This window comes from Amblyomma maculatum, chromosome 1 (assembly GCF_055883805.1).
Source record: "Amblyomma maculatum isolate TAMU_Amacu chromosome 1, ASM5588380v1, whole genome shotgun sequence".
Lineage (NCBI taxonomy): Eukaryota > Metazoa > Arthropoda > Arachnida > Ixodida > Ixodidae > Amblyomma > Amblyomma maculatum.
In genome coordinates, this window is record NC_139344.1 from 338,569,089 (window position 1) to 338,707,088 (window position 138,000).

Genomic DNA, 138,000 nt, shown 5'->3' on the forward strand with positions numbered 1-138,000 from the left:
CACCGGTGGCCGTACTCGTAGGCCGACGTTAGGCTTAGAGAAAAGTCCTCGTAAATCGGGAGAATCACGTACCGCTTGGGCAAAACTGGTACCGGTCGATGCCCCGCACCTTCGCGCACACTATGGTACCAAATATATCGCGGTAACTGTAAATTAACACTGCGTTAATTGGCATAATAGCAGGGGCCGATGAGAAGCACGTCCCCTCCCGTCGGCGACCGCAGCGCCACCTCCTACTTTATCTCAGCTTCAGAGCCATTAGCATGCCCGTGCATTTTCTTTTCCTTCTTCCTACAGCCACAACAAATACCCTATGGAGAGGGGTGTCCACTCTCGTAATGCATGCGGCGGTGGCGCTGCACGCAGTCGGGATGCGGTCGCTTCCCCGCAGCCTGCGTTGCTCCAATGCTGCGGGCGGTCGTACGTCGTTGCCGGTTTCGCGCGTGTTTTATTAAGGCAAAAGCCTTTAATGGCTCACGCTGTCGTGGACAAAGTGTGTCCCGCTTTTGAGGCGTTCTGATTGGCCGAGGCGGGATGCGTCACTGCCATCTGCAATGCCACAATTTGAACGCGCGCCAAGGAATGCCACGCGACAGGAGCGATGGTGTACCGTACAAATGCACTTTCCAGAGAAAGTGTGATAGATACTGCGCCTTTCCTTTCCTGTTAACTAATTATAATTATATGTAGCACTGCAACGAATGCCAACAAGAGGCTAACAATGGGAGGCAAATTATAGGATAGGAAGGGTAGGCTTTCGCCTTTCTCCTCTTAAAAGACATCTGAGAGACCCTCTAATTATTTTATTGCGAAAGCAATACTACTTTCACTTTTCAGCCCTTCGCATAGCGAGGCGGTAGCTACCATTGACCTTTAGCGTGGCCTTTGGCGCGCCGCCAAGCACAGCTGCGCAAAAACGGGCCCCAACTGGCGAGGCGGTAGCTACCAACCGCGGCCTAATTCCCGCTCCTTCCACGAAAGGCGCTACAGCTGGAGTGACGTCATCCCATCTGCCGCAAAAACAGGGCCCCAACTCGCGCCGTCGGCTCGATGCCAGCCGCGGCCTCTCCCGCTCCCTCCGTGAGGGAGCGCTACAGCCGGAGTGACGTCATCCCTGAGACTTGCGAGACCGTTTAGTACGACGTTTGGGGCGTCGGTTCGGGTACGCCCTTACACACCGGGTGTTAAGCCCAACGTTGATCTGCGGCCGGGCGGAGCTGCAGTTGTGTCACATGCTCCTAAAGCTAAGAAGAATTATGGGGCTGCAGCCGCAGCTACCGACGGGGTGCAACATTGGATACTATAGGATGTGGCCTAGCGGCAGGTGGAACCAACGCAGTCTCCAGGGATGCTTTCATTTCTGCTGGCGTAAAGAATGCCGTTGCAGCCGGTGCCGGAGCGGCAGTTGTACATTCTGCCTTAACCTCACCCACAACCAAGTATATCGTTGGAGCCACGGAACTCCTTGCCTCGCTACTAGTTATGCATAGAATAACCAGGTAGAACCCCGCAATAAACAATAGTTGAACCATATGCCGTGGCCAGAGTGAATCACTGCATAAGCATAACCACAAGCACCACAACCAGCTACACCACCAGTTGAACCTAGGCATAGCCATAGCTATTGCTTTCGCAATTACCAGGCTTAACCAAGCTAAGCCACTGCCAATTTTTTGCTTGTCGCGACGGGAACGCTTGAAACTATGCTTCCGGTGCTTATATTTCTCAAGCCCGTTACAGTAAAAACCCCTTTAATTAAAAAAAAATTACCGACGATTATGTTACTTCCTAATGCGAAATTTGAGCGCAGCAAATAAGCTGTTTCACCTTTTCGAATTGAGGCAAAGAAATCGAGCAACACATGTATGCGCTATCACAGAATTTTTTTTTTTTTCACACGTATTCCTTTAACAAAGACTCCACTAACAGTTCTTGACAGTCATGAAGGAAGCTGTGTGGTCGGAGAAATAGACTGATATATGTTCGACTTGGTACACCAATGCTTGATTCTCAAAGACGAGATCTATACAAGTGCCTCGCGAGGTTGTCACAGCCGTGGGACGCGTTACGAGCGAGAGGAACGGGACAGATCCGCCGCCACCGATCTGGCTCTCCTGGATTGCCACCGCACAGGGGTTGCATTGGAGGAGGAGTGAAGAAAGGAATTAAGTTCGAGCCGGCGCTTTGACAACCGGAGACTCGCAGGAAGAGGGGGGAGGGGGGCGGCGTGTACACCCAGCGGCAAACGATGGGGGCAGAAGCGCGCGCAGCAAGCGGACAACGCGATAAAGGGAGGAGGGAAGAGATAGCAGCGACTGACCGATGCTGCTGGCGCCGATAGTGAGTCAACCCCAGCTGCGGAGTTGGTTTCAGGGACAACGCCGCCGATGCCGACGCAAACAATATGATACCCTCGCTTCCGCAGCGCCAAGAACCAGGTCTAGCCGTGGGAAGGTGGTCACGTATTCGTCGACGTGCCGGGGCCTACGTGAAATAACCGGCGCGTCGGCAACTGAAGAGCACCCTATCCGCCACACAGGAACGGGGGGGGGGGGGGGGGGACCCTCCCCTCCTCTTTCTGCATGGCGGCGACGGTGTTCTATGCAGTCACGTTATCTTCTAGCGGCGTCAGCGGTATCAGTCGGTCGCTGCTAGCGCTGGGGGGATGAAAGGGGGGCGGAGCTGGTTACGAGGCCGACGCCGACGCGAAACCCAGGAACGGACGCCAAAGAGCTGCGCTCTAAAAAATCGGAGGCCGACGAAAGCGTACTGTTGAAAGCTACTGTGAGCCGTGCTAGCTGAGCGGTGCGCGGCCGGCAACTCGCGCGCGCACCTGCCGGCCGACCGCATCCCGACTGCGTACAGCGCCACCGCTGCATGCATTACGGAGGCGACCCCTCCGCGGGCGCGAGACGAAAGACTAGCAAGTCTTTCCAGGGACCATAATTGATGGGTGGGAGGCTGCCCTATCCAGCTCTGGACTAGAGGCCCAACGGGTCCTCGTAACACGCGCGAATAGCAGCGGCAGCCGCTGGATTCCCGGACCAGGGAACGCACCTACACATCCCCCTCCCTTATCTCTGCTCAATAAAGTTTCTCAGTCACAACGCAGGGCTGCCTTTCCGTCTAGGTTTTGGGGGAACGAAGGCGCTGTGTAGACTTGGGTGGACACCACGTAATAGTGGACATCCACACTTAATTAGGTCAAATTTAGTGTAACGCGAAGATCGGCTCTACTATGATGTAGCCAAGCTTTCGTTGCTGTGGCTGTAGGAAGAAAGAAAAGAAAATGCACGGGCCTGCTACTGGCTTTGTAGCTGAGCCACCTCCGCTGCCTCGTGCGGATAGAAGAGAAAATAGACAAGAAAAAAGAAGAGGGAGAGAAAGACGCGCGCCACAACAACAGCCGTCGTCCTCCACCGCCGCTTCGGTGGCGGGTAATGACGGCCTACAACAGATAAAAATCAGTAACAGGCTAGCCCCCGCCGCCAGCGGCGGTGACCTACCTGTCCCACCACAGCGAAGCTTTCGCTTCAGCAGCGCAATCCGCTGTAAGCACGCTGGGATGCATCAAGTTTCAAGAAGCAGGGTCTGAGCTTCTGGTGACGTCATCGCCCGGCAGGCTGGAAGGAAATCTAAAACAAATTTTAAAAATTAAAAAGCGAAAAACATCGCGAGCGGTTGCTATCCTTAACCGCGGGTTTTTGCATCCATTTAAACGTGGCGGCCACGGTCAGGTTCGAAACCGGGCATTCCGGTTTAGCAGCCGAGTGTATGAGCCTCCGTGGCGCATTAAAGCGCTGCAATTTTTTAAAGGCGAAAGCCTTTAATGGCTCACACTGCCGTCCGTTCGCAGGTGTCACGCTTTCGCACGCATTCCAAATATGGGTATACGCAGCCTTGATGATACCAGAAAAGGAAAGGCGCAGTATCTGTCACATTTGTTCCATGGACACCTGAACCGCGCCGTAGAGGGGGAGGTGCGAGTGAAAATGGGGAAAAAGAGCCGTTGAACAAATGTTACAGATACTGTGCCTTTCCTTTCCTAGCGTCGGACTGTTCTATGAGTTATAAAGGCGAAAGCCTTTAATGGCTCATGCTGTCGTGGACAAAGTGTGTCCCGCTTTTGCGGCGTTCTGATTGGCCGAGGCGGGATGCGTCCCTGCCATCTGCAATGCCACGCTTGAGCGCGCGCCAAGGAACGCCATGTGACAGGAGCGATGGTTGATTGATTGAATGTCCTTTATTGAATGGGAAGGCTGATTGATGGCCATGGATGGGGGTAAAGGGGAGTAGACAGAATCTTCATTGTTTAGGTTGTCACTCAAATCATATTGCTCTAACCAGGCCACTAAGCGAGCCATACTTGGCAAATATCATGCGTGTTAGCATCAGTTTCTAGAAGGGAACGGTAGTTCAGGCGGTAGGGTTGGACTCAGAGCGCGTCCAGTAGAAAAAAAGCAGGGCAATCCCACAGTAGATGAGATATGCCGCCACGCGTTAGAGTCGGTACAGTGGGGGTACGTAATCATTTCCCCTGTATACTGACGCCAGCGGGCCATAATACGTGGCTCGTAAGGTGGACGATGAGCTTATTCAAAATGAATTCTTGACTTCGGGTGAGGTGGGTTTTTCGCATAAAAGGTGGGTCTGGTGGGGCCACCTGCATGCGATGCTGACTGAGGCTACGAAGACTGGTCCGAGTTATGTGCATAAAGGCAAGAGAAGGAGTATGTTGCCCGCCCAAGGTCGAGTAAGAATGAAGCAAGGGGAGTGGGGAAGTAAATGTGGACATCCCACCTGCCAAGGCAGCCACGGCGTGTGCCGCCGCATTGCCCCCTGATTCGTCCGAGTTACCTGGGGTTCACTGGGTAACGACAGTTCTGGTCGCAAGTTGGTGGCGTTTAAGGAGGCGCTGTATGGCCGTAGCAGTTGCATCTTGTGAACCCGGAGTAGCGGTTTCCTTGTAAGCTTCATAGGAATCAGTAAGAATACGTATTGAACCAGTTCCGATGCAAGGCACTCCTGACAAGGCTCCCCAAATCGCGAGTTCAGCATGAAGAGGGGTACCTTGAGGCAGGTGGCAGGCATAAGCGCCTGAAAGGGAAGGGTTGTCATCGCATACCCAGCCCATAGATGCAAATTCGCTTGTAATCGATGCGTCGGTGTATATGTCAGTCGTATCAGGGATTCGCTCTTGTCGGTGATTGGCAGCGAGGAGCTCCCGGAGAATGACAAAATCGCGGTTTATAGGTCGGCGATGGAGGCGTGTGACTACTGCATGGTATCTCCCAAGGGGGAAAAGATGCATATAGGGCTGGTGTTTTGTCGTCACGCTGTTCATCCCAGGCCAGCAGGCGACGCCCTTGGACAGTGTTCTCTAGACGTATTCGTTGACTCGTCTGTGACTCGGAAACGATGGTAGCGAGCGGTGGAAGAGCAGCCAAACGGTACCGGTAATAGTGCGTAGTGTTGCGCGATGAAAGCGTTCGACCTTAGCGAAGTCAATCTCGATGGCGTACCGTCCTAACACACTTACCGGAGAAAGTGTGATAGATATTGCGCCTTTCCTTTCCTGTAGGCCGATTATAATTATATGTAGCACTGCAACGAATACCGACAAGAGACTAACGATGGGAGGCAAATTATAGAATAGAAAGGGTAGGCTTTCGCCATTCTCCTCTTAAGAGGCATTTAAGAGACCCTCTAATTATTCTTAGCTTTCTTATGTTCGTTGTACTCTGAACTGCCAATTGCCAGGCAACTAATTCGGGATCCGATGAGAATTCCTAAACATTAGATCAGACGAAAGGCAGAGAATCGACGCACTCATCAGACGATGCGCGAAGAGGGCTCTGGGACTACCCATCTCGACCTCGACTGAACGCCTCCTCGAAATGGGGGTGCACAACAACTGGACGGAACTAGCGGAGGCTGTGCGCATGGCGCAACTAGAAAGATTAAGCAGAACCACCACGGGCAGAACCATCCTCGGCTGGGTGGGACTGCAGTCAGATAGAGGAACAAGCCACAAAGTAGACATTCCACGAGAGTGTCGCGAATATATAATAGTGCCCCCCCTACCTAAAAACATGCACCCTACGTACAACAAGGAGAGGAGACAAAAGAGGGCCGAGACGCTCGCAAAGAAAGCGGGGAAAATGAAGCCGGGGGAGGTCGCCTACGTGGACGCGGCTAGCGGGAAGTCGGGGGCGGCGGTGGCTGTGGTCGTCAACGGCCGCGGCGTGCCCGCCGCCGCCGCGTCCGTTAGAAGCCGAAATGTAGACACGGCTGAAGAAGTTGCAATAGCGCTCGCTTGCGTTGGAACGGAAGCCAGCATAGTTATTAGTGACAGCAAAACAGCTGTCTGGAACTTTGGAAAAGGGAGGGTCTCGACGGAGGCAGCCAAAATTTTAGAGAAAAGAAAACTTGAAAGAAAGATTCGAATTATTTGGACCCCCGCGCACGAGTCCGTCCCCGGCAACGAGGCGGCGCACGAGCTAGCCCGAGCTCTCTACTTCCGGGCAGCCGTAGAGCCGCCTGATTGCGATGGGATGGACGAGAGGCTGCAAACTTATAAGGAAATTTTAGAACACTACAGACTTAGCAGAAGGTCCCTGCCACCACCGGACCGAACGCTAACTAACAAGGAGGCCGTCGCTTGGCGGCGCCTGCAAGCTGGGAATTTCCCAAGTCCCGTCTGGCTTTTCCACACGCAAGTGGAGGAAAAGGCGGACGATAGATGCGAAACCTGCGGAGAAAGGGGTACTCTTGATCACATAATCTGGCAATGCCTTGATTCCCCTGGCGCCAAGGAAAACATAAACAGTAGAGAAGCCTGGGAACTGCTACTGCGGAGCGAGTCCCCCGCCAACCAGCAGCAAGCTGTCCGCCTGGCGGCTGAAGCCGCGAAGAAACACTGTCACTTCGCCTGTCTTTAGTCGCGGAGGCCCCGGCCTCCGTCCCATAGGCCTGCGTGCCGGGGGCGGGGAGTAGGGGGCCTCCTACATCGGTGGAAAAATAAAGTTCGTAACAACAACAACAACATCCGATGAGAAGCTTGGCCGTCATTGCACCCGCCATCGCTTCGGTGGTGGAGGACGGCTGTTGCGACGCGTGTCTTTCTCTCCCTCTTTTTCTTCTCTATTTTCTCTTCTGTCCGCACGAGGCAGCGGAGGTTGTTGTGGGGTTGGGTTGGGGTGTGGGGTTTAACGTCCCAAAGCGACTCAGGCTATGAGAGACGCCGTAGTGGAGGGCTCCTGAAATTTCGACCACCTGGGGTTCTTTAACGTGCACTGACATCGCACAGCACACGGGTGCCTTGCTTTTCGCTTCCATCGAAAAGCGGCCGTCTAGCTAGGCCGGGATTCGATCCTGCGTTTTTGGGAACAGTAGTCGAGCGCCGTGGCTGTAGGAAGAAGGGAAAAAAAAATTACTGACGATTACGTTACTTCCTAATGCGAAATTTGAGCGCAGCAAATAAGCTGTTTCACCTTTTCGATAGATTGAGGCAAAGAAATCGAGCAACACATGTATGCGCTATCACAGAATTTTTTCGTCTCACTCATGGCTCAGAAACAACTGGCAGATAATTTCTCAGTGGCGAACGGCAGCGGCAATTTCGGCTCGGGCGGTGCACATGTATAGACCCGCCGCCACCGATCTGGCTCTCTGATTGGCACCGCACAGGGGTTGCATTGGAGGAGGAGCGAAGAAAGGAATTAAGTTCGAGCCGGCGCTTTGACAACCGGAGACTCGCAGGAAGAGGGGGGAGGGGGGCGGCGTGTCTCACTCGTTTTCTGTGGACACCTGAACCGCGCCGTGAGGGAAGGGAGGAAGGTGGGAGTTAAAGTGGAAAGCGAGAAAGAGGAGCCGTAGTGGAGGGCTACGGAGTAATTTCGACCACCTGGGGATCTTTAACTTGCGCTGACATCGCACAGCACACGGACTCCTTTTCGTTTCGCCTCCATCGAAACGCAGCCGCCGAGGTCGGGTTTGAACCCGGGAATTCCGGACAGTAGTCGGGCGTCTTACCACTGTGCCACCCCGGCGGGGCCCTCCGCTGCCTCGTGCGGACAAAAGAGAGAAAGTAGAAAAGAAAGAAAAAGAAAAGGGAGAGAAAGACGCGCGCCGCAACAGGCGTCGTCTACTACCGAAGCGGCGGCGAGTATAGTGACGGCCTACAACAGGTCACACCTACCTCCCACCACGTCCCCCCCCCCCTCCGCCCCCTTCGACTTCGCTCGGAAGGTGCTAAACCAGGCTGTCTCGACACTTCACCCCGACGCAAGACGCGTCGGGACAACGGCTCTATACCGAACAAGATCCCATGGCCTGACCGGACTCTGCTGTTCCGCACCGGTTCCTCATGGCCTGCCTCGAGGTTATACAGGCCTCTTCTCCCTCCTGTTCCTCCTGCGGGCAGGACGAAACTGTAGCACCTCTGCTGTGCATCTGTCCCTCTGCCCACCGCGCGCAGTCTGCTGCGGGATAGATACTGCCGCCTAGAACTCCCAGCCGACAGCGAGGCGGACTTCCCGAAACTGTCTCTGCTGTCGGCCTTAAATCTCCTGACTGACTTCCTGAAGACCACTGGACTGGCCTGCCAACTGTAACCCTCTCTGGGGGCTCCTCTCTGTCTCTCCCCCTCTTATCGACCCACCATCGGAGCCCAACTCCAGCGTATGCCTGGCATTCTTGCTGGCTTCTGCCTGTTTGCCACTTGCAAGCTCTCCGTCACCTGAGCAGCTGGCCTTGTCCACATCCTGCTCTGGAATTTAATGCCTTGTCCGAGCCAGCCCCTGCCCTGCTGCGTCTTACCTGCTGTATCTACCAGGCGACCTCTGTTTAGTGCCCGCCACCTTCTCCCTCAACCACAGTACCCCCCCCCCCCCCCTTTTCCTATCATCTCCCTTCCCCCAACGGCTTCAAGACGTGCTGACACAAGACGGATAACAGAAGACGAGCCTTTCCATACATCTAGCTAATATTCTATTCATTCAAGAATAAGAGTACAGCGGAATGCTTACCGCCGGAACTAGGCGTTCGCGCAGCAAACTCGCGCCAGCCGAATGAATTGCTGCTTATCAGGCCTGCAACTTCAAGTTGACGCGCACGCAGGTCCTCCATCTCTATCTTTGTTTCTTCCGCCACTGCTACACTACTGGAATATATCAACACCCCTAGGTTTCAATTGTGTCTAATTGAAAGAGAGCAAAATGTAATCAATCGGATTTTTTTAACTTAGCATTAATTTTACAGCGCAAGAGCACTATCGGAATGCGCTTTGTACCAAATTTTAAATCCTACCTATTATTTTAAGAACGCATTTATTATTATTATTATTATTATTATTATTATTATTATTATTATTATTATTATTATTATTATTATTATTATTATTATTATTATTATTATTATTATTATTATTATTAGTAAAATCATAATTTAATCGAAACGTTTGCTGATTTAAGAACCAACCAATGCACTTGGCATTAATTGGGCCGATAAATCTAACCCCGTGAGGAGGTAGCCATAACAATATTTATTAAAGCTCACCACAAGCAGCAGAGTGCGGCCATCATATGTGTTATACAATACGCGCACAATAAGCCAAACAAAATGTCGCCCGAAGTTCCATTATCGGCCCCGTAAATATTAAAAACAGCTTAGAATAAATGGGCCCCCATCCACTGCTGAGAGATGAAGCCCCAGGCTACAGCCCCCTTAGCTCCACCCTTTAACCCAGCTCCTGTGCCAGGGCCTGCATTCCTACGTATCTTATTAAGTTCACGGCCGCCACCTGTCGGAACTGGGCCTTAGTCAGCGGCCACTTCTCGGACAGTTTTGACGGCTCTCCCGAGGGATGGCGCCGAACTCGTTTTTATGTCTTTTATCGGACTGTCTTTCGGGGTGGCCCGTTGTTTACGACACGAGCAGGAGGGCCCTCGCCGTCTACGCTATTCCTTCGCTTGCTCCCCTTCGATAACAACCTCCTCATCCCTGCTCTCGTAGTGATAAGCGGGGCCATAAGGAGAGAGCATCCAAGGTGACCCTGCGTGTGTGACGCCTTCACAAACGGCTTCGCTCCGCTAACCTGTTTCTTCTTGCGAAAGCGGCTAATAACCGCTGCCTAGTGCATTTCCTTTCTGCCTGCCCGAAGCCAAGTGTCTCTAAAATGGGCAGACGAGGTTCGCGTCTGTGAGGCGCTCCTTGATCAGGGGATAGGGTGCTGAATTTTGAGAGCGATCGGCGGACGTCGGAGAGCTTATTGAAAGTCCAAAAGGCTTCTGCGAGGAATTACTGTAGCGACCCGTATTGATCTCGATCGTGTGACTGGCTTCGACGCCGCGACGCGTCCCTGAAAAAAAAAAAAAAAAAAAAAAAAAAAAAAAAAAAAAAAAAAAAAAGAGACCGGTGATCACGATGCACGAAGTAATGATTGAGAAATAAAGAAATATCCATATATGTCATAAATGCTTGATGCATAACTCTTCCGCTCATTATTTTAATGTATTCCTTAGTGTGGTTTGTGTGTGCAGCAAGCTAGTCGTTATTTACATTGCTGTATTATTAAGTGCAGTTTGTGTGTGCAGGTACTTTTATTTTGCTGACTTTTTTGCTACTTCCTTTAGCATTGCTGGGCATTACACTTGTAAAAACTAAGGAATATGCCACAATTTGGTTGCGGTGTCTCAGTGGCGTCGGCTGCGTAATCCCAAAGGTTGCGGGTTGTTTATCCCGGCCGCGGCGGTCATATATTTCGTTAGAGGGGAAATAGCCGTGTGCCTGTACGATATCAGCGCACGTTAAACAACGCCAAGTGGTCAAAAATTAATCCGGAACCCTCCACTATAAGGTGTCTATCGTAGCCCACAAGTGTCGCGTCGGGACATTAGACCCAAAATTTACAACTTAGCTCCATACGTTGCGATAATTAGATGCCGCTGCTTGCATCGAGAAAATGTGCTGCCTTAATTGCAAGCGCTTGACAAATATAAGCAGCGCACGCGTTACGTGGCCATAAAAATAATCTCCTGGCTCCTGAACTGGTCGCTGCCTTCTTGCCGAGGCATCCAACGATCAAGGCGGATGTTTGCCTGTCTTTCTTATAACGCTTTCTTGGATTAATGCCATTCGTAAACCGAACCGCGGATGAAATGCAAACGTGAGCTCAGCGAATCTCTCATGGCATCAGCCAAACAATGATGTGCTGTGCACGATGCATGATGGTCGGGAAGGTATTACTGTTTTGCTGTCCGTTTCCTTTTTTTTTTTTTTTTTCGGCGCAGTTGATGATAGCAGTGGGAGTGGGAAAGAATAGTTTAAAAATAACTGTTATACCGGCTCAGATGTATTTCTACATGCAAACAAGCATGACACGGCTACAACGCCACATTAAAGTTGTGTCAACGGGAGATTTTATATATATGGTGACCCACCTTATAAACTGCAACATTTAATCTTCTGCATATTTTCAGGCGTCCATATACGAACTCCTTCAGCGTGAGCATAAGCGGAGAGGTTTTCACAAATTCGTTCTCAGCGACGCGATAGAGCGGCTAGTCTATATTTCAAACTCTCGCGGTATCAGGAGGCATTTTTCGTCAGGCATTGTCCGTTCTGTGTCGTAAACAAAGCAACTTTGCCGCTGTCGACTGCGCATTGTAATCGTGCACAGAACTGTACAAACAGTTCACGCTATCGGCGGTGTGGTTGCTGACCTTCATGAAAACAAAAAGCGCTGTTGAGAAATAATTCCGTAGGTCATTGCTAGAGTAACGGCCCGCCGCCGTGGTTAAAGGCGCTCGACTAGTAAGGCGGGGTCTCCGGATTCGATCCCGGCACCGGCGCCCACTTTTCGACGGATGCGAAATGCAAGGCGCCAGTGTGCCGTGTGATGTCAATGTGCACGTTAAACACTATCAGATGTCAGTAGACATCAAAAGTGGTCAGAATTGTCCGGAGCCTTTCACTACGGCACCTCTTATATCCTGAGCCGCCTTGAGCCATTAAACCCCATGAACCATACCATTACTAAGAAACAGTATTCCTTGCGGGTGTTCTTGCACAGCCGCATCCCAATGATGAGCCAACGGCCGTGGTTCTTGGAAGCACAACTACATGGAATGGACTGATCGAATACTAAATTTACTAGTGAAATATATTTTCGGTAACAAAATAAAACTACTGATAAAATTAATGTCATGTCAAGTGACGCAGTAGCATCCAGATGTTATGTGAATATGATAAAAGTCATTAGTATCAGCGTCTGCACGACCAAGCCTTCGCCATCTAGCCTTTTTCTTTTTTTGGTTACGGTCAGTAACCAGGCACATTTAAAGGCGGTTTCGACAAAGACGTCGGCAGTATACATGAGGCTAAACATAGATGGCAGAAAAAACAAAAAAAACCCAGGCCTATCTTTTAAAGTATGCACTCCATGTGTCAACTGAAAACATCGAGCATTTCGCGAAATGCATGCGTCCCCACGATATATGAGATACGTGCACTTATCTCCCATGAAGTCGCTACAGGACTCTCAGAAGTTAGCCTGGCGTGATAGGAGGACTTGAGGGTTGCGATAAAAACATTGCCAAGCATTTAGGCCACCCTGCGTGACTCGCCGAACGCAGCGAAAATTGTTCCAGTACTACTGACCCTCTCTGGCTATATAGATTGGCAACCTGTACTATATACCGCAACGATCGTATGAACCCGCGGCAGGCCAGGGTTTTAGGCAGGTTGGGCCACGTGTCGGGCGCTGGCCATGCATATATAATGACCCGTGAATGACCTCGTGATCAGATGTTAATAGTTTAAGAATTCGCCGGAGAGATCTCCGCCTTTTACCCTAAATACGCAATTACTCGTGCGTTACTCTATAGATTGATCATTGCGTGTTAATCCGTTTTCGAACATGTATTGTTGTAAAACTTCAAGCAGGTATCAAAACACGTCCTGCATACTTCGAACCACGCAGAATTCGAAACGTGTATTTCATTTCAGCGTTTTTTTTTTGTTTTTTTTTTTTCTTTTCTTCTATCTGTTCATTATTTCTTCTTCATTCACCGGCGGCGCTGCTATCTCACGGTTGCAAACAGTGACAGGACCCTGCCGTCTTCGTGTTGCCACACGCTGAAGTTACACGTTGCGCTTCCTGCACTGAAAGTATAGTGCACGTAGTCGATATATGGCGCTGTCAAGTAGCGCGTGCTGTCGTCTGCTCGAAAACCGAGGTGTCGTATGCTCGTTTCGCATGTCACTCTTCGCAAACGTCAGAAGCAGGCTGGTGTTTGTTCCGCGGTATCGAAGCTACGCGCCGGAAGGGTCTTGTGTAACGCGAAAAAGCGAGTATGGGCATCGCTTCTTTTGCCTTCGTGGAGCCACGTTCCCCGTGTCCGGCCGGTTTTTCAGCACAACTAAGGTGATGTTTTGTTACTCCTTTTTCGCCATCGCAGCTGGGCGGGCGACGGCGAGCGGTCATTGGTCATCCTTGATACCGTCCGCGAAACGTCATTGGAGAAAATAGAGTTAGCTTACCGTGATCCGCGATCCGCCACCGTGGCTCTCTACCGCGCGTGGGTCAAGCTGATTGGTCCCGACGCGGCAGGTCTGTGTGCCGACATCCCGTATGTGGCGCCATCTGTCGGCGTCAAGGGTGGTCTGGACATGCGCAGTGGAAAGCACGGTGGCGGATCCCAGTAGCGGATCACGGTAAGCTAAAACTCTAATGTGCCACACTTCATCCAATCAGCAGAAAGGCTGTATCTATGCCTATTGTCCCTGGCTGTACATCCTGATGGAATTGTTGCGCGGCATTTCATTTTTTTTTTTTTTTCATGAAAAGGGGGAAATCAGCTGGAGAGGATCAGATAACTACAGATTTGCTGAAGGACGGGGGAGATATCGTGCTAGAAAAACTGGCCACCCTGTATACGCAGTGCCTGGTGTCATCGACGGTACCGGAACCATGGAAGAATGCAAACATTATCCTCATTCACAAGAAAGGGGACTCTAAGGACCTTAAAAATTACAGACCAATCAGCTTACTGTCTGTTACGTATAAGGTATTTACTAAGGTAATCGCTAATAGAATCAGGACAACCTTAGACTGCAATCAAGCAAAAGATCAAGCAGGGTTTCGGAAACGATACTCTACTATCGATCATATCCATACCATCAATCAGGTGATAGAAAAATGCTCGGAATATAACCAGCCCTTATACATAGCATTCATTGATTACGAAAAAGCATTTGACTCAGTTGAAACCTCGGCGGTTATGCAGGCATTGCGAAATCAGGGGGTAGACGAGCCGTACGTGAAAGTGCTGGAAGATATATATAGTGGCTGCACAGCAACCATAGTTCTGCATAAAGAAAGTAACAAAATTCCCATAAAGAAAGGTGTTAGGCAAGGAGACACGATCTCCCCAGTACTATTCACAGCTTGTTTAGAGGAAGTATTCAGAGACTTGGAATGGGAGCAGTTAGGGATAAGGGTAGATGGAGAATACCTCAGTAATCTGCGATTTGCTGATGACATTGCCTTGCTAAGCAACTCGGGGGATGAACTGCAAATAATGATTGATGACCTAGACAGAAAAAGTAGAAAGGTAGGCTTGAAAATCAATATGCAGAAGACTAAGGTAATGTTCAACAGCCTCGGGAAGGAACAGCAGTTTACATTAGGTAGCGAAATACTGGAAGTAGTAGGCGAATATGTCTACTTAGGACAGGTAGTAACCGCAGATCCGGACCATGAAAAGGAAATAACAAGAAGAATAAGATTGGGATGGAGCGCATTTGGCAAGCACTCGCAGATTATGACTAGCAGCTTACCAGTATCGCTCAAGAGGAAAGTATACAACAGTTGCATCTTGCCTGTACTCACCTATGGGGCTGAAACGTGGAGGCTAACTAAGAGAGTTCTACTCAAGTTGAGGACAACCCAGAGGGCTATGGAACGAAAAATGGTAGGGGTAACATTAAGAGATAGAAAGCGTGCAGAGTGGGCCAGAGAAATAACTCAAGTTACCGACATTCTAGTGGAAATTAAGAAGAAGAAATGGACATGGGCAGGACATGCAGTGCGAAGAGAGGATAACCGATGGTCGCTGAGGGTAACAAACTGGATTCCAAGGGAAGGAAAGCGTAGCAGGGGGCGGCAGAAAGTATAGGTGGGCGGATGAGATTAAGAAGTTCGCAGGGGTCAAGTGGATGCAGCTAGCACAGAACCGGGTTAAGTGGAGAAATATGGGAGAGGCCTTCACCCTGCAGTGGGTATAATCAGGCTAATGATGATGATGATGATTTCATTTTTTGATGTATGTGTGTGTGAGAGAGAGAGAGAGAGAGAGAGAGGAAACCAGTTAGCCTAGGGACCTTTGTGCGTCAAGTGCTCGTAGCAAATCAGTGTATTTTTCAATCCTAAATCTTCGCAGGTTAATTTTCAGTGGACTGTTTCCTGACGCATGCTTTGTCAAGGGCGGTGCATATCGTTTTGTCGCTACCTGGTGGTATTTCCTTTTGTGCAGTAAACTGCGGTTCCCAACTGTCGAACAAGGCCTTTCTGCCGGCAATGCGAACCTAGAACGTAGTGAAGTTATTTCTTTCTCGATTGCTCACGCTTACTTGGCCCGAGTTATATGTGCGTTGTCAACGGCCAATGACGAAGCGCCCAAAAAGCGATATACTATTCAAAACGCATGCTTATCGTCATCTGTTAAGCCGTTCACTTAGCTGAAAGGGGATACCTCATTCAACAGCCCCTGCAAAAAGGACGAACAGCTCTTACGATGCGCTCCATTGTTTTGACATGTCTGAAGGATGTTATGTTAATACTATATAACAAATAGCGTTGTGTGTAGTATCGTAAACAATTAGTTTAACGTTCACTCTAAACAGTGTTGTAATGCTTTGTTCTAAGTATTGTGTGTAAATCGTAATAAAAAACAACACCGAAAATATATTTCAAGCACGGGTCCTGGAACTTTCTCGCTGTCTTTACATCGTTGTCTCTCACTCCGTAACGATGTTTTTAAACCAAACCAACAAACTGATTCTGCGGTTAAATATTTTAGATGGTCCCTGTCATAGATTTCATGCACGGCTTCAGAATTTTATTGGAAGTCTTTGATTATTACTCGTCCATCATTATCTGTTATGATAGAGCTTGAGGCAATGGTGTCCATTAGGATGTAAGCGTATACAAGTTGCATATGTAAGTTGTGATTTGCCCTGTGTAATTGCGTTTACCCCTTTCTCGCTACTCCTTGAAAAGTTTATTCAAGCTGTTTTCTCTCCACAGTTAACAGACATAGCCTTGCAGGTACGCTTCACCGTTTAAGAGAAAGTAGCATGTACGTAGTTCGAATATTTTATTAAGGTCAGGGAATCATTACTGCGATGTTTATTTTTTTAGCGTCTAAGAACAGTTTAACAACGTTTCGCCAAAACATAAAAGTATAGCAGTGTTTCGATGTTACATGTGGCAGCCTTAATTGTCATCGGGCACTTCCCAGGATTTTCGTAGTGCCTCCTGAGACGATTTTTTTATGGAACTATAGTTTAAGTAAATAAATTGTGAAAGTGAAGAAACAAATGAAGAAAACAAGTGTTAATTGCCCTTTTTCAGAACAAAGCAGATGACCACATTTCGAGCCACCAGCGAAGCGTGCTTTTGTCACTTTCCTCACCCGCTTATGCCAGTCGCGTCCAATGCGCGGTGGGCTGGCCACAAGGCCCGTCCAAAGAAGGGCCGGCGTGCTCGTCGGTCATGAGGATACCGGGGCTGACAGACAGTGCGTGTCAAACGATCCGGCTGTCCGATGTACCGCTCCTGCCGTGTCGGCGACGAGGGAAGAATAGAAACCGCAGATCAATAAAGGCGCTGAGATGTCGTACTCGCTCGCTCGAGGACTCGAGAAACAATTCCGCGCTTGCGAGTGGGCTCTGGGCGCTTGACGTCTCTTATCAGAGCAGCCGCGGTCTTGCTTCAAGAGGCTAACGAAACATAATTTCGGCATTTGGGACGCATTTTTTTTTCCCCCAGTTCGTCAACCTCGCTCCGTGGCGTTTCGTTTGTCACGCCGAGCTGTGTATGGCTGCTATAAATGCAGATGCACGTTTTGCAAATCAAAGTCGCATGCACAGTCGCAGCCATGGTCGTTGCGAAAGCACATTGCCGCGTGTGTACAGGCTGAAGCAGTATGGAAGTAAGGCTTTATTTGTTGCTTCCAAATGGGACCGAAAAGCACACTTTTTGGTTCACAGAGACACGGGAAGTATGATCTAAAGGTAACACCTGGGCCGTACCGTGAAGGAATGGATGACAAAATGCGCGGAAGTGGCAGATATCTTCAAAAGCACAAGTTTTACGCGCTTGCTTTATTTTATTTTATTTTATTTTATTTTATTTTTATTTTTATTTTGCAAAGGCTTGATGATGCAAAGGTAAATTTTGTTCTTGACCGCATTGCAAGTGCCAGTTTCTATATTATTCGTACTTGTAAGTGTGCTATCGCTCTCTCGGCATGGCTTGCATCGCACAAGCAATGGCCAAGACGCGCTCACATAGGCGAAGAGAGATGGACTGAACCGAGAGGAAAAAAAAAAAAAAAAAAACTAAGTCTTTCGATCTGAAATGAAATGGATGTCGTTGTTATGTAAAGTACCGGCCAGTAATTTTTTCGCCTACTTTAGTAGTAGACATTGCATATCTTTAAATATTGCTTTAAACTCAAGAAGTGTGGAGTATTGGAACGGTTAAAAAATAATTACAAAATATTTAGCGCAGGTGGAAATATTCGTGTCCTTTCCTCTGTCCGTTTTTGTATCAGCCCGAATTTTTTAACAAATAATTTCTTGACACAAGGGCGCCAGTTTTAAAGTTTTCGAAGGGATTTATCGCGGTATTTTTTTTTTAATTTAATTATGCGATGCTTTCATTTTTGCCGAATTGAAATCCCACGCAAATGGTGCCTCGTCGGAACCACCAGAGGTCGGACCATTCTCACCTGATTTTGGTGCAAACGCACTAATCTGGAGGATAGAGCATAGGTCGTGTAGTGCTTGTGCCGTCGCTCTGATCGGCTAAGCTCTTTCATGGGATGATAACCACATGGCCTCACGCGGGTGCAAATTAAGTCCAGTATAGCGCTTCCAAACTCCCCCCTTCCCCTCTTAATGCTCCTTTCAAATTCGCCGGACAACAGGGAGCCTGATGGAGCTATATGACTGACCAATGACAGACCACGACATCTTGTGCTTCCACACTAAAAAAAAAAAAAAAAAAAAAAAAAAGGAAAGAAGTCTGAGGGGGATTCGGATTCGAATCCGCGTGATTCAGAAGCTGAGTGTTCTGTCCATTATTGAGCCAGCACGGCGGGTGCTTTCGTTCTTTATATCAATCAACTGATTGATATATAGGATTAGACCTCCGCCATTTCATGCAGCTGCTCCCTTATGGCGCCACATTCACAGCTTAAAGGGCAACTCCGGTGGTTTTTTTCATCATTTTGTGTTTTTAATTGAATTACATTCCTCGGCACGTCCTGACTCCAACACAAAAAAACCGTTTTCCAAAATTCCAATTAGAAGTATTTTTAAAAAAGAAAAACAGCAAATCGAAACCGAAACTGATTTCACGGCCAGAAACGACGTCACATTTGACAAAATGGTGACGTCACACTCAGTATCAGAAAAACACTCGTACGTGTGTTGGATGGTGAAAATAAAGTATGGAAATCATGACGCACCGCATAAAATGTCTGAGGTAGTTAAATATAAACCTCACAATTTCATAATCACGCGGGAAGTAGACATTAACGCCTGTATACCGTTTGTGACGTCAGAAACTCAGTGTTGCCCGCAGAAATACTCTCAACTTAAAGGTCAACTCCGGTGGTTTTTCCATCATTTTGTGTTTTTGGTTGAATTACATTCCTCGGCACGTCCTAACTCGAACACAAAAAACCGTTTTTCGAAATTTCAATTAGAAGTATTTTTAAAAAGAAAAAACAGCAAATCGAAACCGAAACTGCTTTCACGACCAGAAACGACGTCCCAGGTGACGAAATGGTGACGTCAGACTCAGTATTAGAGAAACACTCGTACGTGCGTTGGATGGTGAAAATAAAGTGTGGAAATCATGAAGCATTGCATAAAATGTCTGAGGTAGTTCAATATAAGCCTCACAATTTCATAATCATGCGGGAAGTGGACAGTAACGCCCGTATACTGTTTGTGACGTCAGAAACTCAGTGTTGCCGACAGAAATAGTCTCAACTTAAGCCATGAAAACAGCATATTTTAAAGTCGTGTTGCGCGCGAACGGATTATCGTACGGCGCTCAAATTTTGTAGAATGCGCCAGGACGGAGATGAAAATCTACAGTAAAAATTTTATTAGAATATTCGAATGTCAAAAAACCCCCGGAGTTGCCCTATGAAAACGGCATATTTTAAAGCCGTATTGCGCGTGAAGGGATTATCGTACGGCACCCAAATTTTGTAGAATGCGTCAGGACGGAGAGAAGAACCTGTGGTAAAAGTTTCACTACAATATTCGAATGTCAAAAAACCCTCGGAGTTGCCCTTTAAAGTGCGGCGCTTGTGCAACTCTCTTTCGCACGATGTTACATCTTGATGGTGGGAATATGCTTGTAGCACAACAGAAAAGACTAGGAACAACAGATGAACTGTTCATATCTGTTGCCCATTGTCTTTTCTATCGCGCTACAAGCATTCCCAATGGCAAAACGAAGCAACTCTTGTACTCGCACAACAGAAATTTTACTGAACGTCATTAGAATTCTAGAAAACTTATCTGCATTTTTTAAAAGCCGTGTTTAAAATGTTCGTGAATGTCAGCTAATTATTAAAGTAGGCGGAACGAGAAAGATTATACTGTCCGGTACTTCACATAACTCTTGCAACGTTTACTTGATTTCAGTTCGGAAGAGTGCTTTATCTTTCTTTTTTTCTTTTTTCTTTTTTTCAAATCGATCATTTTATAAATGTTGGCATAACTCTATACTTACGCTCTATAGGAAATAACTCATTGTTTCTGCTAAACTACACATCATTCCCTCATAGTTAGCGGCAAACCGCCCTGACAACTTTCATTGCACATTTGCTTGCAAAGCGTCACCAACATGATATCATCACATAGTATACGGTATATGGCATTTAATGCCCCAAAGACCGTCAGCTCACAACGATGGACCGAAAAATTAATGGGCCGGCATGACAAGTTAAACGATGTCGATATAGTCACGTTCACTACTGCCTCGTGCCGTATCTTATTACTTTATCGGATAATAGGCGGGGAGAAAGAAAAAAAAAAGAAAACGTGCTTTTTATAGCAGTGCATTAGCCCCTTTGTTCTCGGTATCCTGTTGCGCGATATAGTACTTTACGCCGATAGACGACAATTCGGGCAAGCTTGCTGCTATCACGGCCCGTCGGTCAACCGGCCCTGTTACAGTGCAGGCGCGAAATATTGCAGCAAATGGCGCGCATGTAGAGTAGAAAACGAACACATTGAAGAAATCGTTGAGACTCCAACTACACGGCTACTGCAGCTCGATGTACGAAGAAAACAATGGCACTGTCTCCGTCGGCGTCTTTACCGTAGCTGTTTGTTTCCTTTTTTTTTATGTTTTGAAGTCCAGCCTTCGTGCCAGCTGCCTTATCCAGGTGCTACCCAAATATCCACTCCATCCATGTAGGTTTCAGTCTGTGGCGTTGCTGTGTAACAAACGGCCGAATACAGAGTGCGGAAGCTCTTTTCTTCGCATTTGCTAGTTGTTTATCTACTTGCATTTTATACTTTTGTATTTGTAAGCGTTGTGCTGGGAACGTCTTTCCGCCGAAGAGCTTCACTATTTTCTGTTTTCTCCGTCCGCGTCAGTATTGATTTCCACCGCAGCTGTATTTAGTTCTATACAGTGGTGTCGGCTCCGAAAGCGCTCCCTGGATACAGCAGTTTGTAAGGGTATACAGAGAGTCATTAAACGGCTGCTTTAATCGTCATGCTTCCTGCGTGTTTTCAGGCTTTCTTCTTAAGGTTCTTATCTGTACTCCGCTTTATTTTTTTTTTCCCCGTTTCCCGTGCCGTTTGTGTATTACTTGATATAAAACCGTACAGCGCTGTTGGACAGGAGTTAACGCGAGGTATAAATAAATCGCCGGCCGAACTTCGAAGTTGATTCCTCGGAATACTTTTTGTAGTCGTCGTTCGTAATTTTCGTAGTTTTCGTAGTCTTCACTGTCGTTTTTTGCTGCCTCGATTTGCTGGTTCATATGGGACGACCAGTCACGAGAACTAATTATTTGGCCTTTGATTGCCTGATGGCACAGCACTGATGCCGGGATATTATAATGATTCTGTTCTGTCTGCATATGTATTTTGTTTAGTGCGAAAGTTATAGCCTATATATAGCATATGGATTTTGCCGATTTCTGGATTCCATCTTCCTAACCGAGTGTTGCTATGGCAACAACCAAGCCTAGCTTCGCCATACATGGTTATACTATGATTGTTATGAGTATCATGAAAAATTTCAAGGTCAAAGCTGTAATAGGTCTAACGTTAAATAACCTGCATGGAGCACGAAGCCTGGACATGCCTGAACACGCAGTGTCTTACGTCTTTCCAAGACGAAGTGAGCGTGTTAGGCTTAGCTAAGCCCAAATGTATGTAATGTGGTATTACAGTGGTATACGTTGTCTTAAAACACATTGGCCATAATTATATCTTTCTAGGCTTGGTTCGCCTTGATTAAATAGATTTTAACTCATCTATTAAGCTGGTCAACGTTTTCACTTAAAAGCATGACCTTTTGATGAAACTATGTTGGACATTGCATTTGCCTTAAGCTTATTGCAAACTGTATAACAAAAAAAAAAAATCAGGGCAGTTCTCAGTCCGTCCTTAACCTCTGTTTACCGATTAGTATTGCAAAAAGAAAACTCCGAGATAGCATCTGGATTGTCAGACCACGAAACTGTACTACACATTGCTCCAGATGTTCTCTTAGATAACAAACCTAAACATTCGTCTTACCCACTTCCGTATGCTGCCGATGACGCTTCAATTATTGACATACTTTCATTTGAATGCTTTTTCAAGTAGCACGCGGGAGATGTACTTTCACTTTGGAGCGGGTCTAAAAAATTAGTGAAAGAATGCATTGACCGTTCTGTCCAACTGGTAATGAAAAACAAAAAATGGCAAGAACGCTAGGTCTCTCCGGAGACATTAAGGCTCCAAAGTCAATTCAACTGCTTAAGAAAACATTAAAAATCCAGGGCGGGCAGTCGTTCCAACAACAACAACAAAAAAAAAGGGGGGGTTAGCGTTTTATCACTGTTCAAAATCGAGTAAGTGCCGATAAACAACGCTTTTGTGGTCAATCTCTACCAAGGTACAGAAAATTTTTAAGATTCTAATTCCCTGTCCTATCAATTTGATATACTTAATGATGGTAAAGCAGTTCACTATGACAAAAAAAAAATAATCTAGCAGAGGCATTTACTAAGCACTTTAAGCCCATCTTTACCGATGATACTGGCGTAATGCCGCCTTTTGAATTGCTTACGCTGCTCGTGCTCGATATTCGAATAAAAGAACTAGGCATACTAAACATACTTTTAAATATAGAGGTTAAAAAGTCTTCTGGACCAGACCGCATTCCAAATACACTTTTGAGACGGTATACCACTAATGGGGTGGGCAAAGTACCCTGGCGTACTGTTCATATTATTGTGCGAGGGGCATGTGGGACAAGCACTGATAGACTGGAGGACTGCCACAGTGAAGCCACTACATAAAGCATTGCAAAAAAAAAGCATTGCATTCAGAAGTACCGCTTAATTTCTTGAACACATACTATGTGCAAACTTTCGAAACATGGAACCCATAGCCATGACTTAGAATTCTTGGGAAAATATGATATACTAACAAACCATCAGCAGGATTTCAGAAAATGCTATCTGTACACAAGAACCAACTGGTTCTAACAGTGCATGACTTCTCCAGAGCAGTTAAAGTTGGAAGACAAATAGATGCTATATTTGTGAACTTTTCCAAGGATTTCGGTAAGGCTCTTACACACAAAAAATAAACTACTTCATGAACTGAGCTGGATACTGAAAACCCCTCGACTAATTTCTTGTTTTTAAAGTTTGCATTGAGAACGACTTTATTAGTAGACTCTGGCGTTCCCCGGGGTTCGTTCATTCAACCTCTTCTGTTCTATTTGTTTATTAATTGTACGCTGAACGGTATTTCCGCTACGATTAAGCTTTATGCTGATGACTGTGCAATATACGTCAAAAAAGAGAACACCATATTTACTGGGAATTGCTAAACGATGCATTAGTTCAAGTCGTTGCCTGGTGCAAGCTTGGCAACTGTCTACTGATTCCCAGAAAACAGTTTTGTGTCCTCATATCACAAGCCTTTTACTAAAACATGTATCAATTAGATAAAAATGGTGCAAAGAAAATCAGATCGTTTTATTTTTGATAGTTTTGGACGGGCTTCAGAGACTGAACCAATAACAAAAGCGAACTTGCCATCATTCACACAAAGAAATCATGTATCGCGACTAAAATTCCTTCAACTGAATAACAATCACTGCAAACATATTTCCTGGAATTATTTTCTGGCTGTGCTTCTGAGCAGAGACATAGCCGCACAATAACCCCAATTAGAAAGCCAATTGTTTTCAGTGCTTGTTATTTCTTTCCACGAACCGTAACTGAGTGGAATCTTCTAACGACCACGCTCAAAATCATAACTGCTGGAATTGCTGCAGCCCAGAGAGAAAATAGCACAGCTCACTTGGCAGGTTAAAAATTAAACGAGGATGCCAGGGGCGTGATGTGATGGTGTTTTTGCTGGATAGGCCGTACAGTTGTGTGATTTGGGATTTTCCTCCAGCTAGCTTGTACGCCTATGCGAACTTGGGAGCACCATCATCTTCTTGGCTCCTGAAAGCTAAGAACCGTTTGTTTACTGTCATCGCCAGATAAGCGCGGTTAGTCGGTTGCCAATTTATAAGCGCAACAGTAGAACATCCATTCTTGCTGGTTGGTTGGTCATGTTGAGAAATATTCTCTGCGCATATATGTTATCCCTGTACAAGTACGGCTCCAACATCTCCACTTTAATTCCCAGTAAATAAACTGTTCATTTATCGGTAAATAACGTGGAAATATTGAGGCTGTGCTTTGAGACATCTTCACTAAAAGGGTATTACGCATTCCCGCCGCGGAGGTGTAGTGGTTATGGCGCTCGACTGCTGTGCCCAAGGACGCGGTGTCGAATCGCGGTCGCAGCGGCCTCTTTTCGGTGGAGGCGAAAAGCAGGGCGCCCGTGTACTGTGAGATGTCAGTGCACGTTAGAGAACCCCCATGTGGCCGAAATTTCCGGAATCCTCCACTGCGGCGTCTCTTACAGCCTTAGCTGCTTTTGGACGTTAAATCCCATAAACCAAACTAAAACGTTAACTCAAATGAGATATATAGCCAGCAAAGAAAAACATTAGCTGTGGTTTGACCAATGGCCATCCCGAGTAGAATTGCGGAAGCAATGAATTACGAAGATTTGCTCGCCTGAGGCCATCAGCCTCTGCTCGGCTCAACTTCTCCATGGCTGACTGCGCCGGTGCCACATATATACACCCCGCGCATACGCAGTGGCTCCGGCGTATCGTCACCGAATATTTAAAAAGCGTCGCCCTGTTGTGTCAAAGGTGCAAGTGGACCGCGAGGCCGACCTTCGTAGGTCGCGCCACACTACACATATGCCGCACGCGTAGCACTGTTCTCAAGCGTTCCTCGTAATAAAGAGGGTGGCAGTCGAAGACTCATTTGGCCCGTAGACGTGGAGAGAATGAATAGGGGGCCCGTGCGAAGGAGCTCCGCGAGCTCCTTCGGCATGCTGCCCCGTGTTCTCTCCCGATTAGATAAGTGGCGTCGGATGACGCGTGACGCGCTGTTCAGCTCCGGCGGCCGATAGCGGACGATACGAGGTCCTGTACTGGGCCGACCATTTTTCCTTTTTCTTTTTAGCTTCGTCATGCAGGTCCCGGTGCCTTGGCGGCCTCGCGGGCGACCTCTTCTGTAATGTGAACAGCAATGCTTTATCTTGCTTGCCTCCTGGCAAAAAGTTTAGGGACCATGGAAACTGTAACCACAATAAAAGAGCAACGTACACCAAAGATGGAAGACGTAAGGGCCATTTTTTTTAACCTACACCAGCTACACCAGTGCAGCAAAAATTTATTGTAGGTTTAGGAGATTTCCTACACTGGTGTGGCTGGTGTAGGTTAAACAAACGGCCTTGTAGGTTTCATCCAGGTCTGCTTAGGCGCGAAGCCTGAATTTCGCATTTTCGCGAATAGTATACAGAGAGGTCCCTTTTCCGGGGTTCATGCTTGTTGAGCAAAAAATAAATAAGTAAAAGTTAATTTCTTTTTAACTTTTCACGATTTTAACACATTTTTGTGCGCAGTGGTGTACAAAGTCGGACGGATGAATGTGTCAGTACACTGGGCGTAATTCGGTGTATGCATAATGCACCTTTATATAGCAGCTTCGACTCCGTGAATCATCACCAGCGCACTTCTGTCTCTTCGGCTTCCCACGAATGGCAACACCAGTTTCACAATACATGTGGCAATACTTCGAATAAAGGAGTACTAGCGAACAGTTCAGTCTCGCAGAAACGACTGCACAAATCTATAGTGCATTCACACGAAGTTGGTTGCACGAGACACGCGCCGGCCAGACAAATAGAGCGTCGACGGCCATGTGCACCCGTCTCGGTCACGGGCGGTTCGGAGCTGTATAGCCTTCAAATCCTATGCGTGGAGTTCTGTTTCAGGGCCATGATACTTTTTTTTTTTCCTTCTGCTTCCTTCCAGCCACAGCCGTCATGTTACCGCGTGTCACCAGCTATGCTGCAGCTTCGTGTGGCAACTGTATTTTTTGTTTACATTTCTCGCCGCTCCCACGGGAAAGCCACTGCACTGCTGTATGGAGGGTACAGGTATTTCTATCTTCAGGGCGGCCATTACGTAGAGGCATTTATTCGAGGCCGTGCAGACTGTCTTGTGCTGAGTTATAGGTAGAAACATTGGGCATACTATTGTGCTAGAAGCAGACATTTTAGGGCTTCTGTAGCAACCCTTTCTCCGCCCGACACCCTCTTTTGCCGCCATGGCGTCGCGGGGAGATATTTCTAACGAGCTGAACGTGTTATCACCGCATGTTTTGCTGCGTGTATCAGCCCCAGTCGGAAAAAAAAAAAATACAGTAAATTTCTGCTGTTACGAAAGAATTTCTATGCGGTTTTTGACAGGAAACCTGTTGTGACAACAGAAAAGCATTACAGAACTACAGACAACAAAAATCTACGACAGAAAAAAAACTGCGGAACAACAAAGTACTACAGAACTCAAGAAAAATCTGACGTTTACGACAGAAGTACACAATATTTTGGTATTTTTGACAGTTCTGTAGTTGTTGTTTTTTTTCCGACTTGGGTGGAATATTTTTTTTTTCATGCTGGGCCACCTAGAAGTGGTGCACAGAACGTAGGAAATGCCTGATACAGCTTCGTTTCCATGTCACTAAAAAAAAAAAAAAAAAATGCAAAACTACTCTCTCTGTTCTTAGTCCGCACTAACGTCTTTAAGTGCAGGTTTTTTTCCTCATACCATTGAAGTTTTGTATTCTTTTTTGCCCGTCAACATCCGTTCATTATCATTAGAGTTATTCTTACAAGCCTGTTCGTAATCTTGTATGTTTGTTTTCTTTGTCGCTTCCCACTCCTGGAAAGCTTCGCCAGGCTGCTTGTATTTACAAATAAGTAAATTGATTGGGAGTAAGGTACATATTTGAGACGGCATTTAACCATATCTGGTGCGGAGCTGAGAAACTGCGGATTGGTTTTGAATTGCTATTCATTCGAGGAATTTTCCCCTTCTGTAGAAAATGTTTGGTCTCAAATTGGGGCTAAAAAAAAAAGGGAATCTTAATGAGGTAAAACAGGGAATTTTTTTTTTTTTTTTTTTTTTTTTCATGGCTCCAAATGCAGAGAAAATTATACGCTTGTCAAAGACATTCCGACACAAGACTCGTACGGTGGTCAAGGACTGAGCCACCACACCTTGCCGTTTTCTCCGACGCATGCGCTCGCAGTATCGCTGCTTCGTTTGATGAGTCGCTAACGTTACTGTATAATAAAACGAAAATATCTATAGCGGTTCGTACTCCGTCGCGCTCATCTAAGTAGCGCATTCTCACGCATGTGTTTGCGCTGAACGCGAGTAGTGCAGTGCAGTGGCGTGTTTCTTTTATTACCTTGCTGTATATATGAGCGACGTGCGACATGCTACATGTGGTAGGAATTTTAATCGCATTCTGGCGGCTCGGAGTTTTTTTTGAGCGACTTATTTGGGTTTCCAACTCCAGCTTTATTTGTTGTTTCTTCATTTGCCGGAAGTTTTGGAGCAAATGCGGTATACCCACGCTGCTACTAGCCTGATCCAGTTGTAAAAGTTGTGTCCTATAGATGCGAGTTCATGCTAGTAATTTGCGTGATTGCTTTCTTTGCTTTTATTGAGCCATTCGTTCTCATTCAGTAAAACTTTATTTTTGCTTTAAAGGGGGTTATAATGGCCAGTCTTTTCCGGCGGAGCGCAACAAATACGCAGCGTGCATGCGCAACGAGTTGTACCTGGCAAATTCCTTTACTTTGAAGTTCACTAATATCGATGAATTGCAATGATTAAAGAAAAAAAAAAGTACTTTAAGGCAACTCAAGGAAAACTACTGAAGAGAAAGAGTGCCTAAGGTAAAAATTGTTTTGTCTCGGACGAAAATGCAAAAGCGACGTGATCGCCGATGATTCTGAAAAAAAAAAAAAAAAAGAAAACAAGCATAATGAGCTAGCTTCTTAACCGTTGCCCAGCTCACCGTTGCCATATCTCCCGGTCATATATTAAAGCATTGAAGTCTTTCCCTTTTCAATCACTAACCTTTCCGATAATAATTACCGATTACAGTTACTTCATTTGACATGTGTCTGAATTCAATAACAGAATTACAGCCGATTGAAAGTAACTGAAAGTTTGTGGAGAAATAGCCACTGCTAGTTATATTTATTAATCTTTTATTAGCACAGCACAAATATACCCCGACGAGGATGAACTGGAGCGGCTTAGTAAGTTGCTGCGCATGCGTTGTTATTTTGCCTCCAGTTATAGTTTTTCTTTGAAATATTTTTTCTTTATTTTCATTGTTTCTTCACGGACACATCGGCAGCTACACTGAATGGCATTTATCGTTGTACGCGTGGGAGGAAAGCGCGCTAAATTAACGTACGAAAACCTTAAGCACCTCCTCGAAGTTACCAAAGCTCCGCGATTCGCTGCTGTACGCACCCTGTAGGGTCAAAACTCACTAAAGTGTAATTCATTCGTGCAGTCCTTATGAAATGCGAAGTGCTGAACACGCGTATGGTCAAATGAAGGCCGCTCGGGCTTGCATGGACACACTTCGTCGCGTGTGTGGCTTCGCTGCTCGACCGCTAGCTTAGCTAAAGCGCTGGAGAGTTCCATGCTACGCTTGTCACCGAGTTTAGGTTCTTGAAGTCCGGCGGCTTCAAAATATATATTTTCAGAAACAAGGAAATGTCTTCTGAGCTAAAAGATACTGGTTACCGCTAGATACAACTTGCTTTCGAGATACGCGTACATTATATGGTAATTGATAACTGGAAATAATAGTTGTGTTGCCCAGAACGTTACACCTTATAGCATGAGTGAATGCACTATAAAATTGGAAGAAAATGAGATTTATTACAAGTAATCAGGTTCTTCGATAACTGGAAATAATTGCGTTCCCCAGTACATTACACCTTATAGCATGAGTGATGCACTGTAACATTGAAAGAAAATGAGATTTATTACAAGTAATCAGGTTCTTATGACGTGACATCCGTGATGCAACATGAGATTTTCTTTTTCTTTTTTTTCTTTTTTTTTTTTTTTTTTTTTATTGAGCGGTCAGTGTTTCGTCTACATAAGTGCAAGTTGAGCGCCCGGTAGTGCCGTCGTCATTTCGAGGACGATAGGCATCTTTACAGGAAATGGCTTATCTTCGTCAAAACGCAACTTTGACGGTATACATGCGCGCATTATAGGTTAGGCGCAGAGCCGATCGCTCGTGATAAGGACGTTGGAAGCTCATATACTGCAAGTAAGACTTGTACAATTACTGAGTGTGGTTATCGTCGCATCGCCGTCGAAAATGGCACCGAGACGGGAATCTGCTTTCTCCCTTCCTTTTAATCTGCTGGACCAAAGTTAAACTTGAGTGGAGTAAAATAACAGTAAATTAGCACCATTAACACTTACCAACGTCCCATTCCCAGCCGCGTTTACATGCGCTGCCCGCTAGCAGCTGAAGGTTAACGAACGCTTTGCTTTTGATGACCTTGCCTTATCAGAGCAGCCGTGGACAGCGCCGAGGCTTGGCCTCGAAGCAAAGGACGAAGGCTCACAAATGAACGAAGCCTGCGCCTTGCTCGCCTTACTTACACGGCTGAAAAGTCAGCGCTGCTGTCGTAAGCAGTCGTAAGCATGGTCGTAAGCATGGCACTGGTGCACTCAGGGCCTCTTCTTATTACGATAGCACTGTTACCCATGCAAAGATATCTTGATGCGAAAGCGCGGACGCTGTTCTGCTGTTAGTTTGCAATATATCAATAGTCGTAAAATTAAATTATGTGACTCAGGGATTCGTGTATGCACCCTCGTTAACATCAGGTCCTCAGTTCGGCGCGAAACTCCAGCGCATGCACATTTTGTCTCCGCCGGTTTAACAATCAGCACTCATGGTGCTTGACAGCATCGTATAAGCGAACGGCGGTAATAAACTTATTCAAGTGCACGCGGATGAACTCCGCGGGAACGCAACATCTCCAAGCGTCCACGGTTATCTTCAGACGGGAGCGCAGACGAGACGTCTCTGGCACTTATCGTATCTGCCGCGCTAGCCGCACGCACAAGATGGGCGAGTCCGCGTAGTTGCAATAGTACGGTCGGCCTCGGCGCCAACGCCGGGGATTCGTGTCCGCAACGCTCAGCCGACAACAGGCTGCCCGCGGCTACACGCACCTCATCAAAATTCTTGGCGCGTGCGCATTGCCTTGGAAAAAATGCGCCAGGGTAAGAAGCTGCCTGGGCCGCGGACTTCCTTTACTCGGATTGATTATACTAAAATAAAAAGAAGATAACGGAGAGGGAGGGGGAGTCGCCCGCTGGCGTGCAGTAGTCACCTGCCATAGGTAAACCAATAGCATTTTCTTGGTGTAAGCAAACGATTATTGTTTCTTTTTCGATGTGAGCATTGAAGAGATTATACAGCGTGTTTTAGGTTTGCGGCTTTATCGCAAAAATAATAAAGCGAAACGTAGCGTGTCAGTACACATCGCAGCAGTTCAGTGATGCTATCGCTGCGCCAAAAGACTGGCTGATTATGACAAAATAGGAGTAGCCTGCGCCAAGTCTGCCACAAAATACCGCATGTAATATAGCTTCACGTTAGGGCGGCTAGTCTACTCACACGTGGCCCTGCCGGAAAGCCTAATCTCGTGCAGTTTTTCATGCAGCCACTATAGATATTAATGTGAGGATGGATGTTGACCGCGTCCCTTGTCGGTTCGCATGGGGAAAAGGGATGTTTCGTCACATCTTACTGTGATCAGCACGAGGTGTGATTAAGGGCAGGCACGGATCACCTGCGGCGCAAACATTTGCAATCGATGCGGGTGTTGGGTTTCGCTATCCTACTAGCGTTTTATTTGCCGCTGATGATGCATATCGTTATTTCAGTGTGCTCCAAAACGCTCACGTGCATCAGTTGCTGCTCCAAAGCGAATTGAACCATTCACAATATTGATCGCTGCATCGGTATAGCCTGTAGATCAAAAGCAACTCTTATGAAAAAAACAGTAAGCGAAAGTAATCCGTCTAACAATAGTATAAAACAAGCGCAGAAAAATCAGTTTGGAATTTTGGTTGCAATATGATCGACAATGGGTTAGCTAGCTACACAACGATTTGTCACATTATCGCAAAGTGCGGTGGTTACAAATATGCTTCATTGGCGGACAATCATAAAATGGTCGATCCTTGCGCACGTCATGCGCGAATCGTACGTGTCGAGAGCATCGGTTGTGCTTTGAGGAAATGTAAGAAATGAAAACACAGTGCACTGATACAACTTGGAGAAGAATCCGAATCTGAGCTGGTGAGTTCGTAGCGCAAAAACAGCAGCCAGATAGAGACAACAAACTGACAGTAGAGACGACACGAACCTCGACTGTGTCATCTACGCCTTCCAGAAAGCCTGTCGTCGACCATGGTGCCGACAAAATAAAAATAGGAGTAAAACGGAGAGTTCAACTTTGTTTGCCCAATGATGAATTTAACTCTGTAACTGTCGTTATATTAGCCTTTATGTGTACAACGTAATTTATCGGCCTTATATTGCTTGATTGCTTGTTGCTCACGATGTTGCTCAATGTTGCTGTTGATTACGCACGCTTCACCTCTCGCTGGAAGCTGACGTCAAATCGAAAGCCAATCGCCTTGCCATCGCACGCTAGCGAGGCTGCCGCGCGTTGTCCATGCCCTCATCATGATGTGGTATCGGCGGCAATGGTGGCGCCATCGCAAGCGGTGGCTATGGTTGGCTGCTGCCGCTTCCCGCGAGAGGGAATGCAGGCACATGTGCGTTTTCAAGACGTGCTTGGGCCGATAAGCTCACTTGGGTTTGGGACATTCAGGCGTTGACATCGTCAATAACCATGTCGGAGAAGACGACGTTTCACGAGGATGGCCTCACCGCCCAGCAGCTAATCGGATCCGGCGACGGGCTCACCTACAAGTACGTCTCACCTCCGACATAAACGCCACTTTGGACTGTGTTCAGCCTTTTCTTCCTACGTCTGGTTATAGCGCGTGATTTTTTCGTGTCTCGCGGCACTTCGTTTCCTTGTCCGGAGTACCTTCGCTTGGCGCAAGCAGGTCCGTCGTAGTCAATCCAGGTAACCAACTCCGGGCCACTCCGCATCTTCACGCGGTTACCATGCGTCAGCGCTTTAGGAGAGATGGATAACAGCAGCAGTTTGCTTGTGGATGTATGTACTACATTGTGAATCAACTTAAAAAAATAAGTCGTTTTATTAAATTAGAAAATAGCGAAATCGCTGCGTGCGTGCCGACAGCCTGACCGTTTGCGCATCGCACTAAAACGCGGTTTAGTCGGATGCTTTGGTGCGTTGTTTCTCTTCAAATTTTCCCTGCGCGTCAGGCTCGTTTGCCGCGCCGAGTAGGGTCTTTGAACTTGACCCGAGCCGATAAAAACCACTGTGCTGACTCCTGTTTTTCCAGTATGCCGCGTCAGCCAGCTCTCGGTTTCAGCTCTCGCGTCCCGCGCCACTTTCCCATTTGATAGATGAACGGGCAGCTTGCAGCTTTTGTGTTGGCCTTTCGACGACCTGTTAGCTGTGGCGCGCGATACGTTTCGTGCGCAGAGCGGTTCCGGCAGTCGTAAAGAGATGCGAACGTGCAGACCAACTTCAACAGCTGTTGAGTGGCAGCAGTTGAAAACGACTTGAAGCTACTGTCATGCGACGCGTTGGGATATATTGAGCGGCTCGCTTTGATGGCAGGAGGTGGGCGACGAGATGAGAATGATGTCGCATAACTGCTGGTGCTCAGTTTAGTGTTCGGTTGAGGGAGGTTCATGTTATTTTCGTTTACCAAAAAGCTGTTTACTGTGTACTGTCGATTGGTGCACCTTGTCAACGCAAATATTTTCGAAGTTAGCTTCGAGTAAAGTTGTGCGTTGAGGATACCCTGTCAGCAAAATAAGGTGACCGCTGTCTCGCTCGATTCAGTTATGATGGAGGTCCTATCATCGCTGGTGGCTACCCGGAACAGTTGTATTTTAATTTCATCAAAAATTAATGGAGGGGCTCTTATGAATGAATGTACTGGAATACAGGACAGATAACTGCATGGTTCACACATTCAGTGTGCTACAAATAGCCACCAACGTGCTGAGTGCATGATGATCAATGCTGTACCACTAAAAAGAAAGAGCATTAGAAAACATATGCATGGTTTTTCTTGCATTTGTGTTTTCTTTGTGTGTGTGTATGTTGGCTTTTGAAACCTGTATTAAAAAAGCAATAGTTCGTTGCTGATAACACTGAATGCCAATAGCAACACAAAAGGGAATGATATGCACTGTTTGATGTCATGTTATATGCAGAAACCTCCATATTTACGAGTTACACAGCAGATATTGTTTAAATTGTATTTTACATGAAATAATACCTAGAGTGTGTAGCATTACAAGGTTTAAAAATTTATTTTTCTAATTATTGCTTTTTAAAGCTCCATTCTAATTCACATATTTTCATGCCATTCATGTTATGCTCAAATTCTTTGTTGTTATACTTGTGATCTGTGGTAAATGTTCTAGTTATAGTTAGCTAGTTATAGTCATTACACAAGTAGTTTGTACTCCCATCTTGAAGAATGGGTTGGTATGGTTTGTCTTGGCTTCCTCAGTCAGTTTCACCATGAATTACACAAATTTGTTTCATGCAATTGAAATAAGTGAAGAAAACAGGCTTGTGCATAAATGTGCAGAGGCAAAGGTTGCACAAGTGAAAGGAGAGGGTAGTCTGGGTTTCGTGTCAAAGCTTGGCTGTCATAAGTGATTGTATAATGTACTACATGCTACCAGCAGGCATGGTTCAGGAAGAGTACTGCATGCTTTCCGCGGGCTAGAAGGAACTTTTATATTATGAGGTGGAAGCAAATTATTGTAGCAAGGACCATTTTATTTTTTGTCCTCACAATGCCTTGAAAGCACCAGTCTGTTAATTTTATGCTGTATAGCAACTCGGTACACTCGTACGTACAGTTGGCATCAAATTTGACAAGACCTGGGTATGCAGAAAATAATTTAGCTGACTGCATCGACACAGGCCAGTCACTTGAAATGCCTGCATGTCTTGGGCAGCATGCATCTTTCATCTGCTGATGCCAGTAACATCTGAGTCACAATGCAATGTTACAGCAAATTTATGCCTAAGTCAAAAAATTATGCTCAGGCTCAGACTTCTTTTGCTGACAACTTAATGGGATGCTTGTATGTGCAAGTCAAATAGTGCATACTAAGTTGTTCATCTGCAACATTTTTTCTTGAGAAAAAAAAAAACAACGGAAATCTTAAAGTTCATTTAACCTAAACTTAGTTTTTAGGCTGTTAAGGCCTGCTGTGCTTATCTATTGTGACTAACCACAAAGTATCAAAACACCACGGGAAAGGCAGAACCATTCCTCAAAAGCCAGAAAAAAAAAAAAAAACAATACAGAGGAATGCTAGATTAAAAATAAATAGCTCCACATCTTTGCAGCCTATGTGCATTGCATTCAGAAATGGCCATGTCAATAAAGAGTGGAATTTGGGGTCTAGCAAGTGTCTAGCATTTTATGTCAGTAATCAAACCTTCTTGTCTGCTGTTGGCTTTGCAACCATTCTAGTGAATTTCATGCACTTTAAAAAACTTCCCTTTAATAACTTGATATGCCTATGGTACTGATCTGAGCCTGTGGAATGATTGTGTTTATATCAGCTGCTGGTTATGAGGAGGACTTGCAACCAAACATGCCTTAGACATGGCATTCTCTGATGCATTACCTGCATTAATTTTATCGCAGTGATTTCCTCATCCTTCCTGGCTACATCGATTTCAACGCTGATGATGTCGTAAGTGCCGTTTTGGTTGCACTTGTAGCTGCGTTTGTCCTTGTGAAATGCTAACAGTGGTATTCTGCAGTACTGGCAGCTAGCAGCACTAACATTCAACAGTGCATAGTTTCATATTCGAGCTTACATAATAGTAACACATACATGTTAATTTCTTCGCATTAGGTAGCAAGAAAGAAATTTATTTGCATTAGGTGGTTGTTCGGTGGACTGAAATCTAATGAAAATTTCTCGTTCACATTGGAAAAGTGTATGTGAAAGACTGCTGGTGTCAGACTGCGTTTCACGCTTCACTATTGGCCTTGAAGAAACTGCAAGAGTAAACAGTGCTCCCTTCTAATAAGCGCAATATTTGTTATGTCTGCTGTTTTTGCCGGTAGTTCATTTATGTAAGCCGAGCATTGAGCAGGCTAACTTCATAAACAATATTAGACTTGTCTTGGGAAAAGTATGTTTCTGTGACACCTAATATGCAGCTGGAAAGCAGCTTCACAACTTTTTACTGTTAATTCAGTCAACTTTATTCAAATTGATACTTTGTTTCTATTGACATCAGGAGCATTAAAAAGGTGTATCTAAATTTAAACTGTGTTTCTGTTTCATTCAACTAATTTCAGTTTGCATATAGGGCAGTCTATGGGCATGAGAAGCAACCACATTATGTATAATGCTTATATTTACAATAGTCGTGTACTTGGGGAACCATTTAGCATTCTAGAGTGTTAGTTTATGTTTCTGGATTGAAATGTCTTCAAAAAGCAGTACAGCAACTCTGTATAGATGAGATACTTCCGCTTCGTAATAGTGACGCTCTTCTAATCAGCTCTGAATTGTTGTCTGCAACATTGTGAAAAGAAGCAGTAGCAGACTATATGAATAATAAAGCTAATTCTAACTCATGAGTTGTGGATATGTCAGGTACAGTGCAAGAGATAGCATTGCAATTCTTCTTTTAGGGCGAATACGCGCTGAGGTATCTGTAGTTAGGCTTTGAAGCGTGATGTTTATTTCTCCTTTTATGTGCAGGACCTTACCTCCAAACTCACCAAGAAGATCACCCTTCAGGCCCCTTTGGTTTCATCGCCAATGGACACAGTCACAGAGGCTCAGATGGCTATCGCCATGGCGGTACGTGGTTAATCGTATGTTAACCAAAGCTTTGAAATTTAGCTGGAGACATATGACTGACCGACTTGTTGCTTCTTCCAGGCTTTCTCGTACATTGTTTAGTTTAGAAATGCTGTTACCACTGGAAGGCAGTCTTTTACCTTTTTATTTGTGAAAGACATGTACTACAGGCACTACAAAGATAAATGGAAGGCAATATTAGTGCAAAAAAAAAGGTCATACATTTTTGGATAGATATGTGCAGCTTAATTGTGATTGTGCAAATTACGCAGTGCAACAGTAATCTTTACTGTTGCCCTTTTGATTCATATAAATTAAACTTTTTCTCTCCTATCATTTCCTTTTGTACCTGTACACTGAGGCTCCACCTGTAACAGCATGATAGGTGTCTACTGGCCTGGATGATAAGAGCTGGAATTGATGGGGAAATTTCATGCACCTGAAGAAATTGGGCAGTTTTCAGGGGCACTTTAAAAAATTAGCACAAGTCTGGGAAACGGTCAGCGAAGAGATTAGCTTGACGGTCTGCCATGAATTGTGAAAGTGCGAGTTCCCTGAATGTGTTCCGTGGACACTTCCTGCTTTTTTTCTTTTTTTTTTTTACATTGCTGGCACTGCACTGCTTCTCAGTACTGATGCTACAAGTTTGAGCCGAGTGGCTAAAAATATTTTAAGTTCGATTTTCTTGGCCCTAGGAGGGTCTTTTGTTGTCAAACAGACTTTAGCATATCCAGAAAGAGCCAGGGAATGGAGTTTTAATGAAAACAATAACTGGTGGAGCTCTCAGTGTTCCTTTAACACAATTCCTTTCCCCCATTATTTCTGATGGCTTACAGTCATCAAAAATATGACAGGTGACTGTATAAGGAGGAGCAAATTATCTGTGCAGCAAGTTTATTTCTTCCTTTGTTGATTTTTTTTGTCAGGGTGTTTGGCTTTAATTTAAACTGTGTTGATATATGATTTGTTTCAGCATAATTTTTTTGCTGGAATTGGTTCATGCATACCATTTACTATATATTTCATTGGCCAGGCTATGCTGTCCCACATCATGTGCCCTGCAATTTGGACCGAAGTAATAAGGGCAGTCATGAAAGTCAGGGAACTTGAAAAATCTCAACTCGATAGACACCCTGGTTTAATAATTACAATAAAAAAATATGCTTACATCTTTTTAGTAACCTTCATTTTAGTAAGGGGGAAAGTTGGGCGAGTTGAATCAAATTCATGATGAAGTTACCGCACAAAGCAGACCAGGGTAGAGTAAAACACAAGACGAGGGCTCGTGTTGTCTTTCTCCTATCTTTGTCTTCATTTGATGCGCTAACTTCATCATGGACCTTCATGTGGTCTTTGTGCTTCAACAAGAAGTTTGTCGCAACTTTCCCTCTTTCATGTTTCTTTTTTGAATTCATCATAAACTTTGTTTTTTACTTCGTTCAGGTTTTGATAAACACTTAGATATCTTGAACTTGTTATTGTCATAAAAAAAAAAATTCTTACTCATTTTGATTTTACTGAAGGCTCCTTTAAGAGTTAGCAATGCTAATTCAGTAAAGTGTTACATGCTTTTCATATGTTTGTCAACCAGCTTTTAATGGTGTGTCTTTGCAGCTCTGTGGAGGCATTGGCATCATTCACCACAACTGCACCCCAGAACACCAAGCCAGTGAAGTGAACAAAGTGAAGGTATGCAGGTAGTTTTTACATGTGGTGCCTGTGTATGCATGTAAACCTTTACTTATGCTGCTTTGAATTTGATTGAAATTGAGGTTTTGATTCATGCTGTTCAAGAAGAGACTTCTTCGGCAGGCAGACTGATTGACTTCATCAGTTTACCAATATTTTTTGGTTCTGAAAGGGAAGTGTTTTTCATTAAACTGAAAGCATTCTGACCCTGCTGCAGTGTTTCAGTAGAACTATAGTGATCTTGTATGCACTGCACAATGTTGGGGCTCATTAAAGAACCTCAGGTGGTTGAAATTATCTCGAGCTCCAGATCATCGCACTGCGCGTAGCCTCTTTGGGATGTTAGACACTGTGAACAAAACCAAACCAAGAATTTTGCTGGGGCCCTTCAGACTCTCTCTTCATCAGAAAGTTGTGAAAAAAACAAAAAGGCAAAAAAGGAAATGGCCATCTTGAAGTCTAGTTTTGTTCAACTGTTTATCTTTTGTTCTCCCTACAAAAACTTGGTCAGTAGAGAATGGCTGCAGACAATGAAGTTAATTTTGATAGTTGGCAAAAGCTTTAACTGCTGCTTACAAAAATTACTCTTGTGGGCTTGAAATGCTCTTTTCCTGGCCGTAATATTTTGCAGAAATACAAGCATGGTTTCATCCACGACCCAGTTGTTCTCAGCCCGGATAACTGCGTAGCAGATGTGTTCGAAGTGAAGAAGAATCACGGTTTTGCCGGCGTTCCCATTACCGACACTGGCAAGCTTGGTGGCAAGCTTGTCGGCATGGTCACCTCCAGGGACATCGACTTCATTCCTCCTGAAGACCATAACAAGAGCCTGTCAGAGGTCTGTCTGAGCACTTGGTTGAACTATCCCTTTCGTGGTGTGCTTCATCCACAAGTAATTCAAAATTGTCGAATTTTATTTTTTTTAATCATGTGCCTTGTTATCCTGCTTCTTGGACATGTGAGCAGTCCCTTGCTTGTGAATTGGTCAGTTTAAAAAGAAAGGTACTCTTCTTTCTTTTGAGTTTTTTTTTAAAGTGACCTGCTCATTAACTCTAGCATTTCTCATGTTTAACAACACTGTGTCTATATGTCCTGTGGGGAAGCCATGGTTAATCATGTACAGGTGCCAACAAAGGTTTTTGGAGCACGAAAAATGTGAATTTTTTTCACTGCCTTGAAGCAAAGTGAGAATGTTGAGGCTATTAAGTCGTACATTATGCAGCTGGCACAGTAAATTACAAGATACAACCATCCATTCGAGGTCGCGTGCATAGACTGTGTAGAAATTTAGTTATTATGATTTTCATATTATGAAAACTTTTTCTGGCATATGTACTATCGTAGCAGAAGATAGCTCTCAGGCTGACACCTGTGGCCTAGTGAGCATGTGGTGACACTGGTTGCTGCTACTCGCTGCATTTTCTAGTTGCTGCATTTGCCCGGGAACTTTTTGATGTAACTGGTACAGAATTCTGGACTGTACAGAAGGTCTTCAAAAGCTGAGTTTGTCGATAGTGCTAGGGGATTGGAGGCAGTCTTAAAAAAACACTGAGCTATGCATGTTAGAGACAAATATACGGTCAACGCTGCATGTAATGAATTATTGCTTATTATGTTGAACATTCAGAGGATGTCTGTGAAAGTCTTTCAAAAGTATACTAGATGCGTTTATCAAACTCGTATCGATAATGCAGTACGGGCGATCGCCATTGTAGAATATGAGTCACTTGCATTGGTTCACAGCTCTCTTCCTTCTAGGTTGCAGGAAACCTTGTTCACTGCTATGTTCTATACATGGAATTATAAATATATTGAAAGGTCTTGCAACCCCGTTCAGGTTCTGTTTGTCTGAGATTGATTGTACTACATTGCACGCATTTTGTAAAGAATTTAACCTCTATTCAACCTCGGTGCTTTTTGGAGTGCATAGGGCACTAATTCAAAGCTGAAAGATTTTCACTGGGTTCATAATACTTCATGAAATGCAAAAAAAAGAAATGAACGTATTGACAGTGCAGGTTTTCTTATAAGGCCTTTCACAGTGCAGACAGCACAAGTTAAGATTTCTAAATTTTTGAAAGCCTAATGTAAAAGCTCTAAAATGACTCTTGCTCTTTGGTTAATGCCTTTATTTTATCACTTGACATATAGGTTTTGGTTCCCATATTTATTATTAACATAATTATCGGAAGCTAAAAAAAAGAAATCTGAGTAATGTGCGCATAGCGTGCAACCTTAATTTGTAAAACGTAATTTATGATGTATTTAAAGACATTTAATTCAATTAAGGTTTATTTTAAAATAGGTTTTAATTCGTAAAAACTACATAGCTGTCTGTGTACAGACCGTATTGTAGCATACAGGCAAAAAAAATTGCCAACTTTAAGTGAGGGTTGCCTTATAAATAGCGTTGCTGTCCACTTTACTCAGGTGATGACAAAGCTAAAGGACCTGGTTGTGGCACCATCCAAAGTCACCCTGGCCGAAGCCAACTCCCTCCTCCAGAAAAGCAAGAAAGGTGACTATGCCAGGCACTTCCTCCATCATGCATTGCAGGAGCTTCTTATTGGCCTGCTTGCTTTCTCACCTCATTTCTCTGTGCGTGCTCCGTCAGTTGTACAATTGTGCTTGCTGTCATGGTTCCCATAGGTTCCCATGGTTCCCATGAGTACTCAGTATGTTGCTTTTAGATGCAATGATTATATGAGTATTCAAACTTTTTTGGTTCACAGCTTGCACTACATGTGAAAGCCTGTAGATTTGGCATTCCTTTAAAAGGATGGTGGCTGAAAATTTGCCACTATGACTTAAGGCCCCAAATTAGAGCTGTGGCACTAAGAGTGGCCAAAACAACTTTTAAAGTGGGACTGAGTGGGAAGTTTCTTAAATGAATATCTCTCGAACTGCTGCGTGTAGCAGCTGCCGTTAAAAGCTGCGACATTGCAGGATGCGTTGTCAACCCTGCCTATCTTAGGCCACAGGAAAGGACGCATTTGCTGTGCTTTTGCTTTGCTTTATGGCCCATAGCATCCAGCTGCCTTGTGTCCCCTCGCACCTCTGTTTGCATCTCATATATTTTGGGTGAGGCACTTGTCCCTGATTCAGCTAGAACTCGAAATCTCCATTGACTGCAGCATCTACGAGAGCCGAAACGGGGACATTTTGCAGGGATGATGCCAGTAGTGCCATCTCTCATCCACCAGAGAAGCAACTCCTGTCTCAAAATCGGCAGAACCAAGTTTCCAACTCTTCATTTGACTCTCAAAAATGGCATTTATGTCTGGTGCCTACATATAATAGCACACCTAAGGCAGTGTTGATGTTTTGAAGTCACCGGACGTCTATGTAAAGTTCACCATGAGCACCACATTGCTTGCCTCTGCTCCTTAGAATCCACATAAAGGGACTGTGGCAGGTAACCAAGGTTGTAAACCGATAGTGGATTGCAGGCATTCATAAACAACCTGGATATACCATAAGCGTGTGCCGTTACATGCGTGCTTGGTCAGGTGGTCAGTCATCATGGTTGCAATCATTACCTTTGCTCGTGCCGCCATTCTCAGTTCTACCTAGTACGCGCGAAAGGATGACATGACATGGGGAATCTTGAATTGCGCCAAGTGCCGACTGCCGGTCAGTTTATCTACAGCATTGCGGAGGACAGGAGTGACATGCCTGCTGGTTTTTAGTTCGAAATATGCAGAGTTCGCTCACGAAACATCGGAAATACAGCCATCTATTCATAATAACCGGAATAATGTTTGTATACCAGGATAACCTTAAGAATATATGTGTGGTCCTTTCTCGGTGCGTTGTTGGTTTCTGTGCATGAAAGCAAATAAAATGGTGCTGTTATTTTTACTGAAATACTTGCATTCTCCCACTGTGTATACTGTCGTGAGCAAAAGTAAGAACCCTTCCCCCCTCATTTGTACGAAATGTGCCACACTACATTTAGGCGCCATCGGAGAACAATATTATTCCTGATGTCGACACACATAAAGAAGATGCCACAGTTGTTTTAGCTTTTAGCCTGTTCATTTTGTTGTTTATCTGCTCTTTGTAACAATGAAATCCAGTAGACTCAATAAAGAACAGCAATCAAGCTCACTGAAGATGCTCTGCTTAACATGAACAAAGGTTTGATCCCCTCTAGGTTATGTTAACGAGTGTTGAGTATGCTATCACGTGGCTTTTGTTAGAACCATTCCCCACGAAAGTTCCAGAACAGTAAACTCTACATACGTTAAAGTGTTAACACTATATTGCTTGCTATGCATAGCTATACATAGCATACATACATTGTTACACATAGTGTTCATTGACTATGAGAAACCATTTTACTTTGTTGAAACCTCAGCGGTCATGCAGGGATTGCAAGATCAGGGTGTAGGTGAGCTTAATGTGAAAGTACTGCAAGATATTTATAGTGGCTGCACAGCAACCATAGTTCTGCATAAAGAAAGTGATAAAATTCCAATTAAAAAAGGTGTTAAGGAAGGTTAAGGGTTAAGAAAATTGAAAGGTGACAAGGAAACACAATCTCCCTTGTGCTATTTACAGCTTGCTTAGAGGGTGTATTTAAAGAAATGGAATGGGAGCAGTTAGGCATCAGGGTCGATGGAGAATATCTCTGAAATCTGCGATTCGCTGATGATTTTGTCTTGTTAAGTAACTCAGGGGACCAATTGCAACTAATAATTAATGATCTTGACAGGAGAAGCAGAAAGGTAGGCCTAAAAGTTATTATGCAGAAGACTAAGGTAATATTGAACAGCCTGGGAAAATAACAGTAGTATAAAATAGGTAGCGAAACGCTGGAAGTGGTAGGTGAATATGTCTACTAAGGATTGGTAGTACCTGCAGATCTGGACCACAGAAAGGAAATAACCAAGATAATAAGATTGGGATGGAGCGCATTTGGAAGGCACTCGCACATTATGACTAGCAGCTTATCAATATCATTCAAGAGGAAAGTATATAACAGTTGCATCCTACCCGTACTCACCTATGGGGCTGAAACATGGAGGTTAACGAAAATTATTCTACCTAAGTTGAGGACAATGCAGAGGGCTATGGAAAAAGAAATGGTAGGTGTAACGTTAAGAGGCAGATAGCATGCAGAGTGGGTCAGAGAAATAACTCAGGTTACTGACATTCTAGTCGAAATTGCGGAGGAGAAATGGGCATGAGCAGGACGTAGTTCAAAGGGGATAACCGATAGTCTCTAAGAGTAACCAGTTGGACTCCGGGGAAGGTAAACGCAGCAGGGGCCGGCAGAAAATTAGGTGGATGGATGAGGTTGAGAGATTCTTAGGGGTCAAGTGGATGGAGCTAGCATAGGACCGGGTTATTTGGAGAAGAATTGGAGAGGCCGTCGCCCTGCAGTGGGTATAGTCTGGCTGATGATGATGATATTGCTTGGTTCTAATGTAGAGGTTTTACTTCATTTGACTTGAACCCATAGGTGTTCATCATTACTTCTTTTGAAGCACAATGGGACATGCACTTCGTTCTTGCTTATTTTACTGCAAAAGCAGTGCTACTAAATGACTCTTTGAATCTGACGTCTAAAAGGAAGTCTCCAGCCCCAAGTTATAAAGGCCTAGCCAGCTGTCCTTTGAAAGCCTCAGCTACCTCCGCACTCCTTCCCTTTGGCAAGGGGGCTGCCCCTCCTGCACCCACCCCACCAACCCAGTCATGTTTGCTACCCACCTTCATCCTCCAGAAAAATTGTCCCGTGTGTGCTTAGAGTAAAGCATCCACTATAGTCAGAGCATCAAAGGAACCACCAAGGGTAGATGCAGTTGCTTTCGCATGTATGCCTCATCTATGGTGCTGCAATTGTTGTTGTTTTTTTCCTTTGGATAGGCAAGCTACCACTAGTGAACCAGCAGGGTGAGCTGGTGTCGCTGATCGCACGTACAGACTTAAAGAAAAGCCGCAACTACCCGCTGGCCTCCAAGGATGAGAACAAGCAGCTGCTGGTTGGTGCCGCCATCGGCACCCGGGAAACTGACAAGCACCGCCTCGAGCTGCTCGTCCAAGCAGGCGTCGATGTCGTCGTGCTGGTCAGTGTCTCTCGCTCACCGTGTGGCAGCGTGCATGTGTGCTCCTAGTGTTACAGCACTGAAAGGCAATTCACCAGCAGGAAACATTAGTCGATGGCTGCCTATGCTTTCACTCTGTTACTCATATGTACCCAGAGTGGTGAACTTTCCATGTACCATTTTCAAATTGGTACATATTGCCAAATGGAGCTTGCATGCAGAGTTTGATGTCAACATGTGCCCTGTAGCCAGCACTGTGCAGTAAAGCTTAGCGTCACTCTAAAGAAGCTGTGTGGAAAGAGGGCTGGGAGGGGCATAAATATGCAACATTTAGCCAGTGTCCAGTCTTTGCTGTGACACTGGCTAAATGACAATCTTTGCTGTGAAGGTAGGAATGCATATTCTTGATGAAGAAATTGTTTGCTTATAGCTGCCAACTTTCTCTATTCGCCCGCGTGACTCCCGAATGTTTTGGCGGAACATTGTGATTGTGCGACCACTCCCCTATGTCTTCTGATAAGTTGCCCCTGCACTCACAAAGTTGCTCCTGCACTGGCAAGAACAGTTTTTGTGAAACCGGCACCACTGAATCTGGGTGATCTCCTGTATCATCGGCAGCCTCACGGGCGCCATCGGCTTCATCGGCTAAGCAGCCGATTAAAGCGAAATCAAGCCAAAGCCAAGGTAGCTGTGGCTGGTTGCATTTTTCGTTTGGTGTTGCAGCTTGTTATGTGTATGTTTATGGTCAACTTGGCCAGCTATCATTTTAGAATTTTAAGCTAGAATTTTTATGTGCTTGAAGTCTTGATGCAATCGGAGCCCAAGAAAAGATGTTTGCTGAAGTTTTGCGATCTTACACTTTTGGATTTCCGTGCCTTGCAACATAGAAAAAAGGTGAACTTTTGGCACTTGGTATGTGCGTATGCTTTGTCAACATGAATCATGGTGGCAGAGGTGATGTGAAGCTGAAACTAGAACTGAATTGCGCTCATCGATGTACAACTCAACCCTTCAACCTCTGCTGCTGGCGAAGGGCCATCAATCTCAACCGTACTTTGAGCAAAGCTACTGCTCTTGCAAGGTGGTCACTGCCTAAGACGTTGTGCGAACCCTCTGCCCCCTCCTTTACCCCCCATTGGTGCGAATAAGAAGTCTCCCGATGTTTGATCTCGCCAGATTGGCAGGTATGGTTACTATTCCTCGGAAGTTCAGTTTGAGTTGATTTTGGGGCCTTAGAGTTGGCCTTCATAGAGCCCGGGCTAAATGCACAAACTGGACCAAATCCCCATTGCTTCATGTCCATTGCTCTGATTTTGCAGTGTGTTGATTCCTCATACTATAGCGGTACCAACATATTTTATATTGGCTTTTGAGCACTGGTATGTTAGCCAACATAATGCGAAGGTATAATTTTTTTTTCTACTTCATGAGAATTACCATCGAATTACATCAACTTCACCACCACGCAAGCGTCCAGATTTTAACACTCTCGTAATTTGACGTGCAGAGTTCACAGATAAATACTGGGTCATGCTGAGGTTTGCTCAGCACTGCAGAAAATGTTCCTAAGGCCATTGTCTTCTGAGCATAACCGAGAGACCCCAAACTCTGTATGGCCTTGCCACAGGGGCTCAGGGGTTAAGGCGCTAGACTCCTGAAACCAAGAATGCAGTTTCGGTTTTTAATGGAGGCCAAAAGCAGGGGGTCTGTGTACTGTGCAACGTCAGTGCGTGTTAAAGAACCCCAGGTGGTTGAAATTTCTGGAGACCTCCACTACAGCTTCCGTCAGCATGAGTCACTTTGGGACGTTACACACCATAAACCAAACCAACCTCTATGCCAGCAGGTGAGAGCGGCACATTAGGCAACACAGAAGGACAGTTTGGGCACATTGTCCTATACTTTAAGGAGGCACCTAATGGTTGACAGTCACAGTGTAAACTTGCATTGCTTAATTTAAAGCATTATGTTGAGTGTGGAGTAGTTTCATTAAACACCTTAATGTTACAACTAAAACTAGTACCATGCATCTTTGTAAAACACTGTTTCAAGTAGCTAAAGAAAATATTTCAAATAGCTATAATGTCTTTCAGTCACAATATTGTGGTGCATTTTCCTGTAACCATAAATCTGGTGTACCAAACTGGCAACTGAATATTGTTTCGTGAACTTTGTTGACGCAGGACTCTTCACAAGGCAACTCCATCTACCAGATCTCAATGGTGAAGTACATCAAAAACAAGTACCCAAACCTGCAAATCATTGGCGGAAATGGTAGGTTCTTTTTTTGTCTTCGTCATCTAAACACCAGGAGCATTGTTGTGGCACACCCTATTCATATTGGTCGCTCGCGTCTTGCACGCGCACATAGTTTCATATTCTCAAAGAAGAATTCAAATGAAAATTGCAGAGGCATAGTCACCACGCGGCATGTATTTATTTTATGTAAATTAATTGTTTGCATACATATAATGCGACCCCTAATGTAATGCAAAGCGAAAGCATGAAGCCTCGCGACAATGAAGAAATAAAACAGCATGATTATGAATGGGCACGTCAATATTTTTTGGCAGGCAGCGCTTGGAAAAAGTGTGCCACGTGATTGAGAGTAGCAAAGGCTCCTACGTGCTAATGCATGCAGTCACCCTCACAGCACCCTGTTTGGCAGTATTTACTTTCCCTACTGCACTCGACTCTCTCTATGCCTTAGCATCTACACCTGTTTATTAGCCCCGCAGGGGGCACCTGTTAAAGCAGGTGTTTGTGTGTTTTGTGCGACACCACGGACCCCGAGCACCCACGTTTAGCCGTGCGTGGCATCGTCGTGTCTGGGGAAAAGGGGATCCTGGTGGTTGAGCCGATGCCGAGTGTTTGGACCTTTAAGGCCCCTCGGCGGAGGCAACACACCACTTTGGCCCACGCTTCCCATAGACGGCACCTCCGGCCTGACCCGACCGTGGGAAATCGGCAGTCGCCTTTTCCTGTCCTCCCCTCCATCTTTTGCTTTCCTGTCCTCTTGCTTACAACTTTCCTGTCTCCTCCTCTTTTCTTGGATTTTTCATTTTCCAGGCGGCAAGGGTTAACCTTGTGTGGCTAACCACCCTGTGTTACGCCATATTTGGTTATAGTCAGGGTGTAAGGCTGGCGTGGGCTGGACTTTCTCGGAAGCTCCCGTCCCGTCCCCTTGTTGGGCTCGGTGGTGGGCGGCCGCCACCCTGGCCGAACATCAACATTATTTTATGGCTTCTTTACTCTCACATGATCGATCCCGAAAAAGGGGTCGCACCGACGAAACCTCTAAATTCTTTCTGAAAAACCCAAACAGGTTCCCACGATTTCATGTAGTACACAGTGACAACGCTGAGAAAACGGCTAGACAAATCTCACCTTTCATAGTGACCAAGACACTGACAGAAGTAATAGGTCAGGGTTACAACGTAAAGAAACTTCCGAACGGAGATCTTCTGTTGGAAATCTTCTATAATCATCAACATGAAAAACTGTCCACATTAAAGTCTTTTGGAGAAATCCCAGTAACCATCAGTCCACACCGTTCTCTGAACACTGTCCGCGGAGTTATCTCTGACGATGACCTCAGATCCCTAACCGAAGAGGAACTTCTAGAAGGCCTCAGAGACCAAAACGTAACAGATGTTTACAGAATAAAAATGAGGCGTGATGACAAAGAGATTCCGACCAAGCACCTTGTCCTGACATTTGCACAAAGTATCCTCCCCGAATCAGTCGAAATAGGTTATGTGAAACTTCAACTCAGGAAATATATTCCAAATCCTCGCCGCTGTTTCAAGTGCCAACGCTATGGTCACGGCTCCCAGACCTGCCGTGGCCAGCCGAGATGCGCAAAATGTGCTTCCCATGAACACGATTCCCAAAAATGTGAGGTTCAGACACATTTGTGTGCCAACTGTGAGGGTAGTCATCCTGCCTATTCACGCACATGCCCAATATGGAAACAGGAAAAGGAAATCATTACCATCAAGGTCAAAGAAAACATAACTTTCCGGGAAGCACGAAATCGTGTTCTGTCAAAAAAACCGGCCTATTCTGTTGTGGCACAACAGGGCACTGAGCCACAACAGACTCTGGCACCTGCCCAGGTTTCACACAGTGAACCGGGAGCAGGGCCATCCGTGCCCTTGGTGGCTGCGGCCAGCGCTGCACCACCACCAGAAAAACAGGCTGCGCAGACCCCCAGGTCAGCCGGCCTCAAGGCCTCCCACCATGCGGTGAGGGGAAATACAAACGCACCTGTGCGGTCCGCACGGGCGTCCAGCGTGTCAGAAGACGCGATGGACACAAGCCAAGGCAGTCCTGTGCCGTCGACGTCAGACGGACGGCACAGCTCCTTGGATAGACAAAAACGAGAAAAGCCCCGAATCAGAGGGCCTGAAAACAAAACTTAACTTGCTCTACTCATTTAATACAAAATGGCTTTTTTACAATGGAACTGCAGAGGACTTTTAACTAATATAAATGACATAAAACACTTATTGGCCACTCACTCACCACTAGCCTTGTGTTTGCAAGAGACAAATTTAGGTTCCAAACATAAGAACATACTCAAAAACTATACAGTCTTCCATCGCGACCGAGAGCAAGCTCTCAGGCTCTCAGGTGGCGTTGCCATAGTAGTAAAAAATGGAATAGCAGTTCGAGAACACAAACTAAAAACTAAGTTTGAAGCTATAGCGGTAACCTTACAGGCTTTTAAAACTATAACTGTGTGCTGCATATACTTAGAGCCGCACCTTAAATTTAGTAGTTATGAATTAGAAGATCTTTTAAAGCAGCTTCCAGAGCCATTTTTAATAGTAGGAGATTTTAATGCACATTCCATCCTTTGGGGCAGTAGAAAAACAGATACGAGAGGCGAAATCATCGAGGATTGTATACTATGTAATAATATCTGTCTTCTTAACACCGGAAAACCAACCTACTGTTCATCTAGTTCAGGCAAAATGAGCTGTATTGATTTATCCCTCAGCTCACCATCAATTTTTACAGATTTTAAATGGGACGTTTTAGATAATCCACACGGAAGTGATCACTTACCTATACTAATCAGCTTAACATCTTCACCACAAATCATCCCATCCAAGCCGCGACGCTGGAAGCTGCATTTAGCCGATTGGGCACTGTTCCGAGAGAAGGCCAGCCTAGAAAAAATTACTCTAGATAAATATAATATAGATGAACTAAACGATGCTTACACAAATTGTATCCTTACTGCAGCACATATAGCAATTCCTCAGTCCTCAGGAGTGGTGAAACAAAATCACAAAACCTGGTATTCAAAAGAATGTAAACAAGCAAAAAAAGAACAAAACAAAGCATGGGGAATTTTTCGCAGATACCCAACACAGGACAATTTCGTCAAGTTTAAAAAAGCAAGAGCAAAAGCCCGCTACATCCGCCGCCACGCCGAAAAAGCCTCCTGGCAAAACTATGTAACTTCTATAAATAGCTCAACAACAACAAAACAAATGTGGGAACAGGTTAGAAAGCTAAATGGCAGCTACTCTCCATTTACCATTCCCCTTCTAACAGCCCCCGGAGTACAGACAACTATACAAGAACAGGCCGACATTTTAGGTGAATACTTTTCTGAAGTTTCCAGTTCATCACACTACACTCAAACATTCCTAAAACACAAAAACACAGCAGAGAAACAAAAACTCCCTACAAGTAGTGGTACAAAAGAACCCTATAATAGCTTAATTACACTACAAGAAATAAAAAATGTCATAGCTGCCGGTAAACAAACTGCACCTGGTCCTGACCAAATTCACTACAAAATGCTCGCCCACTTATCCGAACCTGCCATAGAGGCACTATTAAACTTTTTTAACAAAATATGGGTCCTAGGAAAATTGCCAGAGGCGTGGAAAAAAGCTGTTGTCATACCATTTTTAAAACCCGGAAAGGAGCCGACATCTCCTGGTAGTTATAGGCCCATTGCTCTCACCAGCTGTTTAGCAAAATCATTTGAAAGTGTTTTAAACATCAGACTAACTTTTGTTTTAGAATCTCATCAACTTTTAAACATTCATCAGTGCGGTTTTAAAAAAGGATGCTCAACAACTGACCATCTCGTGCGTCTTGAAAACACTATCAGAGAGGCTTTTATACACCGACAGCATTGCCTTGCCGTTTTCTTTGACCTTGAGAAAGCATATGATACGGCTTGGAGGTATGGGATATTGCGCGACCTAGCAGATCTAGGCATATGTGGCAGAATGCTAAAGGTTTTAAGTGACTTTTTGTCACATTGGTCGTTTCAAGTACGTCTTGGGACCACTTTATCAAGAACCTTCCTGCAGGAGAATGGTGTGCCCCAAGGGTGCATTTTAAGCACCACACTTTTCGTGGTAAAAATGAATTCGATTAGTAAAGTAATACCAAATTCCATATTGTATTCACTCTATGTGGACGACCTTCAAATAGCCTACACGTCATGCAACATGTCCACATGTGAGAGACAGATCCAATTAACAATAAATAAGCTAACAAAATGGGCCAGTGAAAATGGGTTTAAATTTTCCCCGCAGAAGACAGTGGCAGTTATGTTCTCGCTCAAACGAGGCATACAGCCCAATCCTACCTTACACCTAAATGAAATCAAATTGCCCATAAACAATAACCATAAATTCTTGGGCATTACTTTTGAAAAAAACTCACTTTTCTCCCTCACATACAAGCACTAAAGAAGAAAGCCTCCAAATCCCTAAACATCCTAAAAGTCCTTTCACGCAAACATTGGGGATCTGATAGGGCATGCCTTTTGCATATATATCGCTCCGTTGTGCGCTCCTCCTTGGACTATGGAAGCATAGTTTATGGAGCAGCTAGGCAATCATATTTAAAGAAATTAGACCCAGTGCATAACTTAGGCCTCCGCCTTGCTTGTGGTGCATACAGAACGTCTCCTGTGCATAGCCTCTATGTTGAAACTAACGAGCCTTCTCTGAAAGATAGACGAGCTTTACTTACATGCGCATATGTCCTCAAAATAAGGACACGGAAAAAACACATCTGTTACCCGATTGTCACAACTTGCGCCTCCCGAACAATATTCTCAAATAAACCTCAGACAACAAGACCATTGATAATGCGATTTGAAGACATTTGCCGTGAGCTCCATATTCTGGGCACCTTGCCTGATGTCGCTCAAGAAAATAGGCCCCTGGCCCCATGGTACAACTTTCCAACAGTCTGTGACCTCACTCTTACACAGTTCAAAAAGAGCGAAACTCCTACAGAACATATATTACAAGAATATCACGCACTAAAAGAGAAATACAGTAAATGCACAGAGTTTTACACAGACGGATCAAAAACTGCCTCCTATGTGGGCTGCGCTGTAGTGGATCGGAACTCCAAAAAAATTATTCGACTTCCTCAATGTGCATCAGTATTTGCAGCCGAGTGTTATGCTGTCCGGGTAGCTGTAGCAAAAATTGTGTACGAGGGTACTGAGAACAGTGTTATCTATACAGATTCACTGAGTGTGCTCACAGCTCTAAACTCCAGAAATGCAGTCATGCCATTACTCGGTAACATAATACACGATGTAATAAAGATATCAGCCCAAGGACATAACATAATATTCTGTTGGGTTCCAAGCCACATGGGCATTGAAGGAAATGAGAGAGCGGACGTGTGTGCTGCTCAAGCAGGCAGGAAAGAAATAAAGTAAACATACCTTATAAGGATTGCATAAAGTTAATTAAGCAAAAACAAAAGGATATATGGCAGTCTATATGGAATAACCAGGAAAGTAATAAATTGCACCTCGTAAAGCCTATAATAGAAGAATGGGAAACAAGCACTCATCAGGAACGCTTCATGAAGGTTACAGTATGCCGTCTGCGTATCGGGCACACACATCTCACACATAATTTTTTACTAATGAAACAAGATAAGCCTACGTGTGGAGAATGCGGAGAAGTACTCACAGTCAACCACATCCTGATTGCATGCCCAAAACTAGAGACACTACGGAGAAAGCATTTCACTATTTTTTATGATCATGCCATCCCTTTCCATCCCAAATTACTTTTAGGAGAAAGAGCAATAATAAACTTAACATGTGTTCTTAGTTTTTTAAAAGAAGCAGACTTTCTGAATAAACTGTAAACTTAAACGAACCTTCTTCCCCTTTTCAAATAAGAACAGATTTTAACCTTGCTCTTGGCGCATGATAGCCTCAGTTGCTTATGCGCCATAAAACCCCAATACAATACAATACAATACCTGTTTATTAGCTGTGTTGAGGAAACTGAAGTGAACATCAGAACAGCAGTACGCGGTGAAGTTTTGCAATAAAAATTGGGCAAATCTGATACCAAGGCACTTGCTCATACCCACGTGACGCCACAAATAGCCTCATTACTTTCAGGACAGATCCTTTAGGGCAATAAATTTAAAATGCTTTAAATGTTTAATGGAAAAATGTTTTTTGGCCCTGTGTCTGGTGCTTGGTTAGCCTCTGTGTCTAATGCATCATAAACCCAACATCCACTTCCTTTTGTTTTGACATTGATTGCTTGTTGTGGTTGACTTTGAGGCAGAATAATGCAGAATTGTAGAATACTCCTACTATTCTTGGCATTTCCTCAATTTCAATATTTACGACATCATGCACGCATGGTCAGTTCTCTACCTTGATGGCTTCCATATTTTATTTGATGAAAAGCCAGCACTTGTGGCATTCTTAACACCTTTGTGCTTAAAATCGAACCAGCGCCTCTCTGCTCCTAGTTTGTTTTTTCCTCTTTTTTTTTCTCTCTCTCTCTCTCCGCTTTGCTAACCTTGTTTTGCTTTCTATGCAGTTGTCACTTCCGCTCAGGCAAAGAACCTGATCGACGCTGGAGTTGATGGCCTCCGTGTCGGCATGGGCTCGGGCTCCATTTGCATCACCCAGGAAGGTGCGATTTTGCATCTTGTGTTTTTCATGAGCATAAGACCATTTGATCATGTCTCTCTTATCATTTTAGTGAAGGCAGCTTGAATGCTGTGGTGACTGTGGTTTTTAGAGAAGCACTTTGTGGGTTTATATTGCCGCATGAAGTTATTGCCCTCCTCTTTCTGGTTCAGTTTTAATTCATGTCCTCTCGCCCCGCAGTGATGGCCTGTGGAAGGCCACAGGCTACAGCAGTGTACAAGGTGGCCGAGTACGCCAGGAGGTTTGGGGTGCCCATTGTTGCCGACGGTGGCGTCAGCTCCGTGGGGCACATCATCAAAGCCCTGGCCCTTGGCGCATCCACTGGTATGTTTGCAGGCCTCATCATCAAAGGAATGATTTCTATTGTCACGCGCCTGCCCGGATGCTGATTGGTGGAACTGTTTTTTGCAGTGATGATGGGTTCCATGTTGGCTGGCACAACTGAGTCTCCCGGCGAGTACTTCTTCTCCAACGGGGTGCGCCTCAAGAAGTACCGCGGCATGGGCTCCCTCGATGCGATGGACAGCTCCAAGGACAGTGGCAGCCTCAACCGCTACCACCAAACGTCAGTACATGATGCCACCGCATTCGTGCTTATAATTTCTGTGTCTCCAGTGCATACTTTGCTTACCTGAAGACTTTTTCTTTACCACGAGGCCTGTTGCTCACCCTGAGCCTTATTTTCTGATGAGCCACATGCTTCTCGAACACTGTGGATAAAAATGCTCCCGCACTGTCATTAAGAGCAAAATCTCCATTTTTAGTGAAAGTGAGGTTTTTGTAATTGGAATGTGGCAATAATGTCGATACAGGCCAGGTTCCATTTTTTCTTCGTGTCCCTAAACGAACCCTAGGTGTTCAAAATTAATCTAGAGCCCTCTACTACAGCACAGCTTTTAGCTCTAGTGCAGCATTGGCATGTAAAAATTTCATTAGCGATTTTGTTGTTGACCGCTTTAATGTATTGATTGTTGCTGGTAGGTACTTGGAAAAACCAGCAGCTTTTGGAGAACTGCTTGCTTATTTATTATGTGCTGCTTCAGTCTCCTGTTTGCCCAAATATGGGACCCGGTAGAGCAGATTGCGTCCTATTTAAGTTTCCTTGAGGCTGCACTACTAGTATAGACTCAATGCTGCCTGAGTGGCAGGCATAAACAGACGTACACGGTCCTGTGTGAATAATTTTACGTGCGTGCCTGTCATGGAATGCCTTGAGTATCAACCTTTGCCAAGTCCGTGAATATAGTTAAGCTGTCTTCATCAAGTGCACTGCCACTTGGTGCGTATAATTATTTAGTGGTCCCGCAATGTACGCCGTAATGGGGTTTCTATTGCAGCACCTTTTTTTTCTCTCTCTCTCTCTCTTTCTTTTTTTTTTTTTTTTTTAAGAGAATGGATTTATACTGTACCTCGCGTCAGCTATTTTGTGACACTCAGTGCAAGAATGCTACTCTCAAAATTCCATGCTGCTAGTTTGATTTATTTCCAGCATTATTTATTCATCGTTATTTTAAGTTGGCAGAACCAGCATTAAGCGTTTCTTGTCTTGTTTTTTTTCTTGTGTGTGTGTGTGTAGTGACCAAGATAAGGTCAGGGTGGCCCAAGGCGTGACTGGCACCATTGTGGACAAAGGATCCATCCACCGTTATGTGCCATACATCATCACTGGTGTCAGGTTTGGCCTCCAGGACATTGGCGCCCGCAGCCTAGATGTGCTCAAGTAAGTTTGCTTCACTTGGGAGGGAGGAGGTGCTTTCTCCGATGACTCGTTTGTATCTAGTGTACAATACAGCAGCAAGAATATTTGAAAGTGTTCTGTTAAATTTTGTTAAAGTGCAAATGTTTTAAGTTTTAAGGGCTTTACTGGTAAAAATCAGAACTTGGACTTCTCAGTGCACAGGCAGAAAGCATACTTCCTACGACTAAATTCAAGAAACATCCATATTCTTTTTACAACAAACGTTTAGATGTTGGTCGCACTCAATGTTATGCACAACCCATTTATTCTTTCACATGGAAATGCAATTAGGCACTCCAAACTGGTGTTGTACAAGCTGTCACTTGTGACAGTCTTCCCTGACACAGGAAAAGCTCTGCTTTGATGTCTTGATGGCTGTAATGCACATGCATAGCTTATTTATACTCCGAATTCTTCTATGCTCTTGGTTTGCTGTTTGTTGCAAATCTTCAGAGAATTCAGGCTTAATTTGGTTCTGCTATGTTTTCTTTGTTTCTTCCAGGACAAACATGTACTCAGGTGACATCAAGTTTGAGAAGAGATCTGTCTCTGCTCAGGCTGAGGGTGGAGTGCATGGCTTGTACTCGTAAGCAACTCTTGTACTTCCTTGCTGAACTGCTTTAAATGCTTGCCTATCGAACATCTTCAATTGCCTGCATTTTTCCTAAAGTGTGTCGAGGCTTATGCCAAAGCTGACGGTGAGAATTGTGCCCGAAACCTCCCTGTAATCTTAACCATCCATGCTGGGCTGCTAGCTCGTTTTTGTTCTGCAAGGATTAATACCAAGACTACAGATAGAGATCATGGAAAATAGGCATAACATGTGCACAGGAAGTGACGATTTGGAGCATTCTTTCTGTTGTTACTCGGTCCAGAACTGTTACCATTTAGCAGTTTAGCAGCATTATAAAGGAGAAGAGCGTGATCATGACATCTGCCTGTGGCACGAGGACTAAAGTAAAAGGCATTCACATCAGCGGCATGCTTCCAGCAGCAACGTGTGGACCATCAGATGATCGCATGCTACTCGCTCAGTGTTGCTTGACTTAACATGCTATGCACTGAAGCTGCTGCAAAAGGCACCTCCTGACTAGCTGCCACTGATCATAGAAAGGTGTAGATTTAAGACTGGTCACTGCTAGCACAGTAACTTCATGCTGGTATTTTAAAGCACAATTGATTTCCTTAGCATTTTCGCCTGCTAATCAATTGGGAAGCAAGTTAAGAGAGAGAGCAGCGTCGCATTGGCAGCTGCAGCTTGCACACCTGAAGTGCGAGTTGTTCATAGAATCTCAATAGCAAGCACTCATGTGCCAGATCGCATCATTGCGTGTATATGTCTCTGCCTCAATTCTACTGCGTAATACCTAATCATGATTGGAGTGCTTCGAGAGCCTCTTTTTTCATTTGGATTGCTCCTTCTGGCCGTTGTATGGTGTGTAATATGTGCAATTTAACATCGTAAAGTTGAACTTTGATATATTGGGAAACAGCTTCGCCATTGTGGTGCATTGGTTAGAGCACCGAAGTTCTGTGCCCTAGGATGCGGGATCGAATCTCGGCCGCAGCAGTCGCTTTTCAATGGAGGCCAAAAGCAAAGTGCCCGTGTGCTGTGCGATGTCAGTGCACTTTAAAGAGTGCCAGGTGGTCGAAATTTCCAGAAGCCTCCACTTCACCGTCTCTCATAGCCTGAGTCGCTTTGGGACATTGCACCTCATAAACCATAAATCAAACCATATTGAGAAACAGTCTGATATATAGATAATTAGAAGTGTAAAATTAGGGGTAGATAAGGTTATCTGTAACCCCAAAACAACACATCGTACCCTCATTAGTGATGCACTTCTTGCAGTGACATGCTGGCAACTCACCGGTCGTTAGGCGTTGCTAAGCCTGACCTGCTTCACACACTGAAGCAGCAGCGGCCAGTGGTTCGGGACTAACCACTACCTATCATGTGATGTCTGGTGCGCTCATAGGTTGCAGAGTGAAGCTGTATCAATTTTTCAGAAACTTTCGTTGTAGGAAAAGTTATCCTGGTCCAAAACTCATTAATCTTTGTCGATAACCGCCACTATCCTTGGCCAGTCACCATACCAAGTTAGCCAGAACAGTTTACTTAAGGCGCGGCAGAGTTGGTCTACCTGTGAATGGTAACTGCATATGTCGTGTGTTTGTTGGAATTTATGCTGCATTCAGGCAAATGAGTAGCTACTCCCTGGAAAGGATTCTACTGCACCTTAGGGATTCACCAAAGCACATTGGACTAGCAATATTCATATTGCTGTCAGCCTCTTTCAGACTCCTCAGTGAAACATCACTATCAGTGCTTCTTTGAACTAATTTTTCCCTCACTTTTTTTCTTTGCATCCAGGTTTGAGAAGAAGCTCTTCTGAGAAGCCAGGCGCGCCTCGTTCAAAGGCAACAGGTCCTCCAATGTCGACAAACCCATGCCGACAGACATTCCCACAGGCCACTGAGGCAGATAGCAGAAAACAGAAGTTGTGCCACACGGAGAGGAAAAGTTGGAACAATGCTAAGCAACATTTCTGCTGCAGCCAAGTCAGATAGTGCATTGCCCGGTTGATATTCTGCAGCTTTTTTTCTTCCTGCCCGTCTGAAATGAAGCTGATGCATGCTGTTGACTTAGTTTAGTTGTTTATGCGCTCGTTTATTTTCAGCATGTCACACATTGTTTTTGTTTACATTCCAAAGCATCTGAAGAGTTGAACAGTACTTATATTTCGTCTATTAAAGGCCAGTTTGCTGGTTTCCTTTTATAATAAGTTATATATAGGCCATCAATACCGACGTACATAATTTTTGCAACTGTCTTGGAACATATGCTTCTTTACTGATATTAAAATGGAGCTTACTTGCTCTTATCGACGTTAAGTGTAGTGAATACTGTTTGCTAGACGATAATTATCTGTTGAAATGCTCTTATTTTTGTTTGCGGGCTTTGCTGAGGTTATACATTTTGTGAAGAGACCTGTACAGTCAGTTAAGCAGCACAGAATGTGCGAGGCACGAGGTTTATGTTCAATGCGGCTGGGAAGCATTCTGAGGGTGACTGCTGTACCTACTGTTTCGTTACTTTTTATATTGTGCCATCTGAATAAAGTTTACAAGCAATCTGAAGTTTTGTTATTGATTCTTCCTAAATTTTGAGAATTCGTATCAAATTTGCTTTTTTGCATAAACTGAAATAGGGCCTGTTGAAAGTGTTCCTTTTTTTTTTTCTAACGCATGCAGTGGCCTACCGCATTGCTTTTGATACACTAAACGGTCGAGGTCTAGTCTTAGATTTGTGGTTATTCTCGAAAGACAGAACTAAGGCACTGTAAAGGACTGCCACATCATGCATCACATCAGGTTTTAAGACATTTTCTCGAAAATAGAACCTTAATTAATTGCTGCTAATTGATAAGTTGTTGTCTTTGGGGTGGCTGTGGAAGTTAGACAGGTACTATCAGGGGAAAAATCTCAGTGGACCACGCAAACTACAACCAAATTGCATAACTTTCTTTTCTGGCCTGGACCATGCTTGCCTGTGTGAAAGTTTAACTTTATTTCTTTAGGGTATGCTAGAAAAATTAGGCGATACTTTGTTTGCATCGTGCTTCTAGTCTAACATCGGCAGACATGTGGTCCAGAGACTTTTCTTCCTGATATAGTATATCTTTTTGCATTAGAACTCCTTGCAGTTCTTTTACTCTTTGCCTGTTTTCCCTAGAAATTGTGTGTTTTGGCACAGTACTCAAAGTATGAAACCTTGTTAATAATGGCAGCCTTCGTTGCTCCTGTTTTACCTTAGTAGAATTGCGTTCTATAAGCATTAAAGATGATTTGTACAGCCATGCCTTTCAGTGCAGTCTTCAAAGGTGGGCTAACATTGTACTGGCTAATTAAATTGCATGCTATTCTGCTTGATCCTTGGTCACACTAGCTTGGTTTTGTTATACTCCTGTTACCTATTTGGAATATTGGTTGTCACATTCCTTGTTCGACTGCTGGAACCATACTATTTCGCATTTTATAAGAAGTTTGCAAAATGTCTTAATTTACTCTCTTTTTTTTTTTTTTTGAGGATGCACTGGCTGTTTAGTTTCTTGGTCCACGTACCAAACCTTACTACCTGCAAAATCCTATTAGCACTGGCATTTTTGCTAACCTAAAGCATGCAATCCTTGAAGGTAGTGAAAGAATCCAAAGCTCACTAATTAGTCGAAGTGTATGCTGGCAAAATGAGCTATGCATTTGTGTGCTTCTGATGTTCTGCACTCTGTCTGAGTGCAGCTGTTTGCATTAATGCATCATCACTCTTTACACTTGCGTTTCCCCTCGCTTCCTATTGTGTACCAACAAGTCAAAGGGTTCACTCTTACTAAGCTATCTTCCATCCATAGAGCTGTAGTCCATTAGTAGAGCATCTCCTTTCTTTTTTTTTCTTTTTTTTTAGACTAGTGCACAACTTTATTTTTATTATCGTTGGGACCTGACTGGCTCAATGCCCACCATAGCATTTTCTCTTCGTGAGGGAGAATATACTAGACCTGAAGGGAGTTGAACTGAAAGTGTCAGGATCAAGACGGATTTCTCTACAAATAATAAGAGGTCCCAGAAAGTTGTATGGCAAAGAATAGATGATTTGTTAAAGGGACACTTAGGGCACCTCCATCCAATTTTTTAGTAAATATTAGTCCTATGGCTTTTGTATGGTATGTTGATGTTCATCCAGCAGCAAAAGATTCCAGAAGGCTCAATCAAACTTGTTTCTTCAGGTCAAGACCTAAGATTTGTTTTCCTACTAGGCTTAAATTCTCATTTTTGAATTTTTGCAACATACTTGCTGTTCAAGTGTCTAGACTTGTAAGAAAATTTCATATTATAAATTTGAATCTATCGAGTTTGAAAAAAAAATATCTTCTGGCATGGTTTCAAAAAAAAAAAAATCAAGAAATTCGAAGGGAATTGTGTATGTGTAGTCAGGTGGTGTGGATGAGTGGTATTTAACTGTGACCTAATTAAGTATTAGCTAAACAATTCATATTATTGTACCTCCTATATAAATCTTGGGGCGCTCGTGTACAAATGAGGATATCCTGTTATGCGTTGCGTTGCGGACAGACGGACTGATTTGCTGTGGGAGTCGCCTCGAACGCTTACGCATTGAAATCGGGGTCGAAATAGATTAACAGGCCTGATTTGATCTGCTTCACAAGGTTATGTGGTTAAAAAAAAAAAAAACGATACGAAGAAAAAGGCCGACTATTTGATGTTTTCCCTTGTGTATGCACAGCCAGGCCGAGTCACGAAACTCTTTTTTTTTTCTTTTTAGCGTTTTTCCCTGTGGTTTTCAGCAATAAAACTTTGGGACAGCGAAGAGAACGAAGTTTGATTTAGTTTGGTTTATTGGGTTTAACGTCCCAAAGCAATTCGCTATGAGAGACACCGTAGCGGAGGGCACCGGAAATTTCGACCACCCGGGGTTCTTTAACGTGCACTGACATCGCAAAGCACACGGATTCATCTCTTTTTTGCCTACATTGAGACGTTCCCGTAAGATAATGTTCATTCCGAGGGAAGTAAACATATCAGGGGACAGCAGAATGTCGCGCCGAGGGGGTGGGGGCTAGCGCAGGTCATGGAGGATTTATCATTTGGGCTGTGTCTAAATTTCCTGCAAACGATGTATTGGGCAGCTGGGGAGGGTGTTCACTCTTCTGGGCCCTGCCGCGCCCCGGTGTCTGTTCGAAGTGTTTAGTGATTATGCTGAGCGTAGAAACTCACAACTAAACGCCCGCGCTTTCTCGAAATTGACGTCGGAAGACATTCGTGTGGCGTCGGAAGAAAAAGCGAGGATAGCGTGTTAAACCCTTGTATATGTGAAGAAGAAACTCTCGGAAGCTTTTTTGCCCTGTATATATCCGCGGAACGGTCGCAGCAGTAATTAAACGAAATGAACTTTTTCATGATGAAATAAGCTTTTTCATTGAAAGTACTGAGGTTATGATTTCCTTCGGTAATTATGTTTTTTCTTAGGTAACGACATAAGCTTTACCTCCGGTCTATTCTTTTGTCACGGAGGAATTCCGTCTGGTGCTGCAGACTTCGGTTGTCTCTCCTTTATTTCCTCTCGAAATAACATCTCCGTGCCTCCTATACATCGCGTTTCGAGGAAGAAGCAATTTCGAAAAATATTGGGTTCAATATAGAAAAAAAAAATCATTACAGGAGCAAACTCTCTGCCGCGGCGGACGCAGTATGCTGTAAGACTCGTGTTTCATTTTTTCAACTAATTAACTAAAACCAACTAGATTTTTTTTTAATTATCGCATTTCTGTGGTTATTTACAATGGGAGTTCCAAGTTGAACAAGACGCTGCCATATCAGTTTATGAAACGAAGAATGTTTTTTTTTTTTTTTTTTTTTTCTCTCTCTCTAAAGTTCTGCAGCACGAGGACACTTTTTTCCCATACGAAACCGAAATTAAGCGCAAAAAGAAACGCGCAGGAAGCTTGGTGCAGAAGTGACTTCCGGTGGTGACGTATTATAGTAGCAACGGCGCCAAATTCGAACTGCTTGCTCTACAGTCCTACAGTGACATCAATTTCTAGTATTTCCCTTGCACCAAGCTGCGAGGCAAAATAATATACATGGCCTGGCGGCGCAATAACGTTTGAAGTTCAAAAGTTCGAACTGTGCGCCGCTTGCTCGTGAAGGTCCAACGCCTAGCTGTACGTTTGATGCAGTTCACGTACTCCTGTGGAGGCTTGGCGCGGCGGCCCCCTTGCCTGCGCACGGCCGGTCTCGAGGGAGAGAGAGAGAAACGCGTTCTCCCTCGAGACCGGCCGTGGTCTGGGTAGGGCCGCTACTTCGAACACTTCGCTACTTCGAGCTCCCCATTGGCCCGGAGGAGGGTGTTGCCGGATGTGTTGTATGGATGAGCTATATGTGACTCCGGAGCACGGCACTTTCGGGTGCCCTTTCCATCTGACATCGGCAACTGCGCTCCCACTGCTCATTATCACCGGGCGTCGCTTCTGTACCGAGCTTGCTTCCTGCGCATCACATTGGCGCGTTTTTTCCAGTCAGTTTCGTTTTCTTACGGGAAAAAGGCGCCGGATTTTCCCGCGCTACAGAACTTTAGAAGACGAGTTTTTCTTAGTTTCAAAAGCTGCATCGCATCGCTTTTTTTTTTTTTTTTTTTTTTTGTGGTTTCAAACTTCTTAATGAAACTACCGACCCAACTGCGAGAGGTAAAAAGTTAATCATTGGGTTTTTGTCGATTTTGATAATTACGTTTTCACAGCATATTATGTCTGCCACGGAAGACAGTTGGTTGCTATATACGTATATGTAAAATGAGTCACCAAGAGTTTAAAAACATAACGGTTAATTTATTTCGACGTTTCGACCGGGGTCCGGTCTTTTGCAAGAATGAAGTACAGGAGGCTACACGCATCTTAAAAGCCGTTCACAGAGAGAGTGAAAAGGAGGAAGGAAACGGGTGAGGCAGAGATGTTACCTGCCGCGGCGACAACAATCAGTATACACACGCACACCAGAGAGGGGGAGAGAGGGGAAAGCCCGGCGTAGCGCTATATATATATACATATATATATATATATATATATATATATATATATATATATATATATATATATATATATATATATATATATATATATATATATATATATAATTTTTTTTTCTTTATTTTTTCACTTTTTAACCCACTCTTTCTAAATGTGCTTGGCCGTCTCTGATGCACCCCGTATGCACGATAAATGAACATTCAGCTGCCAAAAACGCGCTTCTACTTGGAACCTGGCCGGCTCCCAAGCCTGCACTTGTCGCGTTGACCACGACCTACTGACAGGGACGCAAACCAACTGTAGAGTGACACCTCATTCAGACCTTTGCAGATTCAAGCATCCCGCGTTGCTGTGCCAGTTGTCAATATTCTCTTAATTCATTCGGAAACTAATGTGCTAGCAAATCGTTTTCAGAAAGATTAATTACCTATAATGCTGAAGGGAACCGACTGGAGCAGTCGAGCTGTCCGTGTTTAAGTGCTCGATTTTGGCTGCAAATATACTTCTGTATTAAATATTTATTTTTCACAACCGCCAACTCTCCTCAGCCAGCAAGGTGAATTACGCGAAGCATGCCATCGTGGCAAAAAAAAAGCAGCACATTTAGAGCGACCCCTGGAGCTCTATCAAAATAACGTGTTGGCACAAGATGTGACAGCTAGGCTTTAAGGTATACAGTTAATTTAGCTGTCCGGTCGCACAGAGCGTTCACCGCTGTGAATTAAGTCACTGAACGTGCAACTGCACCATGCGCATGGCCGGGATGCAATGTTCCTCACCCGTCACAAAAGTTCTGGATAATGGTTGTCAAGGTCATCGTCATAGCGGTACGCGCTTGCAGGCAGGTCGCCGGACTCCGAGATGAAAGACCACAGGACACTCAGTTTCTCTTGGCCAGTCTGTGCGTCTCGTATGGTCTCGTAAGCGTCTACAAATATGGCCACAAACAGACTGACCACAACGTACACGAACAAGATTACGAAGCTGTACATGTACAGCTGGGAGAAATACCACACGATCAGGTCCTTGCCGTCGAACAACATGGCGAACGTGGCGAAGATGTCATCGCCGTTGATGATAGAGAACAAGCACTCGGCACTGGTTGACATCGTCCGGAACTTGATGTGATGCGGGCCAATGACAACCCACCCGCAGACAACGTAACCGCAGAAGAGGAGCACAGTACACAGCAAGAAGCGCATCACGTTGGGAATCGACTTCTTCAAAGTCAGGATGAGGATGTTGTACACCTTGAAGTAGCCCAGGTAGCGGAGGAGCCCGCACCAGCACAGAAGACACCCGCAGCCCAGAAGCAAGGAGCAGGCATTGTACATCAGGCTCGGGACTAGCCGCTCTTCGAGTTGAATCTTGACGGCTGACCCAGCCACTAGCAGAACGTCGTCTATAATGATCACAATGTACCAGAAGTCAACGAAGTTGATTTTGTCTTTCCACGACAGCTCTTTTCGCAAATACTCGATGAAAAACGTCGACGTCTTCCGCATGAGCTTTCGGGCCCTGTAGAGTGACCGGACGCACAGCAAAGCTGACAAGGCGCACGTTGCTATGGTTAGGCCATTCAGACACTGACGCAGGGTGTAAGTTGCGTGTAACACAACGTTTTTGGCGTTCTTGCGGCAGTGAACCGAACTCGGTACCAAGTGCATATGGATTCCGACCACGCCGTCGTGCTTTGAGTTATCGTAGACGACTGACAGGTGATACTTGTAGCATTCCGAGAATGTGCCCTGATTCGTCTTTGTCACGTAGAGTGCCTTCAGGGAGAAGAAAATTGTGGCTTTGATCAGCTCGTCAAAGGAAACCTCTCTGCCTAGGAACAGGGGCAGGTGGAAATTGTTCCAATCTTCCGAAATCCAAGGAGCAGTAATATTCGTGCAGTTGGTCACAGTCTCGCTGTCGAAACTGAGCGTCGAGTTAAAGGGCCAGACCCGGCCCTCCTTGTAGCTAGTTTCGCAAAAGACTGCCGGTTCAAAAGAGCCGTCCCGGGAGGCATACTCGAAAGTTCCCACGGGATCGGTTGTTATGTTGCTGTAGCGGACCACGACATTATCCACGTGCTGGTAGAACTTGGCCTTCGTTTCGACCACGTAAGGCCCAGCGGGCGGCGGGTAGATGAGGACGTCCCGCGACGTGTCCCAACCGCTGAGCAAAATGTGTTCAAGAGCCATGTAAGTGTTCCGGTGCTGGTTCTGAAAGGTGGCGCTATCCACGCCAAACAGTATCACTTGTATTGTCACCACGACGAGCTTAAAAATCTGCAGCATCAGCTTCCACGGGTAGCGTCCACTGTAGCGCCATTTCTCGAGCGGATTCATGAAGAACCGCCGAAGCTTGACCCTCATGTAACGCCCCATGGCCTCGGGATGGCGTGCGAGTTGCTCGCGAACTTCCTCACGCTCCGCCGCAGCCGAGTCCGCATCGCGATTCACACTTCTGCAGCATCTGCCGCTGTCGTTGATTGACGACCCGACGCTGTATCGTTCCAAGTAGCGGCGCAACTTCGCGTCGAAGTCGAAATGGCTAGGGCCATCGGTGTTGCATTCCTGCAGTCGCTCGTCGCTCGACGAACGGTCCCAATCGCTGTTCACAGACGCGCCGCGCATCGTTGCATCCGCCGCCTGCCAGCGGCAGAAGTTCTAACAACAAATGTTTCACGCATATCGCGTTGCAGTCTGCCCGTCGCCTTCTAAACAAGCACGTGAGCGAGAGACAGTGGGGCCGCCCCACGTGATAAGCAAAGCCTGCGATCGACGGGAATGAGATACCGCGCTTTGTGGGAAACACGCGCGCTCCCGCGGCGCCTGTTTTCGAAGCAATTTGCTCGGGAATTAGCAGGAACTTCGAGTTGACACCAACACTATACCAACGCGAGCTCGTCAGGTAGACGTGCTGCTCGAAGGAAGTCTCTGGCATAGCGGCGGCGTTCACCACAGCGTAGGCCGATCAAGGAAAGTAATTTTATGTTGCAACAGTCACAGCTGAGCCAGTCCGCCTCCCCATATGGCGGAATGTGCGCGGCGCGGCGCACGCGATGACGCAGAGGGCGGTATTGGCGGTATCGCTGTGGAGAGGGCGTGGTTCTAAAGGGAAGTCGCTCAAAGACAGCGCGACGGTCGGAAGTATCAAGTCGCGCCGCTTGCTGGCGCTTTCAACGACGAGCGCGTCGCGCGCGCGTTATGAGCGCGTACACTCGCTGGGTGCTGATCATAAAGGATTTTTGGGGATACATATGTATAAAAACGGCAATTTTCTTTAAAAAAAGCAAGTTTTTGGTATTTTGGCTATTTGAGCAAGCTTACAGTATAACCCATTTTTCGCATATAAAGCTCAGAGCTTTCTAGAAGTGATCGGGAAACGGGGGAGATCCGACTCATTTTAAAGCACGTGATGCGCCAAATCACAGCGTCGCCCGCAAACAAGCTTGTGCATGCCGGTAGGCCTAAGGATCTTTTCGCCATGCAAGGGCGGCTTCGCAGCTTGACACTGTCTTGTAGTAATAATTAAAAGAAAAATCACTGCCGAGATCGTGCAGAACTTCTTTATAACTTTCAATGCAGTTTTTCTCATGCACTTATTTTTGGTTACATCAGTCAAGTTTGGCATGCATAATATCTAAATAATATAGAATGCAACTATTTAGGCTTTAATGCTATAGTGATAGCTTCGAAACTCAACTATTTGAGTATTAAAACTACAGGAGTATTCCTTTGAAATAGAATATTGAATAAAAAGTGATAAGAATATTGTTTCAAATATTCAGGCACCACCTGCTGGTAGCGATACACTATATATAAATTTGTCTCAAAACAGTGGGTGCTATTTTTTAGTCAGTTGCACTCAGCGGACTGTTACAAAGAAGACAATATTGCTGCTCTGGATGTCATGGTTACTGCCACGTCTAGCAGTCGCACAAGCATATGCACTGTTTTTAGCCTATATATGACATTTAGAACGTTATAAAGCATCAAGCTATCTTAAAACTAAAGCCAGATTTGGAGAGACGAATTCAGTCTGTATAGTTTTAATTCGCATGATATTAATGTTAGGAAAATTTTTCGAGGAGTATGATACCCTTGTGCTATTTCAACTCGAAAGGTGGGTGAACATGCCATCGAAGTGACGTGCTAATGTTGCGTATTGTTATATTAAAATAGGGCTAATAGTTAATTTAAACTCATTGGCATTCGAAAGCATGCGTAATAGTTTCGATATAAGTATTAACGCTGAGCACATCAAGCATGGACTGTGATCAAGCCATTTGGCAGCCATGGTGCGCTTTTGACGCTATTAAAACATTGTTAAAATTCCATGACAATTTTAATATTCATTCAGAAAACATTCAGGAGGCAGACGCAACATACTTTCAAACTTGGATTGACAACCGGTAAGGCAGAGCGGTATTTTTTGACGAACGAATGCCTCCCTTTAGCAACGCCGTTTTTACCTTCACGTCCTGGCTATAAATCTGCCACTGCGAATGGCGTGTCACGCGCTACTTCCGTCGCCCCTCGAACTCCACCTTGCGCTATTGTAAGTCGCGATCACGCGCTTCTATTCCGCACTGAGGTGCACGGCGCTGCGGTGGGCGTCGCCGGCTTCGCTACAACGGCGCCCGCGCACAGCTGTGGCACGAGCGCACGGTTTCACTCCTCCTGCCAGGCGTCTGTAAATGGCGCTGCCGTTTCTTTTTCATTAGGGCACCTAGATAGGTCACCAGCGCAGGCACTAAAAGGCACCGTACTTGCCAGAGAACGATCGCGATTACCGGGCGGACTGCAATGACTGGTTCTGAGATTCTGAACTGGTTCTGCGTACACGTGCGAGTGAGAATTCAACGTCTCTCGAGAGGGCAACCGCGCACACGGCGCCAAATTTCGTGGGGTATTTCGATGCCGAGTAGCGCAGGGCCGCTAACCTCCACGGAGGGCGAGGGGTCTTTTGCTCTGTCGGGACAAGAACTGCGGCCGAGTCCGGGGGTGTCGGCCGACAGCCGCTACCTTGGAAAAGCGAACAGATTAGTGTAAGTTAAACGTAATATTTGTATAAATATGGAAAGCTCGGAGAAAGTAATCAATTATCTACCCCCTCCCTACATTTGTTTGAGAAAAATACAAAACTACATAATAAAAAAAAAAAACGAGAACACCAGCGTTTCATAAGCAACTTAATTGAGCAATCCAGACATCAGCAATGAACTATATTTTTCACCACAGCAAAGATGCTACAAAGCGCATTAAAGAAAAGGTGGTGATATTATATACAATATATAATCGACTCAAAGCATTGCACCATAATTTTAGTCAATAACTTGCATAATAAGCTGAGTTCTGCAGCGAACTGTGTCCACCGGCGCTGGTAGTTTCTTCCTGCAAATATTTTCTATTCTGAACTATTTTCAGGAAATTTAGAAGTGCTCGTTGAAACAGCCAGTATAATACACACACCACTTGCAGAATTCCACTTAGCGCCAGTTTTCCTGACTTTCATCTGAAAGTAGAGCACTGCACGGGCCTGATATTGCGGCCCGTGCCCGGCCCGGGTCCATCGTTTGAAGTCCGAGCCCAGACTGGGCCCATGGCTCTAAGCCCGGACCCAGCCAGAGCTAACATAAAGAAGGCCCGAGCCGGGCCCGCACTATGAAGATTCGGCCCGACCTAGGCTCGGCACTCACTCTGCACAGGCTCCTTAAAAATGTACAGGTAACGCGAAAAAAAAAAAAACATTTAATGCTTTTTTATTCCATCATAAATGTCCACATCCCGAATAATCCAGAAAAAAAGTCTAAGCACATAGAAGGAAAAAAAGGTTTTCAAAAGACTGCATTACGTATTCCTTTTTTATCGAAAAAGCGCGAGGCTGCACTACTAAGGCTCTTATTTGGGCGTGTTGGTTGCTAGGATTGCATGTAATGGTTATCTCATGTGGAACTGTCCGCTTCTTCATGCGTCTTCAACGTGTGCTAGCCACTATGTCCGAAGCGAGATTGTAATAAACTTAACCAACATTGTTGTATATACTGAAGACCATGAGTAATTCTCTCAGTTGTCTCAATTGCCGGATTAGCGATGGTATAGGTATATTTCGTTCACATCTTTTGTCCTTTGGTCATATGACTTTATTTCATGTGCAATTTTTTTTAAATAATTTACTACTGAGTGTACTTTTGATCTGAGCAAAACACTCCTATCTTAGCCCTGCATAGGACTGATAGTACTGTTAAATTAAATAAATAATACTGCTTAAATGGCACATAATGTCACAAATATCTAAAATAGACACAGCTCAGTTGACAGAGACAGCCCTGTGGTCAGTGCTCGTAGCTCCCAACTGCCCTCTTCTTTTCGTCTTCCTCGTCCGCAGCCACTGAGCGATCGTACTGCTTCGCCGGCGCTTGGTTGCTCAGTTTCCCCATGGACGAGATGCGGCGCAGGCGTTAAGCTGTCTGATAATCCAGCCGGTATAGCTCACCGAGAATCAGCAGCGAAGAGAAAGCGCCATCGGCTCCAGGCAGAGACTGATGGGAAGCAAGAAGCTAGCATAGAGAAGATGACCATGTAGTCATTAGAGTTCACGCTCGGATAGCTATATGTTTACACGGGATATACCTCCACACTTTGTTTTCTTTCTATATTGACCCTTTATGTTCCGTATCCATTTTGCATTCCCTCCGTTCTTAAGTAATAGCGAACTCGGTATCACTCTAAGGGGACTTCTTTCCATAGTCTTGGTTACAAAGTTACACGGTTAGCTGGCCACAGAGTAACTAGCTGGCCACGGGCAGGACACTTGAACTCGCTGAGAGCCGCCACTTCCAGCGCCTATCGTCCATGGTATCAGAGTTTATCGGTTTAGACCCACTATCTGAGGAAGAGTGAGCACCATGGAATCCCTTAAAGCAACTGCAAACGATTGTAAACGGTTGTTTGCGTTTGGGCGATGTGTTCTACTGATAGTTATAACTGCCATCCCGAAGCTGCCCTTCACTTCCGCAAACACAACCATGTGTATATAGGACATGATAAGCTTGCGCAAATAACGGCACCGCAGCTGTTATATGAGTTGAGCATGGGCGTTCGGCCATCCTGCGAACTGTTTGGCCCACGTACGCTGGGATATACCAGAGCAGAGTGGATCAGATACGTGCAGGCAAACTTTTTTTCAAAAGTGAAGCCCGAGTGCTAGAGTTAGGGGCCAAGTTACCACCAGTTTCGTAGCTTCGTTTAAGCGCTTTAAATGTGTCATGCACATTTAATTCACTGTAACAACGGTACACTTGTCCAAGTAATCTCAGTGCCATGCCCGTAGTGATGCGCGCGCGTTGACCACTACAGTTCGGTTATGACATGGTTAGCAGAAACTAAACTTGTGCTGTTTTATTAACTCCATGCACCTTTAGGAAGAAAAAAAAAATGAACTCATGTAATATATATATATATATATATATATATATATATATATATATAGTTTGTTGAGCCTGAACTGCGGTTGCGTTCATCGGAAGGACAAAGAGATTTGAGCGGGCTGTGGTCTCATCGTTCTAAGCTAATGACACAAAAGACGTGACACAAGTACACACAGGAAAAGAACACAGGAAATATAGCGATGTCTTAATTGAATTTTTTCACAAAAGATTGACACTCGATCGTTGATCTGTTTTCATTCTTTGCTCATGTAGCGTTTTTCAAGCGGTTAACTTAGAATTAAGGGATGACTGTTATTTGTGCCGTCACAGGTGTAACTATACTTCCTGAATTACAGCCTTGTGGTTATAGCAACGACAGTCTGATAAAAGGACAGTGTGAAAATCCTATAATAAATGTATCAAAGATTGAAAACGTTGTGTTGTGAGGGGCATGGATATATGGCTTAAAATTACTGCTAACGCACTTACGCAAACGTAACGAAGCGTCCATCATTAAAAAAGAAAAAAAAGACTCTTATTTGAGCTATAAAAAGGAACGTATGGAGAGAGGCACACGGCCCGTACTATCAAATATAAATATAGTCGGTTGATGGTCACTTCTTTTGTTTTATTCCTTATTCCATTAATCACCATTAATAGAGTGAAGTCTGTAGCCACGTATTACCTCGCCTCACAGCTCTCCAGGCTATGTGCGCAATGTAATTCGGCCCTCACTTCAACCCGCTCGATTTCCTTATAGTGTGCTCTGACGCCGTGATGCCAATGAAATATGGCAGCCACAGTTGCTATTCGAAACCGCGACCTTATGCGCAGCATCCCGACGTCGCATTCACTTTTATGATGCACAAGAAACGATTCGTCGTAGCATTTTGCCGGCTCTGGAAATGGGCATATACATTTTGATTCGACAGACGTTATGTGCTGAAACGCACGATGCGCACGCGTTGCTTTGGCATTTACCGCTTCTGTTTTTATCCCGTACTCTGGCAACGTCATCGGCCTCATCGCGATGGCGAAATCACGGAGAAAAGTAAACCAACACATTCTGAGTCACTATCAATGCGACGATCGAACCTCTATATGTAACACAGGCATCTGCCAGCTGAAGGGCATGAAGAGTAGAAAGCTGTGACGCATCCCTCTCTCTCTCTTTCTGATTTGCTCTCCATTGTGCACTGTTTTGCGGGGAGTAGGTGGGGTGCCTTGTAGTAGCCCTATATTCAGTGTGCGCAGCTGTGCTTTGTTTATATGTGCGCTAATAATTCAACACGGCCAGTGAAAGCATTCTGTGTCAAGAACACGGGAAATCTGTGCGCAGGTTTTTGATCTTGCTGCGCAAAAAAGTCATGGTTGTTTATTCTTCTGCTTTAGCAGACCTCACCTTATATATATATTTTTTCTTATTTCTTCATAGAAGTCTGTCAGCCATGCTGCGTGTGCTGCTTAGCCGGCAGCCATGAGTTTAAACTCGCGATGAGATTCTAACGAAAAAAAAAAAAAAAAATCGTGGGCAAATTGAGCATGTTGCAGATTTTGGTGCTTAGCAGCTTGATTAATTAGTGCGCATGGACGTACGTAAACGCGAAAAAAGTAATTGTGGTTACCAACTCATGCCACATGTTATTTCGGCCTCCGATAATCATCATCATCATCATCATCAGCCTGATTATACCCACTGCAGGGCGAAGGCCTCTCCCATATTTCTCCACTTAACCCGGTTCTGTGCTAGCTGCATCCACTTGACCCCTGCGAACTTCTTAATCTCATCCGCCCACCTAACTTTCTGCCGCCCCCTGCTACGCTTTCCTTCCCTTGGAATCCAGTTTGTTACCCTCAGCGACCATCGGTTATCCTCTCTTCGCACTACATGTCCTGCCCATGTCCATTTCTTCTTCTTAATTTCTACTAGAATGTCGGTAACTTGAGTTATTTCTCTGACCCACTCTTCACGCTTTCTATCTCTTAATGTTACCCCTACCATTTTTCGTTCCATAGCCCTCTGGGTTGTCCTCAACTTAAGTAGAATTCTCTTGGTTAGCCTCCACGTTTCAGCCCCATAGGTGAGTACATGCAAGATGCAACTGTTGTATACTTTCCTCTTGACCGATACCGGTAAGATGCTAGTCATAATCTGCGAGTGCTTGCCAAATGCGCTCCATCCCAATCTTATTATTCTTGTTATTTCCTTTTCATGGTCCGGATCTGCGGTTACTACCTGTCCTAAGTAGACATATTCGCCTACTACTTCCAGTATTTCGCTACCTAATGTAAACTGCTGTTCCTTCCCGAGGCTGTTGAGAGAGAGAGAGAGAGAGAGAGAGAGAGAGAGAGAGAGAGAGAGAACTTTTAATGAGCATATAACCAGTAAAAATTCGCAGCAGCTACATTACCTTAGTCTTCCGCATATTAATTTTCAAGCCTACCTTTCTACTTTTCCTGTCTAGGTCATCGTAAGTGAGTATGATAATAATAAAAATAATAATAATAATAATAATAATAATAATAATAATAATAATAATAATAATAATAATAATAATAATAATAATAATAATAATAATAATAATAATAATAATAATAATAATGTTTATTGCCACTTTGTAGATGATAAAATATGGTTCAGGCCCGTCATAAGCCAACAAGAGGCTTGAGGGACTGGGCCCGGCAGTTACGACCAAGACTACAAAAAAGGCTATAATAATCGGTTCACAGGAAAGGAAAGGCGCAGTATCTGTCACACTTATTTCTGTGGACACCTGAACCGCACCGTAGGATTTAAAACTGATTTATTTATAGGAAGGGAAAGGAGCGGTAACTGTCTTACTTGTTTTCTGTTTTCTGTGGACACCGCAACCGCGCCGTAAGGGAAGGGAGGAAGATGGGAGTTAAAGTGGAAAGAGAGAAAGAGGAGCCGTAGTGGAGGGCTACGGAGTAATTTCGACCACCTGGGGATCTTTAACGAGCGCTGACATCGCACAGCACACGGACGCCTCTTCGTTTCGCCTCCATCGAAACGCAGCCGCCGAGGTCGGGTTCGAACCCGGGTACTCCGGCACAATAGTCGGGCGTCTTACCACTGCACCACCCCGGCGGGGCCGCACCGTAAGGGAAGGTAGGAAGGTGGGAGTGAAAGTGGAGAGAGAGAGAGGAGCCATAGTGTAGGAAGGTGGGAGTGAAAGTGGAAAGAGAGAAATATGAGCCATAGTGGAGGGCTACGCAGTAATTTCGATCACCTGGGGATCTGTTTTCCAAATCCTAACGCTCACTCGCGGTGGTTAGGGTGCTTGACTACTGATCCGAGTGACACGTTTTCGATCCCGACCGTGGAGAAACGCAAAGCGCCCGTTGCCTGCATGTTAAATCAGCTACAAAAATAAAATAAAAAAAAAAATAAAAAGAACCCGGTGGTTGAAACTACCCGGAGCAATTCACTACAGCTTCCGTTATGACTCGATCGGTTTCATACGTTAAACACCATAGAAAAAAAAAAAAAAAAAGACACACTATCCCAGTTGTCTGGGATAGTATGTCCATGGCTAATTGATAAAAAAAAAAAAGCGCGAAAAAATGTGGACGAATAAACATGTGTGTGTGTTCTTTCGTCCACGTTCTTTCACGCTTTTTTTTTTCGTCACAATTAGCCATCTTACGAAAAAGCAGTTACTGAATTTTATGGTATCATTATGAAAAATTCATGACGGGTCAAAAAAACATTATCACAAACATAAATTTCTTCTTATTTTTCTTGAAGCCGACATCAGAAATTCTTGACAAGATTTGTAGCTTGACGAAGTCTGATGCGTATTAATTAGCACCTCCATGATCAGGCTAAAAAAAGTGCGTATGCAATAAGCAGCATTTTCACCGAAAGTGGGAAGGAGAATTAAAAAAAAAAAAAACGCCAAGAGATCATGCAGGGCTGAATAGCAGCAATACCAAGGTAGTACTATACTGCTGCCAATGATGCGACGAGGAAGAATGAAACCCTATCATTGTACGCGCGGTGTCACGAGGTTCGCAGAATACGAGCTATTGTTTCAATCTGAGATAACATATCGCTCTTGCAGAAGCCTCATCCACTTGATGAAAACACCAGCCTTGGCAGCCGAACCCGAATCGCTGTAACCACTCCACCGGCGGTGCTTAAAGAAACATAATTGCTACGTTTTATTATTCCTAGTCTTTAGCGAGAACACCCATAAATATGGGCATACTAAATTTACCACTTTCCAGCCGCTTCAGCCACTTCTCCACAGAAAGGGCAGAGGCCAGAAAAGGAATGGTTGTGTTTGATTACTGCCGTCACAGTAGAGTACTAGTCAATAGTCAAGCAGTATTTTTTCGCCCACTTTCCCTAGCCCTTTGAGAGGAGCCGGGTACTGATGGTGCCCCGGTAATAAGCAGATATATCTTGAAAAGTTAAGAGAGGATATGTGTCCTGATCCGGATTGCTAAGGTCTACGTCGGGGGCCCGGAGTGCTGCGAGCAACCGAGCTGTCTTCCTGATTCCCTGATAGGCCCTAGTGGCCTGGAGTGCAAATGAGAAATCGGGTCTTAGGATCCTGATCCCGAGCTGCTCTCCGAAGTATTCGTTGTGCTGTAGGCGTTATCCAACCCAGCTCATAATTCCGACAGTTCCTCGCGAGTCGGATAAGATGAATTTAGATTGAGAGTGGGAGGCAGCCAGAGCAATTTCTGCCTCCTCCACGTGGGACATTGATGAGGCCGGCCACCTGTCTTTCCTTACGAACGACTGCAGCCGTGTACCATGCTCCCCTAGAACTGTGCGGGCTCACAACGTCCACATAGAAAACAGTGTGTTTGGGACCATAATGGCGGTGCAGGGCATTCGCCTGCGGCTGACGCCGTCCATTGTGGTCTTCTCTGTCCATCAGGGGTCGAACACGGAGAGCGCCTCTCCATGGCTCGGGCACTCGCATCCTTTCCTCAATGTGGTGGTTGTGTTGTATATGTATAGCCGATCCGGAAGGCGATGACCGGACGCGGTCTGGGCAAGAGGCGCGTATTGATTAGTGAGGTCGTACACGTATAGCTCCCGATAGGTGTTCACCCCCCCCCCCCCCCCAGTGCAATAATGATAATGATTGGTTCAGAGGAAGGGAAAGGGGCAGTATCTGTCACACTGGTTGCTGTGGACACCTGAACCGCGCCGTGAGGGAAGGGAGGAAGGTGGCAGTGAAAGTGGAAAGAGAGAAAGAGCAGCCGTAGTGGAGGGCTACGGAGTAATTTCGGCCACCTGGGGATCTTTAACGTGCGCTGACATCGCACAGCACACGGACGTCTCTTCGTTTCGCCTCCATCGAAACGCAGCCGCCGAGGTTGGGATCGAACCCGGGTACTCCGGCACAGTAGTCGGACGTCTTACCACTGCATCATCCCGGCGGGGCTCCCCCAGTGCAAGGATCCTCGAATTTGAGGTAGAAATCGGGAGGTCGAGCTGACCTCTTGCGGAGAGTAACCTCAGGATGTCTTCATCGTGCTTGCGCATTTGCGGATATGGAGTCGAATAAAGAATTCGACTCGTCACAAAAGCAATTAAGGGCGAGTCGCATAGCATCCTTGATTCTGAGGCCCCCCACGATTGTTGTAGACGCGGCGGACCATGCGGCCCACTTGGTCGCCAACCTTTCGAAGCTTGACTAGGGTTGTGTCAGCGCGACGATTTTGGGGAATAGAGAGTCTGATGACTCTAATCTCTCAATGTTTATAGATGTAATCTCTGTGGCTTCGCGTCCACTAGCCATGTGTCCACTAGCCAGAAAGAGAAATACTGGGGTCTTGCGTGTCGGCGAGTGGCGGATGGACGAATTCTGATTTTTGAGGAGAGCACATGCAGACCACAGTACGTAGCGTAGCGGTCCACTATGCCCGCCGCTGTTTTCAGGTGGGCCTCCAGTCATGCCAATATTGCCCTCTGTTGTCTAAATCGTGATGTCATCTGCATACAGCGCATGCTGTACGCCTTCAACTCATCATTGCCTCCAGTTGACCAATATTGCCCTCTGTTGTCTAAATCGTGATGTCATCTGCATACAGCGCATGCTGTACGCCTTCAACTCATGGGGGAGGGGGGCAGCGGTGAAACGATCGCTCCCCCTAATGCAGAACCCTGCGCACGCCTATGATCGCAACCGCACGAGGCTGCGAAATACGCCAGCATAGGGGCATGTATACGTGTGTTGGTCTTATAATATGCTCCGTTTTCCGCGAGTGAAAAAAAAAAATATGATTGTGACCGAGCATAAATATATGAACCCGATGTATTGTCAGCAAGAGCTCAAGATCGTTCAAGTCGTTTAGAGGCCTATCCACATTTTCAGGACCTTTATCGATGCTGTTAGCTGGCGTAATCAAATTTTCATCCATCTATCCTCTGAGAGGCGAGCTCATCGACACATTTGTTTCTGACCTCGCAGAACAGTGTTTCGTTGTCTTTGAGTGTATCAGGTGTTTCGTGGTTTTTGAAGGAAGGTGGTTATGGCGGTCAAACGAAAACTTACTGCATATGTTTTTCTGAAGATGCTCTTCCCTGGTGTACACTTTAGCAATGGCCTTCATTGTCGGAGAAGGCTCCTGTCACGTTCCAGCTGAGCAGTACTCCCAAGCCAAACTGAATAATTTATGTATATAAGTTTACATTCAGCTAGGTGTCTACTCGGCGGCGTTCCTCGGTGGCATAGAGGAAGCGTGCCCGGCTCTCAATCTAAGGGACAGAAGTTCTGTTCCAGCACTTGACAAAACAATATTTTGTGATATAAGCCTGCTATTCACAACTATTTACTATCACCCCTTACTGCAAACAGTAAATGTTCTAATTATTTTTCTGCCCAAATTACAGAGCCGTCATTTTAAGCAATATTTTTTTAAATAGAGCTAAAACTGGTGCTGTAGAAGTAGTTTCCAGAACAAACTTGGCATTGAATAGAGCCAAATCAAACGCTATATATGGAGTGAATTATTTCCATAGTTTTTCAATACATGATACTGTGGCGTTGCTGTAACATACACATAACTGCTAAATAGCACTGCGGCTCATGCGAAGAAAGAATTTGATCAGTTTCTGTTTAGATGAATCTGGTTCATTCCGAACCTCTTTAAATGGCTCAAGGGCAGCCATACACACAACGTGTACGGGTGTATCGACCACACCCCTCACTCCATTTGAAGAGCTTAGGATTGCGAATTGAAAACGCCCTTAAGTGTGCAAACGTTTTTTGCAGTTATTTTTCTATTTTCTGGTGTCCGATATGGGTTTTGTTCGAAGTTAGAGCGCTCTAAACTTACATGGATGCTTATTTTTGGCTCCAAAAGCTATGCGAAGAAGTTTCTCCGAGAGAAAGGTCGTCGGCGTGCTATGTGTCATATATTACGGTTATTGCTTTAAATGGAAAATTAATTCTTAAATACTGAAAGTTAGCAAGTTAGCCTGCATGGTGCCAGAACAGTTGCATCCTCACGCAACGTACGTTTTTCCTGTTTTGGGCATTGCAAACGTATTTTCGTATTTATTTGGGCATTGCAAACGATTACCCTGTATCGCGGTCATAATCAACAGCCACAAGGAGCTTGCTGCTGACATATTTTCTGAGCGTTCCTCTGATAAGCGAACATGAAGCTGAAGCACCGTGTCTAGTATTTATATTTACTCCCTAACATCAAGGTTTTCGTGAGCTGTTTGCTTACCCGCACGCGTTTTCCGGAACGAGGAATAATGGTAGCAGCATATGGCATTGTGAAGATGAACGTCGAACACCTCCTTACAAGGGTCCTAAGAATGCTTACTGCGCAGAAGATTACTGAGCCAACCATTCCATAAACGGCATTCACCCCAGCAGCTATATCGTGCTGACACCTTTGCCGACGAAGCAGACGGTGATAAGCGTTCCACATCTAGGTCGGTTACGGGTTCGATCCTTGAGCGCATGTATACGTGATGAAAGGATACCACGTAGAGAGAGGGGAGTAAGGCATGTTCGACTCTCATTGCGAAATATGTCACGGAGAATAGGGACACGACTCTAACAAAAGCAGCGTTCCAACAGAAAATGCCCCGACAATATATTCAAGACTTACTTTGCTGTTGTTGTGGCTCCGGGAGGAGGGAAAAGAGAATGCACGGGCCTGCTACGGGTTCTATAGCTGAGCCACCTGACTGACCGATTTATAGGAAGGGAAGGGCGCGGTAAATGTCTCACTTGTTTTTCTGTGGACACCTCAACTACGCCCTAAGGGAAGGAAGGAGGGTGGGAGTGAAGGTGGAAAGAGAGAAAGAGAGGCCGTAGTGGAGGGCTACGAGGTAATTCGACCACCCGGGGATCTTTAGCGTGCGCTGACACAACACCGTAGTTGGTCTAGGTGGTGTTGGCTGACATCGCACAGCACATGGACGCCACTTCGTTTCGCCTCCATCGAAACGCAGCCACCGAGGTCGGGTTCGAACCCGGGAGCTCCGACACAGTAGACGGGCGTCTTACCACTGCGCCACCCGGTAAATGTCTCACTTGTTTTTCTGTGGACACCTCAACCGCGCCCTAAGGGAAGGGAGCAAGGTGGGAATGAAAGTGGAAAGAGAAGATGTAGTGGAGGGCTACGGAGTAATTTCGACCACCTGGGGATCTTTAACGTGCGCTGACATCGCGCAGCACACGGACGCCTCGTCGTTTCGCCTCCTCCATCGAAACGCGGTCGGGTTCGAACCCGGCAACTACAGTTCAGTAGCCGAGTTTCTAACGTGGAGTATGCTCTAAGAGTGATGGAGTTTTATTGCACATTTTCCATCAGGTGAAAGAGGTTCCTTGCGTACTAGGTGAATATTGTATCAGTCTTGGCTGATTTCTGAATGCTGGACTACTGTGATTACCCAGCATATCTTGTGTTCCTTATTGTGAAGCAGTTAGTTTATCAGCTGAATATCCATTTCAAAGCTTATCAGAAGAGCAGCATATCAGTTTATCAGGAGCGGTATCAAGCCTGCCTGTCCATGGTGATGTTTTATGCAGCCGTGTAGCAAGCTGTTCTTTGCTGCCAATTTCTAAGGCCGTATTTGGTTAAGCCTTGCAAAGTTCACGGTTTGCTAAACATTTCCTGCAGCACTTAAAAGGAATAATATGCCAACACCATTGTGGTGTTATAATGATGGCCTAATCAGTAAAAATAAAGGAAGGTTTACAGTCGCTAAATAAAAAACTGCTCACAGGAAGGCAGACAAGATCAAATGACATTGTACGGGTGAAGTTTGTGACATAATGACCAATTTCTTGAGAATTCACGAGCAACTGTAAACGCTTTTTTTTCCCTTCTGCGTCTGGGCAGGCAAATTCTTGCTAACTCTAACTACAATAATAATTTTTCTTCCCTACGTTTGCAACAATGCCCACATGAAAGTAGCAGCAAAGAATCAGTTGTGACCAACTTTTCATATCCGAGGCTGCAAGTTATTTATGGTTGTCAATGGTGCAATGCACGAGATTTACCCTGTACCATGTGTAGTGCATTCACACTGCTGGAAAAGTGTGCCTTGGATGTGTTCATGCATTAGTGCATTTTGACAAGCATAATTTACCGCTTTTCATTTTGTCTATTTGCTTAGCAGAAACTGTGCATGCCTGAAGGTCTGAATTTGAAGCAGATGAGATCAAGAGTCAATGAACAACGTATCAACCAAGCCAGGCTTTTTGGTAACACTAAGCCAAAGCTATGCGATTTTATTTGATCCAGGAAGAAGCCTGTCGCGAGTAGCACATCTAGCATCTCTTGCAGAAGGTGCAATGCACACAAGATGATTGTGCAACATTGGCTTTACCATTGCATTTCTTATCAGGAAAAAAAAAAAGAGCACATTGTGATCTGAAGTGGGCAAAACAAGAAAAATGCTGAGTGAACAGTGGTGAAGCTGCTTCAAAATACTTGTGAAAACCTACACAGCTGCCGGCAGCATACATGTGTAGTTAATAGAATGAGCTTGTGAGCTATACTTTGTCTCACAAGATGTTTGCAACACTGCGAAAGTCAGGGCACGAAGTACCGTTTAAGATCATGTACACTATAATAGGTAATTGGCTTCTGACGTGAATTGGCGGGGGCACGAGCAGAATTGCCTATTGTAGTATACATGATCCTGATTGTTCCAGGGGCCTTGCTTTCATAGTGCTGCAACATCTTTTGAGACCAAGTATAGACAACAGTGAAGACATTTTATCATAACCAAGCACATATTTACATTACTGCTGCCATATTTAAGTGCCAGCTTTTGTGCCGAAATAACTTCATAATATCACACCTTCGAGTGTCAGCAAAACTTTGGCTATCTAAAAGAATGAACAACAATGCTAAAGCTGATGCTCCACTAGGTGAAATATGTGGTGAAACATTTACTCTATCTTTCTAGTTTACACAACAGCTGCAAAACATATGAGTTGTCCTGCAATGCTTAAACTGCTATTGCAATATCTGCATTCAATGCATTCAATAAAATTTGCAGAGATTCATTTAACTCCCGCAAGGGATGGTAGCAGCTTTGGTGGTGGACTACAGGCAGATAAAGCCTTTATCTGCTATCCTTACAATAAAAGCATCACAGCCACCGACCTAAAAGCAGCTTCTTCGAAGCCTCATATGGCAGTATAGCCTCTCCTTCTAAAGCATGAGAAGCAGTCAGCAACGATACTTGTCTTGCTTCTTTTGGGAGACTGGTCATCTTCAAGATATGCTGTACTAGTGGCCGTGTCGCTGCACTCTGCAATGAACTTTTGCAGCTCTCCAGGCTGCACACCATGTTCATGGATTTCACGGATCGTCTCGTACGAGTCCATAATCACCGACAAGAACAAGCTCAGAACACAATAGATAAAAAGGATCAAGAAAAGGTACAAGTAAAATCTGCAAAACCACCATATGATGCCATCGCGCTCCGATAGAATGGCAAATGTGGCAAACATGTCGTCCCCATTCATGAGTGCGAACAGGCACTCGGACGTCATGCTGAGTGAGCGGAACTTGATGTGGTGTGGTCCTAGAACAACCCACCCACAGAAACAGAAGCCACAGTACAGAAGAAGAGCACAGAGAAGAAAACGCAGAATGTTTGGAAATGCACGGCGCATTGTCAAGATGAGGATGTTGTACTTCTTGAAGAATCCCAGATAGCGCAGCACTCCAGCCCATACTAACAGGTTTCCAGTTCCAAGCAGGGCTGAGCACAAATTGTACTGCTGGCCGTCAAGAACACGCTGCTCCAATTGGATCTTAAAGCATGAACCCAGGATGATGAGAACATCATTGATGGCAATCATGACATACCAGAAGTCTACAAACTCCATCTCATCAGATAATGTTAGTTTCTTGTGGTAATATGTTGCAAAGAATTTCACTGTTCGTCTTCGTAATGTTTGGGCACGGATCAGAGACCTGACACACAGCAGGAGTGAGGCACTACAAATGAGTATTACTATTACATTGACAGCCTGAAGGCATGCATAGGCAATCTTGTTCGAGTCTGAGTAAACCACGTTGGTAGTGCAGACCAATTTCTTCGAGTGCACGTCAAGTGTTATCAAAAGCTGTCCATCGTGAGCTTCGTTGTCATAATGGATAGTGATGTTGTACCTGTAACAGTCAGGCAAGTCAAACTTATTGAGACTCTTGAGGTACACCGTCTTTAACGTGAACTCCAAATGCACGTCTATGAGGCGCTCGAAGATAATAGTAAAGTTGTGCTTTCGGAGGTAACCCTCGGAGCTAAAGTTAAGCCAGTCGGGACTTCCCGCTTCGGGACCTTCCACAGGCAAGCAGCGCCGCACGGGATAGTTGTCAAAAATCAGGGTGTCGTTGAAGGGCCACACATAGCCTTTACGGTAGTAGGTCTTGCAGAGGACAAGGGGAATCAAGACGCCTGTCGGGGAGTCGTAGCCGAACGAACCGATGGCTGACGTCGTGACATTTGAGTACTGCCGAACAACGTAGTCGACGTGCCTGTAGAATTCAGACTTCGTGTACACGGCGTAAGGTCCAGCAGCGGGCGGATAGTTTGCGATTTCGCGCACACTGTCCCAATTGCGGAGAAATATGTGATGCAGGGCGACAATCGTGTCCCTGTGTTGCTGCTGGTATGAGTAGCTGTTCGTGCCGAAGAGCACCAGCTGCACAGTGACTAGAGCTATTTTGACGACCTGCATGACTAACTTCCAAGGAATGCGCTTCTTGGCTTGGTACTTCTCGATAGGGTTCATGAAAAAGAAGCGCAGCTTTCTCCGCATTCGATCGCGCACGTGCGGATGGAGTTCCGCAGGCTGATCGTCGTTCTCTTCAAATGAACTGGCGTCGTCCACAGTGGTAGCATCCTCAGCTGAATCATATGCTGCGGACTCTTCGTGGCTGGAAACTAACCTTTGGATCGTTGGATTTCGGGGAGTACGCACGTACACGTCGCAATCGTGCGGAAAACGCAAGCTGCTGTCCGCAGACGGATCTTCGGCCCCTCCTCTGAGCATGTTTCCAAGTGAAAGTACCAGTGGTCACATGAGGAGCACACACATTACCACTCTTGTCTGCGCCGGCCTGGTTCTGAGCGAGAGGTGACAGCTGCTCATCGCATCACTCTCACTAGCACCACCTCACAACACAGCCTCAGCAAGGAGTCGGCGCACTTTATTGTATTGTCTTGTCGTTTCGTCGGTTTTGCGGCTTTGTGTACTTTCAGGATGTCACGTGAGGTTTAGGTCACGTGGGCGTATACGTAATAGATTATTTGTTTTGATGATTTGCTTGCGATTCCGACACTTCCGGTCATGTTTCCAAGCGGGCGCACCGGCAGGTGTCGCCATCTGCACAACGATGGAAACATGGCGGCTACGCTCTCCGACGACGAGTTCCAGCGTATGCAAGTAATGACATTTTATTTTTCTCATGGTGCGTTTAATGCAGTGTTTTACATGGATTGTATGCGTAGCTAATACCAACGCGTGAGCAGCTGTCCTTTAAATTGTTGGTGCGAACTGCTACACGTATACTGAATTTTATTCGCGCAGTGTTGCATTTGTGTCGCAAATACTCCAATGCTTGTACTTACCACTGCGATTATTATCATTGCACAGCTGTGAGAGCTTTGAAAAGTGTGCAGCACTCTTTAATATTGAGCATTATTGTGTAGCTTGCTGTCGTGCACTGTTTTATTCATGCGTTCTCCCTGAAACCTTGCTTGCAACCAGACGCAGTTGCTGGATCTGCGAAGTAGGAACTACAACCTGGATGAGCATTGCAAGCGCCAAAGTCAAGGTGAGTATTCCGCTTTAATTTAAAGTTGAAGAAACCTCGCAGTTGCCATTTCAGTGTCACTTTATTTAGTTTAGGTTTACTTGTACGGAAGCCGATCCAGCGTTGTCCTTGAGAGCTAGTAAACACCTCCATCGTGCGTAGTTTCGTCACATCTCACTTTCGTAATGCAACGCGTTCACCGTTTGGTGCTAATCGGGAATGTATCCAGTTTTCAGACATCGAATAATGCGCTGTTCGCCTAGAACGTCAATGCGCATTTGGGCCTTGCGGCGTCATCTGCGGTTAGAAACATCTGCGGCTAGAAACGTACTATATACCTGACACCCCTCTTTGAGCCTGCCCCAGCGACTTGCAACAGCCGTCACAAGCCGAATATATTCCGAACTGCTTTGCTTGTTTCTTCGTGGTTTCATTTGAGAGTCTGAGTCGTTGAGTGCCGTGTCAAGTAGAAGTTACGTAATGCCGTCGAGCGGAGTTCACGGTTTCCAAGAAGTATCCTTCGGGTTAGAGGCATACGCACGGTGATACCTCGCCGAGAGAGACACTGGCTGTCTTCTACCTGACATCGGCAGAGGTGCAGTTAGAGCAGGCATGAGTGTGTCAAAAACTACACGCACCAGTGCACAGCTTTCATCTGTAGGAAACATATACATTTTGACAGCATGAATTTTTTCCTTTTTTTATTTTCACCTAGAGCTTCTAACACTGCGGCAGAGCTTGGATGATTACAAGAAGGAGTTGTCGAAGGCCAATTCAGTAAGTGACAATTCTTTATTTCAGCAAAAGTGACAACTGTTTGAGGAGTACATTTCAGTGCCTGCACAAATCCACGGTAGTACCTTTGTAATCCATCTGTTATGCACTCGTTTGAAACACCTTGGAAAGGCTAAGGCAGTCCCGCAAAGAAGCCGCAAAACAGATCAAAGTGCAATGAAAGTACAAAATCACAGCAAATAATGGTCATTTCCTATTAGTTAATGCATGAGTCAGAAACATAAAAGCAAATATTGGTCATTCAATTGCCTTTATTTACCTTTCTGACTCTATTAGAGTAATATTGAGGGATATAACGCTACATTTTTTAGATGTTTTACTGATTACATGCTAACGTTTTGCTTTGAGATAGATATGCACTTCCTACCAGCCTGACATTTAGAGTACACATTTAATGTTTAAAGGGACACTTACTGCTAAATTGGAAGGTTCTTTTTCTAAGATTGTAGATAAAAAAACTTTTGACAAAGAACTTTGTTGAAATGAAACAGTGTAACGGTGCCCCTCAAGAATTTTGGAGAGTACATAAGTCCTGTGGATTATTTACTAGCTATGTCTGGCTCATTGCTTTCATGTGGCACCCACAGTGCAGTAAGCATTACTGAGAAACTAGAATGCAGAACATCGCTTGGTTCGTATGCAGTCCAATCAGCTTCTACGAAGCCATCATATCACATGCAACAACTTCGGAAGTGCAAGCCTATCACAAGCTCTCAGGACAGTTGAGATTATTTTTTGCTCTTTGTTAGGCGTACAATGTACGAAAAATCTCAAGAATTGTTTGTACCCATAGCCAGAGGGCTAGTTTTCATTCCAATATGCACTGTAATATGTACGAGGGTAAGCAGAAAAAACTAAGATTCGTAGGTGACTATAAATAACAAAGAAAACAGCAACATTACACAGTTGGGCACAAAATTACTTTCAATTTTTAAATCATTAGTAATTCAGTTCCAGATTTGGGCACTATTAAATTCAATTAGTCTTCGCCGAGATGTTGCAAAATGAGTTGCAAAATGTTCTTTATTAACAGCCAAGAAGAGTTATAATCCCCCTCATTTTTGTGCATGGAGAATCATAAGTGGTACCTCAAGATTCTATACAGTAGGCGGGCTGGCTGTGGACAAATGGAGAATGAAGAGTATGTAGAATAGGGAGACCAAAGCACTCACAATCCTTCCGCAGTGTTTTTTTTTCCAACGCATGTCTGTTTCAAAGATAACACCCAGATAAATAAACGATAACACTTGTTGCCGTCTCACATTATCTATATGTTTATCTAATTGATCGTAATTTCTTTTCGACTGGAATGAAATATGGTATACATTATACTTTGCTTTTTCTTTTTTTTAGTGTTTAGGGTAAGATGATTTATTGTGAGCCATGTAGATACTCTTGAAAGCTCCTCCTGTATATTTATTTGTAATCTATCTGTTGTATCGTAGATAAAGATGAGAGTGGTATCATCCACAAAGACCAGGTGCTTGGAATTACCTAAGGTTTTGGAAAGTTGTTTACATACAAGGAGAGGACAAAAAGATAGTCCAGGGACTGACTCCTAATGCACACCAAAGTACCTCTTTATAGCAGATATAAGTCATATGATTACTAGGCATTGTCTTCTACTGGTTAGGTAGCTCTTGAAAAACTACAGTGCATTTCCTCTAAAACCATAACTCTTGCTTACTGACGATAATTTGGTGCTGTTCTAAGCAGTGAAACAACATCCTGTAAGGATGGTTTAAAGGATTGTAGACACAAAATTTTGTTTTGTCGTGTTCTCTTCTTACATTATACAGTATCAGGCAGTTAGTGTGTCAATTCAATCTTTTGTCTGATAATCGGCGATGTTGGCAGGCATAACAGAACTCCTCTTTGCTTCTAGGCCCTTAGCCGGAGCAAGAAAGCCAAGGAGGTTGAGAAGCTGATTGTGGACAATGAAGTGCTGCAGCGCAAACTGCAGAGCCAGGAGGATGAGTTCAGGCTGCAGAACCAGACACTCATGCAAGAGTTGTCCTCCGTAAGTCTGGGATCATAGCCGTTATCCTCATGGCTTGTTCTCTGCTTGACTTCCTTTGGATTTCTTCACTGCTACACTTATGACAGTGTCATATAGCAGGGAGAGAAACTGCATGCAGCCTAAAGGTAGAGGTCCGTCAGGTGCACCAGAATGCTTTAAATTACCGTTATTGTACAGCAACACCATCACTACATGCTTCAAGAGAGCGTCCTTCATAGCCAATCATGCTGTGTGGACCCTGCTGTGGTGGTGCAGTGGTTAAGACGCTTTACTACTTTGCCAAGGGATGTGGGATTGAATCCCGGCTGCGGTGGCCGCTTTTCGGGGGAGTTGAAAAAGGCGCCTATTTGCTGTGCGATGTCAGTGCACAGTGAAGAACCCCAGGTGGTCAAAATTTCCGGAGCCCTCCACTACGGTGTCTCACATAGCCTTAGTCGTTTTGGGACGTTAAACCCCACAAATGAAATCAAACAAATCACGCTGTGGAACATTAAACCCCATGTATCATATGATACCATACTCTGGCCAACAGAGTGGATTCTATGGGGAGGGAAGTAATACCTGTATGTGGCCAAACATCAAATGATGCGGTGATATAGTAGCATGCGCTGGGGCCGAGCAGTCATAACTTATGCAGAATGCACATAATTAGAGAATTGAGGTTGAGGCCCATTCTGCAGTGGATGTAACATGGCTGATGAGGAGCCTGTGAGGGTTATTATGATGAAGGTGGTGATGACACCACTGCTGTTAAGGTTGTAGGTAGCCTGGCCTGTAGGTAGCCTGTAGGTAGCCACTGGTTGTAGGTAGCCTGGCACTTTTGTGCCCATGTGATCTTAGTTATAGAATTTTGTAGCTTAGTCTTACTATGTCACCTCTGCATTATATGAACTAATAAGCTACATTTGGCATGCATATGCATGACTCGTGCCTGACGGTAGTCTTGTCTGGTAACAGTGTGCTCGAGCATTCTGTGATAATAATAACTGCATAATAAAAGTAAAAGTGTATAATAGTAACAAAAATACTCATAGAGTGAGTGTTATGACAGCAACAGGATTCGGCGGCTGCAAACCTGTGCTCCTAAACAATAGACATTGTTTTTCACTGCTCCCTTAGCTCTGCTGTGCACAGTTAACTGCTGTGCACAGTTGACTTATCTTTGGTGCTGTTCTGTGAGGTAAAAGTTAGTTATAGTATTTGGTTTTATGGTGCATAACCAACTATGGCTATCATGCATCAAATACAAGGTTAGGTGTCTAGATAACTGTAGTTGACATAAAAGATTAGCTTTTTTGAGAAACATTAAAACATGTGAAAAGTGGACAAGTGCATGTTCTGAAACCAGTGCTGTATGAAAGCAAGGCGCCCATTCACATACAGGTTTATCTTTCTTTGTTAGTAAAAAATTGTTCGAAGATGTGTGTGCCCTATACATAGACAAAATAAGACTACTTCAATGAAGTGTTCCTGACGTTGACATGATTTTCTTCCTCCTAATATGGGCTTTATGGAATGCAGCTTGTTGTTTCATTTTCCCAAGCAGCCTGCCACTTAGTTCTTATTTTGCTGTATACTAATTTCATGTAATCCCTGTGTGGCATGTTCACCTGTTTTATTTCCATGGTTCTGGCTTGTGCAGCACATGTGCGTGCTTTTTCATTATCCCTAATTCCACTAGGTCGGGATCCTGTAGAATTTTTAGAATGTTCTGTGAGCTAAAGGGCCTTACTACGTGAACTAGAAATGGCCTAATTGAAAAGTTTGTAATTTTTAAGCTTCTTGGGTAGAGTTGTACATATTTCCTTGATGCCTGTTGCTTTTAACTGAAAATGGTTAAAATTTATCCACAATTGTAGTGCCGTGAATGGAAGGATCTGAAGGTGGTCTGGTGCTCATGCATTATGATACCGGAAGCAAATTCATGGATTTAACTCAGTTTTCTCTAAGCTTCTCGACAGCTAAAGGTGTGTGAAATGGAATAAGGTTAGTAAATAAATACAAGGGGTTTTCAGAATATTTTGCCTTTTTGTTAGTAACATATTTATTAACTGATGGGAGTGATAGATGTTACAGTTAAAAGAAAGCTTGATGTTCCATCTTTTGAGGGACGTTTTTCTCTTTGTGGGTGGCACATTGATAGCAAAAGTGTCCACCTATATGGGTGCACTGTGAAACAGGGTGCTGTAATTGAATTTCTGCAGCGGAAGGTGTTCCACCTATGGATATCCGCTATCAAATGAGAGCAACTTATGGGATGCATGTGATCAATTTAGCACGGTGAGAAGGTGGCTGCGGACTGGTAACACAGGTTACCCAGCTGTGTCGAATGTGAAAGGCAAGGGCTGCATTGGACGCCCACTCTCTCCTTCCAGTTCAGAGCTTGTGGTGCACGTTTGTGAATTAGTTTTGTAGTGATTGTTTCATTGAACAGAGGGTTATTTCTAGCATCCTTGACAAACTGCATGGAATACTTAATCACTGTGTGCAGCAAACTTGGTTTCGAGAAACTATATTCTTGGTGGGGGGCCTCATCTGCTGATAGTCGACGTCAAATAAACCCAACGAGATGTGTATAATTAAAGTTTAGTGCGTTATGAAGCAGAGGGAGATTCGTTCCTCACACAGATTGCCAGTTGGGATGAGTCACAGGCTCATCACTATGAGCCGGAGATTGCTAGAGTATGCAGTAAGAGCTATCTGAACTCTCCTTAGTTCGGAACATAACCATTAGCTTGCAAACTCATGGTCACTGTTTTTTGGGACAGTGATGGTGTAGTCTTGATTGAATGTCTGGAATGTGGTGCAATTGTCCACTGCGCCCGTTGCATACAGATGCTGAAAAAGTAGTCGCATGCGCGTCGGCGAAGGATTCATCAAAAAAAAAAAAAAATCACTTGTTTCACACGATAGCACTCTGCTATGTGAGTGTGGAAGTTGGGCGACAAACATTTTCTGTTTTGGAGAAGCTGCAGTTCTGGGGAGTTCTACCACCCAGTTCTACCCTGGATGGTAGAACTGGGGGTAGAAATTCTACCCTGTACTTAGTGCAGCATAACTTCTGGCTACGTCCTATGCTGAAGGAGCATCTTTGAAGGGCACGTCCTTTGCTTTCAATGAAAAAGTCATCCATGCATTGCCTAGTTGGCGTCATCAGCTGCTGGCCTCATTCTGACAGCATGAAAGCATTACTGCATTGATGAGGAAGTGCATCGGTGTCGGTGAGGACTATATTGAAAAATGAATTACCCCCCGAAAAGATTCGTTTCATTATTTCTCTTGATTGTACCATATTTTGTGCTGTATACTATGAATTCATAACAGTGCAGATATAATGTATGAGGTTAAGCATCCACTTCTCATAAACCCACTTTTTGTGAGATAACAACACGTACAGGGGAGAGTTATTGTTACCTTTACTCAAAATGTCTGTTTCACAAACCCTTTCACAAAACATGGCCTCTGCCTGGTGTCGCAATGCAACTTTGCACAGACTGTCACGGCAAATGAAGCCCTGGAGAAGAAGTTGGAGGAACTGCAAGGCATCCGGCCACCAAAGAAGAGTCCTGAGCCTTGTGACCAAAAGTCCCTCGATGAAATACGCCGCCTGCAAGCGGAAAACCTGGCCTTGCAGAAGTCACTCGCAGGTAAAGGGTGGGTGAGGCTGGTGTCTGGAAGAGGGGAGCTTAGAGGTTAATTCAGAAAGGCACCAAAAGGGGAAAGTGGGACAGCGAAGAAACACGAGAAATTTGCATCGTCATGTTAATAACTATTGCATATTTCTTGTTTGTGCGGAAAAAGTATCTGCTGTCAAATGATAAAAGGCCTAGAAAGCCTGTATGGTCACACACAACATGCGATACTATTCAGTAGCCAATGCAGCGCTTTTTCTTCATTATTTTCATTTACGTTCTGAAATCAAGGCACGCCAGCTCCTTTGCTGATAACAACAATGCCGCATCACTGAAAAAGGAATTACCATTCACTTTTATCTGCAAAATTTCTAGTATTTCCCTTCTCAGTGCTCTCAACTTGTACCAGAGTACGTAGACAGAATCAGACCTCTGGCCTGCAGTGTACTCGATTACTGAAAGTGCTCTAAGTTAAAGTGGTGAGAATTGGGTTGTGCGCTTTGACTGTGAAGAGCATGACCCGTGCTTCTGAGTCGCTGTGAATAACATGCAGTGAGGTATATGTTTAAAAGGGAACTGAGGACAGACTTTGGATTTCCCGTGTCAATAGATATATACTACATCACAGTCGCTGGAGAAAGCTTTGATGTTGGGAAAGGTTGAGGGTCACCGGAGAAGGGGTAGGCAGCGAACGCGATGGTTAGATGTCATCCTCAAGGCGCTGCAGATGAAGTTATGTGATGTTAGGAAGATAGAGTCTGGAAAGCGTGGCGTGATATGGTCCATAGGGTCACGAAGAGTGAGACACGACTGAACTGAACTGACATCACAGTAATTGCAATGACTAAAAGTGGAGCCTTTATTTGATTTTAGAAGTAGTAAAAAAATGAAATGCAGGTATCACTGCTTCTGCCCATTTTGTAAGCAAACTGTGGGGATGCTAAGACCTTGTTTTCTTTTTTCACCAATCCCCAATTCCTTGATGCCAGGGTACATCATCGGTTGTTTTCGAACGCTGATTATGGAGTTCCATCCCAAATTTTGATTGGGTGCTGGAAAATTTTTCAGCATAGCCAAAAAGGGGTGTAGAAGTTTTGTACTGAGGGAAAAAAGCAAGAAAAAAAATTGGATGTGAGCTGCCATCAGTTCTTTTGGTTTTGCTGGAGGCGTTTGCTTCGTTGGCACAGTGCATACAAAATTTATGTATTTACTCGAATGTAACGTTAGTTTTTTTCATGATTTTTGGTTTTCAAAGTCTGCCCCCGCGTTGCAATTGAGTACTGTGATTCAGCTGGCCTAAAACATCGTCTGGGAGGACGAGAGTGAAAAAGAAGACTGTTTCCGCGAACTCTGCCTCCGACGAATGAGTGGTTTTGATGAGACTGCAAGGACCAGAATGTGTAGTAAATCTATTAAAGGTACTTTTTCAGGCACTTAGTTCGCGTTACCTTCGTGGTTTTGTTTTTTCCCATTGGGCAATATCTAAAGTTGCCCCTTGCTTTACATTCGGGGTCGCATTAAATTCGAGTAAATATGGGCAATTGTGTGCATTTGGAACATAGTATGTAAACATATCAGTCATCTTTCAGGGAGCTGCCTATGAGAAAAATGTAGGTGCATAATCTGAATTCTTGGTTCTTATTGTTTCCTTGCTTCTTTTTTTTTTATTTTTAATTGCTCATCACTTTTTGACTGTTGAAATCTACCTTTTTCATCTCTTTCTTGTCTTACAGAGCTTCGTGGAAGCACGTGAGTGTTGCTCTCATCATTGTACCGGTCTTTGACACTAGCAGGCAGAGGCATTTTCTTCTTCCTATTTTATAAGCGCCTCGTCGTAACGTTTGTCTTTGATGCTGATTGTCCTCGACATTGAAGGTCACAATGTCCTGATCCTTGTGCCTTGTGCAGCAATGGGCTTCTGCCTGCGCTCGATCACCCCCTCATGGTTGACGGTGAAGATGGCCTGTCTGAAGCAGTTGACCAGAAGGCGCTGGGTAAGCCTACTTTGGTTGAAAACCGGACTTGTCTCATTATTGTTGCTCTTACAGATGCAAAGCTGCGGCTCAGCATTGAGATTGAAGAGAAAAACATGCTTAGAAAGCAGGTCTCCGAACTGGAGGTGGGACCACTTCGTGCTGTTTGTCTCTCTTCTGTAGCTACGAGTCTGCCTAGTGGTGCTGTAACATTTTTTTTCTCTCTTCATACTGTTATTCTACTTCTCTTAATCCAGGAAAAGCTGAAGGAAACTACAGAAAACTTGGAAGACGAAAAGGAAAAGCTGGCAGAAAAGCTAAGGCGCAAGCATGAAAGGTAAAATAAAAAGAAGGAACAAGAACTTTTAAGAACATTTGTTGAGGGTATATTGCTACCTTACATCACTTGTGTAGTGTCCAGTGATTGTAGTGTGTGACACATGTTGGGAGCATATGACCTTCAATGCATTCAGCACTGGTAAAGTCTGAACTCGGCAAGTGACCAATGCACGATTGCAACCATGATTTAAAGAGATAGTTGAGAGTGAAAGTCAGCACCGTGTCATTACATAGCACCAAGTATGCCTGAGACCATGTGCTCCAAGTACCATGTTCCATTTGTTGGCTGCACTGTATGCATCCCTTTTTGATGTTTCATTCGGTTGTGTTGGGCTTTGGGTGGGCTTGTTGAGTGGACATAAACAGTGTTGGTATGTTTGTGCCTATTTCTTGGGGCAGACATTTGCAATTCCTAATGTGTAGATGGATGTCATATCGTGCCAGTTTCTTCATGTCGTCCAGTGGGCCTCACTTGGATCACCAGTCTAGTATTTTATGGGCATAAAATTGTCTCCCTGGGACTATACCATGTTAACATCCTCCAGAGTCAGTCAAGCAAGTTGCTATGCTTGTTGGTCTTAATGTTGTGTATGGTGAGCTAAGCTGTCATCTGTCATATGTTACACTAGGTTCTCACCAAGCAACCCTACAATGACCAATGTTTTCTTTTTTTTTTTTTTTTTTTTTCAGCTCCATTAGTTGTACTATTCTGAAAGTAAGGATGTAGAGGTCAAAATACTTTAGTGTAGGAAGATTTTGTCATAGCTGTTGCTCCTGTAGCGACAGTAGTAATTGGTTTCAAAATTTGGTTGAGCTTGAGATTTGGGGGATTTCAGAAATCTTCGTATTGGGAAAGAGTTGCACAGTGGCATCCTCAGTGTTGCACTTTATCTTTTGGCTTTCTTCTCTGCAGCTTTCTTCAGATCCAGCAGGAAAAAGACAAGGTACTTGCAGAAAGCAAGTGAGTGATGCAGCTGCTTCTGTGGTCATTACGCAGTTGGATGAAATTGCATTCGTCCCAAGCTACTGACGAGGGGCATTCATCTTGGTTGGGGTGAATCACAGGAAAGCCTTGGAGATGACACAGATTGTCAAGGACCAGGAAATCCAGAAACTGAAGGAGATGATCCAGCGCCTCCAGACCCAGCTGAGCAGTGCCCTGGTCTCTCAGTTAGACCACCAGACAGTCAGCACTAGCACCATCCAACAGCTTGAGGAGACCATCACCGAGCTTCAGACCAAGGTGTGTATGGACTTGAGCGGCAGAAAAATCCCACCTGTACATGCTGTACAAAGCAGCCACGTAACAGTTAAAGGGGGCATGTTCCATAGCAGTAAATTTTTTGTTATTATTTTTGTTGCATACCTGAACAGCACAACATTAAAGAGCAACTGAAGCGGTTTTAGAATTCAACTAAATTAAAGGAGTCGAATGTGTGAAGGGTAAGGTTAAATTATGCCAAGCCGGTTGGCGCTAAAACCTAAATTGACGATGTAATCGCTGAATAAAACTATTTCGGCATTCAAGCTTCTCCGCAGTATGTGGTGACAAATAGGGACACCAGTGATGACGTCATTTGAAGAGGTGATGCATTTCCAACACAAACTTTTGCTCTGAGGAAGAACAGCAACAACGCCAACCAAGGTAAAGGTCGCGAGGTGTTGTTTGGCGTCATCGGATGACTCACAGAAAGAAATGGGCGAAAGCTGTTGAAATTCTAAACGTCACCCATAATGACGTCATCGTCTAGTTGCACCACACTACTTCAATGCTTTGAGGAAAAGGCTTAGAGTTGTCACATTTCTAATAGTAGATTGCGTCATAACTTTAAATAGTAGCGCGAAACCACTTCGTGAGCTTTATCTACAAGTTTCATATATTCAAATGCACACATCTCAGGAAATTGTCAAAAAAGCATTTCAGCTTCCCTTTAAGAGATGCTGAGCAGTGCTTTTTAAATTGTTTGCCAAGTTTTCAGCTCCCTTGTGTGGTTAAATTTTAGTATGTCATGCATTCGAAATACAATAACTATCTTGTTATTTCAACTCATTGATAAGAAAATTCAAGTAATTTGAACTAAGAGCATGGTCCCAGAAACTCCCATGCAAGTCTACGACTTTGGACACTTGTTAATTTGGACACAGGCAGGCTCACACCAGGTCTGACCCGTGCGGCGAGCTATTATCGACATAGGCCTCCCATAACCTGCCCAGGCAGCACGAATGCATTGGCCAAATATTGGCAATTTGTTGGCAATGACCAGTCCAACATCGGACCAGTGCATTTTCAACATAGTACCAATATCGGGCTGATTATTTGACCGCCTGGGATAATTTGCATGGAACAGTGGTGCCTGCATGCCAGAGGCATGTGTGCCAAGGCAGATGTGACATAGTTTCCGTTTTACTTTTCCTAACTTCATGCCTTTACTTTTAGAGGAACCTTTTTTTAGGAACTTTTAGAGGAAGTATTTGGTGACTTGGAATGGGAGCAGATAGGAATGAGGGTAGATGGAGAATACCTCACTAATCTGCGATTTGCTGATAACATTGCCTTGCTAAGTAACTCGGGGAATGAACTGCAAAGAATGATTGATGACCTAGACAGGAGAAGTAGAAAGGTAGGCTTGAAAATTAATATGTAGAAGACTAAGGTAATGTTCAACAGCCTCGGGAAGGAACAACAGTTTACGTTAGGTAGCCAAGCAAGGAAAACGTATGAACAACCTTAGATATGCGGATGATACCACTTTAATAGCAGAAAGTGAAGTGGAACTCAAGAGACTTCTGATGCGCCTACAAGAAGAGAGTGAGGAGTTTGGGCTTACACTGAACATAAAAAGACGAAGATCATGGCGTCTCGCCCTATCAAGTCCTGGAGCATCAAGGGACAAGAAGAAGCCGTGACAGATTTTCTCTTCTTCGGCTCCAAGATTACCCCGGAAGGTGACTGCAGCCATGAAATTAGGAGACGCCTGTTTTTGGGAAAGAGAGCCATGGCTAGCCTTGACCGCCTAGGAAAGAGCAGAGACATCAGACTGCCAACCAAGATCCATATAACTTCTGCTATGGTCTTTCCAGTTGTGATGTATGGATGTGAGAGTTGGACTGTGAAGAAGGCTGACCGCCGAATAATTGACGCATTTGAATTGTGGTGCTGGCGGAGACTCTTGAGAGTTCCTTGGACTGCCAGAAGATCAAATCAGTCGATATTGTCGACCATAAACCCTGACTGCTCATTGGATGGTCAAATTCTAAAGTTAAAGCTTAGCTACTTTGGTCATCTGATGAGAAGAGAGGAGTCGCTGGAGAAAGCTTTGATGTTGGGAAAGGTTGAGGGTTACCAGAGAAGGGGTAGGTCGCAAACACGATGGTTAGATGGCATCCTCGAGGCGCTGCAGATAAAGTTATGTGATGTTAGGAAGAAAGGGACAGACTGGAAAGCGTGGCGTGATATGGTCCATAGGGTCACGAAGAGTCGGACACGACTGAACGACTGAACTGAACTGAGCCAAGCACTGGAAATAGTAGGCGAATATGCCTACTTAGGGCAGGTAGTAACCGCAGATCCGGACCATGAAAGGGAAATAACAAGGAGAATAAGACTGGCATGGAGCGCATTTGGCATGCAATTGCAGAGGAAACTATACAACAGTTGCATCTTACCTGTGGGCTGAAACGTGGAGGCTAACGAAGAGGGTTCTACTTAAGTTGAGGACAATGCAGAGGGCTATGGAAAGAAAAATGGTAGGGATAACGTTAAGAGATAGGAAACGTGCAGAGTGAGTCGGAGAAATAACTCGAGTCACTGACATTCTAGTCGAAATTAAGAAGAAATGGGCAGGGGCAGGTCATGTAGTGCGAAGAGAGGATAACCGATGGTCGCTTAGGGTGACAAACTGGATTCCAAGGGAAGGAAAGCATAGCAGGGGGTGGCAGAAAGTTCGGTGGCCGGAGGAGGTTAAGACGTTCCCCTGCTTAAAAAAATGACGCGCAAAAGAAGGGTTGTAGCAAAGTTGACAAATAAGCTCCCGCAAGTCATCCCTTACATACACAGAATGGTGTATTGCCTGAAGAAGGTGGTAGGCAGGTATGATGTACCGGTAGTGTTCTCTGTGCCAAAAAACTGAGCTGAATGTGTGAAAAAATAGGGAATAATAAGAAAGTACAGTGTGAGAAGAGGCATGGCAAGTGTAATGTAGCCTGCGAGGTGGGAGTGGTGTAGGAGATTCCGCTCACGTGTGGAAAGGTATATACAGGGCAGATTGGGCGGTGTATCGGTGATAGAGCAAGAGAGCATGGGAAGTCTTCAGAGAATGGAAAGGGGTTGAATTCGCCTCCTCATTGTCAAAAATGCAAGTGTGAGCCATCGCTTGGTACGCTCAGGATCTTAGGTAGGAGTCGGGATCAGGTTGCCTGTTAAATATTAGAGGTGTATTGGATGCAAAAGAAAGGCAGCACATGTGTCAGTGATGCCTCTCTTGCATTATGCAGAAGTGAAATTTCATTTCTTGAAGGTTTCTTATGAATTGTTGTGAGGGATGTGCGGGGGTTTTTGGTTTGTGTCTAAGTGGTGGAAGCTGTGACTTTCTTGGTTTCCTTGCTTGGACGATGTGAGTGGTGGCGTCTTCGTTGCTTGGATGCTACTTTGGATTTCAGAGTTGCTAACTTTTATTGTTTGCTAGACATATCTGCAGGGGATAGAAGAGCAGTGCGAGTTAGATGTGCTTGGGTGTAGAGGAGGAAGTTGTGCTTGGGTGTGAAAGAGAAAGTTCGGGTTCCTTTGTTTGTATTACAGTTGGTAGTGTGCACCTGTTTGTGTTTTCTCTCTCTTCGTGTTGTCCTTGTCGGGCTGCTGTTTGGAAAAACGAGGTTTTCTCTTCCTGTCTGGACTGCCGTGGTTGGGGGGAACACAGCTATTCAAATTGGTTACCGTCATTAAATTAGTCTAACTGGGCTCATTTTCTGTTGACTTGGAGCATTTGCAAGGAGTTTGATCAATTTTGAATCTATATTTGAGGCCGATATTTGTTGAACTTGAAAGTGGAAGAAAGGGGAAGGGCTCGTAAAACAAATGAAAAACCAAGAATGCAATATTTAGTTAGCAATCACTGCATTTTATTTTCTACCCTCGTTTTCCCTTCATTGATGATGAAAGCTCATGTGCAAAGCAGTTTCAAGAGGAGACATTGTTTTTTACTGGAAGAAATATGTATAATGGTGCTGTTGATAATGTAATAAAACAATTATAGAAACGAAAGGTACATCTTTCTCACTTAATAAATTGCCTGTGAGGAAAGGAAAAAAGCAAAAACTGTTTCATGCTCACTGGTTACTTAAATCGCACCACAAGGGAAGTTGTGAAAGGAATGAGAGAAGGAAGGAAGTCTCATCATAATGAAAGACTTCTGAATAATATTGGCTAAGTAGGTCTACAGGGGTTGGGGAAGGGGTAATGTGCACTGATATCTCATAGCACACAGGTTTTTCTCACATTTTGCATTCATTAAAATGCGGCTCCTGCAACTAAGATTTAACCCGGTGTCCTCGGTAGTTTAGGCAGGGAAACGCCATATAAAGTGGACACCTAAACTGCATTAAAGGAAGGGAAAAATAAGGATGTGAAAGAAGGGAGAGAAAAAAAAAATGCATCATAGTGGAGGGTTCTGGCTTAGTTCTGACCATCTGGGGCTCATAAAAACTGAGGTGCAACATATTTTTTTCTCCTGTAAATCTATCTCTTAGTAGTATGTCAAGAGATTGTGCTAAAAACGAAGTGTGGTATTAATGCCTCAAGTGAATGTGTCATAAATTGCTTAAAAAATTGTTGTTCTGCAAAGCTGTAGAAAATATTCTGAGAGCACTGCAGAATCTACATTAGAGAAATGCGAAAGCCTTAGCGTTGATGCTGTACACGGTATATTGCACGTCCCTTGTAAGGCTTTTGCTGGCAAGGCTGGGGCTCGTGCCACACAGTGGTAATTTCCTTTCCTTGGCGCCCGTTCATAGCAGTGCCTTATATAATTATAATTGGTTTACAGGAAAGGGAAGGCGCACTATCTGTCACACTGTGAGATTGCACGGTAGACCCTCGCTAATGTTGCTTGGTGTTCCTTGGCATGCCTTCTTTGCATGCAGTGCTCATCCAAGTGTGCGACATGCACAAACTTTCTAGAAGTTTTATTTTCCGTCGCGCCACTGTTCTTTCCCCACGACGTCATCGCGCCGCCGCCCTTTCTCATTACATCACACTGTTGCTAGGATGTGCAATAATGTCAGCAGTGGCGGTCACCGTGGCAAACCCATTATCATGACGTCACCATGGGCACAGCCTTTTTTTCACGTGTCTTGGGAAATTTTGTCTTAATTAATGTTAATCACTTTTTAATCTATTCCAACCCTTTTTCCGTCTTGTTTGCTGTTTTTTTGCCACAATTTTGACAACTTCTGCACAATTCCGACATCACTACCGGTTTGTACGTCCATATACTATGTGCACGTCTAAGGCTATTTTGATGTCTAATTGACTTTTTGCCTCTAATTAATTTGACTAATGACTCCACATCCACCACATTTGGCAAGCAACAACATTTTGTCATCCCTTGCCTCGTACAATTATTCTTTTACTCCTAACTTGTTATTATACCCAGCACATGAAAAGCCTTTCTATCCAAAGTGTGCTCTTGCACATTAGCTCTATGCGGTATTTTGGGGTGTCTCACGCAACACTGAATTAGTCAAGCTTGTCTGAAACATTTTAGCCGGCGGCTGCGTTTCTGTATGAGTTAATCCGCCACTGTATCAGTGCATTGGCATGTGTGGACATACATACAAATGGACATACAAATAGTGACCCTGCTGCTCAGAAGCAATGGTTATCATTCCTGAAAAACAAACAAGCAGGTTTGAAGCATTGCGTTGTTGTGTTATAGGGTGCAGAATAGAGCAATTTTATTTGTGCAGGAGGCATTGGCCTCCGTGTGCTGTGTCTTTGAGAGTTATTTACACAGGGTTCCTGTGTTCCGTCTTGTCTCTTCCAGCTAAACAACGCGTCCCCAGAACTTCTGCAGCAAACCCTCGCTGAAAAGGCATCCCTCGAGATGCTCGTTAGAGAGACTACACAGAGGTGCGAACAAGCTGAGGCCCAGACGCAGAATCTTCTTAAAATGAATGAGGTGAGTCATCTCTCCACTTTCTGATTTTGTGGACTTTTTGACTCTCAGAAACACCTGCGAGATTTGTGCAAAGGAAATCGCAGCTTTATATCTTGTGAGCAACTTTGCATTGATCTTGTTGCACAATGGTGCTTGTAGTTTAGAGACATGGTTGCTCACATTCCCTCATTGATTGGGCCAGTTTAAAAGGATTTAGGTTCTTATTTTTTTGTTTCTGTTATACCAACTGACAAGCTTGTTCGGAAAGAATTAAAATGTTGCTGGTCATCATCTTCACCCGTTACTCTGTATACTAAGGTTGTCAGGTCCTGCCCGGGGGGACGCAGTGGTTATGGCGTTCGACTACTGTTCCCAAGGATGTGGGATTGAATCCTGGCCTCGGTGGCCACTTTTCATTGGAGGCGAAAAGCAAGGCACCCGTGTTCTGTGCGATGTCAGTGCACGTTAAAGAACCCCAGGTGGTCGAAATTTCCGGAGTTCTCCACTACGGCGTCTCTCATAGCCACTTTGGAACGTTAAACCCCATAAACGAAACCAAATCAAACAAAAACGTGAGTTCAAATAAACTGGAGGTCCAAAACAACAGAGTTTTGAAATAAGAGTTCTTTGTATTGCACTGAGTTGAGATAATGGCAGCAGTTTGTGTCCACACAGTAGATGATAGCGTCTTTGGAAGCAATGTGGTTGTTATTTTTGTTTCATTTTGCAGGAGATGAGCTCCAAGATGACTGCCATGCAGAACACAATCGATGGATTGGAAGAGGCATCACGGAGCAGTGCCATTGCAGCCTCAGAGGCCAACAAGGTGAGAAAGCTACAAATGTCAGCTTCATATGCTTGTATAGTTTTGGGAGCAGTGCACTTCTTACCCACTTTCGCTTTTGAAACAATGTAGTGCGTTGACCTGAAGAAAGGTTTTAAATATCTGTGCTCTGTAAACAGAAAATAAAAATCTCCGGGACATTAAAGGAGTAGATACCATAATTTTTTACAAGTTTTTTTGGAATAGTGCGCAAGACGATAGTGTACATGGATCACCACGCAGAATTCACTTACACTAGCTAAATAATTTACAATTGAGCTTTTTTTCTTGTTCAGTTTTGGTTTCAGCTGCTCAGCGGCGGCTGTAACATCATACACACGCTTTGGTCACATGAGTGACGAAGGAAACTGAGATATAATCATTGCTTATCATTTTTGGGGATCGTTAACTTATGGGCAGGATTGCATAAGCATTTGTGTGAATTAAAACGAACAAAACAACGATAAATACCGTATTTACTCTCATAATGTGCACACTTTTTTTTGCTGAAAATTGATGCGATGTTGAGGGGTGATATAATTATGCGGGTAAAATTTTCGAGTAAATGTTTTGGAGCGCTAAAAGCAAATTTAAATACGTGTAAATCAGGATTCTTAGGCCAACTATTGTAAATATAACCTAAATATCACTTTCAAGCAAAGCTTAACTTTGTTATAAAAGTACAAGGTCACCATAAGCACGAATTGCTGAGGCGCTTTATTTGCCTCACGCGGCCTCATCATCACTCCTGGCGTTTCGTGGTATAATGTTCACAGCAGTTCATACAGTTCTACTCTTGATCAGGAACCTGATTCGAGTCTGTGTCCACACTGCAGTCGTAATCGCTGTCTCCAGTAACGTACTAGGCAGAACTTGTTGACGTCAAACTGCCTGCTGGCAGCGTGGTACATACTTGAAAGCTTTCAGCTTAGAAGCAGCTTTATAGCTTGCATACCGCCCCATCATGATGGGGCACCAAGAACATGGACGGAATGAAGGAACAATAACAACAAGGTGCTCAGACACCTCTCAAAATGGCTACCAACGATTACGAGTACGAGCATCATGGAGGGAAAAAAAAAAGACGAGCATAACTTAGGATAATGATAATAATGATCTACCTGAGCATGCTATCGCCATCTGGTAGCACGCGCACATGAGGCCAGCTAGGTTCAGTAGTGCTCCAAAGATGGCACTTGCTACTACTAGCAGACGACTCTCGCAGTGGTAACATTGGTGGTGCGATGTTATGCGAGGCCATTCCCGTACGCAGTTACAATGATTTTCCTGGTGCGCTCCCTCAAGCACATTGGGTGCAGTGTTTTGAGTTATACCTGTGCCGAGTTAGCATTCAGCTTCAACAGTAGTGCTGAGCTGTGGTATTGTGCATGTGTGTGTGAAAACACTGCTGTAGAAATGAAAGAAGTTAAAGGGGGCCAGCATGAAAGATGGTCATAGGAAGCTGATTTCATTGCCACTTGGGAATGAATTCCATACAATATATAATTAGTGCCATTTGGGCATTAATTCATACAATGCCTAATTAGGGCGGGCTGGCTGAGTGAGTGAGCGAGCACCTGTAGATTTCTTTAGCTTTCTGTTGTTCTGCTGCTTTGCTTGGTGGGTAAATTCGAGGCGTTGTTTGTTTCACAGTGTTACCACTTGCAAACGCGCAGCTGCTGAAGTGCGCACATGTATGTGGCAGGTGGCAGAGAAGCGCAAGGCCCTGGTGGAGGAGATGGGCACCCACCTACTGGAGGAGGAGGCCAAGCACCGACAGGCCATGCAAGACCTTGAGTTGAACTTCCAGGAAAAGCTCAAGCAGCTCAACGAGGCACTGCTGGTCGAGCAGGTCTCGTTCCCCTTCATGTTCATTTCTGTCTTTCCTTGTGCACTTGGTACCCACACACAGCTTTCTATGTAAGGCTCTGAGATGCTGTTTACCATTTGTACTCGAATTCAAAGAAGGTCTTCTTTTTCACTTGAATGAAATCTACAGTTCAAAAGAAACCCACTTAGCTTGTTTCGAGGTGTGGGACACCCACTGTTAATTCTCCATGGTTGTTTACACCATTGTTTATAGCACATTGATGGTTGCAGAATTGTGATGGACTTTGAAGGGTGAAGGAAGTTGGCGCTCGGGGGGCCATGCGGTCAGTTATTAAGGTGAAAGCCTTTCTTGGCTCATGGCGAAAATCTTGCATGCCCGAGATCTGTCCGTGAGATGTCTTCTCCTTGTTTAGCGTTCCTGCCATCTCCATGGCAACGTAGGGGGTGTGACAACGAGCGATGCCATACCGCCAATCCCACACTTACAGAAAGAAGTACTGCAATGAACGCGCGTCAAGGAACACCACGCGACAGGAGCAACACCCACTACCATCCAGTCCCATTACGAACACGCGCCAAAGAGCACATGACATGAGCGGTGGTGTGCCATTCAATCCACACTTGCAGGAGCACTGCAATGAACGTGTGCCAAGGAAAGAAAATTTCCGCTGTGCGACACGAGCTTTGGCCTTGCTAGCAAAAGCTATACAAGGGGTGTGCGATGTACAGTGTGCAGCAGCAACGCTCAGGCTTTCGCATTTCTCCAGAGCAGATTGTGCAGTGCTCTTGGAAGTTTTTTTTCTTTACTAGCAGTATTAGAAGTCCAGAATGAAACAGCACGGCATATTGGGCTGTACTGCTATGCAGAAGCATGTACTGCCATGGTCACTCTTTTGAGAGGTATTCCAATGCATTCACTCAGTGACGTAAGAAACACCAGGTACGATAACTATTGCTGAATTTGTCTGAAGCAAGCAAATTGCTTCTTGTTTTCGGTGGAGAGTTGGCTTTGTCCTGTCTAGTGTGATTTGAAGGTGAGGTTATCACTTTTGTCACGACTAAAACACATCGACATACAGTACAACCTCGTTAATTCGAAGTCATAGGGACCGCGAGAAATCTTCGAATTAAGCGGGTTTTCGAATTAACCGAACACACCAAGAAATAAGACTTAGGCAAAAAAATTCGTTGCAGGAACGTGTTACCTTTATTCGGCGTATTTTGAATTACTACTGAAAGTAATCAGAGATGCTGGTTTGCCGCGTCCGGTAGTTTGCGGCTCCTAAGGTCATGCTCTCGAGTTGGTCAAATAGACGAAACATCTCTGAACTTCCACCGCGGCACTCAACAAAACTGCGGATAACGTTCAGCGATCCGATAACTTCACGAAGAGCAGGTGCTCGGGGAGGCTCGTCGGTGTCGTCGTCGCTATCGTCGCTGTCATCGCGCATGTTCGTACCAGCAGTGATCTCACTCTCCAAGTCAGAGTAGCCAGTCTGCTCTTCGCTCTCAATGTTGATATACTCGGCGAAGCCGACTGCATTGGACTCATCCTCTGCGCAGAGCGCATTGATGCGGTCGCAATACTCTGCTCCTTCTTCGTCAAGAGTAGTAGTACATGGGTGGTCTGCATCGGCATCAACAGTGCTTTCACTGGAAAAACCAGCGTGTTCAAAACACCGCCTGATCAATGTGGGCTCCACTTGTTTCCAAGCGTACACCATGAGGCATATGGCTCCGAGGAGGTCGATGGAGTACTCCTTGCCATTGTCGTAGCAAAGGAGCATGCGCCTGAGCAGGTGGTACCGATAAATCTTCCTAGTGTAGTGAATGACGCCTTGGTCCATCGGCTGTGAGATCGAAGTGGTGTTCGGAGGTAAAAATACCATCCTGATGGCCTGGAGATGTGGGATGTCGCCATGTGCCGGGCAGTTGTCGACGACAAATAGGACATTCCTGCCCGTGGCCGCGAACTTGCGGTCAAGTTGCCGCACGTACTCTTCAAATATTGCACCTGTCATCCAGGCTTTCTTATTGTGCCTGTAGACGAGTTCATCCTTTGGCGGCAGCCGCGCATTTTTGAAGCAGCGAGGCTTCCCCGTCTTCTCGACGACCAGTAGCGGCAGCTTGTGTTTACCGCACATGTTTGCGCCGAACAGCACAGTAATCCTGTCCTTGGCCTGTTTCCTACCCTTGATGGCGGTGTTCTTCACTGCGAATGTTTTTGTTGGTAGCATCTTATAAAAAAGTGCAGCCTCGTCAAGGTTGTAAACGTCGTCTGCACCGTACTCGCTAAGCAGCGGCGCCAATGTGTGGTTTCTCCAATCCTCGACAACGCTCTCGTTAGTGCTGCCGCTCTCACCACAGACGGTGAGAAAGGTTAAATTATTGCGTTTTTTAAAACGGCAAAACCATCCATTGCTGCACTTAAATTCCTCGTGCCCAAGTTGTAGAGCTAGGTCGTTGGCCTTCTCCCGCAGTAGCGTTCCATTGACGGGAAGGTGGGCAGCGTTTGCTTTCTGCAGCCAGCGAAGCAGAGCAGCTTCCACATCTTGATACGTGGGAGCCCGCACTCGTGACCGCTTCGAAGAATAGGTCTTGCCGTAAGCCTCTAGTATTTTTGACTTGTTGCTCAATATTGTGGACAACGTCGAGAGGGGCACGCCATGCCTTTTGGCCAACTCGGTCTTCGAACAAGCGCTCTTGCCTGCTTTCTGGATCAAGCAGAACTTCTGCTGCAGCGTTAAAGTCTTGTACTTTGGCATTTCTGCACTGCTACGGTCACAAAGCTAGCACTTCTGCACAGTCCCGCCCAAAAAAACGGCACAGTAGCCGACCCCTAACCACAGCGCACAACACAAAGAAATGGCGCAGGCGAGACCGGCGCGGCGGTGGTGGTGGCGCACTTGCAGCGTCGGAGGCGCGGGGGAAGAGTGGGCGAAGCACACCAAGGGATGGAGTGGGGGCGAGGTCACGTGATAAAAACCGGTATGCCCGCCGTGTTGCAGTGAAGCACGTCTTCTCCTCTGCAGGCGCGTGTTTCGGCGAGAGTGCTCCGGCTGGGGCGCTTCGCCTATAAATCATCACCATTACTATGTGGCTTTGCCTCACGGCACCGTAGGGCCGTCGTTTCGCCGGGTTTGCGGCGAAACATGGATCAGGCATTGCCGCATAGCAGTCCAAATTTTCGAATTAACCGGGCTGGCGCAGGCCGCCTGTTCGAATTATCCGGCCAAATTTACATTGGAAAATACGGGACCGCAGAAAACCTTCGAATTATCCGGGATTTCGAATTAACCGAGTTCGAATTATCGAGGTTGTACTGTATTTTCTTGGCATGGCAGTCACTTAACCCACAGCAATCTTGGCTGTGCAGGATAGAAGAATCCTGTGGTTAGCTTAGCAGACAGGGCTGTCTACGTTCTTTTATTGCAGAACCTGCAATCGTTTTACATTGCTATGTGCATGTATGCAGGGCGTGCTTTTTTTTTTATTTCACAGTATGTTTAGTGGGGTAAAGGGAAGGGGGACGCTGTACAGGACGTGTGTGTTAGCTCATCTGACTGTATGGGCATCACTGCATCACTTAACGGAATGACAAAATGTTGCAAAGCTTAGAAACTAAGCTCTGCTGTGAGCAGAAGAATGAACTGAAAACAAACATTTTTAGCAATTAAATAGCGTTATTATAGAAATAGCACGCAGACACAACAAAATTCACGCAAATCACTGCTGTTGCTTTTTGGCTATGTACAATAGGCAAGCAAGCGTATTGGGGGTGGCACTTTATTCATATCTGAAAAAAAGCCACTGCACCGCCAAAAATTGCTGGCTAGCAGTTCTGTCGATTTGCTTAGCCTCTTTTTCTCTCCACTTTTGTTCATGGGCATACATAAACAGTGTGCTATGCCATGTGGACAACTGTGCACACGGCAGCAGCTGAAGGGGTGATTAAGTTGGCTGTCTGCTGAGGGTAGTTGAGTGACGGAGCCTTCCCGTGCATGTTGCCCACAGGAACGGTCAGCCAAGGCAGCTGAGAACGAGGCAGCTCTGGCAATGTACAAGCGGCTGTTGCCCTCGCTCAAGGAGGAAGTGGTGCAGCTGCGTGCTGAGGCCCAGGCACAGGTGGACGAGCTGCAGGCAGCCATCGAGGCCTCCCGCAAGGAGCTCGACGAGTGCCGGACACGCCTGTCCCAGGACTACAGCCGCCTCAAGGGGCAGCTCGATGATGCCATCAAGGTGGGGAAAGGGCATTTCATGTTTCATTTATTTCACCCTCTGTGCTACATTGGAGGGGCAAGGATCTAATTGCACACAGGTATAAGCTGGCTGTTCGAGCTAGCCTATATCACTGTTTGAAATTTCGCCTGTCTTCTGTCTAATTTGTTTTTGCTTGAACTGACCTTTGGGCTTGTTGCTGTCTTATGCTTGCACATATATGGCTTATATATAGTGCTTTGTAAGGCACAAACACAAAAATTTTTTTATGTACAGTGCTACTCACAGATGGAATATTTGGTCCAGGTGAAGCCCTATTCATGCATAGGTGAACACACTGTGAGTCAACTCACTGTGTGTGTCATTCTGCCAAATAAAGGAAAGGTGCTTCTTGCTCATTTACATACAGAAGTCGTGTTTAGTGATTTGTCGGGTTTGTTGAAGCTAGTGCACAGGAGCATCCCCGAGTTAATCAGTTCTACCACTGGCGTTTAAGTTTGTGTGGAAGTTTGCACAAAACCAAACTGGAAAGTTGAACTTGTTACAATTTCAAAGTGAGCTTTTCTGACCCTGTCTGTGTTTTTGCCTAGCATCCACTTGAAAGACTTTGTGCTGCGAGTTGTTGTTACATCCTCTTTGCTCCTTCAGGATTTGACCATCCAGCTGGAGATCTCCAACACCCAGAAGTGCGAGTTTGAGGATGAAGTGAAAAGGCTGAAGCAGGAAATCAAGGACGGTGTGGAGGAGCGCAAAATTCAGGACAAGAAAGGCCTGTCAATGGTGAGTGCTGGCTGGTTTGATGACCTGTTCTCTTGCAGAGCTCATTTCCTGCCATTTGCCTCTGCTTGTCAGCTTAGCAGGAGAGTATCTTTGAGTTCTTGATTTGCCTGTTATGTTGAAGTCTTCTTTCCTGCCGGTATCAGGTGAAAGAGCTGAAGCGACAACTCCAAACAGAAAGGAGGAGGGCCGACAAGCTGCAGGAGAGGTTGCAGGAAATCCTCAATGATTCCAGTCTGGGACGGTCTGGTGAGTTAGTGCATATGCTGAGCCTTTGTCACTTTCAATGTGAGATTTCGGTCTGCTCATTGTACTTTGGCTGTAGAAAAGAAGTCTCGTTCAAACATCTTAGATGCTTGACGGTTTAGGGGAAGTCCTTCTCAGTTTCGAAGACACATTGATAGCTCTCAGCGGGTTCCTTTCTTATTTCAGGAATCAACCAAACAGTAATATTAGGTTTCACTGTTTCTTAATGCAGAGAAATTTTTCAAAGAACTGTACTCTTGATATCAGTCCACAAAGCGGAAGCTTAGTATTGTTACTGAAAGTAGGAGCAAGGGCCTAGGAAGCTCGGCTCTGGAAAGGCAGCGACAGCACGAGGTTTGGCCGTGTCTAGAGAAACTCCTTCCTTGGAGACAATGGGCCCTAAAATGGTCAGTTGACGAGCAGCAAAACAAAGTTATTTTAATTGAGCTGCAAGCCGGCATCAGAAAGGCAGGTCAGGACGTGCTGCAGGCGGTAGAGATGAGTGTCGAAGTTGGGAAAAAAGACAGCTATGTCGTCAAGATAGCTGAGGCAGGTCTTCCATTTTATTCCATGCAAAATGGTGTCCATCATTCTCTCAAATGTAGCAGGAGCATTCCAAAGGCCGAAAGGTGTAACAGTAAATTCGTACAGGCCGTCGGGAGTAACAAAGGCGGTTTTAGAGCGGTCGGCCTCTTCCATCGGGACTTACCAGTACTCGAAACGTAAATCTAGAGAGGAAAAGAATCAACACCTTGCAAGTCATCAGTGCGCGGAAGAGAATAGATGCCTTTCTTCGTAATCTTATTAAGTCGGTGGTAATCTGCACAGAAGCGGATGCAGCCATCCTTCTTTCTTACGAACACAACAGGCAAAGTGGAAGGGCTGTTTGAGGGCTGAATGATGCCGTTTTGAAGCATCTGGTTTACTTGCTCTTCAATCACCTGGTGCTCAGTTGCAGACACACGATAGCGCTGCTGTCGCAGTGGTGCATTGGCTGTCGTGTCGATCCGATGAGTGACAGTTGAACTTTGGCCCAGGGAATTTTGATGGGAGTTGAAGGAGGACCTGAACTGTTGAAGTAAAGCAAGAAGTTGTGTTTGCTGAGGCGTAGGAAGATTGGTGTCGATGGGAGTGGCAGAACAGGTTTGTGGAAGAGGGAGGCGGTATAGAAATTATATATCATACCTGCCAACTCTCCCGAATTGTCCGGGAGTCTCTCGAATTTTGATTACATTGTACGGACTCAACCTCAGATCTCCTGAAAAATAACCGCCACAGCCTAGCATTTTTTTCTCAATTTTTTTAATTCCTTTTTTTTTCACATTATAGTTATAATTCTATAACTCCTATAATATAGTAACCATGCCGTAAAGCAGTGCGGGAGCAGTTAGCCGCCAGCATGCACCTTGAATAGAGGTAGCGCTTGCCGGCACCACCACGAACGTGATTAATAACGCGATCAACCGATGGGCACTGCCATATTGGATTTTTCAGATTGGCTTGTCTCAGGCTTGCTCACGCATTTAACAATTCGGTCATTATATATGATCGTGGGTGTGCTAGCCGCACCTAGGCTTCCTTTGGCTTTCTCAGGTCGTCAAGTGAAGCGCGGAACGGCGAACTACTATGTGTTTCCCGGAGTCTGAACGATTAATGGTGCTTTTGAAAGCCAAGGAGAAGTACTTGCAAATATTTCGGAAATCGTACATGACTGAGTTTCCATGCTTTGACAGTTCGTGAAAAGGTGACAAGTATGGATTCTGTACTACATGCGCCTGTGATTTGAATGTTTCACATGGTGGCAAGAGCGAAATCTAGATACACATCGCTTCACAAAAGCGTAAGAAAAATGTTTGTGCTGCAGAAGTGCAGGGCATCATCGGCAATTTCTTCCAAAACAATGGTGAAGACAGTGTTATCTGTGCAGAGTGCCTCTTCATGGGATTCCTTGTCGAACACAACCTGCCGCGTGCACTCGGGACCGCTATTTTGGAAAATGTTCTCGAAAATGTAAAAAAAAGCCCCCCCCCCCTCTCACCGCGGTGGTCTCCTGAATTTTCATTTTGCTAGGTTGGCAGGTATGACACACACACACACACGCACGCACACACGCGCACGCGCGCAAACTCACACACGTGCACACACGCACGCACACACACACACACACACACACACACACACACACACACACACACACACACACACACACACACACACACACACACACACACACACACACACACACACACACATATAGAGGCACCGCATGATAGGCATTGTTTGTGGTTGATGGACAGAATGAAATAGACCACGCTTCCATGTTCAAACTCTTCTTTCACTTTGTGTAATAGAAATAGGTATGTTTCCTGCCATTATGCGCAAGGGCGAAAGTAAGTATTTCTTGATATGTGTCAGGTATTAAGTCACCTTTTGCTAGACATTGCATAAGAAAAATTATAGCCCTCGAAGCATGGTCCATGTTTCCTCAACTGTATAGAGTCAACACTTGTCTAGCAGAGTGCTCACGCATTGTTGTATGGAGGAATTGAAGTTCTGAACCGGCTACTGGCTTTCACTGATGAGCGGATGTATAGAGTTCTGAACGGCACAGACACAGGCTTCTTGCAAATCGCGAAAGCATCCTCGAAAGTACCTCGCTTCATTTGCTCCTCAGCAGACCGCTCGAGGGCTCTTGACAAGTGTAATAGATTTTGTACATGGTGTGACAGCTTGTAGAATTGACAGCTGTGCTGCAGAAGAAGCAAAATTGAGAGGAGCTCGGCTACTCTGCGGACACCTTCAGAGCACTCGTAGCTTCAAAAATCAAGTCGTGGAAAAAAAAATATATATATAGAAAAGAAAAAAAAATTGATTGGAGATTGTTTCACTGGAAAGTCGTGGCCTTGTGGTAGAGTGTCTGCTGGGTATTCGGGAGATGCTGGGCTCCAACCCAAGTGCCGCTAGGTACTCCCTTGTTTTTCAGTGGGTCCAAAATCTCTGCTTTGTTGGCGTTCGGCTCTTTTGAGGTGATATGCTGGGGAAAAGGGTCTTTTAGCAATATACTGGCAGCATGCCATTCATGGGTGTCAGTGCTGTGGAATCGGCCACTGCCTGTCGTAACCGATTTACTCTTAACCGGTACATTGCAGTGGGCTTCCTTTAAGAGAGACTTGAAGGAATAGAATATTTTTTCGTCTTAACAGAATTACCCCCAAAATGTATGTGTGTGTGCTATTCATATTTAAATATGTATTAGATACAAACAATGAAATAGTACCCTGTAGTGCGAGGGTAGCTGCAAATGAAGCATATATGGCATTATACATGAAATGAGTTGAAGGCTGAGGTTACTAAACAGAATCATGTTATCCTACTTGAAAAGAGCACTGGTTTGACTTTTTTTCTTTCATTGCCCCTTTAATACTCTCACTTTTTTATGAAGTGACTTCTGTTGCTGTATAATGTAAAATGTCCGGCATTAGCATCTGTGTGAAGGCTCTGCATTACGACTGTGGCAGGGTGTGGCAGGTGGCTTTGCACCATGCTTAGTGAGGCCTCTCTTCCTGCCACTTGGAGGGGGATAGGAGAGAGGTGCCCTACTAACCATGACTTTGCAGAAATGGATCACAGAAGTGATGATGGATAGGAATGGAATAAGAATAGGATCATAATTGAAATAGACTGGTGAGTGAAAGACAATGCAATCAGAATTTGAACAGAATCAGAATTTCTTTTACCGAAGTGGTGACCTTGTGGTGGAGAATAAGCCTTGCATATTGGAAGATAAAAAGTTCCATCCCTAATGCCATTGGATACCCGTTGGTTTTTTCAGTGGGTTCAAGATTTTCTCAGCCTGTGCCTCATGCCTCTATATACGGAAGTGTAGATCCGCTGCGTTTTACATTATAGACGTTAAGTTCAATTAGTTTGCGTCGCGAGACAACCTCCTACCCGCGTAATTGCTGATAGTGCATATTCTCCTCTGGTTTCATGTCGTGTGTGTGCAGATGACCTGTTCCAGCCTATTAGCTGTGAGGAACGGCAGCGAGGCGACTCAAGCAGCATCGGCTCTTGGAGCTATGTCTCTGGCAACAATGAGAACTCCAAGGATAGCACAAACAACAATAGCAATGGAGCAGTGTCGCTGAATGGCGAGCAGGTAGGTCGCCTGCTGGTGCTAAGGATGTACAGGAAGATATGGGGACATATGGTAACTCAGTGTTGCCACCAGTGTGGGTAGGCTGCTTGGTTACATTGTATAAAAGTAGCCACCAGTGGACTCTCACATGCTTGTGACTGTGGTGGCATGTCACATGACTTTTCTCACGCTTTTTTTTTTTTTTTTGCTTTGAGAATGATAAGTGCCTGGTATTTGGGTATTTTGAACATAGGTAAAACAAAATTGAAGGAGCAAAGAGCAGGAAATCGAAAACTGGTTGTGCAGTTGGAGGCACTGCCTGTTGTGAAGTACCGTAAAAAAAAACCCGCATATAACAAGAGTTTTTTTTTTCTTAATTTCATCATGTCAGATTTCTGCCTCGTATTATATGTGGATCGAAACAAATTTCAGCCTGCCATATTTTCCGGTGTATAAGAAGTACCCTCATACTTATAGGCTTTTAACAAAACATTAGGTATATAAGACACGCCCTTGGTATAAGACGCACCTCAATTTACCCAGGTTAAGTCAATAGGGCTTGACTATACATGCTTGCTCGACCATTCCGTGCTATGTGCCTGAAAGAAAATTTGTTATATGTGAATGATAGAAAAAAAGAAGAAAAGGCAACACACTGGTCTAAAAAACTCCCGCACAGTGAGAGCAGTGACACTATAATTACTCAAGGTCTTGAAAGGCTTCACCTTGGGACACATTCGCGGGTTTCTCGTGGCAGCGCTGAGGCGCTATCTTCACACTCATGATCACTGCGATGATCGTCGCTGCGTTCGGCCGCTCTGATGCACGTACGCGGCAAAACACACGCAGGAATTAGAAAACACATATACATTAGCCACCAAACTATGTTGTAAATCGCAACTGGAAAAGTGAGTCGGCTTGCTTTGACTTGTCATGGCAGTATGGAAAGGACGAGGAGAGTGGACGCCGCCATCTTGTGGCATTGTGCCTGTGAGACGACCATAGATATTGTAATCGCAGAAGTCGCTACCGCTACCATATCATAAAGTTCACCTATGAACATTGCGGGAAAAAAAAGAAAACTAACATAAGATGCATCGTTGTATAGGAAGTACACCAGGCAAGTTCCTGAAATGGGCAACGGTAAAATTTATTGCTGCAGAAACAAAATGCTACGTGACTTTGCAGTTCGGCCAAATGATAGCTGCAGGAAGAACCTGCTGCCGTAGGAGTTACAACATGAGAACCTTGATAAACTTCTTTGAGTTGGTTTTGAAAGTGTCTGCATGCGTTTGAACCATGCAGTGGTCTCATTGAGTCCACTATTACTATCCATTGAGTTCACGTTACTATCACTTTACTACGCATTTCTCCACAGTCACTTAAACTACGGCATTTCATCCTGGGGTAATGCCTATCATGTTCATCTTTGGCCATTAATAAAACTACAAAATCTAGCCATACGCATCATAACCTCCTCCCCTCGAATGTCACCGTCGAATATTTTGTTCATGGATTTAAATGTTCTACCCATCTCGGGTCTTTATCTTTATAATATATTAGTATTCTATTCTTTAAGATTGTTCACTATCAGCTAGCATTTTTCGTCCCGGCATGATCAAAAACAACAGTGGTTCGCTCTACGTAATTTTCTACTACCTAAGGTCAGTACTAATTACGGGAAACAATGCCTTCAATTTTCGTTAATATCATTTTGGAATTCTTTGAATTTCGACATTAAGCAAACTAATACACTTTCTTTGATTTTTCTTCTTAATTTGTGATTTCTATGTCATTTAACTTTTGTGTCACGGAGTTTGTTAGTGTATTTTTTGTACCTTTTTCTGTATTCTGTTTTTGTGTCTAAATCTGTCTGATATGCACTTTTTGCTATGTATTTTGTTATTTGTTTCCATTATTGCTTCATATAACAATTTTCCTTTCAATAATATTATTCTTTAAGTTTCCTATCGAAATCTATTACCATGGGAGGTCCCACCTGCGGTCTTATACCATGGGACCTCTCGCTGTATATTGTTGTATGTTGTTTTTTGATTTGAAAATAAACTTTCAACTTCAATTTCAATTTCAACCATCTGGGGTCACTGTTTCTATCCATGATATGCTGCCAGTATGCTGGAGCGTACAAGTTTATTGTGGTAATTCAGGCAGAAGCTGCATGTAACCTTACAATCATTGGTGTAGACAGAAAACTTTGCATCTACAATTGCACCTCTTTATGGCAAACAGGTGAAACATAATTAATATATAGTTCGACATAGGTGGCATTCAGAGCCTCAAATTTTATTAAAAACAATTAAAGATGACATGCTTTGTATGCGGTACTGTCCGTGGCTCATGCGTGTAGTGTCTGTGGTGCTGTCCTCAGAGTAGTGTCTGTGGTGCTGTCCTCAGAGTTGTGCTCTCGAAAAGTGGGAGAGCGCGCGTTGTGTTGCTTGGAATACTTGGGTGTGGCCTTGTAAGAGAGAAATTGTATTTGTACTCTTTGATGGGACAACCCTTCTATGTACCAGGCTCCTCCTCCTCCTCTTCCTCCGAGCAAGGCATCCCCTGGCCTCCTGGAGCAGGAGAACAACGATCTGGTCAGCCGGCTGGCAGCCCTGCAAGAGGAGAAGTGGATCTTGGAGGAAAAGGTTTGTGTAGTCGCTCACTGCTTGCGAGTCACTGGCATCTGAACGTTTGCTCACTTCTTTGCTTCGTGCATACTTGTAAAGCTATCATGAGTCATGACTCCATTTTTTTTAACGGCATATCTTCATGTAGGTTGCTCAGATTGATTGGGCTTTACTGCTGTAATTGTTACATTGAGAGGATAGGCAAAATGTTTGAGACAGATAGAGCCTTGTGAGCCTGTTCAACATTTTCACTTCATTTCTTTTGTCTGCTTCCAGATTAATCACCTTGAAGTGAGCAATTCTTCCATGGCTGATGACTTGGTTAACAAGACGGCCATAATTCAGTACTACTGCATGGACGGCAAGTATGGTAAGGTGCCTGTTAGTGCCTTTTTGTTGGCTGCACGGTACTGCTATATTCATGAGTGTTGGAAGACTTATTTTGTTGCCTATTTTGTTCCTGTACAAATGGTGGCTTTTTATATAATACCATGAATGAAGTGTGCACTTATTTTTCTGAACACGTCAAAATGGCGATGAGGCAAATTGTAGCAATGCTGTATTAAAATGAGAGCTGCCCTTGTGCTTATAGAAGTAAAAACTGCTCTTCTTTTCAATTTTACATGGCACCCGCCATGAAAATTCTAGGAAGCACTTAAGACCCTTAAGAGCGATAAGGCAAAAGCCTTTAGCTCTAGTTCTGCTGTAGTACTTATTCGACAGAACTGTTTTTTTAGACATACTTCTAGTCAATTTATTTACTGGTCTTGTTGTCAGGTTGGAAGAAGGCTTGGCACATGAAAGAACCTATCATCTTCCATCCGACGCTCCCGCCAATTTCCCTTCCCCTCCCAGGTTAGGAGAGAGAGATAGAGGGGGGGGGGGGATATTTTTTTACTTGAGGCAAAAATTTACCCGGACAAGGGCTGCGACGCGCCATGAATCCAGCCACGGTCGTGGGGCTGCTGCTCCTTCCTTGGATGACGAGCTCAGTTTGCGGAAGTCTCATTGGTCAAAAAGGGCACCCCCGCAGTTGACACAGGGCAGAAGAGTGGCTTCTTCTGTGGCAGATTTGAGGTCAACAGCTCCACTTGGCGGTGATGGTGTGCACTTGTTGCGCTGCTTGGTCTTCAGATCTGCCGGCAGATGGTGTGCGGCAGTGGTCGATACGCGGCTGTGGCCGCAACGCTTCCTCCTCCCCCGTTGTCATCATGCATCCACCACCTACCGCATCCCTCTTCCTCTCATATCCTCCGCTGAGGCACAGTTGCGCCCCCTACATTTTCATGGGGACGGCAGGTGATCGTGCCACTCATGAGTTAGGAAAGGTTTTTGCCTGAAAACACCCTAACAACATGGCATATCTCATAATATAACAGGAATGTGTTGGTGGCACGAAATGACAGGAGGGTATAATGCAATGTACTTTTACGCCTGTCAATGGACATCATAGTTATCAGCAGCAGCAGACCATGTACACTGCAGGGAAAAAGCCATTCTATTTATCTCTGTAGTGTGCCAGTTATGGTCATTCTATCCCCACAAACTTCTTATTGTCATCAGCCCACCTAACACTTTTTCACCCCATGCTACATTTACCTTCTTTTGGAATCCATTTCATCATACTGGGGAATCATCGATAGTTTATTTTCTGCCTTGCATGCCTACCTACCCTTGTCCATTTTGTCTTTGACTTCAGCTAAGATATTGTTACAGACTACGTAGTAACATCAATAGTGTTACAATATTCTGTTTGTTCCCTAATCCATTGTGGTACATTTCCCCTTTAACGTAACTCCTGTCATTTCTCTATTATCTCCGCGCGTTGTCTCCTGTTTGATCTCATTTTCATTTTTATTAGCCTCAAGTGAAAAACTGCAGTCCAAGTGATTTATTTTCTGCTGCTTCTGCCCATGATGTGTTTTGAGAAGTGACCTTTGCATCAAATTCACAATGCCATGACCCGAGCCTGGTGCATCATCTTTTGGTCTGCTGCCTCACTGGCCACCTCTCTTCCCCCTATCCCTGGGCAATCTCACAGAACCTTCCTCAGGCAGCCATCACCCGTCATCCACAGAGAAGCTCACAGTCAAGCGACTCGTGGACTTCATCAAGGACAAGGGAGATGAGAACCTCAAGGAAATAAACCGGCGCATGCAGCGGATGCTTGAGGAGACGCTTACAAAGAACATGCACCTGCAGAAGGCAAGTTCGTTTAGTTTGTTTGTTCGGGCACCAGTGGTGCCCTGTGTGACCATTGTTGTAGGCGGTACAGAAATTATCGAAGAGATGTAGAGGTTGGGGTGGGTGCTATACATTTTCAAAAGCAAATAACAAAACTGTGAGTGAGTTACACTGATATCATGCCTGAAACAAGAACAAAAACGAAAAAGTGTGATCAAAAGAGAAAGCATGCCTATATTTGAAAAGAGCCCTGCCGTGGTAGTGCAGTGGTTACGGCGCTCTACTTCTGTGCCAAAGGATGCGGGATTGAATCCCGGCTGTGGCTGCCGCTTTTTGACGAAGGTGAAAAGCAAGGCGTCTCTATGCTATGCGATATCAGTGCACATTAAAGTACCCCAGGTGGTCGACATTTCCGATGCCCTCCACTACGGCGTTTCTCATAACCTGAATCGCTTTGGTACTTTAAACCGTATCAACCAAACCAAACCATACTAGTTTTTGAGAGGAAAAATAAGATGGGTGCGTTGATGTGGAACCTTTGTGAGTGCTTTATCTCTTCCCCATCATAGGAAAAATGGCCTTATTTTATGAGTTTTCATTAAAGCTTCATGGTCCAAGAATTTTGAGGTATAAAATTACATCAAGATGAAACTAATTAAAAGCACTCTTTAATAATATTAGCTTCATTAAAGTTTCACATAAAGTTTTATTTGCAAAATATTTTTGAGGTAGAATTTGAACACTTGCAAGATATTGTTGTACCTGAAAACAGATAGCTTAACGAATCTTCGGAACATACGAACTGCCTGCCTGAATAGTATACTCCTGAATAAATTAAAGATTTAACTAGTCTAGCTTGCTGACTAGGAAACAATAACCTTAGGCCACACAGTTGAAGCGTGCGATTGGGTAAAACTGTCAATCAATCTCCTCTCAATTCAGGCGTTAGCAAATCCCCTCTGAATGATTTGTGGAAAACCTACACTTGAATCAAACAGCATCAGTAATATCTTATACCTATACATATATCTATACTGGCAGAATTGGCCAGGATGAAAAAATTGGTGCAGCTAAGCCTGGTTATGCAAGTAAAAGCTTTAAGAGCCAGTCGACACTCCGTTCTTCGTCGGTCTCTTCTGCTATCTTAGCATGTTTACTTTCCCTACTTCTAGCTAATTCCTTAGCATGTCCGGCAATGTCAGCTGGATGATAGATTGAGCGCATCGTTTATAAGGTCATCCCAACGATGATGACGGTTCCGGAGGACTTGCTTCATGCATAGCGAGAAACTGCTAGGCGTGTCGCATGGTGCGTCACATGGCTGAAACACCTCCACTCCTCTGCTTGAAGGTCAAATGCCAGGAGCAGATTACCTTGGTTCAACTAGGTCAGTGAAGCTTTCGCTTCAAGTCTAACTAAAGCACTGTAACTCGTGTTCTGGGTTCCTTCCTTGGGTGTTCTTTAACCTCTCAACTAAGGTTAGATGAGTGTCATCAATGGGCTTGCAGTGGTCAGTGGGTATAATTCAGAACAGGTTAAGCCAAACATAATGGAAAAGTCAGCATTTATACATACTGCTGCTGCAGCACAGATATGATACATCCAGTGTCTCCAGCCATTCCTGAATTGCATTGCCATTAGCACGCCTTTGATTTTTACTGTGAAAGCAATGCTATTGTACCCCTTCCTTCCTCCAGTAATCTGATGTGTGTTACAGTGAAGCCGGAGCTCAAGTGAAGATCCTCCACCCTATATAGACCTACACCTTCACATTCAGAAGCACCAGCCACTTTTTACCAACCTTTCATTGCTAGACGGCTGCCCATCTACCTACTGCCACCCTTCATCGACTGCCCCTCCCTCACCTACCTTCACCTTCTAAAAGCACTATCTACCATCCATCCAAATTCCCACACCTATCCAAAACTGCCACCTACCTGCTCTTACCCTCCGTAAGGTTTCCACCCACCCCACATCATCATAATGGAAAAGTGATGGCAAAATTGAGTTCTGAGGTGCAGTGTAGAGCCAGCCACAGCTGTGGTTAAGCCTCAAGAAGCTCGCCGACCAGTAACCACCTTGCCCCACTCCACCTCCGTAGAAGCTTTGAGGGCTGCCTGCCCAGCCGCCTCACCCTCCTGAAAAATTCTACTGCGTTTGTTTGTGAACCTTCGGCTTTGATTAAAAAGCATTCAGTAGAGTAAAAGCACCAAAGCAACTATTGAGGTTTAATCCAGGGGTTTTCATCACATCGGGTGCCTGATTGTCCTATCATTTCTTTTTCTGTGCATTCATTTGAGTTGTACGAGCTTCCTTCGAGTGCTAAACTTTTCTCACTGTGGTGCAACTAGTTTGGCGACTGTCGTGAATGGGGACAGTGTGGTTCCAGGCTCATGCTGAGTGACGGTGTTTTCTGGTTTTAATGCAATATACTAGTATTAGAAATACTATGACCACGAAAACTGTCCAGCATTGGTGGTGTTAGCATGCGTGAGGACCCCTCCTGCCAACCATGGCACCTGGAAAGTTCTTTTCCCCACTCATTAAGGACAGGGGAGAGAGAGGCCAAACTAAGAATTACGCAACAAAAATTAAGAATGGCTCAGCAGAAATTAAATTTCACAAATAGGAAAGGAATAGGAAAAGAATCAGAGTTAGGTAGAATAGATTGGTTAGAGACAGACAGCGGAATCAGAATTTGAATAGGTTGGGAAGTGGAAAGAAAAAATTGTATATTGCATTACCTCTGCATGAATTCAATTGACCAATTTTTTTTTTTTGGCAGGACTTGGAGGTGATCTCTCAGGAGTTGCACAAGCTGAGGCAAGCCACCGAGGTATAGAATGCCTTATCAGCTGTTGTCGTCATTGCCATAAATCAAAACAGTGACCTTATACATACTGTGAATGATGGTTTTTGTAAATAGGCTTTGTATACAAGTGTGCGCTGTTGAATGAGAAGCAGGATACAAGTCTTCCTGACTTTTTGTCATGTCAACGCAGTTAATACGATCTTGTTCTTTCTGGTGAGGAGCAAGAGAGAGGCAGAGGTAACGTTTGTTCCGTGGGCTTTACTTCAAGCACCCTGTATTATTAATGCAATCAGCAGTGCATGCTTCAGATAGAGCTGGTCCTTCTTAATAATGACAAAGACTCTGAATTGGGCCATGCACAGTGATGCATAGTAAAACAGTGCTTGTGTTCAGGCTTAAGCATTACGAACACTCGGGAAGCCTCTTTTATAAAAACAGCATGTGTGCTTCATAGCTCTGTAAAAATTTTCTCTTTTATCTATTTATCCTAAGAGGTATAGTATAAGCGGTAGCACAGAGTATGTGTATGTTTTCTTTGCAGCATATGGCAGAGAAATTGTAAATTCCTTCTTGGTTACCTTTCTTTTGCTGTAGGCTTGAGTAAAGCATTAATACTGGTGTTTGGGAAAATTTTTAATCTCTGCAATATACATTTTAGAAGTCAGTGTGGCTTGAATTCTACCACAGTGTGTACAATACAGCCCATTTGCAGTCTGAGTGAAATGGTCCATTTTTGGGTTTCCCATATTACTCAGTCCATGTATGGGTGAATTACTTTTTTGGCCTTGTTCATGCAACTTGCCTCACCTAGCATACATATGTGGCCTTAGCTTGTCTCTTGTGCAGTCCTTTGTGCTGATGGCCTAGAATTCATATTTGCTGCCATGACTTTCCACAGCAAGCATTCCTAAGAGCATAGGGTGGTCAATTTGCAAGAACTAGTTCATGATTATGTAAGACTGCTCTGTACAGTCACAAGAGTTAGATGATGCACATTGTTGCAGCATACCTGAAATGCTTTATGCTACTTGCAGATATTAGCTTTATATTGAAAAAGCAGCATAGTAGGCAATATGCTTGCTTACATCGACTTCTGCTGTTTTGTTTCAAAAGATCCTTGTGGGAGTGGCTTATGAGCTCTAGAGCTGAATGGTTTCAAGTGCTCTCAATCTGCCGTTTCCTTCTTTCTCCTAATGCTCGGCAAGCATTTGGGAAAAGCTCCAAATATGCCAAAAATTATCGAGTGTATTATCAATAATTGAATAATTGAGTACAGTATTGTGGACTCTTGTAGTGAAAACAAAGCCTTCTTGCTGTGTTATATCTGTCAGAATGCAGTCCGGTGTACATTATTCTTTTTGTAGTTCTACATACTAGTCTGCTGAGCGTAATGTGGTGGTTATATATCTGCAAATGTTCTAGCAATGAATCCTCTGCCTTCATGTTCAAGTTTGTTTGCACAGTAGTAGCTTGAACTTATTGTAATGCCATTTTTATTCCTTTGTCAAATGTAAAAGTTTGTTTTATGCAGATGTCATTGGTGTCACAAAAGGAACGGCTAAGTGACTTTGTGGTGTGTTGTACATTGTGCACCTTCCCTGTGCATGGGAGGTGCATGTGCTACATGTGCCAGTCAGCTGGTGTAACAGATGCAGCTATTAATTTTTGTAAATATACAGCTGTGCCCCAGCCTCCCGCAACTTGCAGTGCTGGTCACAGTTGTCTGGAGTGTGCTGTCTGTGCGCTTAGATTATGTATAATAAAAGAAATAAATTGACTTATTTCAAAGAATGTGACTTCAAGTTCATGCTGGGTCGCAAAGTAATTCACTTCTGCTGTATGCTACCTGAACACGTCGCCTTACCATGGAAAGGTGGGGGTACACGCGGTTAGCTTTGGCACAGATGTAAGGATGCACCTGCGACTGTGTGGGTGCAGTTTGCTGCCAACTATGTGGATCAAGGTGGTGCAATGCGTTATCCCAAAGCTCTTTACTAACTGCCTGAGCCATGCACTTGCTTGAACAGAGGCGGCCACAACCACCTAGCAGGACCGCATAGGTGGTGGTGTGAAATCTGTGCAGCACTGTTGTTTTCAGATTGGTATTAGAGTTTTCTCAAATATTAAAATTTGCAGGTGTTATCTCTGTCAAACCAATTTATAGTGTGAAAGCATGGCCTTTTCTTCTCTCGTTCTAACTTGGTTTTCTGCACAAAAATCGTGGGGAACGCTTAAGATTTGTCTTCAAGGGTATGACTCGATAGTGTAGGCTACCAGCCCAGATATAAAGCCCCACCAAGCCGTATGGCATGCCTGCTTGGCCTAGGGGTAACATGATTGCAATGGTCCTGGCAAGCTGATTCTGATATGCCTTCTAATATGAAAGGAGAGCCCCGAGTTGGCAGCTCCTGCCAAACGTAATGTCAATCAACCTTATGTCCAGTTGGTGCTTCGCCGTGTCACCTGCCGGGTACTGCCTGCCAGCACCATGCTGATGATTTTTCGCTCACCCCGGCAGACAGCCGCAGATGCCGGATTTTCGGTGATTGGGGCCTTTAACGATATCGCGCTAATACTAACCGACACAAACTTTATGGCTGGCCTGGTGCACTGTAGTTTCAGCTGTACATGTGGCGCTGTCTGGGAGCCGCGGCATCAAAGGTTTTACCGTGGCCTCCGCTATCAGCTCCAGTGCAACGACGCGCTTGATCACGGCAGCCACGGGTTTTAGCAGAGTTGCGCTTTTTTTTTTCGCCGCCAAGCAACCTTGTACCATCGTGAAGCCAACCCGACAAGAACTCCGGCTGCATTGCATCATGCCTCGTGGGGACGGCGTGCCGCAAAAAAAATGAAGCCTATGCAGGACAGTTGGCACGCCAGCAGTGGGGTCAGCTATGCAACCGCATGAGCGGAAATCTCGGCTTGAAAGATGCGTGGGAATTTCTCCGCGTCTGCTAGATTCAGATCACACCAAGAACAACCAGCGAAAAAATGTTAGCCGAATCCTCCTAAAATTCCCCCTAAAAGTTGACGCCCTTCTTGAAGTCTTTAAAGAACAATACTTAATTATCACTACTCGCACACCACTCCCCGACTACTGCGGCAACCCGAACCCCAAATTTGACTAAGATATTTCGCCATGGGAAGTACGGGCAGCCATGCACAAGTTCAGAACGACATAAGCACCTGGACCAGACAAAATCACTAACAAAATGCTCAGGAACCTGGATGAGCACTCCGTACATGCCATTACAAACCTTTTCAACGAGTGCTGGCAAGATGGAATGCTTCCAGCACAATAAACACGTGCGAAAATCACCTTTATCCCTAAACCAGGAAAACCTTTCGATCTCAAAAATCTCTGACCCATCTCTCTAACCTCCTTCTTCTTGAAAACTTCTTGAACATGTGGTTCTGGCCCGTTTGCAGGAACACATGCAAGAGCAAGACCTATTCCCCCACTCTATGATTAGATGCCGCAGCCATCTCTCCTATCAAGACATTATGTTACAGCTCTCGGAAGAGATACTACATCCCAGGAACGCTAAGCGCACCAGGGCCATCTTGGCCTTGGGTCTCACCAAGGCTTTTGACAATGTTCACAGTTCGGCCATTATGAACACACTCTCGAATATTTCAGCAGGAGAAAGGACGCACTCCTACCTAGCGGCCTTCCTTCGCAAACGAACGGCAGAACTAACATTCAGTTCACTCTCTTCACCAAACTTACAACTAGGTAGCAGAGGTACACCTCAGGGCTCAGTCATCCATTTCTTTTCAATATTACGCTCATTCCTAGGGCAAAAGCCCTGACAGTTTTCCCCCACCTCTTCCATTCATTCTACGCAGATGACATTACTCTTTGGACATCAGCGGGTAATGTTGGTCAAATGGAGGAAACCGTCCAGGCTGGGGCAGACATCATGACGTCGCATGCACCAGCGGTGGGCCTCACCTGCTCACTGAGTAAATCAGAACTGTTGTTCTTACACCCTTCAAGGTGCCAAGCACAGACATGGGTCCACCGCCCAATATTCGAGTCAAAATTGATGACCAATAAGTTCCCGAGGTTGATAAGATGCGTATACTGGGCATCATAATTCAGAACAACGGCAAGGATACTGCCGCTATTACTAGGCTCACAAACACAGTCCACCAGACCATGAGACTGATTAGACGAATTGCGAACCGTCGCCGGGGAATGCGGGAGCACGACCTCCGCCGCCTTATACAAGCGTCCGTGGTGAGTCGGGCGGTGTACTCCCTTCCATACTTGTTTCTTTCCAAGGTGGAGGAAGAAAACAGTAAATTCACTAATCAGGCAAGCCTATAAAGTGGCCCTCAATCTCCCCAGACACACGTCGAATGCCTGTCTGCTCCTTATGGGGGTTCACAATACCCTAAATGAGCTTAGCGAAGGCACTCGCACAGCAGATGTTATGCCTATTATCCACCACAACAGGCACAACAGGGAGGCATATTCTCTCTTCCCTAGGCCTCAACCCTAAAGCTCCCTCAGACCTATGCACTCCACCCCAGGAGCAATTCAAATTCTTAACAATCCATCCACTCCCGAAAAACGTCCACCAGGTCCACCACCTAGCTCGGCGAGAAGCCAGAGCCACGGCGCTGCACAAACCCACGCAGATATCAGTGCAGTCTATGTGGACGCCGCAGAATATGCTACTTATTAAGCCTATGCCTTGAGTGTGGTTTCCAACACACTTCACCCTATAGTTTCTGGTTCGATTAAAGCTGCATCCTCGTTAGAGGCAGAAGAAGCTGCAGTTACCTTGGCAATCTCCTCAACCACTGCCACACTAATCTTTAGTGATTGAAAAACGGCAATCCGCAATTTCGCACGTGGCAGGATTCACACGCCAACCCCTGACCTGATCAGTTGAACCGTTGAACTTCTATGGGTACCTGCTCATGCGGGCAACCCTGGAAATGAAGCTGCCCACAACACAGCTCGAGCGCACGTCAACCGAGCAGGGCGAGCTACCGAGGCAGTGCACGCGAACGCCTGGTTACCTATAACAAAATTACTCTCCACTACAGGGAGCGACTCCAGTATCCGCCCCCACACCAATCACTCTAGTCTAAACTCGAGCAGGTGACCTGGCGCCAGCTCCAGTCCCGTACCTTTCTATCTCCAGCACACCTTGGCCATATCCACCCCGGCCTTTTCTCCCCTGTATGCACCCTCTGCGGGGCACCCAAAGCAAACTTTCACCACATTCTCTACATTTGCTCTGAGCTCCAGTCACCCCGCAATTGGCATCTAACAGACATAGAGCGATGGGAGATCGCGATGTCCAGCTCGAACCCAGCTGCACAAAATGAGCTGGTGGGCTGAGAGCCACGACTCCCGGCCACCCTACGCGATATTGAACCGACTCGTGAATATAGACAATAATAAGGTTCAAGAATCGAACGTTTTCACCACCACCACCACCGCGATGTGTGAAGCTGCAGCGTCGGTGACATTTCGATTAGGACAGCCTTCTCCACTGCCTTAACTAGTTTAACCTAGAGTTGCTATATATAGCCTAGTAACTCTAGTTTAACTTAGAGATGGCACCCGCCGCGGGGGCTCAGCGGTAAGGTCTCGGCTGCTGAGCCGAAGTGCCCGGAACCCGACCTATTCAAATCCGCAGTGTTTGCTTTTTTAGAGCGTAAGGTCTACTGCTGCCATGCCAATCCTCAGGGTAATCTGGCTCCGAATACCGTGCATACGCCAGTATCATTTTTGCGCCGCAAAAAACGTCGTCGCGACTGGGTTAGAACCAGCGCCAGAAGAACGCCTCAGCTTCCTTGGCCGAGGCACGAGAGCACTATGCTATCGCCGCAGCTGATCAGGCCTTGTGTAAACTGACTATTTATTACTACACACATCGTGTTATGCAGCAAACATCGTCTCCATCAAGTTTCACTGGTTTTAATGCCTGCGCCGCTCCTTCAAGCTCGGAAGCGGCCAAGATCGACGCGGCAGCAGTGAATGCGGCCGCCAGCGCCGCCAGCTTACACTCGTGAAGCTTGGTTTAAGAATAGTTGAACCTAGCTTTACTTTTTTTTTTTTTTTTTTTTTTTTTTTTTTTTTTTTAGTGTGAAAGCGCTAGAAGAGGCCATATTCTGTAAAAGTGTATATGCTACGTATAGAAACGGAGTAGAAATGTAGTTACAGAAACACGTCTCAAAAACCAAATTGGCGATCAAAACACCTTCCCTTTTCCCTCCTCCCCCGCGCACCGGGCGAACGACTTATTTTTTAAATATTTTTTTATAGCACAGCCCCTTGGCGTCCGTTCCTGCGTTTCGTGTCGTCGTCACTGTGTCCGTTGTCCCTCGTAACCAGCTCTGCAGCCGGGGCAGCGCGCTCCTGCGGCCCTGCCGCCACAGCTCGCCGATGTGTGTACCCCCCCTTAGCAGTCAGTCACTGCTATCTCTTCGCCGCTCAACGTTCGTATGGGCCCACGCTCTGCCTCCGGCGACCTCCCGATAACTTGACTGCTCACTTCATTTTGGTATGCGAGGTTTCACAACGCGGGTGGCTTACAAGGAGTACGGTTACGTGAGGTGATGGATAATTGCGAGCATGTCTAGCGTGCAGGAGGGGCTGGCTCCAGTTGTTTCAAAGCTGTTCATTCTATCCTCGTATGTCACTGTTCACAATTTGCCGCTCAGGACTATGCAGTGGGCTCTTCAAACTCTCCTAATTTGAGAGTTCGATATATTGAAGAGTGGCCCTGTGTAGCTTTTCGATGTCTTTTAGGCCGCGATAAGAAAACTCAGGGTGCCCCGTACAGAATTCTGTCGACAGCAACCGCTCTAGACAGTGTTTGACACGATTTTTGCCGGGTTCCACCGTACTTGTTTGAAATCCGGCGCACAGATCGGCAGCATGGCAAGCAACGAGAAACAGCTTGAAGAACCGTGAAGAAGCTACACTCCCATCCCTCCTTACTCCCTAATTACCCAAACAAAGGCCGAGAGCCATCCCTTCATTCAAATAAAGGCTTCATTCATTCATTCATTCATTCATTCATTCATTCATTCATTCATTCATTCATTCATTCATTCATTCATTCATTCATTCATTCATTCGAACTGGCGCTGTAAGGCTGTCAGCATGATTCCCACTAGTTATCGAGCATCGATACTTAATGATCGAGATGTCATTCATATTGCATTTATCTGCCCATACTATTGTTATGCAGTAGATATATTCGCAGTCTTTCGCGCACTGCATATTTCTCCTAGGCTCCAGCGTAGCTGGGGAAACTGTTTGCCGAATGAAACAGTTAATGCAAAAATGTAAATTACGCAGATGCGCAGAGAACGAAAGACAGCCTCCGAAACTTACACCTCATTACCACAGACGATGTACCTGTTTGTGTTTTCCATCGGCGCCCTTATTGTTTTTTTTTTTTTTTCCGCCGAGCCCATATACTACTCCTCCACTCTTCGCATTTTTTATCCTTCGTGGTGCGTGAAGCTACCGAAATCAATGTATGCAAAGACGTCCGGTTTTCGTGGTGAGAGGCGACCGCTCGTTGGAGGTCAGTGAGCACGTCCGTTACGTGCACCGAGCGCGGAAGCAGCACAGTCTCTTTTTAAATTTTTGGGTCTCGCGAAAAGGGTTAAGGGAAGATGAGGGTATTTGCATAACTACAGCTAAGTGTTCATTACATCGCACACCGGATGCAAGCCTGCAACGGCGCGCAGCGGTGGTGAGAATAAGTAATGAACAAAAACGACGAAAGAAGGGTGAAAATGGGGAGTGAAGAAAATTTGTGCGCTTAATGTGGACGTTGACTCGTCGCCCGACGTACATTCACGCCCTCCTGCTTTAGTAAACGAGGGCTGCAGATGACGTTTCCTTTTTTTCACTCCCTTTTGAATGGGGAATAAACAAATGAAGTGCTCCGCTACAGCGGTGCTTTTGTGTACGCGCGTGTGCAAAATGTAAAAACACTTCAAGACTTTCGCTACGCACACGCACGACATTTGGTTGTAGCAGCGTCGCCCTTGTACGGAGCGGTGGTGCTGCGCAATGAAGGGCACCGAGGACAGAGTGAAGTTGTCCTGTATCGATATATCACTGTATTCTGGGAAGAAACAGACCACTCGAAAACGCAGCTTTAAGCTAGAAAAGGCAAAAATAGGTGGCGCCATTGTTAGCCGAATTCGTAATGCGTCATTCCAACGAAGCAGTAACCAGGTTTCATTTGATGTAGACGTCACGAGTATGAATCGACTGGAGGTAAAATTTTGAAATTCGTTTTTCTTTTTTTTAGTCATATATGCTTCGTTTTCTGCTCCTTAGACGTAAACAGAGCCGGAAGGAGCCTGAGAATAAATTTCAACAGTGAATAGATGAATATGTTTTCGGTGTTCCTTAAACGACGAGCATCCAACCACGTAGCGTGGAAGGTCATTGTTTCATACGTGGATTGCATAACCCAGTAGAAGAAAACGTAGCTGCAACACGGTGGCTTGATGCTTCTCTTTTTTCCCGGAACACGTCGGCGCATAGCACCAAAATGGCAGCTTCACAATGCATATGTAACTAAAAACACGTACGGGCGTTACCGTCTGAAAAAGTGTGACTGGTTTTGAGGATGTAGTGCATATTTTACGCATAATAATTTGTATTCGGCAAACAAAATTGAATGTACGTGATACCTGAGCCTTTACACATCACTGGAGTAGGTTCCTGCACAAATATACGATGTGAAGGTTTCCCTCTGCGGTGGGTCAGTGGTTAGGGCGCTCGGCTAGGCGAAGTATCCGGGATCGAAATCGGCCGCGTTTTGATGAGCGAAGCGAGAAAGACGCCCACGTGTGCTGCATGATGACGATGAACGTTGAAGAACCCCAGAACTTCGAAATGAATCAGAAGTTTTCCAACTACGGTGTCCCTCATAGCTTGAATCGCTTCGAGACAAACCACATACCATGCGGTGCAGGCATGTATAAGGTTGAGTCGATTGTCGGGTAGAAAACTTGTTACTACGTTTATACCAACGCCGTTAAGTCGTAAATCAGGTTGGGAAGTCGACTGAATTCGAACCCTCAGCTCCACCGCAAAGGCCCACTCCACTTGGGAAAAGTATATCTGCAGGGGAGAACAGAAGCGGGAGCGAATTTATACCCGTGCCGTCGCGCGTCGCAGGGTGCGCCACGAGTGCTGACTTGCTCTTATGCAGCTAACGTAAACGGATTGTCGTCGAGTTTGCCTGACTTTGCTCGGAACGATCCCCTGACTTAAGCCGTCGCTATACAGTTAACTCAAACGAAGCTAGTACAGGCATAGTTATAACACAGTCAAACGCAGTTATAACACAGTAAAAAAGATAGCTATAGTCGGATGCGGCTCAAGAATTCAGCGGCGAATGTCCCTTGAAAGGAGGCCCTCCAGCCAATGGCGTCAACCGGCTCTCGTGATGTCGCAATCAACCTAGTAGCTTGAAACAGGTGAATGGCAGGCGCCTCCTTGAAACGGGGTTCACCGGCGTTATGAGAGTAGATATACGCCATAGTAGATAGAGAGTAGATAGACGCGCCTCCTTTGAGGGCTATCGTTGCGCTCTTAAGTCGCAATCATTGCAAGCGAAATAAACTCATGAATGATGTTGCGCCTCGCTGTAATGGAGCAGTGTTTGATGCCCGACAATTGTGCCGGAGTACCCGGGTTCGAATTCGACCGCCGGCGGCTGCGTTTCGATGGAGGCGAAACGAAGAGGCGTCCGTGTGCTGTGCGATGTCAGTGCACGTTAAAGATTCCCAGGTGGTCGAAATTACCCCGGAGCCCTCCACTACGGCACCTCTTTCTCTTTCCGCTTTTACTCCCATATTCCTCCCTTCCCTTAAGTCGCGGGTTCAGGGATCCATAGAATAAGTGTGATATTACTGCGTCTTCTTTTCCTGTGAACCAATTATTATTATTATTCTACTTATTACTGCCTGATCACTCCTGCGTTGATGAGAGTATGAGTCGCTTGTACTACTGCAGTACTCAAGTGTCGCCCTGGTTGCCCTCGTGTGTACTCACGCGATTATAGTTGATATCTGGTATTGAAGGCTAGCTTTACCATTTTAGAGAGTGTTGGACATATGTTCAGATGTATATTGAATGTTGGAAATATATTATTCCAATATTTGTAGCATTCAGAACAGTCGAGAAAAGGAAAATAACGTACATTGTAACAACTGTAGACCAAAATCAAAATGTAACATAGCTTTAATGTTTGTGTTACCTGGGTACATTATACGGAGGAATCATGTCGACATCCCGGCTTCTCAAGTTTAAACGGCGCTAACAAATTTTTGCAGTTGGCTTTTGAATCTAGGTGCGCTAGCTAGCTTAAAGGACTATAGACACCAATTTGTGGTGGCGTTTCTTTTCTTGTTAATGGGGCGTAACGAAAGAGCACTGAACAAGGGTAGAGGGAGGGAAACCTCAGTTTGCAGGTCGAGCCAACGTTTCGTCGAGTGGACTTGTCTTCGTCTGAACAGAGCGATCATCACTGGCAGGGGTTTAAATACGCTTTTGCTTCTGAAGAAGAAAAGCTGGGGATGTGGAGAGTGGGTGACAAGAATCTAGGTCAAGGAGTGTGGTGGGGGACGGTAGGTGAAAATAAAGTAGGTTAAGTAGTAAAAAAAACAACATAAAAAATGATTTTTTAAGTATCGATTTCTGAGTAAATCATTCCTGTATATCGATCCACACACAGTTTTCGCCTACGACCGCTAACTAATTAATAATTGATTTTTCTTTTCTCACCAGTTTAGGTTTCGATAGTCGAGAGATGTCTGCGACGTCACAATCATGTCTTGATGCGCGGCATAAAAAAAAAAAAGCAATATAATCGCTCATTCTTCACTTGTAGTGATTCCTGTCCCTGAAGTAGGCTGGCTTTATCTCTGTAGTGAAATCAAATGACACAGCAAGGATTATAGTGGTGTGTTTTCATTTCTCGCGTTACCTAGACTTGACTGTGACGTCACAGCCATCGTTCGGCGGTTGAAACCGAAATAGGTGAGAAAAGAAATTCGATTATAAATTATTCAGCAGTTGTAGGCAAATGTGACGTGGTGATCCGTCTACAGTAATATCCTAGGCATCATTACAAATTATAAAACACGAACCCAAAAATTAGGTGTTTGTAGTCCTTTAATGTCGAAGTAATGTTTTCTCTCTTACATTCCTTATTAAGCTGGGCATTATAAAACGCTGTATAAAATGCCCATATCTTTAGGTTAAAAACAGGCTCGTAATGCGCAGCGTTCCAAATACAACCTTATTTGAATGACCTCTCGTTGAGCTCACATATGTGAAGTCTCCTATATCCCTTGATCGTCCATCTAGCGCCACAACACCAATCTGTGTACGATAACCCAAAGAGGCAGTCCAGTTAATTGGCCCAGTATTGTTACGGTACTGGCAATGTCCTGTCCAGCGTAAAACCAGTGGATACCAACATAGTACCAATAATGGGCCGATGGTTCGTGCTGCCTGGGGTACGTTGCTCACTCTGACACAAAAGTCATACACCGTGCTATCCATCTATCTATGCCAGAATCCGATATGGCATTAGCGAAAGCAGAGAGACACCAGTGGATCACCCTAGACTAGAGCAATGAAAAAATCAATTTTCTTTTTTTTTCGCCTTCATCCTGAGCCGAGAGACGTCCGTTCCGTTCGTCGGCTTGCGCCGCTGCCGGCAGCGTCGCCACATGCATGCGGGGAGGCGTGCCACCGCCGCTCCACGCTCACTCCTTCCGGACCCCACGGCAGATCCGTAATTGGACGGAAGCCGAGAAAAACTTGACGCGCGCGAGAGAGGGGCGCCGCTTGTTACGCATGCAAAGACCGCGCGCGCGTGGACCTCAATGCATGCGTCTTCTCCGCATGGAACACTCGCGGCTTTGCGCGCCGCAGCATTTCGCGAGCCGCCGCCAGTCACAGTTGGAGTCTGGCGGCCGCGGCTCTCTCTCTCTCTCTCTGGCTCCACTCCACTCCTAGTTGCTTTTTTCTGTTTTCCGTTCAGCGTAGTGAGAATGCAATTATGAGCGGCGAACGAATTCCTGCTCTGGCTGGAATACCCGCGTGCGTTTGGCGGACAACGAGGCGACGCTTCCTATCCACCATGAACGCCAGGCGTGGCTGTACGCGCAGTGGGTCGTTTACGTACAGCCATTGTGTATGTGCGTCCTGGGCGCGTATCTGTGTTAGTGAGCGCAATTCATCAGTTTCTGCCAGGGAGCGAATGACGAATGACGAGCTATTCTCGCCTATTTCTGTATCTCTACACTTGTGTCGTTTCGAGTCTGACACGACATCAATCCGTGCTGTACCCAAGTTCTCAAATGATCGTTTCGTAATTTTCAACACGAGCAATGCCTTAATTTCGCACTTTCGCGCAATTATAGATAGGACGCCTTCAAGTATTTGATATGAGGAGAAGGAGAGGGTTCTTCGCTGCGGTAAGTTATCAGTTATGACACGGTGCTGCCGAATGTATACGATGTCCCGAGTTCGCTTTCCAGTCCTTGCGGCCGCACTTCATAAATGGTTGCCGTTCAAAATTACCCTTGTGCAGAATTTTGGAGGACGCGAAAACCACCGAGTGCCGAAGTTGATCTGAAATAGCTCTTTGACCGGTCGGCTGATGCATACTTATGCATACTTGTGACGTAGTTCTAAGTGCAACATCACGACACTAGATACCGGCACAGGACAAACGCCGGTTTCAAGAGGCCAGAACAAGGGAAGTTTGCTTAGCGCTTGTCTGATTCAAGTCTGCATTGTCATTTTGCTCTTGGATGAACGTATCGAAATGACCTAATATAGAGACTTCTGCTGTGGCGTTTTTAAACCTAGAAATGCATAACTCTAATTTTTATACCACTGAAATGTAAAAATATTGGTGGGAAGCCAAAATTATCTAAAATGCCTGCGCATCTTCTGCACGGAGAGCCCCGGACTAGAGCCTCTATCCTGGAAGGCGCGTCCATTCATTCATTCATTCATTCATTCATTCATTCTCTCTCTTTTTGTCTCTAAAGCTGTCGCTGTGTGTTGGAACAGCCTTGTTAACTTGCCAAAGTAGTGCAAAGGGCCCAGCTCAGTGGGCGTGAAATACAATCCATTGCGCGTTAACGTCCATAGGAAAAAAAAAAAAAGAAAGAAAAAGATGCGGCAGTAGCAGCGGCTCGATGAAAGCTGTGATTTTGAGTGATTCTGCTTATCTTTTATTCCAAGGGCTACATGATATTTTCAGGTCTGCTCAAAGTCAAATTAAAAAAAAAAAAAGAAAAGAAAAGAAAAGATCGAAGAGCACATTTTAATGTCACGTTCATCAACCTGAATGTATGTTCGTCCTTCAAGCTACGACTCCATTTTTAATAGTCTAGCAGCTGCATGCAAAAACTGGAGCCAGCGCTCGTAAAATCCATCCGCCGTCGTTCCGGAGCCAAGTCGGGTCTTTCTCCTAGCTATGAAACGAGTGTACGTACTACGTTAGGCCAATGGTGCAATGAATCCTCGAGGAAACAAAGGACGGCGAAAAGATGAGCAAAAATAAGAAAATAAATTACGTAGAAGCTAGGCTCTTAGAATGTTTGACCGTGACTGCTGTAGAAGTATTTCAAGCATAACTTCAAAGCAAAATCACATCGTTAGGCTGGCATCGACTATAAGATGCCGAGAACAATGCGACTGAGTGAGCGTGGAAGCCTTGCGTATCGTCCCCGTATTGCCTGCTCACACTAAATTCTCGGGGCTTAGCTGGAATCTGCAATGCTAAAGTCGTGACTACTCGCAACAATTCGTCTGACTTGAATTAAGTTAGCGTTATCATTAAAACGTGTCGCAGCTCACAGCGCAAGCTAGACGGTTGCTTATATCATAACCAAAATTTATCTTACCAGGAATAGCAGCTTGACCGTAATCTGATTTAAAAAAAAAAAGACCTCAACAAACGGCGTAACCAATTTTACAACGCCCGACTACATCTCAGTGTCTCGAAGTCAATCCGTTGAGTGTTGTGGAACATCAATACACAATTAAAATTTCTGTTCTACCATGAACAGCATGGACGCTAGAAGTGTTATGAAAGTTCGCCATCAAAGTATCAGCTTAAACATACTTGCAATTGGCTTGCCGTCGTTATCAATCAAAATTGCTGTGAGCGAGTTGGTGGTTCATGATGATTCGAAATTCGATTCGACATGATTCGTCCTGTTGTCAGTGTTTCTTTTCTTGTCTCCGTCTGTTTTCGCGCTGGTCATTTCGAGTCGTTATCAAGATGCTTACATTATAAACAGAGCAAAGAGGAGCGCGCATGATGCGAACTGTAAGCACCAAAAGACAAGCCTGTGCCTTTTCATTTCATATCTTGCTATCCAGACAGCTACGCAGTAAGCTCGCCGAGACTGAAAAACCAAGACAGCGTTTCAAGCTGCTAATTACTCAGCAGACGCGCTGAACTTTGTGACTAATGATTGTACTATAAAAAATTGGACTTGACCGGTTTTGACGCGCTGCTACACCTATAGAAGCCTTGTTTACATGAAGGCGACAAGCGCATCGCATCGCATCGCATTTCGCAGCGCCTCACGGTAATGCGATGCGACAGCGTTTACATGTAGCGCATCATCTCTAGCGCGGTGTTGGCGGAACGCGGTGTCACCCATTGAGATTGAGAGGGGTAAGTCGACTTACCCCTCTAAATCCAGCCCTGCTTGGCGCATTAATGCGATGCGCTTTCCTAGCGCATCACCCCTGTTTACATGAATGCGATGCGCTAGGAACCAGTTGCGATGCGATGCGATGCGCTAGCTGTCGCATTCATGTAAAGACGGCTACAGATTGCTTGCTTTTCCACTCGATAGCCGCATGAAAAGGCGCTTATATGCGACCCAAACGCATTTTCGGAGGGGTTCCTTCCACCCGCCAAAACCGCAACACAGTATTCAGTGGTGGCGATACGATTCAAACTCTGTTTGTCGAGACGGGCATGAGGCCACCTGCGTTTCTCAACGGCTGCTTTGAGCGCTTATCGGTGCACCGTCAGGTCGTTCCTCGGGCCCAGGAGAATTTGACGCTAAACTCGAAAAAAAAAAAAAAAGTGGATAAAAAGAGCGGCAGAAAGAAAGCTTGCTCAAACCATTCTTTGTTTCGTTATTTACGTTTTTATCTCTTCCTAGCTCCGTACAGTCTTGGATGTTCTCACAGTTTTCTGCTGCGCGTCGCGCTCTTGTTTATCGAAGTTACCCGGGTGGCTTGTTTGGCCTAGGGCTCTGTTCCCCGGCTGCTACGAGCCGTGGCGGCTCGCTTTCTGTCTGCGTGTATGCCGTGGATTAGCTTCGTTCGGAACCGAAGACTGCGTGATCGAACGGCGCATTCACAATGGGAGAGGAGTATATCGCGCGTACTTCTACCCTTCTCTCCTCTTCAACCAGACGAATGGAGAGAGAGCGAGAGAGATCGAGAGAACAAAGGAAAGGAAGACGACCACGGAAACAAAAATCAAGGAGTAAAAGAGTGCGTTAAAGTCGCAGGAGAACACAGTAGACGACGTTTTTGTATTTTTTGGAGCTCGCTGAATACTCCTGTGCACGTCTTCGCTCTGAAAAGCTCCGGTATAAAAAATAAAAGAAAAACAGTAAAAGGCTTTTTTTCGACGCACACGTTTTACCGCCTTCCTCGCTTCGCCCTTTACAGCTGGGAAACGTCAACCAGTGGGGAGGGGAGCCTTTCTTTACTTCCACGGTATTCTTGGCGCACAATGCTTCTCTGCGTTCTCTAGATTCTCCCTCGTGGGTTAGGTTAAACGACGTACTTGCTATCATTTCTTCATTTATCTAATGTAGAACACTGCAGGGTAGTTGGGTAATCTCGTGGAAAGCTTCGAGAAAGACCGGATCACCTTTTATGTCGTACAGTTATGCGGCAGGCGCAAGATGCGTGTACTATTTTCACTTTGCTGGAACTTAAATATTTCATTGGTTGGTGATCGGAATGTGATGCACAAGGCGACTCAAAGAAGTGAACGTTGAAGACCATGCTATTCGGGAAAATGATGATCCACTGTGATTTTAATGAATTGGCCCTAATGCAGGCTTGTCCTTGGAAATGGCAGACACGTGGCCAATAGTTTTCTCGGTCGTAGACTGTAAATATAATATAATATAATATAATATAATATAATATAATATAATATAATATAATATAATATAATATAATATAATATAATATAATATAATATAATATAATATAATATAATATAATATAATATAATGTAATATAATATAATATAATATAATATAATATAAAATAATATAATATAACATAACATAACATAACATAACATAACATAACATATAGCATAGCATAAACATAACTTAACGGTCTTTATTTCAATCAAAGTGGGGGGTCTCGGTAGAAAGAGCAAATGCTCTTATTTTGCGGGTTCGAGCTTTCTTGTCTATTCTGTGTCAATTCTATGAATATTACAAATTATATTCAAACATTTTTGTGTTGGATAAAGGGTCTACGCTGCCCTCATCGACTAAAAGATTTGGTTTCTTTTGACTTACGCCTACAGCTTAAAAAGCTTAAACTTACGCCTAAAGTGGTTCCGACACTTGCGATTTTTCACTGTGCTTTGTTATTGCGCTTGTTTATTTGTTGTGTGCTGCCTTGCAATTTTCTCTCTTGCTCTCGGTCTAGTGTTCCGTATGAGCACACGCTTTTTTTTTTTTTTTTGACACGTGTTCTGTTTTAATTTGGCTGAAACTTAGATATTTGAATGCTGGGCTCCTAAGCAGACCGGCACCGCTTATCCCAGTTTTTCATACCACCCGAGAGTTTGAATTTCGCGCTTTTGCTGACCAGCAAGTCAATAATTAGAAGTTCCCCATCCACACAAAGTTCCCTCGAGGTGGCAAAGCCCTGTGGCTTTGCCGCTAGAGACAGCGGCTACAAAGCATGCTGTAGGCAACCTGAAATACTCAGAAGAAACTATAAATGTTTCACTGCAGCGCGCCTAAAAGCTACTGCCGTCAGCTACTTGGGTTGCTATGAATGCGACACCACATTCTGAACGTTTAAAGTCGCACGTTTGGCTGATAATATTCCTGACATAGGTGACCTCGACGTGACACTCTCTACATAGGGCTTCCACATAGCGCGCAAGTTCATACCTATCGGTGTAAGCAAGTGACACAGAGAAACAGAAGGGGCCCATTGAAAAATGCTTACGGCTCCAGCTAAGCTGTCTGTTACGACGCTGCCATCGACAGTTTAACTTTTACTGGTTGTCTACTGTTGAGGTATCTAGACTAATTTCTACTACTGGAGTAAACTACTACAAACAATGCACCAATATACCTTGATTTTTTCGCATTTATTTTCCCATAAATTCGACCGCCACTATAAGAACCACACCGGCGGCCTCGTATTTGCGAAACGCCATAGCGGCTGATGCCTGTACAAAGGCGGCTACAGAGTGGAAGAAAGCAATCCAATTGACCTCGATTTCACGCGGTATATGTATATGCGCTTCTCTGCATTCCGCATGCGAGCTGAAGTGGACAGCCTCATAGGTGGCTGGCGCGGCGGCAATATGGAGGGGAGGGGGGGGGGGGGGCAAAGTTTCTTAGGTTGGTTGGTATGTGCGTACGTGTATGTGTTTTCGGGCTGGAGACAACCCTTGCAGTCGAAGAAAAGGCCGAGCGAAGCGGAATAGAGAAAACAGACTTGGCCCGTTGTGGACGAAGAAAGGAAAGGTAAATAATCTCCCAGGATGGCCGGGGCCTAACAGTTTGGAAGCCTGGAGGCGGCGGGGAGTAGGGAGGGGTGAAGTTCTTCCGGGTCGGACTGACCAGCGAGAGCTCTCTCAAGTGATGGCCGACCGACCGACCGCCGCCTTTTGTCCCCCTCATGACAATCGCTCCGCGCTGTTTTCTGGCCACTTTCGCACTTCCGAGAGGGAGAGAGCCCTTTACTCCGAAAATAAAATGGCGGAGCGAAATAAACCCCTTGCACAGAAAGAAGGAGGGTTTCTGCGTCTCTGGTCTCTGCTACTGGCTGTTGGCGAGTTTTTCTTCTCCTTTTGTAAAGCCCGTCTGGTTTCCGTCGAGTTGAGGAAAAAAAAAATATATACGCGAAGGAGTTGGATCGACAAAAGAGATAAGGACTTGGAAAGGAAAGAACGCGAGGGTGGAGACAGAAACACGCGGGGTCCCAAGAATGAGGGACGACGAGAATGCGAGACACAGTAAGAAAGAAACCCATACGCTGACCGTGACGTAATGAAAAAGGGCGGGCGAGGAAGGCGGACAAATAAGCGAATTAATTCGGGAGAACAGGGGTAAGAAGCTCGAGGAGAAGCAGAAACGACTTGAGCCGAAACGAACGAGTTCCAAAAAGAAAGCACATGAAATAGTCTGCGAGCCGGAAGAAGAAACGCAAGCGCACATGCAGTGGGGACGTTGCTTCTGGAAATGTTATTACAAAGAGGCGACCGGCCTTTTAGCGCACAGAAAGGGGGAAGAAGGAGGTCCAAGTGAGTGCGAGTGGAAAGAAGGGACGGAAGAGTGGAACCTCAAGACCTTTCGATCGTCCCGGCCATGGTTGGGCTTCCTCGAGCGCTTTGTGGCATTGCAGGCATAGCACGCTTTACAGGGGCTCGGCGGCACGATTGGGGCATTTTGTGTGCCGCCGGTTTTGGTTTCACTAATGCATCCGTGAGCAGGCGCACCGATGATCCGCAGGCGAGGGAAAAAAGTAGGGAACTCGCCGCACGCAATGCTGCACTTCGCTTAAATTTTTTCCCGTCGCGTCTACAGGACAAAGGAAGGGAGGGGAAAAGGGGCTTAGTGTCTTGTGAGGGAGCCCCGCTTTAGCTCTGGAAGTATAAATTCTGCATTTACGTCTACCTTATTCACTAGCGATCAATATATATATATATATATATATATATATATATATATATATATATATATATATATATATATATATATATATATATATATATATATATATATATATATATATGAAGGAAAGAAGCAAGCAGTCGCTGAGGCCAAGGAAAGCGCTTTCCTTGGCCTCACCGACTGTTTGCTTCTTTCCTTCATGTATTATAACGAGCACCCTCATTTCCTCTTAATTGACCTGCCTATATATATATATATATATATATATATAAATAAAATGAAAGATTCGTTTTGATTCAGAAGTGCACCTGAGGTCGGCTTTTTTAGCGAATGTAAAACATGGGATAATAGGGTTACTCGATATGAAAACATTGAAACCTGACGAGGGCGACGCGAAATTGATAAGGACAACGCCCCGCCGTGGTAGTGCAGTGGTTAGGGTGCTCGGCTACTGTGCCCAAGAATAAGATGTCGAAACCCGGTCGATGCGGCCACTTTTCGATAAAGGCGAAAAGCAAGGCGCCCGTGTGCTGTACGATTTCAGTGCACGTTAAAGGACCCAAGGTGGTCGAAATTTTCGAAACTATCCCCTATGTCGTCTCTCATAGCCTGATTCGCTTTGGGTCGTTAAACGCCATAAACCATAAACCAACCATAAACCATGTCGACCATTTTCTAAGAAAAACAAGGAATCGAAGAAGGGTGCAAGGTGAAAGAACT

General features: G+C 45.0%; 3 protein-coding genes and 1 pseudogene across 3 annotated transcripts; 2 read left to right on the forward strand and 2 right to left on the reverse strand.

The window, feature by feature from the left end:
* Positions 1-31,778: 31,778 nt before the first annotated feature.
* Positions 31,779-57,582, forward strand: ras (Inosine-5'-monophosphate dehydrogenase ras). Its single transcript, XM_084588384.1, has 14 exons — positions 31,779-31,970; positions 34,823-34,871; positions 35,898-35,999; positions 37,614-37,688; positions 38,320-38,526; positions 40,119-40,206; positions 43,560-43,759; positions 45,922-46,012; positions 52,591-52,686; positions 52,884-53,027; positions 53,115-53,268; positions 54,280-54,423; positions 54,944-55,027; positions 56,816-57,582. Exons 1-14 carry the CDS (start codon positions 31,891-31,893, stop codon positions 56,835-56,837), a joined length of 1,536 nt encoding a protein of 511 aa, XP_084444510.1. The 5' UTR covers positions 31,779-31,890; the 3' UTR covers positions 56,838-57,582.
* A 4,555-nt stretch (positions 57,583-62,137) lies between these two features.
* LOC146207549 (mucolipin-3 pseudogene) lies at positions 62,138-65,088 on the reverse strand (annotated as a pseudogene).
* Positions 65,089-79,160: 14,072 nt separating this feature from the next.
* LOC146207550 (mucolipin-3-like) lies at positions 79,161-82,225 on the reverse strand. The gene has a single exon (XM_084588404.1). The coding sequence runs from the start codon at positions 81,990-81,992 to the stop codon at positions 80,115-80,117; it is 1,878 nt and encodes a 625-aa protein (XP_084444530.1). The 5' UTR covers positions 81,993-82,225; the 3' UTR covers positions 79,161-80,114.
* A 69-nt stretch (positions 82,226-82,294) lies between these two features.
* Positions 82,295-120,123, forward strand: LOC146207551 (GRIP1-associated protein 1-like). The gene is made up of 22 exons (XM_084588417.1): positions 82,295-82,385; positions 82,710-82,776; positions 83,471-83,532; positions 85,436-85,570; positions 89,064-89,217; positions 90,936-90,951; positions 91,111-91,196; positions 91,251-91,321; positions 91,433-91,512; positions 92,428-92,475; positions 92,580-92,757; positions 98,555-98,689; positions 99,399-99,494; positions 101,197-101,343; positions 105,336-105,560; positions 106,188-106,319; positions 106,463-106,565; positions 110,570-110,721; positions 113,235-113,354; positions 113,613-113,706; positions 115,378-115,541; positions 118,306-120,123. The coding sequence occupies exons 1-22, from the start codon at positions 82,344-82,346 to the stop codon at positions 118,360-118,362; spliced, it is 2,364 nt and encodes a 787-aa protein (XP_084444543.1). The 5' UTR covers positions 82,295-82,343; the 3' UTR covers positions 118,363-120,123.
* The last annotated feature ends 17,877 nt before the right edge of the window (positions 120,124-138,000 follow it).

Bases quoted from the DNA above. Each gene is read 5' to 3' on its own strand.
- LOC146207550 (XM_084588404.1), bottom strand. From the start codon at position 81,992: ATGCTCAGAGGAGGGGCCGAAGATCCGTCTGCGGACAGCAGCTTGCGT.
- ras (XM_084588384.1), top strand. From the start codon at position 31,891: ATGTCGGAGAAGACGACGTTTCACGAGGATGGCCTCACCGCCCAGCAG. The intron at 34,872-35,897 runs GTAAGTGCCGTT...TTTTATGTGCAG, and splicing joins ATTTCAACGCTGATGATGTC to GACCTTACCTCCAAACTCAC. The intron at 54,424-54,943 runs GTAAGTTTGCTT...TGTTTCTTCCAG, and splicing joins CGCAGCCTAGATGTGCTCAA to GACAAACATGTACTCAGGTG.
- LOC146207551 (XM_084588417.1), top strand. From the start codon at position 82,344: ATGGCGGCTACGCTCTCCGACGACGAGTTCCAGCGTATGCAA. The intron at 82,386-82,709 runs GTAATGACATTT...GCTTGCAACCAG, and splicing joins ACGAGTTCCAGCGTATGCAA to ACGCAGTTGCTGGATCTGCG. The intron at 91,197-91,250 runs GTAAGCCTACTT...TTGCTCTTACAG, and splicing joins AGTTGACCAGAAGGCGCTGG to ATGCAAAGCTGCGGCTCAGC.